The 144,179-nt window shown below is 42.2% G+C and overlaps 5 protein-coding genes and 3 long non-coding RNA genes across 10 annotated transcripts; 5 read left to right on the top strand and 3 right to left on the bottom strand.

Moving 5' to 3' along the window:
* Positions 1-45,236: 45,236 nt before the first annotated feature.
* On the bottom strand, positions 45,237-93,583 carry CRLF2 (cytokine receptor like factor 2). Of its 2 annotated transcripts, XM_079972981.1 has the most exons (11): positions 92,968-93,583; positions 59,120-59,197; positions 57,915-57,962; positions 56,946-57,051; positions 54,920-55,083; positions 53,551-53,687; positions 51,834-51,987; positions 50,394-50,511; positions 48,302-48,386; positions 47,395-47,527; positions 45,237-46,570 (listed from the first exon to the last, which is right to left on the bottom strand). In XM_079972981.1, the coding sequence occupies exons 2-10, from the start codon at positions 59,193-59,195 to the stop codon at positions 47,402-47,404; spliced, it is 1,014 nt and encodes a 337-aa protein (XP_079829107.1). In that variant the 5' UTR covers positions 59,196-59,197; positions 92,968-93,583; the 3' UTR covers positions 45,237-46,570; positions 47,395-47,401. The 2 variants fall into 2 exon arrangements, with proteins under 2 accessions (XP_079829107.1, XP_079829108.1); XM_079972982.1 differs by lacking the exons at positions 57,915-57,962; positions 59,120-59,197.
* Positions 65,450-104,365, top strand: LOC307214250 (interleukin-5 receptor subunit alpha-like). Its single transcript, XM_079973017.1, has 10 exons — positions 65,450-65,481; positions 66,626-66,752; positions 72,486-72,618; positions 93,828-94,009; positions 94,466-94,596; positions 96,151-96,177; positions 99,168-99,294; positions 101,085-101,178; positions 101,576-101,648; positions 103,513-104,365. Exons 2-10 carry the CDS (start codon positions 66,665-66,667, stop codon positions 103,594-103,596), a joined length of 939 nt encoding a protein of 312 aa, XP_079829143.1. The 5' UTR covers positions 65,450-65,481; positions 66,626-66,664; the 3' UTR covers positions 103,597-104,365.
* On the top strand, positions 72,641-79,207 carry LOC307214289 (granulocyte-macrophage colony-stimulating factor receptor subunit alpha-like). Its single transcript, XM_079973111.1, has 6 exons — positions 72,641-72,895; positions 73,384-73,511; positions 74,218-74,244; positions 75,645-75,771; positions 77,089-77,213; positions 78,943-79,207. The coding sequence occupies exons 1-5, from the start codon at positions 72,670-72,672 to the stop codon at positions 77,136-77,138; spliced, it is 558 nt and encodes a 185-aa protein (XP_079829237.1). The 5' UTR covers positions 72,641-72,669; the 3' UTR covers positions 77,139-77,213; positions 78,943-79,207.
* LOC307214342 lies at positions 88,910-90,857 on the top strand. Its single transcript, XR_013837941.1, has 2 exons — positions 88,910-90,256; positions 90,729-90,857. It is a non-coding gene; the product is annotated as an uncharacterized lncRNA (long non-coding RNA).
* Positions 104,366-105,260: 895 nt separating the features above from the next.
* On the bottom strand, positions 105,261-111,324 carry SLC25A6 (solute carrier family 25 member 6). The gene is made up of 4 exons (XM_079973032.1): positions 111,099-111,324; positions 108,156-108,642; positions 106,834-106,974; positions 105,261-105,887 (listed from the first exon to the last, which is right to left on the bottom strand). Exons 1-4 carry the CDS (start codon positions 111,207-111,209, stop codon positions 105,730-105,732), a joined length of 897 nt encoding a protein of 298 aa, XP_079829158.1. The 5' UTR covers positions 111,210-111,324; the 3' UTR covers positions 105,261-105,729.
* LOC307214354 lies at positions 110,245-122,127 on the top strand. Of its 2 annotated transcripts, none has more exons than XR_013837964.1 (3): positions 110,245-110,620; positions 121,668-121,726; positions 122,013-122,127. It is a non-coding gene; the product is annotated as an uncharacterized lncRNA (long non-coding RNA). The 2 variants fall into 2 exon arrangements; XR_013837965.1 differs by lacking the exon at positions 110,245-110,620 and adding an exon at positions 111,470-111,641.
* ASMTL (acetylserotonin O-methyltransferase like) lies at positions 113,746-135,897 on the bottom strand. Its single transcript, XM_079972715.1, has 13 exons — positions 135,738-135,897; positions 132,482-132,613; positions 131,951-131,998; positions 130,650-130,714; positions 129,588-129,649; positions 126,300-126,408; positions 121,700-122,114; positions 120,245-120,407; positions 119,415-119,596; positions 117,742-117,874; positions 116,969-117,112; positions 116,487-116,609; positions 113,746-115,060 (listed from the first exon to the last, which is right to left on the bottom strand). The coding sequence occupies exons 1-13, from the start codon at positions 135,828-135,830 to the stop codon at positions 114,843-114,845; spliced, it is 1,887 nt and encodes a 628-aa protein (XP_079828841.1). The 5' UTR covers positions 135,831-135,897; the 3' UTR covers positions 113,746-114,842.
* A 1,638-nt stretch (positions 135,898-137,535) lies between these two features.
* LOC307214530 lies at positions 137,536-138,436 on the top strand. The gene is made up of 2 exons (XR_013838194.1): positions 137,536-137,650; positions 138,118-138,436. It is a non-coding gene; the product is annotated as an uncharacterized lncRNA (long non-coding RNA).
* Positions 138,437-144,179: the final 5,743 nt, after the last annotated feature.

The raw sequence follows: 144,179 nt of genomic DNA, 5'->3' as shown, positions 1-144,179 counted from the left end.
GTCTGGGCAACCCTCCCCCCAAAAAACTCAGCAACTCTGGGCCATCTCCCCCCATTTTCTCAAATTCAAGTCTCCAAAAATAGTGGTAGTCTTATACGTGGGGGTGTCTTATACATGGAAAAATACGGTATATGTGCATCTATACACATAAATTAGCATGCTCTTTTGTCTCCTTTTTTTTGGTGATGTGCAAATTGCCATCCTACTCCCTACATGTGTTAGAATGTGAGCAAAGAGAGGCACTGGTGATGACATCAGAGATGTTTATTCCTGGACTTCAGCCAAAATGAAGGAGAAGCTCTCTTCCTAGTTACTTTCACATCAGCAAGTACTAGATTAAACCCCTCTAAATTTTGAGACAGTGAGTGTGTTCATCTTGCACAATTTATTTCACTGTTCATCTAATATAAAATTGGACATGTGCAGCTAGGGAAGGAGATGTTTGGTTCAGTTCACATTTCAATACAAGCCTCTCTAACTTCCACTTCCTGGAAAACACACACACACACCACACCACACCACACCACACACGTACACACTGAAATAACACCTATTCTTTGAAAGTCACCATTCTCCCAAATCTCCAAATGTTGTGATTCAGTTCTCCGACCAAAAAATGTATACCAAAAAGCTTATAAAAATACAAATATTAGTGAAGGTAGCATGCAAAGTTTTCTATATTAGGCAAAATTGCTTGCAAACACAGTACATATTAAGCAAAATTGAACAGAGGTTTCATGAGGATTTTAAAAAAAATGCAAACTGATGTGGAAATATGATGAACTGGATTTCAAGCCGACGGAAAAATAAGATACTGAGTGAAACTGAAATTGACAGTTTCATCCATTGCTATAGACACTGAAGCAACAGTTTGCTGTATCAAACATATGAATCCCACCGCTGGCCCCTCTAGCCCATCATTATTTCTACCATATACCTATGGTCTTCTCTCCGTTGTACCACCGCATCAAGGACAATGTTGTCAATTTCCTGCAAGCAATGCTTGCATTTGAAATGGAGCACATGGCTCAGAGTTGGCTTATTTAGCCAAAGTTACAACAGCTGAATTGTCCGCTTCTAGCAATTATGGCTAATGGCTTTCAGCTGACTTCTAAAGCCAATGATTTGTGTTCGCCAGCATTGGCTGTGTATATGTACTACTCCAAATCTGGGGGAGGGAAAACCTAATTGCCATTTGAACAGACTCATGTTGAGAGTCACAATTAGAATAACCATTTCCCCTTCCTCCCCAGTTGCCCACCTTGGAATATCAAGAATTGCACAACAACAACAACAACAACAACAACAACTACACCAAAATATAATGTGCCAGATGAAATTAAATCAATGCAATACTCCAAACCAATAAAAAATTATGGGGGAAATGGAAATGATTATCATGGGAGAAAGGCCTCTGCTAATGGAATTTGGATCTTTTACACATGTAAAAGCTGTCAACTTGGCTGCGTTCTCCTAATGTTCCCTAGGCAGGCAGCAATCTTCATTTCTTTCTTTTTTTGCTGCTCTTTCCTTTATGATACTGCAGCATTTTGGAGTGAGAATTTTGAAATTAAATCTCCTTATTGTGCAGGCAGGATGTCCAGTTTTATTCTATCAAATGCCACAGAAACAAAGGGAACAATCCATTTTTCCTGATAGAAGCCAACAGATCGTAAGAGGTTTGAGATGAGTGTGAGGATACAATTTGCCTAGAGAGTGCCTGAGGATCAAGACAACCTGACTTTCCACGGAATGAGTCTGTCAGCTGGCATCTTGCGGTAATTGCTTCCCATGGCAGGACCTCACCAGCCGAGGGAGGGCTGCTCTCGTCAACTCAAGAATCCATTTTTTTTATATTAAAAAAAAAAAAAAAACAGTGCTGAATGATAATTGTTTGCTAAGGCTGAGGGAACTTGTTGCCAAGTCAGAAAAGAAAAGGGTTCTGGGGCTGTGATTGGCACTCGTTAACCCGGGATTTGGATTTGATCGTTTCCTTATTCAAAGCAAGGGTATTTGGGAGGAAGGGGAGAAAGAGGATGCTCTCTTGTTTGGTGAAAACAAATGAGTTCAATCACCAAATGGAATATCAGGATATCATGCCTGAAAGCAAATAACTGTTATTCACGCAAAGGGGACTGCATAATATGGGCAGTTGGGTAAATTAAATGTTTTTCTTCAAGTATCATGATCGCTTTGGAATTCTTTCCCTCCATCTACACTACAAATTAGCTTGTTTTGTTCATTAGGAGACCAGGATCAGTCACTCTTCAAGTTGTGTCACTTGGCTATGCCAACAAAGAAAGGAATGATAATAATAAAAATAGGCCAGATTATGCAAAATAGGTCTAATTGGATTTGGTTGGACATAAGAAAACCAATGCTTACCTTTGGTATATGTTGACTTCTGTGCTGTATGACACAGGGGAACCTATTTGAATGTGGTTTTCTAGTTCTTCATTTCAATATTTGTTGTGATCCATGTACATTGCTGAGTGGTGGCAAAGCCAGAGGCAACTGCAGGTGTTGACAACCATCATTATATTATTTTTATTCAAACTAAGGAGGGTTTCTTTTGCCTATTAGGCAACGTTAATAAAATCAAAATTAATGTCAGCCAATTGTAAAAAAAAAATAAAAAATTGCCACTTCTAACGTTATTAGAGCTTGGTATGTTTCCCAACATGCAGCTGATTCAGAACAAATCAGAATACTGTAATAGTTTGCTGCCTCTGCAATACAGGCTGAATTAAATAACCTTCTTGGGTTGTATGCAATGTGGTGCTAAGTAAAGTGTTCTTTCACCACAAGGATTTCTGCTTGCAAAGTGGAACTTCCTCCCTCTCCCCCCAACCCTCTTAAATCTGTTCTTGGGATTCCCCCAACCCACCAGAACAAATTTGGGGAGTACATGGGGTGTACCTAGGAGGAGGAGAGACGTTTCCATTATGTAAGTGGAAATCCTTACGCTGATTAAACATTTTAGTTGGCTACCGCTCTATGTCTCTCCAGATTCTATGGCTCTGAGTGGTCAAGATCAAAACTTCATGGTCAGGTGCATCCTTTTGTCCCACATTATCTGGGTGGCTGAAGTAATGGCTGCAAAGCTTCTGCAGCTTAGCCTTCACTGAACAGTTTGTGGAGTTCCTGTTTCTCCCTCTACGGTGCAGAGAGATTTTCTGCATACACTACACAGTGTGAGTGATGGGCAACAGCATGTGAGGATCTTCTCCCTCATCAAATTATACCCCAGGAAGTATGCGAGACTTATGTTCTCTCGCCTGGGCTTTGATCAAAACTCTTGATTTGTTTGCATAAACAACATGTGCAAAACTTCCAGTCTGCATTTCATGTAGGTTTAAAAGCATCCTAATTGCAACTGTATGTCCTGTGTGTAGTCACTTAAAGAAGGGAGAAAAAAGGCATTTCACATTGGCAGTGATGCCAATTTAAACTACAAACCATAGAACGTTTGCTCCAATATTTCCTTCTTCTTCCCCTATCATGTCTGCAAACATGTTTGTAATATTGGAATAATGTTGAACTACATTCAGCTTATCAGAAGTTTGTTACCTATGTGGTTTGATTTCAGCTTTATCACTCTTTGGATCACATACTGATGAGTCATTTCATGTTCTTTAATTGGCTGAACTACCATTGTTTGTTTAAGTTTATTGCCCATTAGATCCTGATGGTTTGTGACAGAGAACAATATTCAAGCAGGAAAACACACACAAATCAATTAGAATTAAATAAAATTCAAGTTCGAATTATATATTCCAGCCCAAACAGCAAGAATATACCCAGAAGCATAGCTGTCAAGTGTCCCTTATTTGAAGGGACAGTCCCTTATTCCAGCGCCATGTCCCACTGCTGTCCCTTATTGATAGATGTCCCTTAAATGTCCCTTAAATGATGTCCCTTAAATTTCAAAGGAAGCAGCTCCTCTCCCTCCCTCCCTGCCAGCCAGGGAGGAGGGAGGCTCCAACTGTGTTGCTTGGCTGTGTTGCTCACCCAATAAGAAGTCTAAGAACGACTGGGGGGGGTGGAGCTTGCATGCCTTGTGTGTGGCTAGTTAATGCAAGCTGAGGGGGATTTTTGAATGCTGGACATCATTTTGTTGCATGTGCTGCTGCAAACTTTGCAGTGCAAAGCCAGGGCGGGGAGCCATCTTAAGTTGAGGCTCCATAGGCCTTGTGGTGCATGTGATTCAGATTCTATTCAGTTCAACCTCTGGTTACAAAGTTGGTTGGACATTGTTCTCGAAGCTACCTGCATGAGTTTGACCACACTGCAGGAGGACAGGAAGACTGGAGTGCCTGGAACAGGTGAGGCTGCAGGTCCCTTATTTTGGCTGCTGGTCCCTTATTTTCAAGGCTGCTGGTCCCTTATTTTCAAATCTGTAAGTTGACAGCTATGCTCAGAAGGATTCAATTTTCATAAAGCCAGTTGCATTCTGCAGCAGCTGCAACTTTTGGACAATCTTCCATTTTAGTTCACCCTTGTCTGGATTCAACGTCAGCTAGCTTGTGTGATTTCCGTCCCTCAACATGCATTGAGACCATACCAGCTTCAGAAATTTAGAACAGTCCCAGCCAACCAAGAGACTCAAATTCTTTTACTGGTTTTTATTGCTCAGAACAGGCATGGGTTTTAGTTGTAAATACTGTCCCAAACAATATTATTATATGCACAGCCTTGATTTTAAATTGCCTACATCACTTGAACCAAAGTGCATCCTACATATCAGATAACACTAGGGATAGTATTATCACTATTATCACCCTCAGGGTTTCACACAACAAAGTCATTGTGGAGTTTCTCCTCCCTCTGTCCCTCACGCACCTTGTCTCCATCCCCAATTATGCTTTCGGATTTCCCTTTACTCTCCAGAGTATATTGGGGTGTGCAAGGGCAGGATGGGGAGTGCTGTAATAAATCTCAGTAGATTTACAATGTGCAGGTTTGTTTGGAGTCCCAAAGAGTTAATTAGGAGCTATTTCTGTATTAGACTTTGCTTTTAGAATTAGGTCACATAGCCAAGTGGACACATTCAGAATGTGTAGATCCATGTAACATCTGCTCTGTAGTGTGGTGGCTGCTTAGTAAAGGTTAAATAAAAAAGGTAAAGTGTTAAGTTGTGGGTGAACATATCAGACGACACAGCAATTCTTCAAACAGCTCTTGTTTATTCACAGGCCAAAACAGAACTGGTCTGAAGGGTTCAGCCAACCTGCTTATATAGAGCTCAACTACAAGGCAACAGTAACAACTTTCTGTAACTATCCAATCACTGAGCATCACTTTCAATTCCTTATTTGCATATGTGGATCTGAGTGAAAACTATCTACAGTATCCTCCTGCTGGCCCAGGGTGAGAACTTCAGTACATAACATAAAGCACCCCTGGATGGTTAAGTTCAGTCAAAGGACACTATGGGGTTGCAGCACTCATATCGCTTTCAGGCCAAGGGAGTTGCGTGTTCAGACCTTTAAATCTCCCCCTTAAATAAATTCAGACAAGACTCAAATTTTGGTTTGGCTTTTGGCAGAATTTAGGCCACAACTTTATTGATTACAGAAAGTGAGCGGTTTCATAGGCTCTGGTTCGACTAGCTCCCTGCACCCTTACAGGCAGCGCTGACCCAGGGCACCAGCATAGGTCAGCCAAGGGTGAACACCTCGATAAGTGGAAAGCCGGGAACAGGCTATCTCCACCACCCAAATGTCCCCCTGGACTCAGGCATGGGCACAACCCCCTCTCAGGGGTTGACCAAATCAATTGAGTCCCTGGATTCCTTTAACGGAATGCCCTTCACATAGGGATGGTGAGAGCGTTCCCCCATCCCTATCACCTGAACCAGAGCCTATCCACAACCTTACAAGTTGTGACGATTTGCTACGTGGCAGGCAAAACCCAAATGGCACCAGCCAATCAGCCGTGGAGAAAATTACTGCCGTGCCTCTGTCCCAATGACACACGACGGCATAGCAAGGTCAAGCACACAAGCCCTAAAAGTAGGGAGAGGTTGGCTGGTGTTCCGATCCACGCACAGAAAGAAGATGTTCTGAGTCACATGCATGGGCATAAATAGGTCCCTTGATCCGTTTATCTTGCGAAACATTGGTCTGATTAAACCCTGCATCAAGGGACCTACCAACTGGATGTTGTGGCTATCCAATCTTACCCACCCACAACACAGGGTTTGGTTGCCAGGTCTTACCGCAACACGTGCCCTCTTTAAGGGAGGACCCAATCTAGCGTCTGTCCACAGACAGCTTTCTGGGTCATGTGGCCAACATGACTAAACCGCTTCTGACACAGCAGAGCACTGTGACAGAAACCAGAGCGCATGGAAACACCGTTTACCTTCCTGCTGCAGCAGTACCTATTTATCTACTTGCACTGGCATGTTTTCGAACTGCTAGGTTAGCAGGAGCTGGGACAGAGCAACAGAAGCTCACCCTGTTGTAGCACCCTGCTTGTGGTTAACGCTTAGCTGGAATGAAATATTCAACGCAGCAATAGAGAAATTAAAATAATAATTTATTTGTCAGACAAATAAATATGAGGCACAGTGGTATATGGTTACCAAGCTCTGGCCTGGCCTCCTGCCATTCTGGCCAGCACTTATATTTCCTTAATCCAGCCCCCTTGCTCCTCCTGTGGCTGCCTCTGTCCAATCAGCCTGGTTGAAATTCCTATTGGCTGTTTGCTAGAACCAATCACAAAAGATACACCCATTTCCTTCTGTCCTTTTATGGGAAACAAAAAGCTATATATTCTTCTATCTATAAATGACAAATAAGTAGTAATATATCTTACATGTGTCTCAACAAGGAACCTTAATTACCAGCTCACCTCGCCCTATTGCCCTCCAAAACAAATGGTTTAATCTCAAATTTTTATCTTAAACAGATGTCAAGGATCATCATTGAAAGATCTCCTTCCTTTGGAGGTCTCTAAACAAAAGCTTGACAAATGCTCTAATGATGTTTCCTGCTTGGCAAGGGGGGCTGGGCTGGTGGCTGATGGCCCCTGTGATCTCTTCCAACTATATGAAATAAGAATCTAGCATAAGGATTTAACATTTCTTAGCTTCTAATTCCTTTGCATAATTACATTTAAGCCAATATATTTAATACATAACATAGATAGCTTTTTAGAAGAATAAACCTTTTCAAAGTAAAAAAGGAAAGAACAGTTTCCAGCCTCAAAAATAGAAAGAAAACCTCTTCTCCAGCCAAGCCAGTTGCCTTTTTCACTGCTCTTGACCTTTCAACCTTAGGAAAATATGGCTCAAGTTGAATGGGAGGCACATGGTTTTATTTTACTATTTACCCACTCTTAATTATGTTTATCTCCTTTTTTTATCTTCTGTAATATGTAGGGTCAGTGTAACCTTGGCTGTCAGCCTGTAATTCCCTTTGACTTTGAGAATTGTTTTCTGCTATAAATCAGGGGGCCCCCTTGTCTAGGAGGAAAAACATTTTGCCAAGGTTCTTAGGCAGCTGGTCTTCTGCCTGGCATGAACATTTGAAGATCTTTAAGCTCATTTTAAAATACAGGCCCTGATCAAAATATAAGCTTGATAAAAATGCAGGCTTATGATTAGATGCCTCACTGTCACAGGGCTTTGAACTGCTGACCTTCCAATCGACAAGCACAAGAGGCTCAGTGGTTTAGACCACAGTGCTACCCGCACTTAGTGCTGCTTAGTGACCATCAACTCTCATTCCATTGCATTCATTTAGTGAGGGTCTGAAGTTAATATTTTCAGTGTTCTTGTACACCACCTTAAGGCCCAGTAGGAAAGTCAGCCATAGTGTTGCCAATGTGAATCGAGTTGTTAGCCAGGCACATGGTAAAAGAATCATCAATTCTCCCCACTAATGTGGTACCTCAGGTTAAGTAATTAATTTGTTCTGGAGGTCCATTCTTAACCTGAAACTGTTCTTAACCTGAAGCACCACTTTAGCTAATGGGGCCTCCAGCTGCCGCCGCGCCGCCGGAGCATGATTTCTGTTCTCATCCTGAAGCAAAGTTCTTCACCCAAGGTACTATTTCTGGGTTAGCGGAGTCTGTAACCTGAAGCGTGTGTAACCTGAAGCATATGTAACTCCTGGTACCACTGTGCGTGCATTTCATGAATTGTCTCAACCCACATACTGGGCTGACCATATAAAATTGGATCAAATTTGGCAGATATTCTATGCACATTTACTTAGGTTTAAATATAACTGAACACAGTAGGTGTAAGAGTTGGTTTCAGGCAGATAGTCAACTTGCAGTGCTGGCATGTTTAGAATGTAGGTGGATCTGAGTATGAATGCATACACTTAGATATGATCTAGGCAAAGTTGAACACCATTTATTTAAACAGTAATATCACCCACTGAAATATGTGCTTAGACTCCAAACTGCTTAACTCTGGCTAACATATTGCCATTGTTGTGAGGAAATAAAGAAAGAAAAACTTATCTAGGACATTTCTAACAAGATTTAATTTTATGTTGTTGGTTGTTGTTTTTTTTCTTTTGAAGGATTAGGTTCAGGAAGAGAGTGGGTGGAACTTTATTCGTTCAGTATTAAATATGTGCAAAGCATTTGCAAATGGTTGTATATCATTGCATATCAATGAAAGGGCTGCCAGAAGCACCTAAGAGCCAATGGAAAGGTTATTATTATCAGTGAGATAATATCAGAGGCAGGAGAGTCAGACCTGAATGAAGACAAAACATACACAATTGAAAGCAGCAATGTCTTCAAATCTGCTGGCAGGATGCAAGAGGGACAGAGCAGGTTTGAAAGGAACAAAAACTGGGAGCTAATTTCAAAAGCATGAGGACAAAAAAAAATGCAGTTGGGCTGTTGCTGTTACCCTTTGCACAGGGAAGATGAGAGAGAGAGAGAGAGAGAGAGAGAGAGAGAGAGAGAGAGAGATTGTAGGTTCCTTCCATTCACAAATCTCAGCAGATGCTAAAAACATCAATGTCTTCATTCTGGATCCCTAACTGTCATATGTTACAAGGGTCTGCCTCTTCCAAGAAATTGTGCATTCCCACAAAATGCCCTTATATAACTTTATCTACATCTTTATAGCTAAATGTATCGTCTTCTTCCTCGTCATCTCTCTCTCTCTTTCTCTCTCTCTCTCTCTCTCTCTCTCTCTCACACACACACTTATTATTATTATTATTTTGCTTCATAATGGAGGGGAAAATGTTAGATTAGAAAACTTCAATTAAGCCTTTAAAAAGACCATCTGCTGAATGCTGACTGGGGTTTCATGTAAACAAAATGCCTGTGCTGGTTACAAACAAATGATCTTATCTATTGTATTGTGTTACAAATTAAAATTAGATTACGCCACCTACATGGTACCGCTGCTGAATCTTAAATTTCTTATGGAAACTGAATGTTTGCTGCAAGTGTTCATTCGGCCTGATGAGAGCCTCATTATTTTTGTACCAGCAGTACACACTGGGTATAGCATAATCAAAGCCTGGGGGTACGTATTAATTATCCTTTTGAATAGTGATGAAATTTTAAAAAGATCTCCTTTAGGCTCACATCATCAGCAGATGAAACAAAGCTTTGCACAGCTTGCGAGCAGTGGCTCACATGTGTTTTTACATCTGTTCAGGATATTTCAATTTGAAGCGCAACAAGCCAAGTCTGGGATTAAAGACCAGGATAAAAAATAAAAAGCGAAGGGAGGGGGGAAGGATGCAACAACTAACTGCCCACACCCTCCCCAGGCTGGTGGGAGCAGAACTCTTGTTTAAAAATGCACACAGAAGACACCATCATCATCATCATCACCATCACCATCACCATTATTTTTATTATTATTATTCGTTGGACTAATTAACCAGTCACTTGATATTCTTTGTTGACTAGTGAGCCAAGAAAGATTTCAGTTCTGTGCCCCTGGCGCTAGATGTGGACTTTGAAATTCACTATATATTTTTTATGTGTAGTTTTTTTTAAAATATAAGATTAAAAAGAAAGGGCTAATCTTCCAAACTTACATGAATTTACAGAGAAGCAAGTCCCCTTGATTTCAGTCTCATTCACTAAGCAGGCTAGTCCTCCAGAATTCAGAGATGTGTGCAGGTTCTTCAAGGAACCCTCGTGGAAGTCATTAAACAGTCTAAATTGTCTGAATGCATCAAATGTAAAATATTAGACAACTGAGAGAGGAAAGTAAGAGGAAGTAAGAGAGAGGAAAAGCAGGGTGAAGGAGTGTTGGAATGGGCATGCAGGCTTCAGATTCTTGGTTTACATGAGATATTTGCTCATAAGGCCAGAATCAACTTGCTTAGACCTAAGGAGCATAAACTACTGACTTATAGCTTATATAAATGGATCTCTGTGACGTGACATCCAGGTTCTATGAAACAGATAAATCAATCCTGCACTTAAAAAAAATAATGAAATGAATTCTAGTATGACTCTCTCTCTCTCTCTCTCTCTCTCTCTCTCTCTCTCTCTCTCTCTCCCCCTCTTTCCCGCTTTTTCACTTCTCCCCCACTTCAGTTTTCTCCCTATTACTGGAGGGGGGGGGATAGGGACAGAAAATCGGGAAAGTTGTCATTAGCTCCTGTGACTTACCTTAAATATTGAGCTTTTTGAATGAATCATAGTGATATACAAAAGTGTGGTGTTTGTTTCCACGTTGCAAAATATAATGTTTCAGAGCCAAACAAAATAGATACCCAGGTTAGGGATGGGACAGAAATTCAGAGAAACGTTAATTCAAGCCTACCTAATTCACACTTCCTGAAATGATGTGTGAACCAAAACACAGCTATACAGAATGCTCTGAATTCAGCAATCCAAACAAAATGTGTTTAAAAATGCAGATATTTATGCACATAAAAATGCACAGATAGTGAAAGCAACATACAAAATGCATTATATTAGGGAAAATTTATATGTATCACATTCTAAAATGTGCATACACACACTAAAATGCAATATCACATTCTAAAATGTGCATACACACACTAAAATGCTACTGAATTTTCAAAAGCCCATTGTTGTTATTTTGTTTTTAAAAATGAGACAAACTCAACTTCAGACTGGAAAACAGAGAAACTGAAATAAGACAGATTTGTCCACCTAGCCCAGGAGAAGGAAAATCAAAATTGTGGCCACAATGGATGGGGAGAGGGTTTCTAATGCTTTTCAGCACAGTCCCAGCGAAAATCTGCCTCCAGAGCTGTCATTTGCTGAGATACAAGGGCTCAGGTATCCTGGCCCAATTTGTTCAGGGCTCTCCATACTGTATTAACCTGGCCAGGTAGCAGATGGGTATCCAGTGTAGATGTTTTAGCAGATGTTTCACATGCTGTCAGCTGTCTGAGCCCATCAATAGTCTAGCAACAGCATTCTGCACCTGCTGAAGCTTCCAGACCAGACCAGAGGACTTCACTACATAAAGCTCAAATTAAGGAATTGCTTGACAGTCTACATCATGCTCCATTCAAATGGTGCATATTAAGACACTGGTGGCTGCTCCTTCTAGGTAAAGGTAAAGGGACCCCTGATCATTAGGTCCAGTCGTGGCCAACTCTGGGGTTGCGGCGCTCATCTCGCTTTATTAGCCGAGGGAGCCGGCGTACAGCTTCCAGGTTATGTGGCCAGCATGACTAAGCCGCTTCTGGCGAACCAGAGCAGCGCACGGAAACACCGTTTACCTTCCCGCCAGAGTGGTACCTATTTATCTACTTGCACTTTGAGGTGCTTTCGAACTGCTAGGTTGGCAGGAGCAGGGACTGAGCAACGGGAGCTCACCCCGTTGCGGGGATTCGAACCGCCGACCTTCTGATTGGCAAGTCCTAGGCTCTGTGGTTTAACCCACAGCGCCACCCTTGTCCCGGCTGCTCCTTCTACCTCCCCGCAAATAGCCTAAAAGGGACCCAGAGAAATAGAATGGGGCTCTTGACTGCTGCTGCTTCCCCAAAGCACTGTGGACTTCCAGATGCACATTTGTGAGGATCAACCTGCATCTGAAACCCCATGAGGATGCAATGGTTCGGGGGTTCTTGCAGTGGGGAAAGTGGCATGCAGACAGTTAAGCACCCTCTCCTGCGATTAAACATTGCTTCCTCCCAAAACCACTCTTCCCTGGGAAAACCAAACATCAGGTTTTCAATACTCACATTTTGTATGATATTCAGTTTGACTCTTTAAGTCCCCAAGCTGGTTAGACTTTGCTCATCTAAGTAGTCTCTGGATATAAGACTGTCCAACCTTGTCTTTCATCACAGTGCTATTAATGAGAGTTCTGGATTTGATTGCATGTGCCTCCTTGTGTTAGACACTCGAGAAAGAACATCGCCAACAACACAAATGGATGTAGCCATTGCTGCACCAGTACATCACACGTACAAATTAAGGTTAGTACTCCTCGCTTCTGATGTTAGTATTGCAGATAAATATCCCAGTGCAAATATTTGGCTGCCTAGTCCATGGACTGCATGCAGGCAGAACCATCCTATGGATGGTTTCAAATTGTTGCAACCTGCCCTGGGACCGGCTGGTGAAGAGTGGGTAATAAATTTGGTGGTGTTGGTGGTAGGGGGTCAGATATGCCACTCCAACACTGGCAGAGAAGATTCCATTTCCTACACGTGCTTAGTCCTAGAGAAGAAGGGGAAGCACAATGCTTGGAAATCTCAAGGTGGGGTAAATTGTAGACACACAGAAACACACCATCACCAGAAACACTGTCTAAGTCCACCAATCATGGAGTGCACCAGTGATGCTGTGATTCTTCCTGCATGCCTCCTGCTTACAGAGGAAGCCAATGAACTTACAATGATAAGGGTATCCCCCTGGCAGCACCACACCCACAATATGCACAACAATATATCCAGCAACCTCAGCTCCACAGCCTGCAAGGACTCCAGCACTGCCAGTCCCCAGCCATCTCCCTGAGCATGGAGTCTAATGTTCTTCCATGGCTCACAAGCACTATTCTAGAACACACAACTGAATCAGGTAAGAAAGGAGAGGCCACACAACACAGCAACCATACAACTCCCTGGGTGTAAGGCCTGCAGAGAGCACACATAACCCTCTGGTCTGGGACGATATTTCAAGACCCAGCCAAGGAAGGAAAGACCCTCTTGCCAAGCAGTCAAAAGGAAGGGCTTGAACAAGCAACAAGGGCAGCCAAGCACACACTAACAGCAGCAACCTCAGGTGGCGTCTTGCATAGGGATAGGTGTTGGCAAGCAGAATATTCAAGCCCTGCAGCACCAGTTAAACTTGTGCTCCCTGAGATGCTTGCCCACTCCCTATCCAGGGAGTCTGAGCAAGCAGACAAAGGAGGGGGTCACTGCCCCCAGCCTAGGGGTGGATGAATCTGTCAGTTTTGGTTTCTCATATATCCAGTCTTATGTTCAGTCCATCCATTTTTAAGTTAGCACTGACTGGCAGCAGCTCTCCAGGATTTCAGACAGGGGTCTCCCCTGCCCCACTTGGAGATGTTGGGGATTGAACCCCAGACCTTCTGTGCATAAGACAGATGCCCTACCACCGAACTACAGGTAGAAATTCAATTTGTGAATGAGTTCAGAAGGTATGTGTGGGGTTGCCAACCAGTCACCCTAGCAGAGCTTCTCTGCCTTGGCTGATCACGCAACAGAGACAGCATTGTAGCAGGTGCAGCATCCCACATCATCACCATCACCGTCCAACTGGAAGTCCCATGAGTAGTGGAGACCTCTCACTTCATGAATTGGAGGGCAACAGATGAGTACAAGGGAAGTGAGCTTAACACACTAATTCCTACTCACCCTGTGTAATGGTTCTAGGGGTTGCTCATGCGTAAGTTGGCGCCACACCTGGCTGGGTTACCTGGTTGAACCCTTTCTGTCCGGACAGCCACCCACCCGTGGCTGTCTCAATCGCTGGCAGAATCCGTCAGTGGGCGTTTCTTGAACTTCTTACAGCAAAGAAGTTCTTTGACACCCAGTCTCCTCCTACTCTCCCTGCGCGGAAGTCTTCTGCGCAGGGAGGGTGTGGGCAGCGGAGGACCCGTGCTCTCCCCGCTGGTCTCTGGCGAGGAGTCCTGGAGCCTTCTCTCCGATTCCCCCATCTGCCCCCCTCCTCCACTGGTGCTACGCTGATTTCCTTCCCCAGCGGATGGGCTGCCTATCTCCCTACTGGGACCCTCTCCGGCATCCCTCTGGAGCCTTCCCTCTGCCTCTGGCTCCAATGGCAGTTCCCTGACACCCTGCTTGCATGTAGGATTTACATGCAAGCAGCACACTGAAAGAGGATTCAATTTAAGGCTGGATCCAACTCCAAGTATGCATCTGGCTTAAGAATTATTGTTTCATAAATGAATGCAGATATAAACAATTATTAATCAATTAGGAGAACTAACATATTGACTTCTTTGATGATGATCCTAACAGTAATAGTAACTAACTCGATTGGAACTTACAAAGGAAGGATGCATTGAGGGCTAGTGAATTTTGCACACAGGAAGGAGAGTTATTCCCAAAAAAGTGTGCCCACACACAGTTGACGTCAGATACATTAACTAGCATGGGGTCTAGCTGGCCCCAACTGGCAACCCCTCATGCAAATTTTTAATTCAGGATTTGTGTGAACCCTCTATAGGCAAGTGCATACTAGAGAAGTTCTTGGGAAATGCTTTTTCTGAGCACGATAAAAACAGAACACCTAATGTGACCTAATATATTTGTCATATTTATTTATTTATTTATTAAATGTGCTTGCAGACTGAGACTTTACATGCCAGGTTTCAGCCTAAAGCAAATTTTAACAACGGCAATTGAAACGCCTAAAAATAGGCGTTTTGTTATGGAAGTGCTGACACAATGTTATCTCTAACAGTAAAAATAGCACAGTGATAATTAAAAGTGCATAGCACACTTTGACAAACAAGGATTACGGCCTGATCTTGATAAGCCTCTAAGCCCGTGCTTGTGTAAATAAATATATATTGTTGCGAGACACAGTGCTTGCATTGTGAGCGTAAAATCCATACCTGTTGCCCTGGTGTTGTTGTGAGCCAACCTAGGATATTATTGTGTGCGTTGTAGACGACAGCTGCCTTTGTCAGCTGCTGCATGGTGCCCAGCTGTTGCATGGCACAGCTTTGTGGAGGAGAAGGGATCATAGGGATGTCACACCGAGAAGATGCCAGCATCAACTCATCGACACAGCATTCTAAAGCCATTTGGACCACCACAGAGTCAGATGCTTTGGTACAATGCTGTGCACATAATAATTGGTATCCATCACTTAGAACCGGATAGCTGCTGACATTCATCACAAAGTAGTCAGGATGCTGTTGTACAGAAACTGGGGCGAGCCAGTCTTTCCAGCAGTTCTAATAGGTGTATCTCTGGGTTCAGAGTGTCAGGACAACAAACAGCACATTTTTCTTAATATTCAATCAACAACACAAAGAAAGCATGTTATGTTTTGCACCTATGATGTACAGTGGTACCTCAGGTTACAGATGCTTCAGGTTACAGACTCTGCTAACCCGGAAGTAGTACCTTGGGTTAAGAACTTTGCTTCAGGATGAGAACAGAAATCGCGTGGTGGCAGCGCGGCGGCAGTGGGAGGCCCCATTAGCTAAAGTGGTACCTCAGGTTAAGAACAGTTTCAAGTTAAGAATGGACCTCCAGAACGAATTAAGTTCTTAACCTGAGGTACCACAGTAGGTTGTATTGAAAGCTGTGGTGCAATTACAGTAAAACATCCAGCAACTAGAAGACACCTACACCTGTGATTTCTTTTACATGTGCACAGGGGATCTGAAAGCATCCTCAATTTCAATCTGTCTGTCTCTCTGACTCCAATACATGCGCGTGCACACACATTGCAAGCTTATTTTTAAGTTCAGTAGAGTTTTAAAACCTTCAGATGTTGGAGTGGGAAGTGCTTTTGGAGTAAATGAAGGCAAAATTACATTTCAGATATTGATGTTTCTCTGAGTTGTTCTGCATCATGTCTGTTAGATATTAGAAAAACCTAACTTTCCAACCTTCCCAGATGCTGGGCAGTTTGAATTATTTCTAGTTCATCTTCATGTTCATTTCCCTCTCCCACCCTCACCCAGAAGGTCAGACCCCTAGCTTTCATTTTTTTAAAAAAGGAAGTAAATCGGACAGCTATAAAGAAAGTTAGTAAGCAAACTGTGGAGGCAACATTCTAAGGCTTATAAGGTAGATAAGGGGGTCTCTTGTTAAGGATGCTTCATATCACTTAATCGCTGTTAGTAAATAAGAATAGGAAAAAATGAGAAACTGAGAGAAACCAACAGTGTCTGATTTATGCATCCCTAGCAATAAATACTTAAATTTTCCCTCTAATGTGGCCACACACAACATTCTGATCAGTTTTAATTTATTTAAATATTTATAAAGCACACTTTCATAGAAAATATAACAAGGTGGTGTACAGCATAAAAGACCACTACTACAATAACTGCAACAGCAGCAGCAACAAGAGTGTTACTTTCATGTTGCTGAAGGAGCTGTCAAGATAATCTGAGCTGAAGAGAAGGGCCTCAGAAGATAATCTCAGGGTCCAGGTAGGTTCATATGGAGAGGGATGGTCCTTTACCAAATCACATCACCTTGGGGGCGGGGCTTAAATTTTCAGCTCTGAGCAGAAAGGCTATGCCAGATTTTAGTCTGATGCACAGGAAAACAAGCTGAAAACTAATCAAATGCCAAACAAATCAACAAGCAAAATCCCCTTGGAGCTTTAGGCCTGGGCCCATTGGCCCTCCTGACCCCTCCTCTGATGGGCCCCAGTTCTGCATTATCAGTTGCATCTCAATAATATACCTGCCTGGGCTGTGGCTCAGTATCAGAGCATCTGCTTTGCATGCTAAAGGCTGAAGATTCAATCATTGGCATCTCCAGGTAGATTTAGGGAATGACACCTGACTGAAACCCTGGAGAGCTGCTGCCAGCCAGTGTGGGCTGGACCGATAATCTGACTCAGTGTGAGGCAGCTTCCTATGTTCCTATCTCCCTTACAAATGGGCTGTATTATTTTAAGGCTAAATAGAAGCAATGCAGAATGAAAATGCTTCTCCTCTCTCCTACAATCATTAATAAAACTGTATTTCATCAAAACTTTTCAGTTGAAGCCTGTCTGCTATATGTCTCTCTGTATTTATAAAACTCTGTTGGACCTAATTTTAGTGGCATAACCTTTTGGGGTGTGTGGGGGGGGTGAGGGCTTTACTCTTAATATTATATTCATAGTTCATAGTAAGTTAATGCTAGTTTTTATTCCGAATAGGGCAAACGCAGGTGGTTTTATTGCTTCTGGCTTGGCTTTCTGCCTGGGCCAGACTACCCAAGGTGTGGAAACAGCCCAGCATAACCCAGGCATTTGTTATGTCTTTTTTTGTTTCAACAACACAATAAGGAAATTAAATAGATTTCTAGCTATGAATCTTATTCTTATGAAATATGAAAGCCCAGAAGAATTTCAGGAAATTGATTGCCTAAGAAAGGATCCTTAATACCTATGGCTGTTTAAAAGAAAAAGGGGGAGAAAGATTCTCCGACTGCACTACAGCTCTTTTGATATTAGTACAAGGTGCACTGCCATGTCCATCTTTACAGATCTAGGATCATACAGCTACGTCGGTTCTTTCATATCTGCAATAATGGGAAACAGCCGTGGTGTTCCGTTTATCATTTCTAAGGCTGGATCAGTGTAAGTTTAATGCCCTCTGCTGGGAGAATCAATAGGTTAACTGATTTCTCTTCAGATCCGTAATCACACAGTCTGATGCCTGAGATGTACAGGCGAAGTCTTTCAGAGACTCTACTCATCTCAGCCACACTCTCCTCTCACAAAAAAAGGAATGTTGTGGAGACAACGGGGCGTGATTAATACCAATAATTAATAATGGCCTGAGAGTGGACCCCCAGACACAGAAAGGAAATACAGGATGTGAAATTGGATGATGGGATTTCAGCCCACTGAAAAATCTGGTCACTGATGCAGATCAGAGACTTGGCAACTCTCATCTTCCCTTGTCTCCTGTTTGTGCCTTCCCTTTCTTCCCTGAGTAGCACCACAAGGGTATTTGGCAAGTGTATTGATACAGTTTTCGCCTTGCATGCCTAGGTCCTAGGTTCTATTCCTGACATCTTCTGGTAGGGCTGGCAATATCCTCTGCCTGAAACCATGGAGAGGTGCTGCCAGTCCTAGCAGACCATACTGAACTGGATGGAATGATGGTCTGATTCATAGAATAATAGAATTGTAGAGTTGGAAGGGACCCCAAGAGTCATCCAGTCCAACCCCCTGCAATGCAGGAATGTAAGGGCAATAAACCATTATTTTTATTGGCTTGCTTTGCAAGGCCAACATGCTGTAGAAAAACAAAGTATAGTTCATTGTCTTGGAGAAAGCAATCAACTAAGACTGGACACTGTGTCCTATTATGACATGAGGAGTAGATTATCTCAATCTCTCCACATTCCATTGGCATGAACTAGGACCTTGATTTCTTGGGAGAAAAGCAATGACAAACCTAGACAGCATCTTAAAAAGCAGAGACATCACCTTGCCAACAAAGGCCTGTATAGTTAAAGCTATGGTTTCCCCAGTAGTGATGTATGGAAGTGAGAGCTGGACCATAAAGAAGGCTGATTGCCGAAGAATTGATGCTTTTGAATTATGGTGCTGGAGGAGACTCTTGAGAGTCCCATGGACTGCAAGAAGATCAAACCTCTCCATTCTGAAGGAAATCAGCCCTGAGTGCTCACTGGAAGGACAGATCCTGAAACTGAAGCTCCAATACTTTGGCCACCTCGTGAGAAGAGAAGACTCCCTGGAAAAGACCCTGATGTTGGGAAAGATGGAGGGCACAAGGAGAAGGGACGACAGAGGACAAGATGGTTGGACAGTGTTCTCGAAGCTACCAGCATGAGTTTGACCAAACTGTGGGAGTCAGTGGAGGACAGGAGTGCCTGGCGTGCTCTGGTCCATGGGGTCACGAAGAGTCGGACACAACTAAACAACTAAACAACAAAGGACCTTGATTAAACAAGGGCACTTCTCATCTCCAGGAGAGCTATGTGAACTATTAGCCCAAACCGACTGAATGCCTCTTGTTAGCTTCAGGCAGAACTCATTGGCTACAACTTGAAATTTTCATTAAATTGAACAAAATAACAAGGCAAGGAGGAGAGAAAAAAATAGATTGCAGAGGATTCCAGTTTAAAGTTGGAAGATTTACATTCTTGGTGGTTGTTAAGTACAGTCATACCTTGGAAGTTGAACAGCTTAGTTCCTGAATGTTTTGGCTCCCGAATGTCGCAAACCCAGAAGTGACTGTTCCGGTTTGCGAACTATTTTTGGAAGCCAAATGTCTGGCGGGGCTTCCAATTGGCTGCAGGAGTTGCACTTTGGTTTTCAAACGTTTTGGAAGTCGAACAGACTTCTGGAACAGATTCCATTCGATTTCCAAGGCAACTTCCTATATATCTTCAACACACCCACCCTACAAATAAATCACACTCCAGTCTCCCTTTCCCACCCTGCTGAAGTAGCACCTCTGGGAGCAAAAGCATAGGGGTCAGTAAAATTGCTACAGCTGAATGAGACAATTATCAGACAAATGCAGAGGCCACAGATAATTCTTCAGCTGTTGCAAGATCCCAGCTTCTTTCTGCCTTTGCATGATACCAGCAAACCAAACACTGGGCAGGTTTGAGCTTTACCCATAAGGACATAAGAAGAGCCCAGGTAGATCAAGCCAAAGACTCGTCTAGCCTTGCATCCCATTCTCACAGTAGCCAACCATAGATGCCTATGGGAAGCAGCCTGCAATCACCAGCTGAGTGCAAGAAGACTCTCCCCACCTGTGGATCCCAGTAACTGGTATTAATCAGCCAAGTATGAAGTTAGTGCCTGCTTCAAGTTTCAAAATCATTGTTTACCAATCACTCAGTCCCAAAGGAGAAAGCAACATTTGGAATGAAGGCAGCAGTAAGAGAAATCCCCAGCTGACCTTGCCGATCAAATAATATTGAGTGTGTTCACCTTAGGCTTCCTACATTTTTCCTTGAACTGCTTTGCCCATGTATGACATGTGTTTTGCCTCCTCAAGACCTATGCTCTGTCCTTTGCTGTATCCCATTTGTCTCACGTTGCTACTGCTTCTGTGCATTATGCCCTCTAAATACCCCTTCAGGTCCAGGGATGGATGGAGCCATCTATTTTCAGTTTCTCATGTTTTCCTTCATCGGTCTGTTCTGTCCTGTTTCTGCATTAAACTGCATTTTTTAAAAATCAGCATGAAAATTCATATTTAAATGCCACTTTATCTCACTGAGAGTGGGAGGGCAAATTAGAAACTAGTCTTCATATAGGTTAAGGGGTGATATGATAGCCATGTTCAAATATATAAAAGGATGTCACATAGAGGAGGGAAAAAGGTTGTTTTCTGCTGCTCCAGAGAAGCGGACACGGAGCAATGGTTCCAAATTACAAGAAAAAAGATTCCACCTAAACATTAGGAAGAACTTCCTGACAGTAAGAGCTGTTCGACAGTGGAATTTGCTGCCAAGGAGTGTGGTGGAGTCTCCTTTTTTGGAGGTCTTTAAGCAGAGGCTTGACAACCATATGTCAGGAGTGCTCTGATGGTGTTTCCTGCTTGGCAGGGGGTTGGACTCGATGGCCCTTGTGGTCTCTTCCAACTCTATGATTCTATGATTCTATGAAATTGTGATCATTATGACCATCCTTTATCAGCAGCTGGAGATCTCTGTCTTTCCAGCAAAAGTTGTCTGCATAACCAGTCTGTATGAAAATATATCATTCAAAACTTCTTCCTGTTAAATATAGAACTCCTGCTACTTAATTTAGCAAACACTGTCTGATGACCTCTCAAATAATAGCTAGACAAAACTGAGCTGAGGCATGCACATTCCCAAAGCCTATCAGGTATTATGCAAAATGAGTGGACTATTACAAAATTCAGTTGCTATGTGCACATTTCCCATGGTGTGTTGAAGATTATGTATATTGACCCAGAAATGTGTATAATTCCTTCTTCTGGATTATATGCACATTATCCATGAGGCTTGGTGAATGTGCACAATGACTGGCTGTTATTCACGTTAACTGTTCTATAGTGACCCTGGCACCTCACTCTGAGAATATTGCCTTTCTGTGGTGCCTTTAGGATATATCTGTTCCAGGGCTTCTCTGTGCTACTGAGCCATCTAGGGAAAATCTATGACTCCTGTAGTGATTTAGCTGTGTAGAAATGTGTGGAATCAATGTAGGCCATGCAAAGATGCCATGTAGCTTGTGTGTGCTGAATGAGTGCATATGAACAAGGAAAAATTGCTGTCAAGGAAGAAAAGAAGATATTGGGGTGTCATTCTTAGAGTGGACCCACTGAAGTCAATTTCTAAATTTAAACATTTAAATTTAAATGGTAGGAAAGAATTGTATGCGGGATACTGCCCCAAATTTAATCACAGGAAATTACAATGCAAAACTTCCACTATTTTCTGAGTTAGCAGGGCTAAAAATTGACCCCCACCCCCGGAAACAATTAACATGGAAATTAGCACAGAACTTCCACTAGTTTTCAGGAAGTGGCTTTTTCATTGTGTGAAAGATCACATAAAACACAAAAATTATCAGGCAAGGAAACATCAGGAAAATGAAATGAAGGGCTTGCTTAATGCAGCCTAAGTCTGGCTCCAACCCATATATAGATAGATCTCCCTTCCCTTCTGTTTAGAAACATTGGAAGAGATAATGCAGAGCAGCTCCAGCACCCTCTTAAGTTTGTAAGTGATTGTCTGCTATCTGTGTCAGCATCTCTCTCTTAAATATTTATTATTATTATTTTTATAGCCCTCATACTGGACCTATTCTGCAGCAGTTTTCAGGGCCAAGAAGGGTAAAAAAACCCCACAAAATGAAATCCTTGGCTTCTGACAAGCTTACTCAAGACAAGTCAAGCTAACCATTGTTATTTCAGCTGCTGAGAGTCCCAGCAGGGGGTGGAGAGGTTAATTAATATATTTGTTTTTCCAATTTAGAATGATGTGGTTGGAGTGATCTCTAAGCATACATGCAAAAAATGATAAAACCAGATATGTACATACTGTAATGAGCGGAGACAATGTCAAGTATCGATGGTAACAGAGCAGGAGGAACAAAACTTAGCAACATAGGAAGCTGCCTCACTCTGAGTCAGACCATTGGTCCCAGCTGCCATAGCTTCTACTTTGACTGGCAGGCTGGCCTCTCTATGGCCTCCTGCAGATGTTCTGCTTTCAGAGTTCTTTTTAGCTGGACATGTCTGGGATTCAACCTGAAACTTTCTGTGTAAGGGATGGGGAACCTCTGGTCATCCAGGTGTGCTTGGACTACAAGCTCTATATGAAAGTCATTTGCTCTACTACTGATTCATAGCCCTGCTGCCATCATCTCCATCACCATCAATAACAGACTGCTTCACAGCATTAAGTCATCAAATAATTATAATAATTTAATTTTTTTAATATACCGCCCATCTGACTGGTTTGCCCCAGCCACTCTGGGTGGCTCCTAACAAAATATTAAAAACACAGTAAAACATTAACCATTAAAAACTTCCTTGAACAGGGCTGCCCTCAGATGTCTTATAGTTGTTTATCTGTTTGACATCTGATGTCAAAGCAATGTACAGGGTAGAAACAGAAGGAAACACAGAAACAGAAACTCAAAGAGCAATAGCATCTGTTCAACAAACACTAAAACAATGAAACTATCCATACAAACTCTAAAAAAAAACCCATGAAAACATTTCATCAAATATAGAATTGGTCTTCCATAAATGGCTGGGGAGAAATTTCCAGGGCAAAATGTATTCAGTTGGCCCTAACTAAACTTGGAATTAGAGGCCTGGGATCCAAAAAGCAATTTATCAATATAAATTCAAGGTCCATTCATTCAAGGTGTATCCATCACTCAGCGAAATATTCAACTTACTTTCTTTGGACAGCAGACTTCAATGCAACATCATCAACTTCTTTATGAAGCTGCCTGAAAAGCAGTTTCCTGTGTGGGACGAGGGGCTGTTGTTCCAGCAAATAAGTTTCAACTTTCTATGGACATACAGGGTGAATGTCACAGTTCTTTAGCTACTGCTCCTTAGTCTTCCTACCACATGTGTCCCAATTCCTTGACCACATATTTAAAGAAAGAAGGGAACAAGACTCAAAGTCAATGACCTTTTAGCCACCCCATCTCCCTCCCTATTTACACATTTAAATCACCTTCTAACCAGGATCAGGGTGCTTTACAATTGTTGTATAATGTATATAAATTGTGTTGTTGTTTAGTCGTTTAGTCGTGTCCGACTCTTCGTGACCCCATGGACCAGAGCACGCCAGGCACTTCTGTCTTCCACTGCCTCCTGCAGTTTGGTCAAACCTATGCTGGTAGCTTCGAGAACACTATCCAACCATCTCATCCTCTGTCGTCCCCTTCTCCTTGTGCCCTCCATCTTTCCCAACATCAGGGTCTTTTCCAGGGAGTCTTCTCTTCTCATGAGGTGGCCAAAATATTGGAGTCTCAGCTTCAGGATCTGTCCTTCCAGTGAGCACTCAGGGCTGATTTCCTTAAGAATGGATAGGTTTGATCTTCTTGCAGTCCATGGGACTCTCAAGAGTCTCCTCCAGCACCATAATTCAAAAGCACCAATTCTTCGGCGATCAGCCTTCTTTATGGTCCAGCTCTCACTTCCATACATCACTACTGGGAATCACTATATACATCACTATATAAATTAGTATCTCATAAAATAAAGTCAGATGTGGTATAACTCAATTCCAGTGATCTAGGTGGAATGGAATAATGAAGAGATCAGGATTTTCCAAAGGCACGTACATTGGTGTTTCCATGTGCAAAGGATATGGTATTCATCAATTACATTAGGTGTGAATTTGACCCCAAAAGGGGCTTACAGGCTGGTTGTCAGGTCTGCCAGGGGGCTTTGAAAGGCACTTTGTAGGCTGTGCATTTGCCTGCACAGTTTGATCTCAAACAGTACAGACAAAAAGAGTTATCTGAGATCATAGTGACACCTGTCAAATTTGTCCTTCAGAGCTGGGGGAAATAATGATCTGATCTCCTGACCAAATCCAGATCCCCACCCCTTTTATAAATGACATAAGTATCCCTAAGGCTGCAGTACCCACAGTGGAACTGACTGCTGAGAAGACATGACTAGGAGTGCACCATAAGTCTTCCTTAGTCTGTGACGGTCTGAGTTAAAAAGACGATAATATAAAACAGGGAAGGAAACTCAATCCACAAACATTTTTGTGGCACATCTGCACAAAATACAGCACTGATCTGACTAGGTTTCCATGTGATGGTGCCATAAGGACCAAAGAAGACATAACAGGGACAAAACTGTTCAACAAAACAAAACTGATTCTTTAAAACAACAGCAGGAGTGGAGTGGTTCTGATTTTTAGAGCAACAGTAGTATGTGGGTCAGAGGACCCAAATAACTTCAGATTTATGGTTCCAACTTGGTCTTCAAAAGACTTGAAGGCTGCAGAATTTCTTTGACCATCATTAGCTTCCCTGTAGTCTCTCACCCCAACACCCATCTCTCAACCAAATTCACTTATTGGAATCTTGGTGACAGACTGGGGGAGGGGGGAGCAATGGGTAGGGAAGACATTTTGCTATCCATGCCTCTCCTGCTCCAAAATTAGACACATCCACTTCATCAGTATCTGAAGCAGATCTGGCTTTAAACCAGGGGACATCAATACAGAACCCACAGTAGTAGTAGTAGTAGTAGTAGTAGTAGTAGTAGTAGTAGTACTTTATTATTTATTCCCTGCCCATCTGGCTGGGTTTCCCCAGCCACTCTGGGCAGCTTCCAACCAAATATTAAAAACAATACGGCGTCAGACATTAAAAACCTCCCTAAACAGGGCCGCCTTCAGTTGTCTTTTAAAAGTAAAATAGTTGTTTATTGCCTTGACATCTGCTGGGAGGGCGTTCCACAGGGCAGGTGCCACTACCGAGAAGGCCCTCTGCCTGGTTCCCTGTAACCTCACTTCTCACAGTGAGGGAACCACCAGAAGGCCCTCGGTGCTGGACCTCAGTGTCCAGGCTGAACGATAGGGGCGGAGACGCTCCTTCAGGTATACAGGACTGAGGCCGTTTAGAGCTTTAAAGGTCAGCACCTACACTTTGAATTGTGCTCGGAAACATACTGGGAGCCAACGAAGATCTTTCGGTGTTATATGGTCTCGGCAGCCACTCCCAGTTGCCCCTGGGTGTGCAAATACCTCCCCTGCTCTAGAAAGCTAGGAAATTGTCTTCTGCTGCATTGGACCACAGCCCTACCTTGCTCAGTATTGTCTACACTATCAACAGCTCTCTAAAGTTTCAGCGAGGGTCCTTTTCTATCTCTCTGTGAAGAGGCTAAGGATCAAACGTGGACCCTTTTACGTCCAGTGAGTTGTCAATTTATGAGCTACTGTATTATTTTCATTATTTGTGGGGAGGGGGGAGTTGAGGAGAGGTTTCGCTGTTATATGGATATACTGAAACAGAATCTGGGGCTGCAGCCTGTTTTGCCTTAATGCAGCACTTGAACTTCACAGCACAATATGCACATGATTCTGAAACACGATAGTGGCGTTAACTATTTGATCTTCTCACTTCCCCATTCAAACCAAACCATTTCCATCAATAGGACCAAATAGGCTGGATTGCAAGTATTTTGGGGCTTAATTGGATTGTAGATTGGGCTGCCCATTACAGAGCCCTACTTACTTTCACAGCGCTGGAAATGGGAGTGCAAGTTTGTTGTGCCCTTTCTACACGCTTTGACAAACCGGGTGAGTTTTTGAGACATAATGTTAAGGGGAGAAAGGGAGAGAAATCGAGCCCTGCAAAAATCCTTACACTTATTTGTTTCTTCTTTCCCCAACCCATCTGTAAACATTTTGTTTTATCCATTTTCCTAATGATTTCATTGACAGGCAACTTCAAAAGGCAAGCTCCAGCCTTCTTGTTGTACAGGCTGCAAAGGGATCTGTCACCCTCAGCAAGCCTCCCTGCCATGAGCCATTTATCGCAACAAAAGGCACCGTGTTAACGACATGGCTCATCATCAGTCAGTCCTGGTGCAGAAGATGTCAAATCCACTGCTGGAGAACAAGGATAATGTGGTCTTTGCTTTTTTTGAAATGAAGAGATGGCAGGGGCTGGAAAGAAAGTCATCGGCAAATTGGTTGATGATTCTCTCCACCGTCAATCCCCACCGCTGACCCCATTTTGTGCGAGCAGGTTCGCCGGCTTCTTAAATCGACTTGGACGTTTTATTCTCCCCTTTAAATATTTGAAGGAAGAATGTAAACAGATAATATCTCCATGGCGAGCTGTAGAAAAGGTGGCTTTCGGTTGAAAGTTCCTGGCAAAATGCAGAAATTAAAAATACCTGTACAAGCTGATTCTGGGAATCCCCCACATATTACGTCCCTATTGAGAAAGTGGTGCGGAAGAAGGAATTGTCCTCCCAGGCCCAATCATGTTGACAGACGGACAAGAAATAAATTGCATTAGAGGGTGGCTATGCTTGGCCCATGGTTCTCACACAAATTGCCACTGTGAAGCAGGGTCTGTCAATCTTAGTTTTGTGCAGAAATCTGTGCTTCGGTTTCTCAGTTTTCTTCATTTCCAAAAGGGGCCTCCATTTCCCTGTCCTACTCTCAGGGTACCTTATGGTTGTGGGGTAACCCAAGGGTCTTTAAGGTAAAGGTAAAGGGACCATGACCATTAGGTCCAGTTGTGGCTGACTCTGGGGTTGCGACGCTCATCTCACTTTATTGGCTGAGGGAGCCGGCGTACAGCTTCTGGGTCATGTGGCCAGCATGACTAAGCCGCTTCTGGCGAACCAGAGCAGCGCATGGAAACACCGTTTACCTTCCTGCCGGAGCAGTACCTGTTTATCTACTTGCACTTTGATGTGCTTTCGAACTGATAGGTTGGCAGGAGCTGGGACAGAGCAACTGGAGCTCTGGGGATTCGAACCGCCGACCTTCTGATTGGCAAGTCCTAGGCTCTGTGGTTTAACCCACAGCGCCACCCACATCCCTTTCCAGTAAACATTCCTCCAGCACTCTCCAGCACTCAGTTCTTTATCTGATAAAGCCCTTCATAGGAAAAAGAAGCTCATGATGTCTTCCCCTGAGCTTTGATTGATGCCCAGGCACCTGGGAGGTGTGCAGAGAGGAGGCCAGGGGTGAGATGATTTGTAGAATGAAAGAAAGTCACAAAAAGAAGCTAAATACACCAATCCCCTTGTATCCCAACCAGGAACATCTCACTGAAATGTTATTTTGCCTTGGAAATTTTTTGAATGTAATCTTCGTTCTTTTTAACTGATGGTAAATGGTCAGAAGGGGGGTTGGAATTTCAGCCCAGTGCTGGTCAGCGTGGCTCAGCCATTCATTCTTCCATGCTACCACACTCACAGGGACACCCCAGATCAAACTAGGTATGACATTGATTAAGTGATTGCAATTAACATGGCCATGGGGGGGGCATAAATAGCCTCCCAGGAAACCCTTTGCAACTTCAGGGCTGTGGAAGTGAGGGGTCTGTGGTGTGTGAGAAGAGTTTATCCCTTTCCCTTCTATCCTAGTCATGACAAAATGACTCCCCAAAGCTGCTTTTGGGATTTTAAGGGAAGCCTCCATTGGCACAGTGGGAGCTTTCCTGAAAATGCACATAGAAGTGGCTTTTTTGTTGTTGCTCCCATGTCAGAAAGACAAAGTGTTAAATTCTTCTTCCTACCCGCCACAGTCCTGAGGCTGCTGACGTCTCCCTGGGTCTGCAATTTCCATAATGGGGAACCATGGCCATTGATTCCATTCACACAATTAACAAGATGCCTAGCTTTACCCTTTAGCGCTGTAAAGGATCTGTGGGTGTTTAAGACAGGCTTAGGAGTCCCATTAAATGAGGTCCAAAGGACTGACTGCTTAAAGACAGTAAAAAGGAATTTTCACCTAACGAAGAACTAAAGGTAAAGGTAAAGGTACCCCTGCCCGTACGGGCCAGTCTTGACAGACTCTGGGGTTGTGCGCCCATCTCACTTAAGAGGCCAGGGGCCAGCGCTGTCCGGAGACACTTCCGGGTCACGTGGCCAGCGTGACATCGCTGCTCTGGCCAGAGCCAGAGCCAGAGCCGCACACGGAAACGCCGTTTACCTTCCCGCTGGTAAGCGGTCCCTATTTATCTACTTGCACCCGGAGGTGCTTTCGAACTGCTAGGTTGGCAGGCGCTGGGACCGAGCAGCGGGAGCGCACCCCGCCGCAGGGATTCGAACTGCCGACCTTTCGATCGGCAAGCCCTAGGCGCTGAGGCTTTAACCCACAGTGCCACCTGCGTCCCCTAGGAAGAGCAAATACCTGCCCTTTAAACCGGTTTTATGTCCCTATAGATGCTGCCACAAGTGTCTAGCTGGCAAAATCAACGAAGAACTAGCACTTGCTTATTGCTCTGTGGCTGGAAATAACCACAAGTGCTTTGAAATAATACATTTGCCCACCTTTCCAATTTACCATTTCAATTGTACCATGTATATTAGTCTACCTTTCCCCCTCCATTGGATTAAACTCCATTGGATTAAACAGTTTAAGCCTCACGCTGAATGAACGATTCCTGCATTGCAGGAGGTTGGAGCAGATGGCCCTGTAGTCCCTTCTAACTCTACAATTCCATGTAAACAAACCAAAACCTCATTTCCTCCTGACATTTGTGGGACAGTTAACCACAGTAGGACAATAGCTGGCCTATCCATTAGGGTTGCTATGGGGACTTTGCCAGGCAAACATTATGTCAGCAGAGGACTTCAAAACCACTGGTGAAGTACCATGTGCTGATAAGATGTTTCAAACATGTGAGAGAGGGGGGCAAGAGGGCTTGCAATGGAGGCTTGTCCATTAGGTTGAGTGGGACAGAGACTCACAAACTGCAGGTTGCCTTCAGCCAGCCTCCACCTGCCTGCCTTCTGACTTACAACCAGTCGGCGCTTTGGTTATTGGTTCTGGCATCATCTATGGTTAGTCTCCCTGCCTTCTACCCTATCAATCCCAATGGGAACTAGCCTCCACTATTCCACCACACAGAGGAGCCCCATGTCTCTTCTTGGGTTCGATCCAGACTACATTCGTTGCAGCTAGCTCCCACTGATTTCACTAGGGCTGAAGAAAATGTGTTCAGGATTGCAGCCTTAGTTCGTGTCCTACCAATGATAGCAAACTGCAATGGGAAGTCTGAAATCTGCTGTGCATTCAAAAACAAAAAAACAAAAAACAGTTTCACCGCAATTACTGTCAAACTCAAAAAAGTAGAAATAATAAAAGAGCATTGTTTCAGAAGTGTTATGCAGTTCTCTGCCACCATAACCTTTGGCGTGAACAGTTTTACTTTTGAAAGTGAATCATAAATGCATAAACTGAAAGGTAATTACATTAGATTTGGTTACCCATCTAAAGTTTCCCAGGGCTGAATTCATGAACAATTGATGGTGAGCAAAATCTGGGATCCTGCTTGCGAGATTCTCCCAGGAAGATGATTTTCTTTTATTTATGAACTTGTGAGAGTGTTTTTTCAAAAGTGTATCCGTGGCCACAAAATGTCATGTTGGAATCAGCACTTCAAAAAACAAATATCTTCCCTGGCTTGTGATTACTACTTATAGTATAATCCATCCTAGCCATGCTTACTTTGAAGCAAGTCTCATCAATTAGCAATGGGACTTTTAATTAAAATGTGATTTCAGAGCTGGATTCTGTGTATGCTTAGTTAAAAGCAAGCCCTGGTGAGTTTACTTCCAAGTAAGCATGCACAGGATTACAACCTTAGGCTTAAATAAATGCATATGTTTTTGGAGAGACAGAGGTGTTAGAAGATAAATGAAAGGATGGATGTAATATATTTGGATTGAGCTAATGCAATCGAAATGATGTCTCCTGAAACTGTTGTCTTTTAATGAATTCAGTTTGGTTTCGATGTGCATTCTTTCTTGTGGCTGGAAGATTGTTCAAAGAGCTTGACAATTTAGTATTTATCAAGTCGAGGTGAAGCGTCTTGTGAGCTACAGTAGGGAATCTGCATTGTCTTCTTTATTTAATATTGTCATTAAAGTTCCGGGATAATTCTGTTAGTGAATAAAAATGATAATGGTTACATAATTCAATAGACACATTATAAGAGACAGAGACGAGTGAGGACAAATCATACAAGAAAACATAACCATAGAGACAAAATAAAATAAAATGATAGTTGGCTGGAGGGGGGGATCAAAGCTCAGATAACAGGAAGTAAAACAAAACAAAACAAAAACCTACAGTCCAAAATGCAGATGTTGCAAAGTAATAATAAAATGATAATACAGAAAGTGATGGTCAAGTGATGGTAACCAGCAAATTAAAAGCAAGTTATCCTTTTAAGATGGATGGTTAGAAAAGCATTGCCTGTTTATCAGATACCCATCTTTTATTTATATCTGTATATCTGTCTCTGTCTTCCTCAGCCTGGTTCCCTCCAGATGTGGTTGGATTGCAACTTCAGCCCCAGCCAACAAAGTCAATTGCAAGTAGTGATAGAAGTTGTGGTTCAACAACATCTGGAGGGCACCTGCCTGATCTATACCTATGCATAGACAAGACTTTCCCAACTCAGTGCCCTGCAGATACGTCAGACTGCAACCACCAGCCGGCATGGCCAATGGTCAAGGATGATGGGAATTGTAGTCCAGAAACATCCAAATTGGGGAACCCTGACAAACTATTGATCTTTGAGCATGTTGATAGGTGTTAATACAGAAGTGAAATTAAATTAAATAATACATGGGGGAAATGCAACTGTATCAAAAGTGGGGGAGATTTGCATGAATCAGACACACAGAGACGCATGTCAGCACACACATGAGTCTGTTCTTGGAGTCCTTTCTGATTGTATGCTAGTGTTGACTTTAATGCACAGGTGCCCACTTGTGTGAGCAGTTTGCTCATATGAATGGTCCAGCAACAGAGTAACTAACCTCTATGAGACTGCCCTTCTCTTCTGTGAACTGGAAAGGAGTCAACATTCTCTTCAGTCCAAATCTTCTCTCTGCTTTGTCACAATAAGAATGGCTGGTGCCAGGGCTGGCCCACCCATGAGGCAAGGGGAGGTGATTGCCTCAGGTGGCAGGATCCATATGGGCAGCAGATCCTGATGTAGGTCTTTATTGCTCTCTTCTTCCTGCTGTAGATCGTCACTCACCCCTTCTTACATGGTGGGGAGGGAAGTGCTACTCTTTGGTCCACCTCAGGTGTCGAAATGTCTCAGGCCAGCCCTGGTTGGACCCTTCTTCTTTTCCTTGATGGACCTGTCAAGCAGGCTGCCAAAAATACCCTTTACCTAGATCATTGGAATGTAGCTTTTCAAAAGCAAGTAAAACTTTTAGGCATGAATTATGCCTTTGGCCCTAGCCCAGTCTTCTCACACAACTTTTTAAAGCAATTCTCTCTTGTCTATTGCTCATGAAGCTTAATTATACCCCTTTACTTACTGTTCCTCTGAATTCCAACATGTGTTGAGCCGACGATTCTATTAATAAATTCCCTTCCTTTTTCCTGGTTCTGATTTCAGGGTGGGTTCTCTCTCTCTCTCCCCCCCCCCCCCACTTTCTCCTTTTAAATTGAGGTAATGTTTTATAAGGTATGCCGGGGGATGGGGGCGGGAGCAATTTCCTCTGAAGAAGGATATTCTTACACAAATGCATGCATAGGCCCATGACTTTCAGGGGTCATGATCACGCCACTGGTCCATGTGCAGCAACTTCCACATGTACGCCGGAAAGAACATAGAGATATCTGTTTACATGAGTAGCTGGGAACTGCTTAATCGGAGCACCCTATTTTTCCAGAACACCATTCATTTTATTCTAATCTGGACAAGAGGCCACATACTGCATATTCTCTCTGATGCATGCACATCTGGCACATGGAGAAAGCAGAGTTTGCTGTCATGATCGAGAACACCCACTCTGTGTGTAAGTCATATGGGGCTCTACTCTCATACAAGTCATCTGGAAGAAGAATGCAGTTTAAAGAGAAATAAATGGCTAAATCTTGCCTTTTCAAAAGCCTCTCTTTGGTAAGATCACTAAAGTGTCCTGGGGTTCGTATCTTTGTTTTCCTCCACCCAAGTAATTCATGGGGGATAAAAAAAGAAAGAAACAAAGCCCTTTGAAAATCAAAAGAGCAGGACTGAAATTGAAAGACTACTTAACATTCCAGGCTGTTCCAGGCTGGAGGGAGAAGTAGAATGATGCCCAATGGCACTGCAAATTTGGGAGACAATCAGAAATTTGGGAGACAATCCCTCCACAGGCTCTCCATGCCAGAGGGAACCTAGATGAGCTCCCGCTGATGTAGAAAGACTAGAAACATGCAATTACACAAGCATAGGCACACTTTACTCAATACTCCATAGACTGTTCAGTGGTTGGAAACGGGGGATATGCAAATATCAATTCCAACAAGGAGGGATAGGCAAATCTGCCAATTTTGGTTTCTCGTTTCCTCCTTAAGTTCAGTTCTCCACATCTGTTAGTGATTTTATTTATATATTTTTGAAATTTGCCTTTTGCTGCGACTTTCTCCTAACAAACACGTGCTTGCATGCAGTTCTCCCTTGTGTACACATTTCTACAAAGCCATTTTTCCAAATATAATGCATTTTTTATCAACACACACATTTTTATGCATGCCTCATTCATTGTTGGGCACAGTGCTTGGCTGGAGAAATACATTGCAAAATTCAGAGAAGTGTGACTTTTGAAGGGCAACTGTGTTTTGGCTCATATATTCGTCTTGGATGTTGCGAATTAGGTGACTTTGCTTTCAGATGTGAAGCCAATTCAATTTCTCCACAATATCTCCCAGCAAGCACAGTCACCCCCCTCCCTGCTGCATACCTTAGGTATGAGTACTAGGTACAGTGGTACCTCAGGTTACATATGCTTCAGGTTACATACGCTTCAGGTTACAGACTCTGCTAACCCAGAAATAGTACCTCGGGTTAAGAACTTTGCTTCAGGATGAGATGAGAACAGAAATTGTGCTCTGGTGATGTGGCGGCAGCGGGAGGCCCCATTAGCTAAAGTGGTGCTTCAAGTTAAGAACAGTTTCAGGTTAAGAACGGACTTTCGGAACGAATTAAGTACTTAACCTGAGGTACCACTGTATATCATCTGCACAGCCCGTCACTGTGTACAGCTTGCTAGGAGACAATGGCACTCCTCTAGGGAAACTGCAGCGTAAGAGGGTTCAGTGATGAGGCTGCATTCTTGCAACTTCACATGATGAAAACTGGGGCAGTGTTCTGGCAAACAGTTATTTCCTGCCACCGAAAATTGAGGACAACATGGCAGTGCATTGATTAAAAACAGCCACAGTTCCATAACACAACAGGCAATGCAGTGTAAAGGGAATATTAGCACCAGTGGCGTAGCGTGGGTTGTCAGCACCCGGGGCAAGGCAAGTAATTTGCACCCCCTAACCCGTGGATTTGCGCCCCCTAACCCTAACCCCCAGATGTTGCGCCCGGTGCGGCCGGCCCCCCCTGCACCCTCCACGCTACGCCACTGATTAGCACCCAGGATGGAAGTGTGTAATCTGAAAAACTAACACAATAACCCCCATGTCTGAATACATCCTCAGTGTGTCTCTGGCTCCCTTCTCCAAAAACTAAGTCTATTCTTTTTGCAGACCTAGATGACATCATTCCTATCTGGAAGGGAAGTGTGTTCTCTATCCCCTTCAGAAACCTCAAGGAAGATCCAGCTATTTCCTGGCAATTCTGGGTTATTTATTTGTAATTTCCCTGACAAAAGATCTGGCTGCTACACCTGGTTGCTGTCTGTTAAGGGTTTTAAAATGTCCTCCTGGCCACATTAATTCTCCTCTTCTCAAAACCCAGACTCTTTCACAGCAATCATGAAAATCCTATAACAATACTTAGCATAATGGTTAATCCACTCTTGACAGTGCAAGATTATATCAGTCAACTTCTCTGCATCAGATCAAGATAGTTCATCCTTCAGTCTTTTTTTAAAAAAACAAAACTGTAACAAGAAATAGACTTTTTTATATATAAAGAAAACACTTTTTCTCCTAGCCATCCATTTAGGAATGCATGGATCTGAAATTTGTTGTAATGCTGAATTTAAGGTTGAACCTTATTTTTAATGCCATTAGAATCCTTGCACAAAGCTTCCCTAATCACTTGAACTGCAACTTTGGAGGAAAAAAATACAGTTGATCCCAGACTAAAGCTCCAACTTTGGGGGCAAATTATTCCGGTGCATCAGCTTGCCCCGAGATTGAGGGGGCTGTTGCGGCGCGATGTGCTCATGTTATGCGTGCATGCTACATAATGTGCAGATGTGTTTGTGGGATATTGAGGGGACTCACCCCCTTCATGAAAACTTGGGGGCGGCCCAAGGCCCCTCAGCCCCCCATAGATGGCACTTCTGATTTAGCTTATATGGTTCCTTCTCAGCTTCATAGCCAAGCAATTCATGTTGATCCATTTAGTACCGTTGTTAAACCTCCACCTCCTTTTTTAATTATTATTATTCATTCATTTTTATCTATTTATCAGATGTGCCTTCCACCCTTCATCCAAAGATCTCAGGGCAGTTCACAGAATAAAAATACAAAATAAAAATACATAAAACACTCCCTTTTACAAGAGTGCATGTTCTGCACATTGTCATTCCTTATAGCACAAGAGTAGGGAAACCTGCAGCTCTCTAGAGGTTGTTCAGCTCAGCCAGGCAACCCCTGACCACTGGCCATGCTGGCTGAGGCTGGTGGCAGTGGGAGCCATGGGTTCCTCATCCCTACAATCAAAAGGTTTGAAGGACAGACACTCTGAAGAAATGAAAATGTGGCAAAGTAGGGGATGGAGGGTGGGGAATGGCTTATTACTTCTGTTTTCTGTTTCACTGTTAATGGCACAAATTATAAGACCTTGTGGGTATAAGTATCTACATGTAGCTCAATGTGGATTAATCATATAATGGTTTGATCTTTCCAGCTGTGTTGCACTCTAGCCCATAAAGCAAAACGCTTTAAAAGAGGCACTTAATCTTAATTGATGAATCGCATGAAAGCCACCCATAGCTGATAAGCTTGGTGATACGCTGAGACTGCTCATTTCCTTTGGAGATGATAAACCTGCCACTCTGATCATAGCTAGGATGGCAGGGTCATGAAATAGGTCCAAATGAACACAAACCAAACATTACATATATTGGAACGTAGAAAAACCAAGGGCTAAAAGTCTGATTTAGGCATCTGTGGATTGGATTCCAGCAAAGGCTGCACTCCTATGTGCATGTACCTGAGAGTAAGTCCTGTTATATTTTGCGTGTTTCATTCTGAGTAAACGTGAATAAGGTTCACTGTAAGTTCACTGCAAGTCCCATTAAAATCTGTGGGATGATGACGAACCTGCAGACTTGATTTCAATGGGGCCTTAATTCAATTAACTTACTCTGGATCCAACCAATTGCATTTAAACGGGGGGACGGAGGATGGGGACCATTCATATTAGAATGGGAGGAAGAGGATTCAGAACTGGAAATCCACTCATTTTAACTGCGATTCCCAGGGGCTGAACAAAGAGGTTAGGTAAGTAGTTCTCTTCCAGTAGCATTCATTTTTGGTTGGTATATAGATCATGTAAATGAATAAATAAACAAACAACTGCCTCCCACTTGGTAATATATACTGCATTCATTGTCAGCATTCCAGAAGTTGTTGAAAATTTGCTTCTGTTGCTAATCTAGGAAAATATTGGGGAGAAGCATGAGACAAACAGACAGACACATTCTTTGGTAATCGAAGTACTATTTGTAGTCCACACTTCTTCCTTAATTAACTCCCTCTTCCTTCCCCCCTCATGGTGTTTCCTGCTTGGCAGGGGGTTGGACTCGATGGCCCTTGTGGTCTCTTCCAACTCTATGATTCTATGATTCTATGATTCTCTCTAATATATACACTTCCCATCTGACTGGATTGCCCCAACCACTGTGGGCAACTTCCAGCTCTCTCTCTCTCTCTCTCTCTCTGTGTGTGTGTGTGTGTGTGTGTGTCCACAGTCAATACATACCAGACACCTCCTAAGTTCAAGTATCTGGCAAAGTCAGCTAGCAATGGCCAACTTCTAAAATGCTGCAGGATCATGGTCATTAGCAGCCAGCTTTTGGGAGGCAACAGTTAACACACTTTTCTGAATGAATGGGAGGTCTTTTCAACTGTTCAGGAAAGTTTGAGTTGATCCAGTTTTTATTATCCCAAGGCTGCAAGGTGGAGGGTGTTGGAGGCTCACCATCCAGGCTCAAGGAAGAGATTGCTGCCGCAGGGGGACCAAGCGTAGCCTGGAACTTCAGCAAAGACCTCCTACAATTTCAAAATAATATTGTGGACCAAAAATCGCCTCACGGGTACCAGTTGCCCATCCCAGCATTAATTACCTATGAAAGTTCATGCCAGAACAAAACAAATAGCCTCTACGCTGATACAAGAATGTTTGCATTCCAACACCAGACAAGAATATCAGCGAGAGCTTGCTGAGTTTTTCTTTTCCTTGTCTGGAAATGAAACTTAAGAGAAAAAGGCAAGAGGAAGAGTTCTGCTTCCACCTCATGGCTGCTAGTAAGCACTGCATGCTGTGTGAGCAGAGGAAGTGATGGGTGGTGGTGGATAGCAGGTCCAAACTGATTTAGCTCAATGCCGTACATGTGTGGGGAGAGTGAGCTTTGTAGGGATAACAGATTTCAAAAAGTCATATTAAGGGACCCCAATTCATATACTTTGGTCCCCGATTCAACCCCTGGCATCCCATTTATTAAAAAAAGTCAGCTAGCAAGAGATGTGAGCATCCTCTGCTGGGGATTGACTGTCAGTCAGAGAGGATAACACTGGGACAGATAGACAAATAACCTGACCTGGTATCAAGCATCTTCCTGTTTTCCACAGATGCTCATCTGTCTTAGGTCATACCCACAGCATACTTTTCAAAGCACATTCAACACACCTCTAAAGTGCATGGTTTCCTCCAGAGAATCCTGGGAATTGTAGTTTGTTAAGGGCTCTGGGAATTATACTCTGTAGGAATCCTACAGTTCCTAGGATTCTTTGGGGGAAGCAACATGCTTTCTAACTCGCATTTCTAACTTAGCTTAGCATTTTGTATGAACCAAGCCTATTTACTATTGAAATTCTGGGGAGCTCTTGAGAAGGTGGTGGAAAGAATTAGGAAGATCTGAAATTATTAAAGCAGGGCAGTGGGTGCAGGAATGGCTCGTGCCTGTTAGGTTAGGCCACAAGATACCATGATTTACTAAGGACCACTGCAAGCTTCTTGTTTGCACAGTTCAGAGCAGGAAATTCAGGAGTGATAGAGACCTAGCATTGACTGGCAGACTGAGATAATGCAGGAATAATGTCCAGGGACGATAGGCCACCTGTTTTTCTCAACAGCTCACAAATATTCTTTGAAAGTACCCTATTGTAGTCTTAAATCTCAAATAATTGTGAGATTGCAAGCTGCCTGCTCTGGCATGCTGGGTCTCCCCTCCTCCTAGTGTCTTTTAAAATGAGAACTTTAAAACTGAGAACTTCCAAAAGGAACTTTACTTGTTGTCTACCTTCTGCTAAATGTGAGGTTCTTTTGTTTCCCCCAGAGCAGATCCACCCAATGATATTCTGGCAGATCAACATTAACAGAGAAGGGTGTGGGTTGATTTGTGGTTTCGTTGAAGGCAATTCAAAAGGAAATTATGAATCAGATCTTTGTTTCAGTCCTCAAGGGACTATTTCTGAAGCTCTTATCTTTGGGTTGCAGGAAACAGTTAAGGTGAAGAGGAGATTGTGCAACTTAAAAAAAAAATGTTCTGGTTCCAGGCAGCACTGCTTGAACTCAAGTGTGCCAGCCCCACTGTTGACATGACTGAGTCAGTGATCTTGTGCTGGTGGCTGCTACCTTGCCCTTTGCACTGTTCCTGTATCTTGCATGAGCCTGGGGAGCCTGGCTAAGCTATGTTGCAAGAGGGAATTGACCAGATGCTTGCCACATTGGAGGTGGATACAATGGAGTGGCACAATTCCTTACATTGTATCCTACAGGCCATTGACTGCAGAAGGGCTTGCTCTGAACTGTGTGCCTGGCACTTAATATTTTCAGCTTAATCATTTGCGTGCTTTCCCAGAAGAAAGATCTACTGAATAGGGTTTGCCATACATCTGGAATTTCACAGACAGATCCGGAATACTGCAGTCGGCAGCAGTGTCCTGGCAGAAATCGGCAGAATGGCTTGGGAAATCCGGACGTGTAGCAGCCCATGCCGGCAATGTCGTTTTTGCCGATTATCCATAAAAAGAGCTCTAGAATGGCAAGCTCAACAACTTTTCTCTCTGGATTTTCACTATTTGGAATATGGCAGCCCTACTACTGAGCCTGTGGTGAAGGACAAGATAGCACTGCCTCCCAATGCCAACCAGAGAAGCAGTTGAATCTTGCTTTAGTTAATGTAGGAAGCCCGGGACAGGCTGTGTGGTACACCCAGCTCTGTCCTCCAACAGAAGGGAACAGCTGTTGGCTGAGAAAGAACATTCAGAGAGCTGCCATGGCTGCCTCCCAGTAACTGATGCCTGAAGTGGTTGGTTCTTTCTGCCTAATGATAGAACCATCCCAACAGGTCTGTGGGTCCAGTAGTTAGCAAAATGGCATGATTTTGGGGGTGGGGATGGGGAAGACAACATATTCCCACACTACACTAGGCATGAGTGCATCAGTGTGCATGAAGCAATATGGCGGAAGGGCTGTAAAACCCATTAAAATTAAATGATGTCCTAATTTCCTGTGGGCTGGTGCCGTGTTCTCTTTGCAAACGGTGTTTGTCAAGTGTGCTGTGCTAGTGTTCCCAGAGGTATCTTGCTGCTGACACATTGATGGTAATCACTGCCAGGATAAAGGCTGCATCTGTCTCCATATCTTTGGTCCCCCGCTTCCTCCTGTAACAGTCACGGCTTTCCCTCTAAAGACCTTGGGAGTTGTAGTTGGTTGAAGTTCTCCTCACAACTGGCATACACTACACTTCCCATGATTCTTTGGAGGAAGCCATGACTGTTAAAGTGGTCCAATAGTGCTTCAAATGTATGGTGTGAATGTGACTCTGGTTAGAATTTCCTTCAATGATAATATAGTGATTCCTTCTAGAAATAATTTGGTTGCTGCCGTTTAATCGCAGTGACCAATGTTTCTTTGGGATATCTGTGTTCTTCTGCCCAGTACAGAGACACTGAGCTGAGCTTAATAAACAGGAGTCGCCCCGGAGCCTCATTCCTCCCAAACAGACTGCTTATTCAGTTTGTGTTTTATATATGTGCGTGTGTGTTTAATCACATCATCCATCACAAACATTTGTTGCCGCTTGTCGCTACAGTTTTCAAACTGTGATGGTTCACTTCATTACATGGCTTCACGTGCACAAAGGAAGTTTTGTGGTGTTTTATCATTTGTTTGGCGGACATTTTTCAACCCAGCGTAATTGGCAGTCGTTCTGCTCCAGCCTCTTGGGTGGGGTGAATCAAGGCAACGACGCAGCTTGTTACAGCGCTCCTAAGCAGGCCTTGTTTATTTCTTTCTGGGTGAAACATCATGTAAAACAGAAGTCCCCATGCTGCAAAAACAACCCTGGGCATATTAACGTGCAGTCTGACCTGGAGCCAACTTGTTTAATCAAGAAGCTCAGTAAATATTATGCAGTCTCTTAAAAAAAAAAGTCTATTTGCATACTAGCATCCTCATATTGCATTTCAGCCAGTGCTGGTCTTCATCAATCTGTATAGCACTGAATCTGTTTTGACAAAAGCTAGTGCTGGCTTGAATACTTAGAGCGCCCATTATGGGGCTGCTGTGAATGCTTAGGACAAATATATTGCTTTTGAGACCATTAGTGAGCTTGATAGTCAAGCACGAAAACTGCATAGCACGACATATTTAGTATAAAGAATAAACAAGTATGCTTTAGTTTTGTAAAGAACTTACATCCTTTCTTTTAGTATATGTGCATATGCTCCAAGTGTCCCTATTTTCCAGGGACAGTCCCAGAAATATGAAAGCCACCCCAGCTTCATATTTGATCCTAGAATATCCCTATTCCCCCCCACAAGCCCCAGCACCACTGAGCTTGGGAAGGAAGATGAGCCAGTGCTTATCCTGAGTGGTGACAGAAGCAGCAGTGGTGATTGTCAGAGAGCATCCTGTTGCCTCTCCATTGCCTTTCCACAGTGTCTCCATGACCACTGCTAAAGTGGTACTTCAGGTTAAGAACAGTTTCAGGTTGAGAACGGATCTCCAGAACAAATTAAGTTCTTAACCCAAGGTACCACTGTAGTTGTTTATTTCCTTGACATCCGATGGGTGGTGGTTCCACAGGGTGGGCACCACTGCAAAGAAGGCTCTCTGCCTGGTTCCTTGTAGCTTCACTTCTCACAGTGAGGGAACCACTAGAAGGCCCTTGGAGCTGGACCTCAGTGTCTGGGCTGAATGATGGGGGTGGAGATGCTCCTTCGGGTATATACTGCCAAGGCTGTTTAGAGCTTTAAAGGTCAGCACCAACACTTTGAATTGTGCTCAGAAACATACACAATGTCTTGGAGTTCTTAGAGCTGGGGCCATGGTAGGAAATTAAAAGGGCAGCTGCATCCAGCTCCCAGGAGTGCCTGGTCAGAAAACACAATAAGGAGGCCCTGGAGTGTGCCCTGCTACAGCACTGGGACCTTGGCTCCTGTCCAAAGTGCTGGTGCTGGTTCTGCTTGGGAATAGCAGCATACACTGGTCGCTGCTGTAGCATTGGGTTCTGAGAATGTGTGTGTGTATATATATATATATAATATATATATATATATTCAAATACAAAACAGAATTATACACTCCATACATCTTGGTTACATCTTATTTCTCTTTTTTCGACTTCCCTCAACTTGTCTGCAAATCCTTCATATTTTAACTTTTTACACATTTCTATTTTGTTATTAATATTATTACTGTGAACTTCATCCCATTTTAATGCTTATTATAACATTTTCCCATCACAGCGCTTCATTAAAACTTACAAACGTAATCTGATTATCACTTAATTTTTGCAAATATTCAATAAATTTTTCCCAATCTTCTGTGAATCTTTGATCTTGTCGGTTTCGGATCCTTCCTGTCATTCTGTCCAATTCTGCGTAGTCTATCATTTTTGTTCTCCATTCTTCTAAAGTAGGTAGCTCCTCCTGTTTCCATTTCTGGGCCATCAATATTCTTGCTGCTGTCACTGCATATAAAAATAACTTCTTTTCTTTCTTATTTATCTCATTACCTGTAATGCCTAATAAAAATGCTTCTGTTTTCTTAACAAATGTATATTTCAACATTTTCTTCAATTCATTATAAACCATTTCCCAAAAGCATTTTACTTTCTTACATTCCCACCACATATGATAAAATGTACCTTCTTTTTCTTTACATTTCCAACATTTATTACTTGTCTTATACATTTTCGCTAATTTTACCGGTGTTACATACCATCGATACATCATTTTCATCACATTTTCTTTTATAGTTGTATATGCAGTAAATCTTAAACCTTCTTTCCATAATTTTTCCCAATCCTCCATTTGTATATTATGTCCTAAATCTTTGGCCCAATCAATCATAACTGATTTTACCTCTTCATCCTTTGTACACCATTCTAACAATATCTTATACATTTTTGCTAGTATTTTAAAGTCATTGTTCAATATTTCTGTCGGTTCTGAGAATGTTTAAATGGAACATCTCCTTAGGAAGTCTCAGGTATACTGGGCCGAGGCTACATCGCCTGGCAGCAGCTCTCCAAGAACTGAGAGCGGAGTCTCTCCTAACCCACCTGGAGATACCAGGGATTGAACCTGGGACCTTCTGCTTGGAACGCAAATTCTATGTCGCAGAGCTGCAGTATGGCCCTTTCCAATGATGCTGAATGGACTAAATTAGGTTACAAGTAGCCATTATACAGATCTCCATTGTCAAATAAAACCTCAGCCCAAGAAGTCCATGCTTGTATTCAGGGTCTTGCACTTCAAATGGTCCCCAAATCCTAAGCATGTGACTTGATTTCAAATGGATCAGTATTACATTGTTTGTGGTATGTGCTACTTCATCTGTCAATGTGCCTCTCCCAGCTCCTTATTTTCTGGATTAGTTGGTTTGAACAAATGTATTTTCTAGAGTTTGAGGTTTATTCTCTTATCCTGAACAGTTGCATCAATGCCAAGTCCCATTGTTGTGCTCCGTGGAACTGCTTCCAAATAATAGGTTTACAAGATCATGGCCTACGTTTGCGTAGAGAAAATCCGGTCGAGTAAAATAACAAGCAACAGAATATCTTGTGCCTAACAGGATTAGTGGGCAGGGGTGGAGGAGAGGGGAAGGAAGTACTGGCCTCACCACAGAATATTTCAATAACAACATGAACAAGTAAAAATGCCTAATGACATTTTTAAAAGATAGTATGTTTCCATTTACTTTTATTTTGATAATCTTTCAATGTATTAAGCAATTATGACTTAGTCTTATACTGTGAGATCAAAAGGGTCTGTGTTTAATATTTTACAGGGGCAAGTGTCCATGTGGTCTGAGATTAGGTATTTGGAACATCAAAGTTGCTTTCCTCCAGCGTTGCCCTTGGGCAGCTCCTATGATCACATGGAAGCTATTGCTAGGACTTAGTTTCTTTTTTATGTGCATGAAATACCTCCCCACTAGAATGGGCTCTAAGGAGAAATAAGGAAGGAGGACTAAGGGATATGAAGACTCACTGAGGATCTTACATGGACCTTGGCTATTGGTAAAAAAAAGGAATTTTCTTCTAAAAATTGTTTTCAAAAATTGTATTTTGAAACTCACTAAATATTAACAGCATTTGGTATCTAATAATATAATTTCTGGCTTTCTGTACAGTAAATCAGGAGTGATTGGGGAGGGGGGGCAGGATACTGTTTCACACCCATCCTACCAACTTATTTTAAAGAGTGGGTCATCTTAGGGTCTCAGTATTTAACCCCCTTATTTGTGTTTGATCCCCTCTAGCATTTGTTAGGTTAACATAAAACAGTAGAAACATTTAGAAAATTTACTTTCAGATTAGTTTTTTTTTTATTTTAATCAAAAGATTATAATTAAACAGACAACGGCAGGCTCCAGAAAGCCTCAGAATTTTGTTGCTGTGCGTTTGTTTTGGATTACGTCTTGGATTGGGTGCTTTACCCTGAAATATTATTATTGTTACAGTACTTATTAAATTTGTTACACACTTTATATTGCCCAAGGCAACCCAAAGCAACTTACAACCAAGATGGCTCTCAATGAGTCACATAATAGCCTGTGGTGAGGAGGAGGAGGAGGAGGAGGAGGAGAAGAAGAAGAAGAAGAAGACCAGAAACTATAGCAGCGATTATGAGGAGTGTAGGACTCCTTTACAGGAAGCTGGCTTCAGGCACCAGGCCTGCCGGCAGACCAATTCTGCATTATAAAGATGTATGCAAATGTGACATGAAGGCTGGCAACATTCATCGCTTGCAGACAACAGCAGTGCCTGGAGATAGAAAGACAGACAGTGTGTGTGTATTCATAGCAGTGGCCAGAGGAAAAATGGCCACTGGGAGGAGCACAGAGAGAAAAAATGCCATGGTGCATCTGTAGCAGTGAAAACAGATGTCTTCATCTGCCCCAGCTGTAAGAAACATCTATCTCCCATATTGGTCTTTACATCCACAGCAAGTGCTGCAACTCTCCGACAGTTTGACTTTACTCCCAATGGTGCATTCGTCCATTGTCTCTCAAGACAGACTGATGCCAGTGGAGTCCAATTACATCTGAAAGGCCACCATGTCCTCACTCCTGTCTTATGTGTTTTGGTTACTATTCAATCTTATCATGGAGACCTGTTCACATGGAGACATACACAGTAATACAGCTCCCTTCTTGTACATGGTACACAGACATTTGGCTTAAATTAAATATCCATTATAAATTGGATGCTGCCAACGTGTGCAATTCTAAAAATAAGGTTCTCGTGTACAGTTTCTGATTTCACTTAGTAAACTAATGTGCATGAGAAGTGTGAAGGACTCTCAGACAAAACAATGCAGGACTTTCTTTGCTGTTCATTTTTCCAAAATACCCGTAGGCGCTTGACCACATTATCAGAGCTAAAGCAATACAGCTAAACATCTGCTATTACTATTGTGTATTTTGCCTCTGAGCATGTGTGTGTGGTCTGATAAGTTGTAGACATGCAACATTATCATTTTTCTCTGGAGGCAAAGATTCTGTTACAAAGCTTCTGCCTACAGAGATCTGCTTAAAAGCCAAATTATTAACATATGGAAAAGCAAGAATGACACATAAGCCAGTGCATAGAAAGAGCATCACTGCAATTCATACTCTGTTCTTACTGAAGACTGGATGTCCAGTGACCAAGTCAAGTCCTTAGAGACTACCATATAAACCTCTGAAATCACCACCATCTTGTGCTTTATTACAGTCCATGCATTCAGTTGGCTTCATGATCATGCCCTCTACCATGTGCAACATCTGGATGCTGATGGGACATTGAACAATGTAATTTTTCTGTGACTGCTGGTGAGCTTTGAACTTCTCTTCCTTTAGCAAACTGACAACCCAAACCTGACTATTTTCTAGAAGTTGAGGATCTAAACCAGAGGCCACAGGAGCTCGAGTCCAACAACATCTGAAGAGTCATAGGTTTGCTACCCCTGATCTAAACATGAACTGTCACTGGACCTGTAAAAGGGTTAAAAGAGTATTGGGAATAAACCATAATGGATTGAAAAAAAAGTTATAAAAACACAAAAATCCAGAGTCCTTTTTGTTGGGGATAATTCAGATGTAAATTCCTAGGTGTCAAAAAAGCCCATGTTTTGTTAGCCCCAAAATGGAAAACGAGTGAAGTCCCAACTAAAGAAGAATGGCAATTTAAGCTGATCGAATATGTGCAGCTTGCAGACTTAACATATAGAATATGAGAAAAAGAACAACATACATTTAGAGAAGATTGGAAAATGTTTATTGAATATATAGGGGAAAATTGGGTACACTTGAAAATGGTGGCAGCATTAAGATAAATTCAACAGTGTAAAAAAGTTTTGATGGATGTAATAATAGAATACTGAATGGTTTAGTTTATGTAAAATATGCAGGGATTTATGATATGCAAAATGAACCATGAAAGAGAAGAAGGGAAGTCATTGATATTTTAAGGATGTTTAAATGAGTATTCTAAATTGTAAAACAAAAAATTTAATAAAAACTATTAAAAAATAAAAAATAAACATGAACTGCCTGTTCTCTAATGCCCTTCTCTAGGTAGACCTGTCTTCATAATTTATGTGCCCATGTGCTGAACATGTGAAGTACACATCTCTGTGGTCTGTAATGTGTAAGGGTGTGCTTGTGTGTACACACATTAATTTGGTGTAATGCCGAAAACTAACATGGATTCCTCACATTGTTAACTGGCCCCTCTGCCTCTTCTTGCTTATCCAGTTCCCAGATGAAAAGCCAGCTTGTACAATGGACAGGCTAAAGTTCTACATGAGAGGCAGTTCTATATTAGGGACCAGTTACATCTCACAGTTTTCAAGGCAGAAGGATGGGAAGGAAAGAGCTTTCTTGCATTCAGTGCAGTACAGGAGAAACAAAGAAGATCTCAGACCTCATTAGTATTGAGATGAATTTACAAGAGAAGAACTCAGAAATATACCAATCAGTCTACTCCAAAGCTCACTGAGGACTGGAATCAGTAGCACAGGGATATGTTTTAGGCATGGCTGAATATCTACACCCTGCGTAAACTTTACACTCCTCACTGTAACTTGGTGCACCCTATAGACATGTAGTATGTGACAGTCTTTGCATAATGGAGGCAGCTTTCTATTAACCAAAGAGGATATGTCTGTTTCTTTATTTTGAAACAACAATGTGAGTCAAACAACAAAGAACAGGCAACGGTTATGCATTGTCTCCCTGAGTTAGTATCATTGATTGGCTATTTCTTTTTATCATTTGTGATATGAGTATCATTCAACATCCTCTAGAATGGCTATTTACATATCATCTACCCAACTTACATGTCATCTACCACTTCATTTCTCACTGTTATTTAATATGCATTTGACACTCAGAAGTCTTCTTGGCAGAGGATCCACAGATGACACAGAGGACACGGTGGAAGGAGGACGGAGATAAGCATGTGAGCAAAGTCAGGTGGTTGAAATCGCAAGAACAACCTGTTGATGTTGCCTTCAGCGGTTGTACAACAAGCATTGACTCTGAAGTTCTGGTACACGTTGGACCTCTTCAGTATCTTCTTGATTGCCTACCATAATAACATCATGGAGGGGGAACAAAGTGTTATGCATTTGTGGGAGGTAGGCTGTATACCCGAGCCCCCTTCCAATTCCTGGATCTGGCATGGATTCAATTCCTGGAATAGCCAGACTAGCTTCCTCATGATGTACTGGCCCCCTCAGTACGGACCATTAAGGTACACATGGGTGCCTCCCACCTCCCACAACTGTCTGTTAGTTAGAAAGAAAAACAGTTAGAGATTGAACTATGTGAGCTTTAAGCTGGAAGCAAGGGCTGGGAAGCCAGAGCGACAGAGCCATGCCTGATCTCTGCTTGAATTCAAGGCTATGGCGATGGGAGTAGCAAGACCCTCTTGAGGTGCTAATGCTATGAGTCCTTCCATTGTAGGTTCAGGTTGTACATATGTGTAAATAAACAATATATCCTAAAGAAACAACAGTCTTCGGTTTTGAGGAAACAGAACCCTGAGTAAGCACCTGGAACCCCTAGAGTCTCACAACATTTGGAGACTAGGGTGGCATGCAACAATATTGAGAAAACAATGATGCCCTGAACATATTCTGTGCCCTAGTTCATACATTCAATCAGAGGAGGTGCCAAGACAGTACAGAGAAGGGGCACCATAAGCCCTCTCTACCATTGGACAAACAGTGACAAGGTTATTGAATGAAAAGGAATGAAAAGGTTATTGAATGAAAAGGAAGAATGAAAAGGAATAGACAAAAGAGCAAAGGATAAAGTTCATATGAGCAGCAAACTGCATGTAAACCTGGGTCCTGAAGTTCTTTCTTCTCCTTTTTGAGGGAACTGTGCAGATTTCAAGAATGTTACCTCTGGCTTATACTTTGGCTCCCTGGAAATCTTTTCCTTCTTCCTCTTCAATTGCACATTCTTCTTCATCATCATCATCGTCATATTTTATCTTTGTTTGAACCAGCACATTTTCTGTCTTGCTAATCCATTCCTTTAAAAATGTGGATATCATCATTTGCTTAAGCAGAAATTCTTCCTACTAGATAAACTCAACTGATGTAAAACCAACTTACAGTTCATTAATACAAGCCAGAGGGCTGACTACAAGTCTTCATTACAGTTTCTTATAATATTATACTTTGTGCATTAAAATTCTACACCAGATGTCATTTTTTCTTCCTTTCAAGATGCGGTTTTCTATTCCAGTATTTGGGTACCAATGTCTTACCATTTTCCTATAACTTTTCTAACAACATTTAATTTTCCTAGTATGACTATGTGGTCTGTACTTAATTTATGTCCTGAAATCTTCTCAATTTTTATCACCTCAATCCAAAACATTTTTTTTACAACCTCTCTAAATATATTTAAAGTTTCTGTGGCTTTACACATTTGTAATGTTTACTTCTTTTTTGCAACTTATAAAGAGTAAGTACAAAAGCTTGTAAAAATAAATCTTTAACTGCAACATCTGTAAAGTATTTTAGACTTCCTTGAAAAATATTGATCCAGTGTTTTTTGGTAATTGGTAATTGCTTTATTAGGCTTAATAAAGATGTGAGTCCTTTGTTGCAGCAAGATAAAACCATGATTCTAGATTTGCGTTCCTCTCAATAGTCACATATTCTCTGGGATATTTAAAATCACTAAATGTGCAGCTGGGAACACAAGAATGCATGCATATTTCAGAGGGATCAAACTAAGTTTGAGAAAAAGAAAATCAGAATACAAGGGAAAGAAACCTGGAAAAAATATGATGCTCTACCTGAAAGTTCCCATTATGATCGCTGAATAAACCAGAATATAGATGTTTGGGGTCTGGTACAGCAGGCATTAGGATCTTCCTAATTCTGTAAAAAAAAAAAAGAAATAATTTAAATGATTACAATAAAAAACCATAAAAGAAAAAGAAAAGCTGTGTTCGTAAAGTAGACATTAAATATAGGATCTTCAGCATTTAAATAAAAGCAGAAACAGACATTTTATGCCCCAGATAATTTTAAGGGTCCTTAAAAACAAAGGGAAAATAGTTTATTCTAAAAATTAATGGCACATATAGCAAATGGGATGGGGAATGGCACCTTTCAGCTGATGAAAGACAATATACCAGGCTCAGAGCTTAAAGTCAGAGCCTAGTTCATTTAAAGGGATTTCATAGAACCTGGCATGCAACTTCCCTTACACTTAAAGTCAGGTTGGGGACAAACTTGGCCCAAAAGTTCAGGATTTCACTCTCCCTCATCATGACCAGGACAAACATCTTTGAAAGTGAACAGGATTTTGGACCCTGCATATATGAATCCACCACAATCCGATCATATGCCTCCATCACAAAATCATCATACTCAGTAATATTTTCTTACTAGTAAAGTGTCCATTTATTATGATAAACAGAGTCTGTTGTGTTTCTCCAGAGCACAGAGAGAGCACTGATTCCTTGCCAAGGAAGAATGGACAGCTAAAAGTTACATCCACTGCAAATGCAGTTCTAAAAAGAGGGGTTTTAGATACACGCACCCATAAAGCATGTTAAAAAGATGTGCAAGGGTGGTTACACTTAGGACTATACTTAGCTACCTTAATCCGGGTCAGGCCTTTGAGCCAACTAGCTCAAAATTATTCATACCGAATGTTAGTCGCTCTCCAGGGTTCTGGATGGGAAGTCTCTCATACCTACCTGGAGATGCCAGGGATTGCTTGCCTCTCCCCCAACAGGAAACAGTGGCTCATGTTCTCCTGTCCTGTCCCCTTTATCTGAGGAATGAAATCATTACCCCACTCTTACTTACCATCCCAGTCCGCCCATCTGAGGCCACATTGTTCTTTCTTTTATCAGATCAAAATGATCAGACAACAGCAAAGGTTGCTAGGTTTATCGAGGGTGCAATGAGATTAAGGGCCACTATCTGAACGATCATCTTGGTCATTTGATTGCCCTCTTTACCCATTGCTGTCTTTTTTATTTGTGTATATTGCTTGTTTTATGTTGCTATGGCCGTTGGCTAATGTGAATAAAGTTTATCTATCCATCTCTCCCCCAACACATGCAGCTGCAATGCCCCGACCGGCTGGCATGTGAAAGGACTCTAAGCACACACATCAGTATTCACACAAAACCCCTTCACACATTGGCCAAAGTGTGGAGGCATGCCTTCTCCAACTATTGGTGGTGGGGCTAGCCAAGATGGTTTCACGATGCTCCTCATGCATTCTTTTATGAGCCCAATCCTTAATTTTATCCAGGATGAGTGAAGGGAAGCCACTTCTTATTCTGATTGGCTAGAAGACTTTACATAAAGTTCCTGTACCACCTTGTGACTATTATGTTACTTGTTGGCCAGAGGGCTTCCTTTGAATCTTCTCTAGCGTTCCACCCTTTCTTTGCCTTCAGGCTCAGCTCCTGCCCATCCAATCTGTTCATCCTTACCTACACACAAAAAACTTCACACAGCTTCTCCGGTAGGGATTTACACAGTAAATCCTGAAGACATAGTTGGCCCCACTCTGACTCAGATCCCATGCATTCGTTCTCTACTATTTTCAAAGTTATAAACCTGGAAGACCCACATCATATACTGTATATAGCAAATTCCAAACATTCCATCCCATAATCTGTAACATGGGAGTAAAATTCCCTGGGGGGGGGGGAGTAAACTGCTGAAGGTCTATCTGTCACACCTTGATCATCCTCATCTCCACCAGCCAAGATCCAATGGATAGGTGCAGTTCATCCTTTCTCAAAATGCACACTGTACCCATTAGATCCCTGAAATGTGTAGGCCTTCCCGCCACAAATATTGTTCTGTCATTTTGATCATTTTGATCAAGGGTTTGTGAGTGCACAAAGCAGCATTTACCTTTCCCATCTGCAAACGCACAACAGAAGGGCAAATATTACCAGGACGCCAGCCATCACCAAAGTCAAAGGGATTACTGTAATTGATTTGGGTTCAGAGACATCTATATCACAGGAATCTTTGAGGAATGACAAAAAGAAAAAAGTTCAAAGTGTTTCCCAATATATTTAAAAAAAGAAACATCAGATTCTTTAAAGCATATATTTTGGCCAACTCTTTCTTTCAAAAAGCAATTATTAAAAAATGGAATAATATATACTATTAATCTTTAGGCCACCATTCTTTTAAGCTTCTACATTTCACAATAATGTGGAATTTTGTGTTGTCCACTGAAGTACCCTTCTGCTAGGATGAAAGAATACAAGAATACCGGTATGAGATTTTTCTGCTTTGTGAATAAAAATTAGCTCTTTATATTGTCATTTAGCTATTTATATTGTCATTTATATAACTAACCTTCTTCGTTCCAACAGAAAGCGTGACTATACTGGAATAGGAAATATGGTGTCATGTACATGTGCTGATGCCTGCTAATGAATGCTTTTAAAGGAATATATTATAACAAAATGTTGTCTGGAGAGAATATCAGCTGAAATTCATTTAAAGTCCTATGTCCAATTCTCTGCTGTTTCCCAGTTGTGAAATGGGCCACTGGGGTGTCACTGAAAACAGGTCCCTGTGTTGACTAATCACCCTCAGTGCTGTAGCATTTGGAAATATGGCTTGGGATCGTTATGGGAGAACTCTTTTCAGTTTGGATCTTGACTTTTATAGTCGCTTACTGGGGTTGATGGGGATTGCAGTTCCACAATATGTGATGAATCAAAGTTTTCCCCCAACTGCCCTAAAGCGTGCCCCACTTCCGACGCCCTTCCCCAAAACGCACCCTGAAATGGTAAGGTAGCAGTACAGTGGCATGGTTTCGTTGGAGTTATCTGTGCAAAACCTCCCAGCCCCCAGAATACTGCGATGGCAACTTTCCAGTGGAGAACTACATTTCCCAGACTCCTCAGTGCCTGGAAAGAATCATTGAAGGGATTTTGTCATTGCCTTGTTATCACTGCTAATTTGGGAGTGGGGGGATTTGACAGCAGGGCAGGGGAGGGTTACTTGTTGGTTCTTAAACAATTTAAAATCAAATAAAATACTGGATTTGCTGTGTTATGGTGACAGAATGCGGAGTATAAATATAATAATAATAATAATAATAATAATAATAATAATAATAATAATAATAAACTTTAATTGTGCAAACCTAAAACATATGTGCTTGAATCCATACTGCAGAAGAGTGACAGTCTGGGGGCACCCTGTATATAAGACAGCATACCCTGAACACTAAATAAATGACAAGAAGTAGGTCTGCATGTTAGCATTATCTAGAAATAGAAGTTTCAGGAAGAAAATTTACAGTAGCAGTGCATTTTATTTTATTTTTACCTACAGAGCTGCCATTTTTCCAATGTGTTTCTGCTCCCCATTCACTGGAATAAGCAAACACAGTGCAAATGTGAATCAGCCTGAATCGAAAGGAATAGCATTTCGCTGGATCAAATCCTTGGTCTTTAATCTCACAACATTCCTGGTCCCTAGACTGAACAGCAAGAGTATCAGTCATTAATAATTTTGGTCATTGTATATTTTCTAGGCTATTCTAACAGGCTTTTGGAATATTTTGGTCGGGGCCCAATATCAGTACTAGGAAAAGAGTTGTTTCTTCAGACTTTAGAACTCACTTGTAGCGTAATTGTTTGCACCACAATTCTAAACAATATATATTGAATCATAGACTACTGAGAGTTTCTTTAAAATCCAATACAGTAGATCACTTGCAAGTTCCACATTTCTGTTTTTGAAGAACAAAGCATTAGGTTTTCATCTTACCTCCCTTTGTATCATATTTTGTTCTTTATTTTCCCCCTCATTTCTTATCTCAGGGTTATATCCTATGCTTGCCTTGCACAGAGTAGACCCATTGAAATCAATGGACATGACGAACTTAGTTTAATACAACCCTTAGTTCATTATTCTGGCAATGCTTTGAAAGAAAGAAGCTTGTACACCATGAGGAAGTAATCAACATATGAATTAGAACAATGAAGTAGCAACTCCGGGATTTCCCCAGCTTTCTTGCATATAAAGTCCCCAAGGAATTATCAGATCTTTAGTTGCCTAAACACAGCTACCCTTAAACACAGTTTGTAAAATTAAGTTCCACTCAGATAATTGGGACTGTGTGTCAAAATACACAGATGAGGGGGATGTGAGCAACTGTCCACTGGCAATCAATTTAGAGTACACTGTGATGTCACTGCATAACCGCCAACATTTCTCCAATGAGAATTTTTGTTATTTATACCCCACCCATCTGACTGGGTTGCCCCAGCCACTCTGGGTGGCTTCCAACAGATATAAAAACATAATAAAACATTAAACATTTAAAAACTTCCCTATACAGTGGTACCTCGGGTTAAGTACTTAATTCATTCCGGAGGTCCATTCTTAACCTGAAACTGTTCTTAACCTGAAGCACCACTTTAGCTAATGGGACCTCCTGCTGCTGCCGTGCTGCCAGAGCACGATTTCTGTTCTCATCCTGAAGCAAAGTTCTTAAGGTACTATTTCTGGGTTAGCGGAGTCTGTAACCTGAAGCCTCTGTAACCTGAAGCGTATGTAACCCGAGGTACCACTGTACAGGGCTGCCTTCAGATGTCTTCTAAAGGTTGTATCTCATTGGATCAGGAGTCACATAACTCCATACCCTCCAACATTTCTCCAGTGAAAATAGAGATGTCCAGGATCTAATCAGAAACCGTGACGGCTTCTGTAAATCTGGGCCTGTCCCTGGAAAATAGGGAAAATTGGAGAGTCTATTCTTGCTCAGATAATTGTTTTCCCTGCATCAGAACACTTTCCACATGTGGGCCTCAGCGGTCCATTTGCAATTCTGGACATCTCAGCTTTGCCAGGCTTCAAGGCCTTCTTTCTTGCTGCTGGCAACCCAAGATGTTGAGTTTCAAATTCATTGATTCGAGACTATGTTGATGTGGTGGAAAACTCCTAACAAAAAACACCCACATTTATTTCTGCACTGCAAAAGAAAAAGTCCCTTTCGAGGTTTCCATTCTGCAACGCAAAGCTGTACTTATCTACCCACCTGCCAATCTTTGTCAAGTTGGCTTTTGTACTGAAGTTCAAAGCGAAAACAATGTTCCTTGTCAACTCCCTTGCACTGCACAGTTACTTTGTCATCTGCCCATTGGAAAGTAACGTGTTCAGGTGGGTTGGGCTTCACTGGTGAAGATAAAATTAATACACTCAATTACATAGTCTAGCTACAAAATGTTTTAATTGAACACATTGGACTTGTTAGCATCTCATGATTGAAGCCTGCTCAAATAACAACAAAATACGAAATCACATAAGCTATCAGTCAACTAATAACTGCTACAGCATGTTGTTGCATGCTATATAAGGTTAAATATGTGGCGAGAACACTTTTAAATGCAGTCAGATAGCAAAAACTACTGCATACCGAGAATCAAATGCTGTTGTGTATGATAGTTATAAACTGATTCCTGGGGATTCCTGGGTTCTTTGAAAGCATGAAAGGCAGTCCCTCATTGAAAAGATGAGTGAGAGAACACAAGGTTCTTGGAAAGACACTTTGTCCCCGTCATAGATTTTTTTTCCAATATGGTAGTCGTATTTGTCACAGTGAAACTCCAAAGCATTCTGTGTTAAATGAGTGTGTGCCTTAGAACATTAATCAGAATCCTCTACAATACTGAATTCCCAGACAGAGATCGATGTGGAAAGGTAGAAACAGCAGAACAGCTCTCCGTACTATGAAAAACAAGGTACTACTGCATATAAATGGCATCAAAAATGGTAAAAAATTGAAATTAGGCAGCATTGGGGATAGAAGAAGAAGAAGAAGAAGAAGGAGAAGAAGAAGTAAAGGACCCCTGGATGGTTAAGTCCAGTCAAAGGTGACTATGGGGTTGCGGCGCTCATCTCACTTTCAGGCCAAAGGAGCCAGCGTTTGTCCACAGACAGCTTTCTGGATTATGTGGCCAGCATGACTAAACCACTTCTGGCACAACGGAACACCATGATGGAAGCCAGAGCACACAGAAATTCCGATTACCTTCCCGCCACAGCAGTACCTATTTATTTACTTTCACTGGCATGCTTTCAAACTGCCAGGGTGGCAGGAGCTGAGACAGAGCATCGGGAGCTCACCCCATCACGGGGATTTGAACAGCTGACCTTCTGATCGGCAAGTCCAAGAGGCTGTGATTTAGACCACAGCATCACCCATGTCCCAATAATAATAATAATAATAATAATAATAATAATAATAATAGTAGTAGTAGTAGTAATAATAATTACACAGATATTTACTAAGCAGAATTTGAAGAAGTCAAATTGCTGTTGCTTCCCCTTTTTTTTCTTTTGTAATCCTAGTGAGGCACTCACACCTGAAAAGGTTACTGCCAGAGTGATAATAGTTGTTAACTTACACAAATTGCTGCTCTCTTGTTCATCAAAGTAAGCCTCCTCTGTCTGATTTGGATTCCTAATGTAAATGTGCAGATAACTCCCTTCAGTAGGAAACAGACACCCACTATTGTATCCTTGATCATGCAAATATTCAATGCACTGCTTCTCTTCTTGTTCATCAAACCTGCAATTGAAATAATCATACTCAATAAGATGGCAAAAATCTTTTCCATTGAAAATCAGGATATTTGGAAATGCTTTAAAGGGGATAATCCTTGCCTAGCCCTCTGCACTCTAGAGCAGATTCCTGTCCTGCCAGGTCCTGTCCATGAAATGTAAGATACTTATTTTATTTTATTTCAATAATAGAAGGCAGTAGTGTTTAGTTGGCCTCCTTTGAAACACTTTTTCCAAAAAGCAAGGCAATTGACAGGATTTGACAACTACAAGTCACGTGTTGTTCCTTTGGGGTAGGGACAACATGATTTTCAACTATACTGGTTTTGACCATCTATTTAATTTCCACCACTTCAATATTAACAGCTTCACTCTACAACAGTTTGCAGTTTTAAATAAATAAAGTTATTGTTTTGAGTATTTACAATTCTGAGAGTTCAGCCAGCACAATGATGCTTGTCTTCTATAGTAACAGGGCTCATCTGCCGCTAAGTTATCAAAAGACAGTGCTGACATCTAAAGCAAGAAGAGTGAATAGCAAGGTTACTGCAAGAAGTCTTGCCTGTTCCAAGATAGCCTTACTCTGCTGGTTCTGCAGCTTCAACGGGCAGCTTGCCAGAAAGCATGAAAAGCCCCACCAGCCAGGAGAGAGGGGTGTTGTGTGTGACATATTCCAGCAGCTCACCCATTTATTCTTGTACTTTTTGCACTGTCTGGAGGCTCTATATTCCACTCAGTGGCTTTAGATACCACCAACTATCCTTCTGGAGTGACTGTCTGAATTAGAGGTGGATGGCACCACTTTGTGGTGGTTCCAGTCCTACTTGAATGGTCATTCCCAGAAGTTGTTGCTTGGGGGATGGAACCAGCCCATGGAACCTTCAATGCGGGGTTCCGCAGGGCTCAATCTTATCCCCTACATTGTTTAACATCTACTGTACATGAAACCGCTGGGTGGAGTTATCTGGAGGTTTGGAGTTTGTTGTCAGCAGTATACTGATGACACTCAGTTCTATTTCTCCTTTACATCTGCAGGTGAGGCAGTGGAAGTGCTGGACCAGTGTCTTACCTCAGTAATGGACTGGATGAGAGCCAACAAACTGAAACTCAATCCAGATAAGATTGAGGCACTGTTAGACTGGATGGGTGGGAGGTCGCCTGCTGTTGATGGGGTTACACTTCCTCTCAAGGAGCAGTTTCATAGCTTGGGGGCACTCCTGGATCCTTTGTTGTTGCTCAAGGCTCAGGTGGCCTCAGTGGTCCAGAGTGCCTTCCAACTGCTTTGGCTGGTGGCCCAGCTATGCCCCTGTCTGGACAGGGATAGCCTAACTACTGTTGTCTATGCTCTGGTAAGCTCAAGGTTTGATTACTGAAATGCGTTATATATAGGGCTGCCTCTGGAGACGGTTCGGAAACTTCAGCTGGTGCAGAATTCAGTGGCCAGGTTGCTCACCAGAGCAAGATGGTTTGAGCATATTACACCGAGCCACACATACTACAAGAAAGTCCAGTGAAACCAACAGTCACATTGAGAATTGGCCACCAGAATTGGCCATAGGTTGTAGGTTTTTTAAAGTGTTGAGAATACAGCTTTCTCCCTACAACCAAACAGAAAAGCTATTTGTGGCCTCCAAACAATATGGAATGGACAGTGAATATGTGCAATAAGAAGGAAGCCAGATCAATGTTCTCTACAGCTTGAGTTCAGAATATAAATATAAAATCTTATCTATCTCATGCTTTAGTTCCTTTGGATTAAAGGGAGTGAAAGGAAAGGGAAAGGGGGGGTGCATTTATAGACCAATTTGCTTGAAAATTCCCAGCATTCAAACCTAGAAATCCAAAGAAAGTCTGTTTGCCAGTACTTACTTATAAGACATCGTCATGTTCCTGTCTGGGAAATTTTTTTTTGCATGCCATGAAATCTCCATCCTCTTACCATTGACGTTCTGTATTTCGTATTCTGGGCAACCATCTAGCAAAGATGAAGGGTTGTAATTGTTTAAAATAATATGCAAAATAAATGGCTATCAGTCTCATTCAAGTTAGATCTTCTAAATATACATGTTTCTGCTGCACCTCTCAGTACTAAAAAGGAGAAACTCTGGGCTTGGATTTATCGTATAAGGCTAGAAAATAACCAAGCAAGCTTAAGTGCATATACTGGACAACTTGCATACATTAGACCACCTGGAAAAGGGTCAAGTACTTCACTAGGTATAGTAATTACCATTTGCCAAAAGCTCTTTGCTTTATTTCATTCCCACCACAGCAGAAAAAGCCAGTGTGGTGTAGTGGTTAAGAGCGGTAGACTCGTAATCTGGGGAACAGGGTTCGATTACCCGCTCCTCCACATGCAGCTGCTGGGTGACCTTGGGCCAGTCACACTTCTCTGAAGTCTCTCAGCCCCACTCACCTCAGAGAGTGTTTGTTGTGGGGAGGAAGGAAAGGAGATTGTTAGCCGCTTTGAGACTCCGTAGGGTAGTGATAAAGCGGGATATCAAATCCAAACTCTTCTTCTTCTTCCTATTTGGCACTGCACTTTCCATGCTCCTCTTTCTCTAGCCTTGAGGGACTTCCAAGGTATTTAGTGCCATTGATGCAACATTTTCACACAATATTATTTGACAGCTCAAGGTTGATATTGCTTAATACAATAAGAATGTCTGAGAGATAATCTCTTCTGCTGAGAGATTATTCCTCCCTGTCCCTGCTAGAATGAATGCTCAGGTCCAAGTGTGAGTTGTCCTAAAATGGCAACACCAAAGAGAAGCCTATTCTGCTGAAGCATGGAGATTAAGAGGAATATATTTGAGAGCTCTGTTTTTGTATCATTACCTGCTAAGACGTCTTCAGAACCATTAAATTGATTGATGGGGTATAGACCTTGAAAACAAAGCAAATAATAAGACTGAATGTGAAAGGAAGAATGGCAAAAAATCCCACACTGCAGATGAGAAGCATGGGGGGGGGGATCCATGTAATTTTGTACAGTATTAACTAGCAGATCATTATTTCCCATCATAATCATGATTTTTAAATGGTAGGTTGTTGTTTTTCTCTAGAATTCATTTAAAAGAAAAAAGAATAACCAGACCATGGATATAACATTAAATTACATTAAGTGAACTACTTCCAGAAAACAAAAGACACAAATTCCTGTGGCTTTTAGTTATTAGTAATGCTGCTTAGAATTTTTAATGCAAAACCACCCCAAAACCAAGTAATAAGAAAACACTTAATTTATTTAACATTTTTTAAAGAAAAATCTTTGTTGCATGTTACAGATCTCTGTAGTTGTAATGAGATCTTCACCTTACGTAACTATTACATAACTATTGTGTTCTGCCCTGAAAGTTGCAACATATAAGATACTGTTTGAGCTTACTTTATACTGAACATTATGAATTTTGCCTCTGACATTTAGTGGTACAAAGACTTGGTTCAAATAAACCTTTACAATTGATTTAGCTCTAAATTTCATTCTATTATTTGTAAATTTTGTACATTATAAAGTGAATGGTTGCTAATTGTTGTTTAGTTGTTTAGTCGTATCCGACTCTTCGTGACCCCATGGACCAGAGCACGCCAGGCTTATATGGTTGCTAATAGGTAAAGGTAAAGGTACCCCTGCCCGTACGGGCCAGTCTTGACAGACTCTGGGGTTGTGCGCCCATCTCACTTAAGAGGCCAGGGGCCAGCGCTGTCCGGAGACACTTCCGGGTCACGTGGCCAGCGTGACATCGCTGCTCTGGCGAGCCAGAGCCGCACACGGAAACGCCGTTTACCTTCCCGCTGGTAAGCGGTCCCTATTTATCTACTTGCACCTGGAGGTGCTTTCGAACTGCTAGGTTGGCAGGCGCTGGGACCGAGCAGCGGGAGCGCACCCCGCCACAGGGATTCGAACCGCCGACCTTTCGATCGGCAAGTCCTAGGCGCTGAGGCTTTAACCCACAGCGCCACCTGCGTCCCATGGTTGCTAATACTGAGTTGTTAATACTGGTATTTGTGCTAAAAATTCATTTTGTCAGATTTTAACTTACATGGTGCCCATGACTGAGAAACCCGCAGGAGGATGCAGAGCAGAACAGCAGCAGAGGACTTAATGCTCAACCCCATACCTGGAAATATAGGGTATGATCAAATTATTACCAATATAAACCACAGCAGTACTTCTCTAGGACTGATCTTTACTACTGAATAGCTTTGTATCAAAAATGAAAATCTAGAGGAAATGACTATAGGAAATACTTGCAAATAGTGAGATAATTATAATCTGTTCTCACAGATCTTAAAAGTTGCATAGATTAGGCTTCTTTTTTACTAAGTGACTATGGGTGTCAAATATAAGTCCTCTGAAGAACCTGAACTGGAAATATATCTTGAACAACTCAGCCATGGAGTTTCTTAGGTATCCCAGTGCCCCTGCTCACAAACCTATCCAAAAGGCTTCTGTGACTCACTGCTAGGTAACCAAGCCATAGTTTTGGACACCATCTTCTGCTGTACTTCACAGTTTTCTGATTCGGGGTGGCTAATGTGTTTGGAAACAGGTGGCATTGAGCACTTGCATGAAGATAGGAGCGTTCCCTTACATTTCAGGTGAGATTCAACAACAGGAGAGATTCTGGTTTGCCACTCTTTCATGGCAGGCCAACCAACGGTGTAGCTAGCTGCTTGGGTGCCTGGGGCAGCGCACATGCCCTGCACCTGAGGGCGGAGCAAGCCAGGGCAGGGCACACTGCACAAAGCCTCTTCACTGCCTCCCCCTCAGCTGTAGGGTGGCTGACGGAGAGGCGGTTGGCAGATGCAAGCCCCACGCTGCCATTTCAGGCAGTGCGGAGCCTGCAGGCACCCAAACCACCATGTCACTCCCAGGAGAGACGCGTGGCTCGGGCATGCTGCAGGCCCCGTGGAAAGTACCAGCCCTTGCAGTGTGGTGCCCAGTGCCAGACGTGTTTCATGGTGTTTGTTGTGAGCCCAAAAAAGGTTTGTGAGCCCTTTTTAAACAACAACACACTCATATTTTTGCCATTTTGTCACCCCCCTCAGGGATGACACCAGGGGCAGCCTGCACCCATTACACACCCCTTCCTATGCCACTGTGGCCAGCTTGCTCCCCAGTGTGACAGGGAGCTAGTTTGCTGTGGTTTAGACCTATGATGTCCCTGGGAACTAATGGAGGCCTTTGGCAAGCTCCTGGTCAGGATGCCAGCCAGAAAAAAAAAAACTACACTTCCCCTGGCTTGGACCGCAGCAGCTTCAGTCCTTCCAACACCTCAGTTTGTATCTGTTATACTTGTCACAACTTAGTAGGGGAAGGCATTTGGTAGGATCCATAACTTAAGAGGGATCATAAGGGATATTAGCTGTTGGGCACAGCAAGTCCCTAGCTCCAGTCAGGGGAACAGCGACTAGATTCCACACATCCAAGTTGCTGTGGGACCCACCAGATCAGTCTGTGTTGTGGAGGGAACCTCCTGTTGCCAATTACTATGGGTTACCCAGCAGGCAGGCTGGGAAGGAGATTAAGCCAGCAGTCAGGCTGCCCAGGCATAGAGGAGACAGATGCTTATGTCATGCTATGCCCCAATGTTCCCGTTACCAATAAAGTTGTGGCCTTGTTATACCCTGCATTGCCGCTGCCTGTCATTACTCCCCACTGTGGTGTTTGCCCTCCTAGGTGTGTGACATCATACTGGGTTCATAAGGAAAGGGTTAACTAATTGTAAAATGACTAACCAACGGGAACCCAAGGAGCAGAGTTAACTGTGTATAAGGTTTTAGCACAGAGGGGTTTTTGGAGTGAGAGAGTTAGAGTTAGGATGGTTGAGAAGACAGTCTGGAGTTAGGAGAGACAGAGAAGATAAGTCTGTGGGCTGGGCTAGTCTGGTGTGAGAGAGTGAGAAAATTTGTTAAGAGGAGTCAGTCAAACAGTTGAGATAATCAGTCAGAAGGTATTAGGAAGGTATAGGCCGATAAAGAAACTAAAGTTAAGATACTGACAGGAATATTATCTGAGAAACCATAAACTTGTTAATATTTGTAAAATAAACTTGTCTTTTTGTTTCACTTTTAACGGGGTAACGGGTTGGTGGCAGCGGGGAAGCGAGCACAGTGGTGGCACAGGGATCAATAGACCATTAAACGTCCAGGGACCCTGTGTGATCTCCACACCCACCCAAGTGCCTCCCTGTGCCTAGTGGTCAACTGCAAGCATGGTTTGTTGTACACACAGATGAACAAACTCAACAACATAAGTGAATGCTGTTTTAATAGAATGTATAGGATGAAAACCTGATTGATTAGGCTAAGAAAGCAGAAACAGGGTGGAAGAAATTCTAAAGTATGGTTACCAGATGTCCCCATTTCCCGGGGACAGTCCCCGGATTTACAAATCTATCCCCAGACAAAATCCGTCCCTGGAATGTCCCCGGATTTCATTTAATGTCCCTGGATTTATATTTTAAGTGTTGTAGATTTATTAGCAGGGAATGAATGTTGTGTGATTGGTTCAACGGCACAAGACACATCATATGGGGACTTCTGGTGAGGCAAAATGGTGGGTGCCATGGCAGCGAGCAGCTCCTGAAGCCAGCCAGAGCCAACTGTGCTATCAGGCTGGCTCCGAGCTGCTGAGAGTGCTGCTGCCACTGCCACTGCCAAGGGGGAACCAGGGATGCCCAGCGCGTCAACTGGGGGAACTGCTGAAACCCCATGATCCAAATCAAGCTGGGAGCGAGAGCACCCAGCCACCCGGCTGATTGCCCAGTGACACTCCGGGGCCAGGAAAACCCCGGAGCTGAAGCATGGAGAAGGAGGAGAGGAGGAGCCCTGATCTTGCTGCACCAATGCTGCCACCGCCACTGAGGAGGAGAGGTAGGAGAGTACCGGGAGGACAAGGACACGTGCCTGAGCCCAGGCCTGACCTGAGCCTACTCCACGGCAACTAGTGCTCCAAGAGAGCAGGCTGGGGCCCAGAGGAAGGCCGGGCGACAGACGAGACCCCAGAAAAGAAGATATTACTTCTTAATTATTATTATTTTAAATAACTTTTTTTTAAATAACTTTTTTTCTCTTTAAGAAAAATATGTGTCCCCAGATTCTTTGGAAAAAATCTAGTAACCTTATTCTAAAGACTATACAGATGTAACTTGCTCCAAGCAGCTAAGGACAAGAGGCAGCAGGATGGCTGATTCTAGATGGTTCTATATGAAGTAAGAAATTTGAGAAGCCAAAGGAAACATCAGTGATCTCCGATAAGTTCACATGTGTACAGTAATCAGACAGAAAATCTCCAAAGGACCAAAATTGTGCTTAGTAGTAAGTTTGAAAGCTTAAACAGCAGACAGGCTGTTTTATCAACCGGGAGGGGGGGCATTTTCGAATAAAGAACACATTTCTGATATCTGAGAAAAACCACATCAGTTATTATTTATTTATTTGTGTGTGGTTTTTCTTGAAAGGTATATACTGCACCTTTACCTAAAAATTGGTTTCAGGGCAGAATGCATAGGAAATAGAATGTAAAACATAACCAACAGCGATGCAACAAAACTAAGAGGAATAAAACTATTCGACCAGATTAAATACACCATAATTCTCAATGCTTGGGTAAATAAAAAGGTTTTAACCCAGCAGTTGGAAGAATACAGTGCCAGCACTAGACATACCACTCTTGGAGAGCATTCCACAACTGGGGCACCAACACAGAGAATATTGTCTCCTTTGTATATGTGTGCTTTCCCTAATGATGGGACATGGGGAAGGACCTCCCGTGACTCTCTCAAAGCATAGGTAAGTTGATGAAGGAAGAGGAACATCTTCAAATATTTGTGTTCAAAGCCATTTATGTATCTATTGCAACATACATTTTCCTAGGAACCACCCCACTAAACACAGTATGTTTTACTTCCTAAAATACACCGAAAGTACATTTTTAAAAAAATGTTTCAATTCAAGTTCACTCACTCCAAAAAGGCATTAGTTCAAATTCAAGTTCACTCCCCTTCAGAAGGGAACTCCAGTTCAATTGACAGCTCGATCCACAATTCATCCCTCCATCCCTGGCATTTTTCTTTCAGGCCTTCCTAATTTTATAAGCCTCTCTGATAAAGTGGAAAATATACTTGAAAAGACCAATTAAGAAAACATCAAAGCACACACAGTGTACTGTGAACAGCAAAGATGCACTACAAAATTAACTTCATTCTCATTCAGTTCTCATGGAAACTTCAGAAACTGCATCAAGTGGCTTAAGAAAATCATAGAATCCCAACTACCACCTCTTTAGCTTTGCTTTTGCCTTTTCAAACTATATCTATCTATCTATCTATCTATCTATCTATCTATCTATCATCTATCTATCTATCCACACACACACACATACACATGCACACACACACACACACACGTATATACATATATCTCACATTATTTTCTTAGAGGAAAGAATCCTCAAATTCGGGTGTCCTTTTAAGAAAGAATAGAATCATAGAACAAGCCAGTTCAAATGATACAAAGATCTATCAGACCCAAAGTCATTTAAGATCAATCCAAACATTGAAAGTGTTTTAATAGACCGTTCCATATATACCAAAGTATTGATGCAGTTTTACTTAGAAATGAAGGAAGGAAGTAGTAAAATACCACAAGAAGGCGTTTGGTTTTCAAAACTTTTGTGCTTGCGCGCTCTCTCTCTCTCTCACACACACACACACACACACAAACACACATACACATTTTAAAAAGAGATTTGTGTAAGAGCAGCTTTCCAGATACAGTACTGTCTGTTCTTCTTTTATCAGTTAATGATGCCCCTCACCACAGAGAAAAGTACACACACAAAGGAAAATACCACAGTTATTTAGCTAAAACAAGTGGTGCTGCTTCTGCTGTGTTTCCATGAACTGTAACTTTTAGCAAGAAATTTCTCTTTCATAGTCCCACTCAAACGTTTCCACACCCAAGTGCTAACAATAGTTCAGTCACCAACCTCTTTGAGGCAGTGGCATAGCTGTCAAGTGTCCCTTATTTGAAGGGACAGTCCCTTATTCCAGCGCCATGTCCCGCTGCTGTCCCTTATTGATAGATGTCCCTTAAATGTCCCTTAAATGATGTCCCTTAAATTTCAAAGGAAGCAGCTCCTCTCCCTCCCTCCCTGCCGGCCAGGGAGGAGGGAGGCTCCAACTCTGTTGCTTGGCTGTGTTGCTCACCCAATAAGAAGTCTAAGAACGACTGGGGGGTGGAGCTTGCATGCCTTGTGTGTGGCTAGTTAATGCAAGTTGAGGGGTTTTTTGAATGCTGGACGCCATTTTGTTGCACGTGCTGCTGCAAACTTTGCAGTGCAAAGCCAGGCCGGGGAGCCATCTTGAGTTGAGGCTGCATAGGCCTTGTGGTGCATGTGATTCAGATTCTATTCGGTTGAACCTCTGGTTACAAAGTTGGTTGGACAGTGTTCTCGAAACTACCAGCATGAGTTTGACCAGACTGCAGGAGGACAGGAAGACAGGAGTGCCTGGAACAGGTGAGGCTGCAGGTCCCTTATTTTGACTGCTGGTCCCTTATTTTCAAGGCTGCTGGTCCCTTATTTTCAAATCTGTAAGTTGACAGCTATGGCCAGTGGGCACAGTTGAAATTTTGAGAAAGTGCTGTGGGCATCAGTAATAAAATGAATGCAACTGAGAAACTAGAAAAAAGACAAAGGACAACAAAATGGTGCAGACATGTTGCCACCTCATCTTCAGGTCCCAACCATGTGGAAAAGGTACCTCCAACAACCACCACTGTGCTCACTCATATGAAAGTCTTTGCACCTCACCTTTGTTCGGACTGAGCCCTAGGTGTTCTATCACTCCATCAGAAAAATGTAGGCATGTTTAAGGTGGCCAGTTCAATGCAGAGGAGGCCCCCTTCCTTGGAGGTTCTTAAGCAGAGGTTGGATAGCTGTCTTGTAGGGTTTAGTTGAGATTCTTGCATTGCAGGGGGTGGACTATATGTACCTACCAACTTTATGGTTCTATGATTCTATTATAAAGAAAGCATTAGGTGAAGTATTAACTCAGTTGGGTTATTTATTGTGCGTGTTATTCTTCATGAACCTTAAAATCACCATCAGCAAAACATTTGGGCAAGGACCTCTCTAGGGTTCAGTGGGCCTGTTTAGGGTGAATTATTCTTCATGCACCATCAAAAACATAAGGAAGTCACCAGAAGCAAAAGAAAGTGCTCCATTATACTTCCTTGTTCAATGAATTGGAAGCGAAAAAGGAAATTCATGAAAGACTGATGCAACACTCTTCATGAGAACATATATACCCTTGCTTTCTCAGTAAAGCAAACTTTGCAAGTGCACTACCAAAGCTTCTCTCAACTACACATCTCTCTGAGCCCGTATGAGGAGGAGGTAAGAATAACACCCCACTCAGCAGAAAAGGGGCTACATTCACAACCTTTATGACAAGCTTGATGGAGAAGGGGTGGGCAGCAGCAACAGTAGTTCCCGTAACCCCACCACCCAATCCCTATCTGCTAACCTTCCATATGCTAAGTGCCCAATCCCTCCATCAGCATGGCAGCAGTCACCAGTCCGGTCCCACCCCAGGTCTTTGCCACTCTCAATTCCTCATCATCAAAGTTCAACCCCCCCTTCAAACTTCCATTGTTTTGGCCCTCCAGAATATTCCCACAGACCCAAAAAGGTGCTTCAATCTGTTCTGTCAGTCTCAACATCCCTGCCATCCTTCTGGCCTCAAACATCCACCCACCCACCAATTCTCTAAGCTGCCAAAACTGTTCAGTTGCAAGTTCTACACTCCCTGTACCTTTAGATTGCAGCAGTTTCTTGTTGGGGAAATGATTTCAGGTTCGTTTGGTCCTTGCTTGTGGGGAAAAAGGTTACTGCCATGTTCTATGAGTATTTCTTTCCAAAGCTTCATTGCTCACATGAGCAGTCCCCATCAATGTATTTATTTATATTCAAATATTTATAAATGACATTTTCATATAAAATATAGCAAGCACAGCAGAATACTGGGGGGGGGGGGACACATGATAAGAAAACTGCCTGGTAAATAATCTATCATCTGTCTATCTGTCTATCTGTCTGCCTATCTGTCTATCTACCTATCTTATTAGCCAGCTCTAACAAGAAAGAACATTTTTTTAAAAGCTGAACTTCAGTATTGCATGTTCCATTGAGGGAACATTGTGGAACATTAAAAAGAAACCTTCTTTATAAAAGCTACTGAACACAAAACACAGTAGCCCTCAGAGTTGTTTTGTCCACAGAAAGTCTACACAAAGTCTTTCATTTATACAGCAGAACTTGTCCCCTTCACACCTTTCCTAACACACCCTACAAATCTGTTTTGGGGGCTTTGCTAACCCTCCAATCCAGATTTGGGGAGGGCACAGGAAAGGGGGGTGCAGTTGTGTTACACAAATGAAAGTCGTTGCGGCATGATAACAGAATGGCTTTGCAGAATACCACTCAAAGGAAAAATGTACCAAAGGAATGAAATAAAAGAAATCCCCCTCTTTCACTTTAGGACTCATTCCTCCCCACTTATAAAGAAAAGAAAAATAGCATGGTGGCCACTCTAGGATTTGCTGACACAGTTCGGCTCATTGTTCTGTTGTACTCTATTTTCTACAGAACTTTTGCACAGGAGGAGGGTAAGTATATATTTTCAAGTTGATTAGCAGGTTATACTGCAGATATTAATATTGCAGAGATCGAAGTGGCTGGGTGCATAAGAACCAACTACTTTCGGAAATAAACATTGTCCAATCCCGTAAAAATATTATTCAAAGCTTACTTGCAGAATTTTTTCGAAAACAGAACAAAATGCATCAAATGATACATCCAAAACATTTGTGCAATGTCTTGTGCTGTCCAGCACAGGCTCAGCAACTTAGAAATGAAAGATAGTTCCAAAAATCCAAACTGGGTCTCTGTTCCACATTCCAGCCCCCAGTGACCTTAGCCTATGGATGAGTTGGTGAGCCATCTACATCCTTTTGTTCTTTGTGGCATTCAGAGAAAGGCTAAAAGCCACCATTCTTTCAAGATGGAGAATTTGCAACTCAGTAACTTCATCACATGCTCAAAGGTTACATTCAGAGTAACAGGACAGGATACATTAGAGAAACAGAAAACACTCAATGGGTAATCATTGACCCATTTAGGAGCTTAGAGTACCTTAGAAAACTATGGGAAAAATCCATGTTAGAGATACACATTTATCCATTTTCCATGTTAAACTATCATTAATACACAGGCATTTCCTCATTTCTGTGTAAATAAAACCAATTACTGTATAATTGATAATGCCAGCATACAGGTATATGAGTCATTCATTCCTATACCACCATGTTTGAGTCCATCTGAGTCATTCTAGGCAATCATATCATACCTACAGAAGTACAGAACTGCTGCCAGGGTATGCATAACTCTGGTGACAAGGGGTGTGATATGGGATTAGCACTCTGACCTCATATTGATTGAATTTAGAACACCCTAGGGTGAACATTGGCAATGGAACTTGTAGTGAAACACCACTTGACCTTAAAAAGGAAACACTTTCATAGAATCATAGAAATGTAGGGTTGGAAGGGACACCAAGGGTCGTCTAGTACAGCTCCCCTGCAATGCAGGAATCAGAGCTGAAGAATCCCAGACAGATGGTCATTCCATTTCTGGTTAAAAGTCTCCAGTGAAAAAGAGTCCACCACCTTAGTCCAGCAACTGGAGGAACGTGTGGCTACGCTCCAAAGAATAGTCCAGCAACTGGAGGAACGTGTGGCTACGCTCCAAAGAATTAGAGAGCTGGAGCTCTTCTTGGAAGCAACAGAGCACACCGTCTCCACCAAGGAGGAGACAGGGGACTCCCCTGAGAAGGAGGCTAGTTCACCAACACAGGAGCCAGATATATGGAGAAACGTGACTCAAAGAAGTAGGAGGCCCAGGGTTCGCTCTGATTGTTTAGAAATACACAATCGCTTTGAGGTCCTCTCCCCTAGAATGGAAGACGAAGAGCAGACTCCATTTGAGGATCTCTACCTCGTTACAGTCGATCAGGTATATGAAGACGAGCAGCAAAGTCAGTCCTCAGGGAATGTGCAGGCGACCTTGGAACGGACAGATCACGGAAGAACCCCGACCAAACCTAAGAGGAGGCGTGTAGTGGTGATAGGGGATTCCCTACTGAGGGGAACAGAAGCAGTGATCTGTGGGCCTGACAAGATGTCTCGGGAAGTGTGCTGTCTCCCCGGGGCTAAGATCCAAGTTGTAACTGAACGACTACAAGGAATCATAAAACCCACTGACAAATACCCCTTCCTCTTGGTTCATGTGGGAACCAATGACACTGCAAGCAATAGCCTCCAGAAGATCAAAAGAGACTATGAGGCTCTGGGCAGGAAATTGAAGCAATTAAATGCACAAATTGTCATCTCATCTGTCCTCCCAGTTGAACGATGTGGCCCAGGGAGAGAAAGAAAAATAGTGGAAGTGAACAGCTGGCTTCGCAAATGGTGTAAACAGGAACGGTTTGTATTCTTAGATCACGGACTGCAGTTTCTTGAAGATGGACTTCTGGCAAGCGATGAGCTGCACCTCACAACGGTTGGGAGGAATGTTTTTGCCAAAAATCTCAGAAACCTCATCAGGAGGGCTTTAAACTGACTAATGTGGGGGAGGAAGACAGTGCTCCTGAAGGTAGGAGTCTATCAATTGCTGAACATGATCATCCAAATATCATAGACCAAATGGAGCAAACAGCACGCAGACCTATTGGTGGGAGGAAAAAATCCTTAAATAAGAGACACGGGGGAATGATTAATGGACTTCAATGTCTGTATACTAATGCGCAAAGCATGGGTAATAAACAAGATGAGCTTGAGCTCTTGGTACAGCAAACTAAATATGACATAATAGGCATCACTGAAACCTGGTGGGATAAGTCCCACGACTGGAATGTAATAATGGAGGGTTACAATCTATTTCAGAGAAACAGACCAGACAAGAAAGGAGGAGGAGTGGCGTTATATGTCAGGGATGTGTATACCTGTGAAGAGATCCAAGATTTAGAACCTCAAAGCCAAAGTGAGAGCATTTGGGTCAAAATTAAGGGAGAGATGAATAACAGGGACCTCATTGTGGGAGTTTACTATAGATCTCCAAGCCAGACGGAGGACATAGATGATGCCTTCCTGGAACAGATGGCCAAGCATGCAAAAGGAAGGGAGATAGTAGTAATGGGGGACTTCAATTACCCGGATATTTGCTGGATGTCAAACTCAGCCAAGAGCAAAAGGTCAAACAGATTCCTCACTGTCCTTGCAGACAACTTCATTGTCCAGAAAGTGGGAGAAGCAACAAGAGGAACAGCCATTTTAGATCTGGTCCTAACCAATGTTGATGACCTGGTTAGTGGGGTAGAAGTGGAAGGATCATTAGGCGCGAGTGATCATGCTCTTCTGAAGTTTACTATACAGCAGAAAGGAGCAGCCAAGCATACTAGGACTCAATTTCTTGACTTTAAGAAAGCCGACTTCATAAAACTTAGGGAAGTGCTGGGTGAGATCCCATGGACAGTAATACTAAAAGGAAAGGGAGTTCATGATGGCTGGGAGTTTGTTAAGAGGGAGATAGTAAACGCACGACTTCAGGCAATACCAATGAGACGGAAACATGGAAGGTGCCTAAAGAAGCTAGGTTGGCTATCTAAAGAACTTTTAACTGAGTTAAGATTAAAAAAGGATGTGTACAAAAAATGGAAAAGGGGGAAAACCACCAAAGAGGACTTCAAACAAATAGCCAGCACGTGTAGACACAAAGTCAGAAAAGCTAAAGCACAGAATGAACTCAGGCTTGCTAGAGAGGTTAAAAGAAACAAAAAAGGCTTTTATGGGTATGTTCGTAGCAAAAGGAAGAACAAAGAAACAATGGGGTCACTCAGAGGAGAAGATGGTGAAATGCAAACAGGGGACACAGAAGGGGCTGAACTCCTCAATGCCTTCTTTGCCTCAGTCTTCTCCGATAAAGAAAACAATGCCCGACCTGAAGAATTTGGAGCAAATGATTCAGCAGAGGAAACACAGCCCAGAATAACTAAGGAGATAGTACAAGAATATTTGACTAGTTTAGATGTATTCAAGTCTCCAGGGCCAGATGAACTGCATCCAAGAGTATTAAAAGAACTGGCAGATGTGATCTCAGAACCACTGGCAGTCATCTTTGAGAATTCCTGGAGAACAGGTGAAGTCCCGGCAGACTGGAGGAGGGCAAATGTTGTCCCTATTTTCAAAAAGGGGAAAAGAGAGGACCCAAATAATTACCGCCCAGTCAGTCTGACATCAATACCAGGGAAGATTCTGGAGCAGATCATTAAGCAAACAGTTTGTGAGCACCTAGAAAGGAATACTGTGATCACCAATAGTCAGCATGGATTTCTGAAAAATAAGTCGTGTCAGACTAACCTGATCTCGTTTTTTGACAGAATTACAAGCCTGGTAGATGAAGGGAACGCAGTGGATGTAGCCTACCTTGATTTCAGCAAGGCATTTGACAAGGTGCCCCATGATATTCTTGTAAAGAAGCTGGTAAATTGCGGACTTGACTATGCTACCACTCAGTGGATTTGTAACTGGCTGACTGACCGAACCCAAAGGGTGCACATCAATGGTTCCTCTTCATCCTGGAGAAGAGTGACTAGTGGGGTGCCACAGGGTTCTGCCTTGGGCCCGGTCTTATTCAACATCTTTATCAACGACTTGGATGATGGACTCAAGGGCATCCTGATCAAATTTGCAGATGACACCAAACTGGGAGGGGTGGCTAACACCCCAGAGGACAGGATCACACTTCAAAACGACCTTGACAGATTAGAGAACTGGGCCAAAACAAACAAGATGAATTTTAATAGGGAGAAATGTAAAGTATTGCACTTGGGCAAAAAAAATGAGAGACACAAATACAAGATGGGTGACACCTAGCTTGAGAGCAGTACATGTGAAAAGGATCTAGGAGTCTTGGTTGACCACAAACTTGACATGAGCCAACAGTGTGACGCGGCAGCTAAAAAAGCCAATGCAATTCTGGGCTGCATCAATAGGAGTATTGCATCTAGATCAAGGGAAGTAATAGTGCCACTGTATTCTGCTCTGGTCAGACCTCACCTGGAGCACTGTGTCCAGTTCTGGGCACCACAGTTCAAGAAGGACACTGACAAACTGGAATGTGTCCAGAGGAGGGCAACCAAAATGGTCAAAGGCCTGGAAACGATGCCTTATGAGGAACGGCTAAGGGAGCTGGGCATGTTTAGCCTGGAGAAGAGGAGGTTAAGGGGTGATATGATAGCCATGTTCAAATATATAAAAGGATGTCACATAGAGGAGGGAGAAAGGTTGTTTTCTGCTGCTCCAGAGAAGCGGACACGGAGCAATGGTTCCAAACTACAAGAAAAAAGATTCCACCTAAACATTAGGAAGAACTTCCTGACAGTTAGAGCTGTTCGACAGTGGAATTTGCTGCCAAGGAGTGTGGTGGAGTCTCCTTCTTTGGAGGTCTTTAAGCAGAGGCTTGACAACCATATGTCAGGAGTGCTCTGATGGTGTTTCCTGCTTGGCAGGGGGTTGGACTCGATGGCCCTTGTGGTCTCTTCCAACTCTATGATTCTATGATTCTATGATTCTACCTTCCAAGGTAATCCATTCTATGGTCCAACAGCTCTTGCCATCAAAAAGTTCTTCTTCATGTTTAGTCTAACCTCATTCAAACTTATAGGATGAGCATATTAACTTAAGGTTACCAGATTTTTTTCAATGAATCTGGGGACACTTTTCAACTTCAATGGATTTTGTATGGGGACTGATTTGCAAATACTGGGACTGTCCTCAGGAAACGGGGATGTCTGGTAACCTTACATTACCTCTTCTCAGAAGAACCCATGCAGGCAGCAGCGGAGCAAGCCGATCAGGCACCTGGGGCGGCGCGTGTGCCCTGTGCCCAGAGGCGGGGCCAGCCGGGGCAGGACGCTCCGCGGGGCCTCCAAGGAGTCTGCCTGCCTCCTCCCACTTAGCTGTCATACAGTTGAGGGGGAGGCGGTGGGCAGACCGTTTGGGGCAGAGCGGAGCCTGCGGGTGTCCCAGGAGAGACGCGTGGCTTGGGCGTGCTGTAGGCCCTGCAGTGAATGCCACCCAGCATTTTGTCACCCCCCTCAGTGGGGACACCTGGGCGGATCGCACCTACCCGCACCCCCCCTTCCTTCACCCCTGCATGCAGCTACTCAGACTCAGAACCAAACTCATAAACATGGATGACACATATATGAGATGATGATAAAAGTACTCTGAGCACTTCAATGCATGTTACTAAACATGATCTTTCCTAATTTTTCTCCCCAGGACCAGAAGGGACATCAGCTGAAAATTTATCCTGTGTCATTTACACTGTTCATGTTACCTCAATGGATTGCACTTGGGAAGCGGGCAGGAATGCTCCTAATGACGTCCAGTATTTTCTAAACTTGATATATTTGTAATTCATTTTCATTTGTTAAATGGGGGTGGGGAAGGGAATGGCTAGAGTATGCTACTCCTGGTTGGGTTTTTAACAAAATATTTTTGCATGCAGCGAAAAGATGGAGAAAGCATTGAATGTCCCCAATACAAAAATAATGAACTTGGAAGACATGTTGGGTGCCATTTTCCTAATATGAAAGTTCCTGAGAATCATATTACCCTCCAGGTGACTGGCTCAAGCAAAGAATCACCAATTCAGACTTTGGATCACCAAGCCTGGCCTTTCGATTATGGTGAGAGAGGGTGGAGTATATTGGTTTACTTTTTTCTGCCAGCAGTACTAGAAATCTTGATATAGCTATAAATCTGGGATGGGAACATGTGGCCTCAATATTAGATTCTGACTCCCATCGCCACTGATCACAAGTTAGGTTGGCTGGGGCTGCTGGGAGTCCAGCCACATCTGGATAGTCAGATGTCGTGCAACCCTGCAATAGGCCTTTAATTTAAAATGCTTGTAAAATTATCATTAAACAACCTCAAAAACATATCTGACTGCTTCTACATCACAGCTTTTCAGTGGCAGATACACCCACCCACACCCTGTACCCTTGCATGACCTTGCACCATAACATTCCTGGCTATAAACCTGGCCACACTCACCCATAGCATATGTGAATATGAAATATTTAAGAGAGGGATGAAAGACTCACCACTCTAATGCCCTTGTAATTTCACACCTCTCCTACTGTCAAGTAAAAGATGGGTTATTTCATTCCAGAAAAACTTGCCCCACCGCAATGTATCACTGTGAATTGTCGTGAACTGCTGTTGTATTGTAAAGTAGAATGGAAACCCCCTCCAACTGCTACTACAAATGCAGATTACTGTTTTAAGTACCAGATAAAGGTAAGAGGCCATTGTGGTTCTCTTTGTTGAATTGTTTTTGGTCATCTTTGCTTGTCCCATGTGCATATCTCGTGTAGAAACCCAAAGGGGGGAACGGACCATTTCACATTTTGAAATATGTCCAGCTTTCAAATGTATATACAATTCAGTTTTAGAACCATCCATATCTGCTGGAATCAATGACAATTCTTGAAATAAACAGAATGAGATTCAGATTTGTTCAACTTCCATGTTAGAAAGGCTATGACAAAATGTGGGTGGATAGAAGCAACTTGCAATGATTCACAGGATGAGGAAAGTTCTACAGAGAGCCGAAGAGGGGAAAGGTGTTGCAGAGGACCCAGTACTGCTACTCTGGGATTGGTGAGGCACATGAGGAATCAACAAGATTCAACAAGATGGATGGGCTGAGAAAAGGGTCTATCTGGCCCAGGACCTGCAGTGTAGAATTACCATCAGCAAAATGCCCCAAGCCAATCCTGTTTGTCATATCAAACAGTGGAGCAAAGAAAAGATTGGGAGGAAAGTTAAACTATCTACCAACAAGTAAGTCACAGACACATGTAATCAATTGCTGTTGACAACTTTTGCCTTCCTTGCTGATTAAAGTACCCAGCTGAATTTGTGAAATCAAGCATAATTTGAAAATAGCACAAAGAAAATTTGACACCAGTGCCAACTAAAAATGTTACCTTTTTCCCTTAAGGATGAACTGAGAAATGGAATTATAACAGTAAGTATTGTTATTTTATATAAACACTTACACATGGGGGAATGAATTTAGGAATGAGACAGCCACGTGTAGGCTGCCAAGGGTTACATATTGGAAGAAAAATGGGGTATAAATGGGCGGTATAGTAAAATTTGATCACAACATTCTGAAATAGGGCCAGTCTTGAAGTTCTATCTAGGTGTCCCCCTGTTTGTTTTGTTTTGTTTAATCTACTTTGCTTTTTGATGTCTTCTAATCTGGGTTAAAGGGACACGGGTTAAACCACAGAGCCTAGGACTTGCCAATCAGAAGGTCAGCAGTTCAAATCCCCATGACAGGGTGAGCTCCCGTTGCTCAGTCCCTGCTCCTGCCAACCTAGCAGTTCAAAAGCACATCAAAGTGCAAGTAGATAAATAGGTACCACTCCGGTGGGAAGGTAAATGGTATTTCCATGTGCTGCTCTGGTTCGCCAGAAGCGGCTTAGTCATGCCGGCCACATGACCCGGAAGCTGTACGCCGGCTCCCTCGGCCAATAAACGAGATGAGCACCACAACCCCAGAGTCGGTCAGGACTGGACCTAATGGTCAGGGGTCCCTTTACCTTTACCTAATCTGGGTTAATGATAGATGGCTGGTGAAAGAGGCAGAGAAGGGGAAATCTTCCAGGGTGGGAGACTAGGAACATATAGAGGGAATCTCCCAGGTAAGAGCTGGGAGGGTCCACCCCCTTCTGTGTGAGACAAAGGTTAAGATATGCTTTTGAGAGAGGCCTTTGTATCCTCCACCCATTTCTATTTCTATTATTTCTATTTCTTTTTCTATTATTACTATTTCTTTTTCTATTTCTATTATTTCTATTTCTATTATTTCTATTTCTATTTCTATTATTTCTATTTCTATTTCATTTCCCTTTTTTCTTTTTATTCAGATTAGTTTGCTTTTTAATGTATGGTATAATGAAACATTTCAATAAAAAATTCATGGCAAACCCCCTCCCCGCAAGAAGGCTTTGGAGAATCATAGAAGTAAGGATGTGGACCATAGTTTGAATTGGCTATGCATACTCAAGTAAATCTAGGAAGGACCACAGTTCTCCTCTCCCTTGCCCCTAAGACAATCATATTGTGACTTTTCGACTTCTAATCTCTTAATAGTAGTTGTGAAACTGAAGAATTATTAATATCCTGCCCCTGAGCATATTTACTTAAAAGGCAGCTATGGTGATTTTCCAAGGGGAAAGTATTTTCCTAGTGAGTGAATTAAGGAAGCAGCTTGTTGAATGCTTTTGCACAAGAGAAATAGCCGTCTTTACATTACACGGTGGAATTGGGTGGGCGCCACTAATACTGTTTTAAAAAATCAAATTGTTGAATGTCACTTCACCTACAAAGGAATAAATCAGATCAATATCCTGCTTTTAGGAAAAAACAGGGAAAACCTACTACTTGTTTCCAAAGGATAAAGAATACATCTTGAAGCTTCGTGCAGCTGGACAGTATTGCACTGTTGGAGAAGAATGGAGTGACTGGAGTGAACTAATTAAGTTTGGTAATGTTACAGTTTTTTTCTCTCCAAGTACTTCTTCCTTTGGCTTGATCTCTATTATTCTGCCTAAGTGGCTAACTCAGGTTTGAGAAGTGCCTCCATCAGTCTGGGAAACAAGGCAATCAAAAATGGGTTTTTGCACATTAAACAACATCCTTGGTATTCAGAAATATATACGTTTTGTGGTTGTTGTTTTTTTAAAAAATCATTCTTTAATAAACAAAAACAGCTTATTCTTCCAGCTTCCAAGACTTACGGAAACCTGTGTCAGGCATCAGGGAATCCGATCCCCCCACAGTAGGCTGCCAGGAATAGATAGGCAAGGAAAGTTCTTACCAATGTCTTTTATTCAATATTCACAGAGAGAGGCTTAGAAATGCAGCCTATTAGAGTAATGGCGTTGCTCCGAGTAATCTCCACCCCCCCCTTCTCTCCTCAATCATCAGCAGCACCCACCCTACGGTGGCTGCTTAGGGCCATTTGCCTCCAAGCCCTTTGCTCTCCTACTTTCAATATTCACCAGCTTCTGGGGAAGGAGTGTCTGGAATGCTTTCTAGTAATAAAGTGTCAGCCAGCTGTTCTGGCTCTGCCTCCTCCTCCTCCTCCTCCTCCTCCTCTTCCATTATTTCCCAACTTTGCCACTCATCTGCTTTTGAGCCGTTACCTTCCGCAAACCACTGGTGTAAATCTATACTGTCTTCCTCTTCTCTGGAAGGTTCAGGAGGAGGGAGAGGCGGTCTCCACCATTCCTCCTCTTTCCAGTTCCTGACAACTTGATGCCAGTTGAGTCTACTTACTTATTCTATATTTATTTCATGGAAAATGTAAACTGCTTGCTTGTAAATAAAACCTTAAAGCAGTTCACACACACACACAAATATTTATTAAATTTCGATACCACCCTTCAGTCAAGGGTCACTGGGTGATATAAAAATATAAAATATAAAATATATAAACATAAAAATATGTAACATAGTAACAAAGACAGTTTAAAAGGCTATAGATTGTTTAACTAGTCAAAGGAATTTAGTTTGGTCACACAAAATCTGCTCCCAGTTAGTCAAAGCTTTCTTTATCTGAGCAGTGTGATTTTAAACCAGAGGGTGAGTCATTTTGTTGATCCTACTGTTTGGAGTCAGAAAATTTCAAATGGACAGTCCCCTTTAACTCCAATGGGATTATTCTAGGGTACAAAGTTTAGAGCTTTCACTTTCCAATAGGTGAAGGCTGCAACCGTTACTTTACTTATATGAGAGCATTCCCCCTTGCTATTTTGTAACAGAACTTGATGTTTTGTAACAATTGTCATTGGATTTTCAGGATGCAGAAAGAAACCAGGAAAGAATACATACACCTGTGAAGAAGGTTAAAAACTCAAAAACAATGCTAAAAGATGGATTACATCAACAAAATATTTACCATAGTCATTCAAAGTCAAGAGTTTAGGGAACTTCCGGGTTGGCGCCATCGCCGAATGGCGGACTCCCTCCGAGCTCCGGAGGGAGCCTGCCCGGCAGGGGCTGGGTCCTACCGCGCCGGCGACGCGGGGACCCTCAAAAACCATGGGCGCTGAAACCCATGGACATGGTAACTCGGCGGGCACCGTTTGCGCCCCCCGACCCGCGAAGGAGCCTTTTTAAAGGCTACGGAGCGGGGGACGGGGGGTGGTGTGGTGCTATGAGTCCTCCGCTTCCCCTGCCGAGCAAAGCCGCATGCCATTCGATGGAGAGCGCTGACTTCTTCCATTGAAAATTTGGACTAAAAAGAATAACCCGTGAGTAATTGGGAAAATCGGATTTAAAAGGAGGGGGAATTTTTTTTTTTAAATTCGGAACGAGCGGGGGAGGTGCAAAAAGGAAGTCTGTCTCCCCCCTGTTGTAGAGGATTTAAAGCAAAGGATTTGACAACTAAGATCGAGAGCTATTTTATATTGATAAAAGTTTTTAATTTCACGATGGAAAATTATAAGACTGTGCTGGAGGAGAAAAGTGGAACGTGTGAGCTAAACGTAACCCCCCCCCCCGGGAACCGGGAGCGATTCGTGAGAGCACCTGGCGAGGAGAAATAGAAGCTTTGACAGCTGTCAAAAGAACTGTGAAAGTTGAAGAATAAAAAGAGATCTTTGTTACGAGGACTTTGCCGGTTACATTTGTTACAATTTGGATATAATTTGTTAAAAACAAGGGATAACAAGTTACTTTGACTGTTGGGTGTGATCTGGAAGGAAACTGAGTTACCACAATCCCTCTAGAGGGGCTTTGGGACACTACAAGTATTGCTGTATGCATGGAATTGAATAGGACTTCTTATCTCCTGGGAAAGCTGCAGAAATGGAACACTATTTTGTCTACAGAGGTCTCTACACTAAAGGAGACAATAGATTTATCTATTGAAGAATGGAAGGTACTTGACGTAAGGTTTTGTTCCTGAATAACAAAGCCTCTGTAGAGGAATTAGAAGCTTTTGGAATTAGAACATTTTTGCAGTGAAACCAGAGGAAAGTGAGGAAAGAGAATAACAAGAATTGGACAAAGCTGGAAGTGGGAACATTTGGGACATCCAGAGTGAAAAGGCTTAAAGAAATAAAATTGGAGTTTTACTCCTAAATATAGAGATCTGGATGGAAAAAATGGACCTCTTCGAGACAGAGTTCTTCCAAGATTGGACGTTCGAAATTAAAGACAATTAAAAAGAAGGCAAAGACTATCAAAAAGACGGCAAAGTGCAGCTGTGAGGGATTTGGGCCTAGACGTGGGATCTCCAGGACGACAGCAGACTTTGATGGACATTGGGGAACGTAACCGGGAAAGGGGGGAGGGAAATTTGGAATCCAAAGGGTGTAAAATCATATATTGTTTTTTATTTTTTATTTTATTCTGTTCTGTATACTAAAGAGGGGAACTCGTGGAAGGGAAAAGGAGTTGATTTTAGGGGTTAAAAAAAAATGTCCTTAACTTTGGGTTAATGATAATAAGTTTAAAATTTGGGGTAAGAACTTGCTGAATTTATTTGAAGGAACTGGAATACAAGAGGGGGTGGGGTGGGGAAGTCCTGGAAGGATGTTAATGAAAAGAAGGTAAAATGAATGTTTTGTTTTTTCTTTTTCTTTTTTTTCTGTCATATTTGGAAACTTTCAATAAATATTATTTTTTTTAAAAAAAAGTCAAGAGTTTAAAACTTCTATGGAAACCTGAGACCTGAAGATAGAGGGTGGCATACAAATTTATTAATAATAAATCACTGAGATTTCTTGCTGCAAGTGGTGTTCATTAACTTATGTCAGAGTTCCATCGTGAAATGTATCAGGTTTAACAGTATGCCATAGAGCTCGCAAGTAAATTTGTGATTCTTTCAGAAATATATTTCATATGTTTTTGTACCATAATGGAAGATCTGTATCATATAAAGTTTTCAGTTTCTGTACAATGGATAACCAAGCAGCTACCAATAAAGAGATCAAGAGTTATGCAAACAAAATGTATCTGATGTTTCCCTCAATGATTTGGAAAAGGGACAGGTTGAACTATTCTTTATATGACACTATTTTCCTTTAACCCAGTCGACCCAAATCAAATAGTTGGTGTGGCTGTGGCTGTCCATAGTACCTATCAGGGGCCATATTTGACATAATGCAAGTTAATTCGACCAGGGTGTAACAGGTGTATTATTTATTTGGAAAATTGCATACCTTAAAATTTCCTTTATCTATCCTTTGCCAGAACTTTCCTCAATGTGGGCTCAAAAAAGAGCAGGGTGACAATGTAACCGTGTTAGAGGTGAACAGACTGGCAAAATGCAAGACTACAATTTTTCCATTTCAAGAAAGCGCACAAAGTAAATGAGTTATGCCTTTTTGAAAGGCAGGGCCAGCCCACCCGTGAACCAAGGTGAGGTGACCTGCCTCAGGCAGCAGGATCCACAGGAAACCTTTCCTTTCAAAATTGTTTTTGCGGGTTTTTGTACTGTCATAAAGAATGTGTGTTCACTTCCTCTTTCCTGGAGGGGAGGGATGCCAATTTGTTGTTTGCCTCAGCTGTCAAAATGTCTTGGGCCAGCCCTGTTGAAAGGCAGTGTCCACAAAGGGCCCTTGGCCTAACATTTTCTCCTCCAGGGCTACCCAGTGTTTTCGTACCTTCATCAACGTAAAAGAGGTTTAACGAAAAAGCTTCATAATATTGTTTAGGAGTACCCCATCTCCTTCCATTGGGTTTTTCATACAGAATTTCCCATGCCATGTGTGGATCAAGCATGGTAGATCATGCACTGGATTCCCCTGCCTGTTTCAAGCCCATTTGAATCAAATGAAGTGGATTAGCTTCCGCACACCTACAAATTATCTAAGCTTTCGAAACAGGTATTTTAAAAGGAAATTCACGTCAATTGCCAGACTCAGCTTTGTAACAGTCAGCTGTCATCTGCAGATATTTTCATCCATAAAACCACACCGTCACGCGACGGTCAATGCAACATTGGCTTGTTAAGAGGCTTTCCTCATCAGATAATGATAATCATGCTTGCAGAGAGATCTACAGTATTCTTTAGACTGTGGTGCAGTATAAATATTTTAATCACTTGGGAGTGATCTCTGAGTATTGTGAGCTTCCAGGGATTCCAGGCACTTACCCAGGGTTCATGTTTCTCTTTATATATATATAATTTTATTTATATAATTAATTTTACAACATACAAATATTCAAAAAAAGAAAAACTTAAAAAATCAAACAATGTATCATATACTGTATATATATGACTTCCCTCCTCCTCTTTCTGTAGTTCCTTTTTCATCATATTTTAGTGCATTTCCACATTAAACCAATTTAATATTTATCCCCTATGTTCCATTTACATTTTATTCTACTACTGCACGTTTTTATATTAAGCCTGCTAAACTCTTAATGTGTTTACAATAATTCTGAATATACTCTATAAATGATTTCCATTCTTAAAATGATCCTATTGATTTCTTATAATTCCAACGAAAACTAGCAGCGCAGTGAAAGGGAAGCGCTGCAGGGGCTGCATTTGAGTGGCTAAACCCCACCCCCAAGCCTCCGCCTGATTGGCTGGCTGCGAGGGGGCATGGCACAGCAGCCAGGGCAGCTGAGCAGGGGCCAGAATGCCCCCTGCCAACGTGGGAAAAGGCTCCCGTTCACAACTCCTCCCCTCTGGAAGGAGGAGAGGCTTTGCCTTTATTTCTAACAAATAACAAGGCACAGGTTTTGAAAAGGGCAAACTTGAAGCTGTGCTGCTCTCTGGCCTTTTTGATCACCCACACACTCTCAACTACACAGGTCAAGATGCTGTTCCATCTCTCTACTTTTTTCTTTTAGAATGGCCATTGTAAATAGTCATCATGACACTGTCTGTATTTTTCTCACCTTACTGTTTCATAATTCTACCCAGCCAGGTTTACATGTACCTACACATCAGGATAATGCTTCATGCATCCGAAGACATGGACTTTCGTATGCCAGCTTCTCCATTACAAATGGCCCAGGATTCCCCCCCCCCCTTACTTTCTCCATATTCATACTCTCTCACATACATTTTCTTTCTCTTCCTCCCTTGGCCTGTCTAGACATAAGGTGGTCAGGGTTTTCTTTTCCCGAACCAGAGAAGCTAGACCCACAGGCACAAGTTATCCAGAAAGCTTTACCTTCCTCTTTCCCTCCCACACCAGCAAAATAATGTTTTTGTGGTAGTTTGGCACCACTCCTCTCCTTAAATAAGCAATTCATAACGCACCAGCTTAATGAAGCCTATCTGGAAATGTGGGGGTGGGGGTAGAGGGATTGGTTCACATTAGCATGAGACTGGCCAAATATATCCTTCTCAGTAAGCAAGCACAAAAGATTGTTGATAAGTAAAAAATAAGTTTTGGCTATCTAGGCCAATGAAATTTATCTGATGGCAATGTTCAAGGGATTCCACAAGGCACAAATCTGTATCTGTTACTCCTTTAAGAGAAATTGCAGCAGTGCATTTGAATGTCCTGCAGATGTAAAATCAATGCCCCCCCATGTTTCTATTTTCCTTCATTTTCCAATGGCATTCAGTTCAGCTTTTTCCTTTTTCCAGATATAAATCATTAAGATTTCAGGAGGCTTCAGCCAAAATGGAGGCAGTACAGATTACCTCCCCTCACACACAACTGAAACTTTTTAACTATATGGCACACATGACCATCACAGAATAATTAGATTTGTTTCATGAACAATCCTGCCAGTGTCTCTCTCTGTGTGTACATATCTATCTATCTAATCACTCTGGGACTTTTGCCACCCTGAATACTGCACATCTGAAAGTACTTTGGCTCATGAAACATCTTGCAAACTTCCTAAGGAGATGTTCCATTTAAACATTCTCAGAACCCAGTGTTAAAGCAGCGACCAGTGTGTGCTGCTATTTCCAAACAGAACAAGCACCAGCACTTTGGACAGGAGCCAAGGTCCCAGTGCTGTAGCACAGCACACTCCAGGGCCTCCTTATTGTGTTTTCTGACCAGGCACTCCTGGGAGCTGGATGCAGCTGCCTCTTTAATTTCCTACCATGGCCCCAGCTCTAAGAGCTCCAAGACGTTGTATATGTTTCTGAGCACAATTCAAAGTGCTGGTGCTGACCTTTAAAGCTCTAAACAGCCTTGGCAGTATATATCTGAAGGAGCATCTCCACCTCCACCGTTCAGCCCAGACACTGAGGTCCACCTCTGAGGGCCTTCTAGCGGTTTCCTCACTGTGAGAAATGAAGTTACAGGGAAGCAGGCAGAGGGCCTTCTTGGCAGTGGCACCCACCCTGTGGAATGCCCTCCCTTCAGATGTCAAGGAGATAAAGAACTACACAACTTTTAGAAGACATCTGAAGGCAGTCCTGTATTTGGAAGTTTGATGTTATGTTTGATGTTATGCTTTTATTTGTGTTGGAAGCTGCCCAGAGTAGCTTGGGCAACCCAACCAGATGGGTGGGGTATAAATAAAATGATGCTAGACTCAAAGAATTGATAGGTACAGTGCCAGAGCAATGCCACTGCAGCTAAATATGCCAAGGCTACCTGAGGCAGGTGATACCAGAATACATTTTGACCAGCCCTTCCTCTCAAACTTGGAGCCAGCCCTGTTCTCAAGTGAAGCTCAGCTGGGTGACAGTTCTGGAGGAAAGTCAGTGCACACACCACCTGACTTCCACAGCATTGCCATACAAACTGGGCTGCCAGCATCTGCCTCTCTTGCTCACAACATGTGATGATGCTGATTGGGGTGTCATTAATTACATAGTTTATTCACTAGATGGCACAGGCCTTAGTTGTTTCCTGAGTTTGTTCTCTTTCTCTCCTGGATATAAACAATAATTATTGTCTTCTTCTTCTTTGGCGATCACTTGTAGCCTAGTAAGAGTGTCTTCCATGAAAAAGGTTTTAACAGAGTCCATAAGTGACTGTGGAGGCTGGTTCTGGATCCACACGTCCTTCCACAGTGGGGACTTAGGTTTCTGGGCAGGAGTTGATCATGGTGTGGGTTTTCCAAGAGTGCCTTCCTCTTAGCACATTTCTCCCTTTCGTCATGGGTGTCTTCAAAGCCCATGACACCTTTGGTAAAGCCTGTTCTCCAATTGGAGCACTCGCAGGCCAGCATTCCCCAGTTGTTAGTGTTTAAACTACATTATTTTTTAGATTTGCCTTGAGAGAGTGTTAAACCTCTTTTGTTGACCACCAGCATTATGCTTTCAATTTTTAAATTCGGAATAGTATTGTTGCTTTGGAAGATGATAATCAGGCATCCGCACAACATGACCAGTCCAATGAAGTTGATGTTGAAGTCAATGAAGTTGATGTTGAATTATTGTCCTGCCTTAATGACTGGAATTCCCTCTGAGTCTTCCATCAATAAGGGTTTTGTTGTCACTGCTCCAAGTTGCAGAAGGATGAAAAAAGTGAAAGGGGGTAGGTAGATTCCCTTCTTCACAGTTCCCAAGCCACTCCCCAAATTATCGGAAAGTTCAAACTTTCAGCCCACCTTTAATTTATATACCCAGGGATTTGCCTAAGGCTAACTTCTACGAATGTGGTTTTGGAGCAAGCATGTGATTTGAACTAGAGATTTCGAGATTATAATTCCTGCACTACATTTACTCAATCATCCATGTGTATTTTTATTCTTATTAGTAAGTAATTTCCATACTGAGAATTGAGTTGATTGGTGTCAGTAAGAAATGTAATTTGTTGCAATGGGATTATTGTAGTGAAATTTAAAATGCCATGTTTCTAGGAGGGGGCAGCAGTGGGAGAGAGAAAATAAACAATGGAGAGAAAAAACAAACTAGTTAAGTGTTTTTATAGGTGTTTCTTTATAAACAATGGGGTGTGTTTTTATTTATTGTTTTAGTTTAGTTTAGTTGGGTTTTAAAAAGTGGGGGGTTGTATTCTCATATTCTGGTACTTGAATGGCACTTGGGCATGAAAACCTATTGGAGAGAACAGTTGCACCATCTTGTGGTGAATGTTGAAAGTCTCACCAGTTAATACGAAACTGTATTGCAGCTTCATAGATACATGGCTGTTTTAGCATTATCAAACTCCTGGAGCTGCTTTTAGGGTTTGATTCTACACATAGCAGAACACGCAACATGAAGGTTTTTTTTTTGTAATACTTTAAAAAGCATTGTGGAGGTTAGTAAGAGGAGTTTAATAAGGGGTTGGGTTAATAAGCCTCTTAAGGCACACAGAAAAAAGCCCGAAACAACTGTGAAGACGAGAAGTGATAGAATTGCACATCCATAACTATATCAGCACCTATTGCATTCATTCTGAATTAATGTATTTATAATGAAGTGGGCACGTGTATATGAATAGCTCCAAAGAATAGTTTTATCGGTTTGGGGCCACATTTACCTTCTGTTCTACTGCTAATTTGCTTTCTGTGTACAAGGTGAGAATATTGAGATTAAGCCAAGTAGAAAGCAGATTACCAGCTGGATGGAAATACAGCCTTGAAATGCAAAGCTATAGATACAAATTACATGGAAATTCAGCTTCTTAGAAAGATAAAAACAGGAAATGAAACAGTGGCCATTCAATTAGTTTTGTACTCAGAACCAGGTTTTCTGTAATTAGACCAGGATATGAAGAAAGACACTATTCTGTGAAAGGAGGAAAGAAGCCTCTTTCTCATGACGAGTTCCTCTCAGAACAAAAATGAAGCAAGCTTCCATACAAAGTTACACCCTCCTCTTGCTTTGCATGCAAATTCATCTTCTCTCTTGCCCCACTTTTTCATTCTTGTTGGATGTGTCATCCCCTATGTCCACAGCCTGTGCAGTGGCTTATTTTAGATTCAGTTCTTGACCCTAGCAAAGATTCAAGAACAGTTGGGCTGTAGGACAGTCCATGATTGGAGAAGAAGGACTCTCTGTCTGAAGGACTCTCAAATGACCTCTATTTGAAAGAGCCCTCTTTTTAAAGCACTGTCTGGTTCAAGTCCACTTTAAAGACCAATAGGCAAAGCAGGCATGCAGGCCACCTGGCTATCCGCACCCCAAGGTGAGTTGTGTTGTTTGGATAAAAGTAAAAGTAGAGGTACCCCTGACCATTAGGTCCAGTCGTGACCGACTCTGGGGTTGCGCGCTCATCTCGCTCTATAGGCAGAGGGAGCCGGCATTTGTCCACAGACAGCATCCAGGTCATGTGGCCAGCATGACTTAGCCGCTTCTGGCGAACCAGAGCAGTGCACGGAAACACCTTTTACTTTCCTGCCGGAGCGGTCCCTATTTATCTACTTGCACTTTGATGCGCTTTCGAACTGCTAGGTTGGGAGAAGCAGGGACCGAGCAACAGGAGCTCACCCCGTCACAGGAATTTGAACTGCCAAACTTCTGATCGGCAAGTCCTAGGCTCTGTGGTTTAACCCACTGCGCCACCTGCGTCCCATCGTTTGGATAAAAGTACTAGCTAAATTTGCACCTGTACATATATACAGTGGTACCTCGGGTTAAGTACTTAATTCGTACTTAACCTGAAACTGTTCTTAACCTGAAGCACCACTTTAGCTAATGGGGCCTCCTGCTGCTACCACGCCACCGGAACATGATTTCTGTTCTCATCCTGAAGCAAAGTTCTTAACCTGAAGCACTATTTCTGGGTTAGCGGAGTCTGTAACCTGAAGTGTATGTAACCTGAAGCGTATGTAACCCGAGGTACCACTGTATTAGCAAAAGTAAATTTGAAGGCAATGCATAAGTGCAAGGGGCAGCCCATCCCATTTCTCTGCCTGTGGCAAAACAGGAAAGTGTCCCTAGCCGAAGCCTTGCTTACCTTGCTTGCACAGCAGTGGCTTCCAGGGAGATCTCTTTTACTGCTCTGCATTCCCCAGTGGTGGTAGGGGCAGGCGGGATCCCTGTGTGGGCACTGCCCCATGGGATCCCACTGTCCAAGATGGCTGCTTCAGCCTTCCTCGTGGGCAGGACACCCCTGCATAAGTGGCGACCCTTCCCCATTCCTAGTCTTCTGTTGGACCAGTGGGCCAGGAATACTCTGGAAAGAATGGTTTCTGTGGTTTGCTTGTATAAAACTGGAAACAATAAAACTGTCCAGCATCTTTTTTTTTTTAAAAAAAAAAAAACAACCCACCAGGCCTTTATTGTTTCTGAGGCTCCTTGTGTATGGCAGCACTCCATTGCCCACCCAGTGTCCCATCACTACCCTGAAAAAAATCTGTTTGCATTAGCAAAACCTCCCCTCCACTATCATATCCTCGTGCCACACCTACTGCTAACAGGGGCAGACCCTTATCCTATCTGGAAATAGGTCCCCTGGCTACAGCAAGGACTGTAACCTTAGTGGCAGAGCATCTGTTCTGTATGCAAAACATCTGGGCTGAGGTGGGAGAGAAACTTGCCTTCAGCCCCAGAATGCCACTGTCAGTCATTGTAGATAATTCTGATGTAAATGAATCAATGGTGTGACTCAGTAGAAGGCAGCTTTCTGAGCTCCTATGCTTCTTCCTAACAATGGTTATAATCTAAGCTCCCTCGCATAGAAATAAGTATTTTCCACTTAACATGCTCCAGATTAGGTTATTGTCCAGAGTGAATCACTGAACTCCAACTCTAAAACATCAGAGCTTCTCTATGTTCCCATCAGACCAGAGGAGCTTTGCTCATAACCCAGCCAACCACTTCTCACCAGTTCCTTTTCTCTTCTCAGTAAGAAAGCTCCGCCTTTGCCCTGCTCCCTTCCACAGCTCTGTCTGAGGCTTATAAATAAGCCTTTAGGACAGGCATAGGCAAACGGCCCTCCAGATGATTTGGGACTGCAACTCCCATCATCCCTAGCTAACAGGACCAGCGGTCAGGGAGGATGGGAACTGTAGTCCCAAAACATCTGGCGGGCCAAGTTTGCCCATGCCTGCTTTAGGAGGAGCTGGGAAGCTTGCAGCTTCTCATCAGCCCCACCCTCATCCAACTGCAGTCCATCTGGGGCCAATTGGGCTACTTGTGAGCAAGAAGTCAGTCTAGCAGCTTCTTCCCCCCAGGTTGGCTTCATCCAAAGCTCCAAGAAGAACACAAAAAACTACATATGCAGCAGTCCTAACCCCACTTACTTGGGGGAAAGCCCCGCTGAATTAAATAGGCCTTGCCTCTCACTAGAGCTAGATAGGCTTGTGTTGGCCAAAAAAATATGCCACCGCTGTGTGTGTAATGAATTTCTCAGCATTCATTTATCATATAGAGATAAATGAATGTTGCATCTTGATTTAGGAAAACAAACCAGCCCGTGTTCATGGGCTGTTTTCTGTTTTTGTAAGCATGGGCCTGCTTCCTTCCTTTAAAAAGCCACTTCTCTGGCAGGCCTCTTAAATTATATCCTTTGCTTTCTCAGTGTAATACTGTGGATTCAATTTGGAAATGCATTTCATGAGCATGGCATGCACTGTTTTTCACATAGTTTGTACCACTGAATTCATGGCTACTTTTTCAAAATGACTTCATTGTATTCCACTCCCATTTGGTCAAGTGAAATGCACTATTTTAACTGCCTCATAAATCCTTTCACATTATTAAATCATTAAAACCCCAAATCTGACTTTTCACAGAACAGCTACGAAACCCCCGACAATGTTCTGTACCGTTGCTATTCATGCACAATCAGTTAGATTTAGAAGCTAAGTTCCTACCTAACGCTCCTGAAATTTGTTTCTAGTCTGATGCTAGTTTTCTGCAGATGCTACTTTCTAAATGGTTTTAGTGATTTGCTGCTATAATTTTGCTTGTTTCTTGTAACCCCTATCAAGTACAAGCTGATGTGGAATAAAAAGTGTATTAGATAGATGGAAATATTCCTCAGCCCGAGCCAAATGTTTCCCACTGTTTGAGTCACAACTGTTTCCTATAATTTCTGCTGCTTCCCAAAAAGAGGAAGAGGTCAGTCGGGGTGTATCCATCAATTGTGTAACACTGTGTGGTACCACGCCACCTGATGTTACATTAATTTGGGCATGGGTTTTATTCAAATAAGTCATGTTTAGAGTAGACAAAGTGAAATCCATGGATTCATTAGTTAATGAGTCTACTCTTAAATATGATTTAATTAGATCCAACCCTATAGTTATGGGAACGGTTTATTATGAAAATCACTGAATATTTTGTTAAAACAGCTCAGTTTTGTGGTACCTTATAGTACCTACTTAGGTACCTACTTAGGACCAAAGTAGACATGAAGCAGGAACGCAGGTGGCGCTGTGGGTTAAAGCCTCAGCGCCTAGGGCTTGCCGATTGAAAGGTCGGCGGTTCGAATCCCTGCGGCGGGGTGCGCTCCCGCTGCTCGGTCCCAGCGCCTGCCAACCTAGCAGTTCGAAAGCACCTCCGGGTGCAAGTAGATAAATAGGGACCGCTTACCAGCGGGAAGGTAAACGGCGTTTCCGTGTGCGGCTCTGGCTCGCCAGAGCAGCGATGTCACGCTGGCCACATGACCCAGAAGTGTCTCTGGACAGCGCTGGCCCCTGGCCTCTTAAGTGAGATGGGCGCACAACCCCAGAGTCTGTCAAGACTGGCCCGTACGGGCAGGGGTACCTTTACCTTTACCTTTTAGACATGAAGCAGGAGTTCCTTATCTTCCCATGGGGTTTTTTGTGGGGTGTTAATAGCAGCTGTGGAAGATGGAGCTTATTCAGATTGGGATAATGACACTTCCAGTTAAAATCATCCCTTTTCCATTGCCACCCAGCTTTTATGCGCCACTCAGAACAAAACTTGCAGGTTCTCTACAGGTTGGCAATTTTATTGTGCCAAAGTAAACCACTCTGTGTCTTAAGGGCAGCTTCAGAGGTCTGGCTAGTAGTCCAATTGGTAAGATCAATTAGATCGGTGAGCATGAGAGAAAGGAGCTTTTCGGTGGTGTCCCCACAGTTATGAAACACCCTTCAAAGTTGTTTGTGTACAGCTCCATCAGGACGGACTTTTAACCAGGCATTGGAAACCCACTGAGTACAAATACTATTGGCCTGTTTGGGTGAGTTGGGGTTCTATCTTATTATCTATCTATCCCCCCTATTTTTGGAGTTCGGCAAATCTTAGAATTCTTCAAGCTTGCTGATACCTCTCTCTTGTGCATCAGCTACATAAGCAAAGGCTGAATATCGGAAATAAAGGGAATGGTGTCTAGATATGATATACATCATTTCTGTTGGTTAGAATATTATTTTCCTGAGCATAACAGTGGAAATATCCTGGGTTGAGTTCCCAGTGGATATCCATTGCAGCCTCAGGAGGAAAACTGAAGCTCTCCCTCATGAAGTATACTATATTGACAGAAACTTGCTTGCCCCTTCAGAACGCCATGGTGACAACTGTCATTCAACAAAAGAACACTTTGCAGCCCACAAGCTATTGTCTTTCCTGGGCTAAGAAGATGTGAAAATAGGAACTCCCCCAAAAGGAAACTTTTGGCTGACATTAAAGACAGGAAGTGGTTGTTCTTAGTGAGGCAACTGTGACAACTGAGATGGCCTATGATGAGAATTTCCTGAATTTCCCCATGTCTGTTACTTTAATTAGAAAACTGTGGGTGTGAAGGCTTCAGACACTTTTCTCCAGGTCCTAAGGATCCTCAGAACACCAGGAGGTCTCCTATGTCCAGAAACCCTTGGTGAACCCCGCCCATACACTGAGTTTGGAGTTTTTAATCATCATATCATTTATGAACAAAAGCTTTTGACAATGATCTCTCTAGGAGATATATTTGTTCAGTGGGCCTGTACGTGGTGAATTCTTCTTCAGGCAGTATCAAGAATATAAGGAAGACACCAGAAAGGCCTTCAGGAGTAAGAGAAAGCATCCCACTACTTTGTTCTTTCTTATTCACTTACTGTAAACTGGAAGTGAAAGAAGGAAGTTCATGATGCAACACTCCTTATGAAAGCAACATATATATCCTTGCTTTCTCTCTGCACTGCCACAGCTTCTCATCACTACAATCTTATTGAGCCTGTAAGAAGAGACGGTAAGCACAACTCCCCACCCAGCAGACAACAAGGGGCCACATTCATAACTTTTCACAAATACATCACCCATTTTTTATTGGGGGGTGGGGTGGGGGAAGGCACAGCAGGAATAATGGAATATATCTACTATCCCAATCCTTTCAACATCGTGACAGTCATCACCTCTAGGTCTTGAGAAACCCTTTGTTGTTCTCAAAAAATCTGGAAAGAGGGTGGTTTGGGTATCCAAGACAAAAGAATGCTACCAAGAAGCAGGAATCTTATTATGACTTAGAAAGGTTTGCGGGTTAGGAAAGAAAACTAGTATTTTAGACGAATGGAAGGATTCTTAGTGAAAACAAACATGTCTGCGACTGATGTCTAAAAGAACTAGACCAAAAATATTATTGTGTGCCAACTGTATTAAAAAACAACTGCTTAACAGATTGGGCATTCTTTTTTTACTCCCAAAAACATAACCCATTGTTCCAGTACTTGATGGTGAAAGATCAACAGATGGACAAGTAGGGAAATTTCATACCTGGAAGAAAAAGGGACTGGATTGCTATCAAGATTAGAGACAGAGAAGAACTGACAAACAAAAAGCTGGAAAAATATAGGTAACCAACCTATATTTCTATATACAGTGGACCTGCAACTTATACTTACTTTACATACATGATTGCAACCTTACATGCGGGGTGGAGAGTGGTGGAAACCTGCCATTCCCCACTCCCCATTTTTTTATTTCCCCCCATCTGTACACCCGGGCTTTTTCCCCTTGTTTACCAGGCAATATTAAAATGTCAAATTTAAGAATTCTATGGGGGTTTGTTTTGAAATTTTAGCAGGGTTTTCCATGCAACTTTTTGCAAACAAAAACCTAAGCTTTGTGTATTTTTTAAGCAGAGAGATATAGAAAGAGAGAGAATTATCAATACATTTTTAATTTTTAACTTGGGAATATGTCTATATCATCTGGTTGTTAGGTGTCAGTGTTTGATAAAACAGATTTATAGAAGAGGGTAATGCTAACATAATACAGAATGCCCTGCAGTGATTTTGTTGGGTGTTTGTGTGTTTTTTTTTAAAAAGAAAACCTTTGTCATTAAGTTCAATATATTGGGTGACAATGGGATGCTGACTGAGGGTGATACAAGTTGTAGTTCAGCAACAACTGGAAGACTACAAGTTAGGTAAAGGTAAAGGTACCCCTGCCCGTACGGGCCAGTCTTGACAGACTCTGGGGTTGTGCGCCCATCTCACTTAAGAGGCCAGGGGCCAGCGCTGTCCGGAGACACTTCCGGATCACGTGGCCAGCGTGACATCGCTGCTCTGGCGAGCCAGAGCCGCACACGGAAACGCCGTTTACCTTCCCGCTGGTAAGCGGTCCCTATTTATCTACTTGCACCCGGAGGTGCTTTCGAACTGCTAGGTTGGCAGGCGCTGGGACCGAGCAGCGGGAGCGCACCCCGCCGCAGGGATTCGAACCGCCGACCTTTCGATCGGCAAGTCCTAGGCGCCGAGGCTTTAACCCACAGCGCCACCTGCGTCCTCAAGTTAGTCAGGAGTATTTCAAAGGTGTGTTCTCTGAAAACAGTGTAGGTATGCCATATGTAGAACTGAATAAATACAAATGAGAACAGAAACAGAAACTTTTTTTAAAAAAAAACCAAAGCTCCAGTATTGCATGTCCCCTCATATAAGCTAGAAAAAACAGAGGCTGGCAACCAATGAAATTGTTCCATTAGCAAAAGGATTTCCATTTCCCCTCACTCTTCTCTGCCTGGTTACCCTCAAACCTTTCCTGGGTTTCCCTCAAATCCTCTGGATCAGATTTAGGGAGGGCACAGGGTGGACATAAAGGGAGATGAGAGGGAGGGAATGTTCCATTCTCCTAATGGAGTAACTTCAAAGAATACCACTCCAATGAAAATGTGGCAGAACAATGAAATAAAGCAAACCCTCCTTTTTTTTCATTTTAGGATTTATTTCTGTGTATTTATATAAAAAACGAAAAATCAGTATGGTGCCCAATATAGGATTTGCTCACATGAGTTGCCTCACAGTGTTCTGCTCTGTTTTCTTTATTATTTTTGCGAATAATCAGGGTAAGTATACATTTCTATTGAACTGTGTGGGACTTACTTTAGCATAGATATGGTTAGAATTGCGGAAGGTTAGAATTGCGGAAGCTCAGTTGAGTGACAGTGGAGAGCAGGCAAAGTCAGAATGGAAGGAAATGTATTTATTACCAAAGTAGTTCATTAATGTGTGGGTGAATGAGGCATTTTAGTTTTGGGTTAGGTTGGTTCTTATTTGGGTGTAAGATAGAAAGTGAGGAGAGATGAAAAAAGCATGTTTTCTTGAAGATTTCTCTGTCTCTCTCACACACACACATAATACACATATGTAGGCACACAATACACCTCAGGACAGATGGATACTTGAAGAAGATTAGTTAGGTACCATAAACAAATAACATATTACAGTAGGGAGCATTTGTGTCCACTGAAGAAGATACAAAAACAACTATGAGATATAAAATAAATCATGAAGTTCCCAGAAACTGCAGCAAACAGGAATGAAACTACCATGAAACTACCATGAACAAGCAGCTACATGAACAGGCTCAACGGAAGCTGAAATGAGCAGGTGTCAGACTTCAGGGACTCTGCTTCCTCCCCTCTTGGCTGTAGTTAAGCAGTACAAAGAGAAAGTAGTCTCTTACCAGTAACAGAAATTTTTAATGTACGGAGCAAAAGAGCAAGCGATCATTCTCAGAGTGCAGGTGATCCCAATTAAGATTCTGTCCACTTCCCTCTAGTCACATCCGTCCTCTCGCCTCCTAGCCACCTGATCTCTCAACCTTTGAGCCTTTTGCGCAGTCACCTTATCTAATCTCAGAGCCTGCACAACTTCCAGTGAGAGAAAGTCATCTAGTTCACTCTCTTCCCATTCTTCTTGCTGTTCACCTCCTAGTTCTGCCCAACTATTGTCTTCTGAACTGTGCCTCTCAGCAAATCATTGTTCCAAATCAACACTACTCCACTGCTCCTGTGGAGTTTCAGGTTCCTGGACATGAGCAGGGGGAGGGGTAGGTTCCCGTCATTCGTCATCAGAGTTGTACTCCTCAACCCAGTCTCTGACAGCAGGTAAGCAATAGAGAATCACATCCCCACTAGGGGTAAACATTGGTGGTGGAAACTGTGGTGAAAAGCTACTTGACATTAAAAAAGGAAGCACTTTGCATAGTTTGATCTCATAAAACACATATAGGATGAGCACATTAATCCATGCAGGTATGCAGCCTCAGAGCTACACACACACACACACTGACCATTCCTATTTTTTCTCCCCAGGACGAAATGGGACATCAGCTGAAAATTTATCCTGTGTTATTTACACAGTTCGTGTTACCTCAATGAATTGCACTTGGGATACTGGCAGGAATGTTCCTAAAGACGTCCAGTATTTTCTATACTTGATATATCAGTAATTCATTTTCATTTGTTAAATGGGGGTGGGGAAGGGAATGGTTAGAGTATGCTGCTCCTGGTTGGGTTTTTAACAAAATGTTTTGGCATGCAGCGAAAACGATGGAGAAGAGACAGAATGCCCCCAGTACAAAAATAATAAACTTGGAAGACATGTTGGGTGCCATTTTCCTAATATAACAGTTCCTGAGAATCATATTACACTCAGAGTGAATGGATCAAGCGAAGAATCACTGGTTCAGCCTTTGGATCAGCAATTCTGGCCTTTCGATCATGGTAAGAGAAAGAGAGTGGGGTTTGTTTGTTTGTTTGTTTGTTTGTTTGTTTGTTTGTTTACTCATAGTGCAAAAAATTAGATATCTTGAGATACCTTATAAATCAGGGATGGGGAAGTTGTGGACCTCCAATATTATTAGACTCTAAATCTCCTCTGCCCTGATCACAGGCTAGGCTGGCTGTAGAGTCAGAAATCCCTCACCCCTTCTCTAGTCCTTTGTTTTAAAATGCTTGTAAAATTAAAGAAACCTCAGAGATGTATTTGTCTGCCTGCATTCACACACCCTGTACCCCTTCAAGACCTCTCACCACAAAATTCCTGGCTAGAAGCTGAGTGACACCTACCCACAATCTGAAATGCTTAGGAACTGGAAGCAGGGAAGTTCACCACTCCGATGCCCTTGAAATTTCACAGCTCTCCACCTGTCAAGTAAAATACTGGCTCTTTCATTACAGAAAAACTTACCCCACCAGAAGATATCACTTGGAATTGTCATGAACAGCCGTGGGGGTGCAAAGTACAATGGAAACCCCCTCCCTGTGCCTTTAAAGATAATGCAGACTACTGCTTTAAGTATGAAATAAGGGTAAGAGGTTAATTGTGGTTTTGCTTGTTGAATAGCTTTTTGTTACCTTTGCTAGTCACATGCGGATATCTGATGTTAGGGTGTGAAACCTAAGACGCTGGCAAGTTAGCAATGTCATGTGACTTTAAGTAGTCAAGCTCGTTAAGTTGTTAAGTTGCTCAGTATATAAAGAGTGTTTGTTTTCTCTGCCTGTGGGGCGTGAAGCAAAAATGTCTGAAAGCTCCGGAGGTGTTTCTGTTATCTTTCTGTAATAAACCTGTCTTTGGAAAGACAGGCTTCCCTGTGTCATTATTTCTTTGCTGCTGAGACTCTGAAGCTTGTACTGCAACAAGAATCTCTGCACTGGACTTAATTAATGCTCTGCAAAGAGAACTGTTGCTGGTTGCGCAGCGGAAGCGTTTACTGGACCAGTACACAGACTCTCTTATCTGATGTAGAAATTTGTGGTGAAAGAAACATTTCACATTTTGAAAATTTGTCAGATTTCAAATGTACACGGAATTTAGTTTGACTGCTATTCCCTATCTACCGGGGTGAATGGTCATTCTTAGATAGGTTTTTGGTTGGTAGAGATGGAGTTGTGTACAGTTCTTTCATGAGTAAAGAAAATCCTCAGATAAAATAGAGCGATACTTTTCTTGTGGGATGACCTCCCAACATATTATGCATTGCAGCCTCGCTTTTCAGTTCATGTGTTGAGCCTCCCTATTAGGAAAAGCTTATGTCTGCAATCTAGCCTAGAAAGTCCCCATGAGGATAGACACATCATCCGTTTTTCATGGTGATGTCAAGGTTCCAATGTGTGAGCTACATTGACCGGCATATACCATCAACCCATACATGTGGGTGCATCAATGTACCCATGTGCAGAAGCATCCTGCAACAATGCTGGTTTCTGAAATCTCACCCTTCCTAGCTTCATATCGTATGGCTCAATTTAGGTATGCATGCTGGTACACAAATACCAGGTCTATCCTACATATTTAAAATAATGACTGGATTGTGGCGATACATTTATTTGCTGAGTTCCTATATACATCACAAGCTGGTCTGCCAAATCCTTGCACTTTAACAGAGGAGGCCTATTTGTAGCCCTCCTCATAGCCCCAGTTTGCATAGGCCAATAGATGACAGGATCCCCCTACATCTGGAGGATCACAGTTTTCCCACCCTTGGTCTATAGGAATGCAAAATGGTTGCCTGGTGCTTTATGGTCAGCACTTGTGGGAAGCCAAATACCATTTTGTAAAGTTTCACATCTATTAATGTATGGAAAAACGTGAGCTTCTATAACACATTCGTCTTCTTTTAATATGTATGTTTATAATTGTGTATGTGTGTTACACAATGAAAAAAAGAAAAGATTATGGGGGAAGTTAATAGTCCACCCACAAGGAAGTCAGCCCTCTGTCCTCCGATATTATCAGTTACTCTTGACAACTTTTGCCTTCCATACTAATGAAGGTATACAGCCAAATTTGTGAAATCTAGCATACTTTGAAAAAGTACAATGAAAACCAACTAAAAATGTTACCGTACTTTTTTGTCTCTAAGGATGAAATCAGAGGCCAAATTTCAACAGTAAGTATTGCTATCTTATATAAACATGAGGCATGTGAACTGAATTTAAGAATGGGAGAATCATGTGTATGCTACCTTGGAAGAAAGCTGGGCTATAAATATTAAGAAAGTAGCCTAGTATTCTTTGTCCACAGCATTCTGAAATTAATTAATTAATTAATTAATTAATTAATTAATTAATATTTTATTGCTTCTACCCCACCCATCTGACTGGATGTTCTATCTAGGTGTCCAGATTTGGTCCAAAAGGGAAAATACAGCAAAAAAAATATCCAGAATCCTCAAAAGATGAGCAACACAAAGTAAAATAAATATTTGGCTTGGAACCTGCTTCATTGCTTCAGATATTCAATGTGATATTATGCTTCAGAGCTGATTACCTTCCATTTCCAAAGCCTAAGGCGACTTCCCCATTCTACTGAATGGGGAAGTCAACAAGTGCCTATAATCTTTTCATTTTCTGTATTTATTTCAACTGTTTATATACCGCTTAACTCTTTAGTCTCTAAGCAGTGCTCAATAAGGTTTAAAATGCAAGAAAATAAAATCAGGAAAAAATACTTTAAACACCTGCTGAAATAAAGTCTTTACTGCATGACAGAAGTTCAACAGGCAAGCAGTTATGCTGTGTCTGTCTGTGATGAAGCACAGAAACATATCATGGCCACCTCTGAAATTTCTGCCTGCGGAGGCAAGACTGTTTTTGTGCTATGAATGCAGGGCAGGTTTAGCTCACACCACAACTGTAGCACTTTACTTGTGTGTTAGAAAACAAAGGATTGCCGTCTTCAAAGAAAGAAGCTTGATATACAGCAAAACAATTGAAATGCCCCCTGCACTAGCACTACTTGTGCTTAGGATCCCGTCTGTTCATGATTATCCTAAAGATGACCTCTTAGCCTTTCTACTGACTGTTGCTCGTATGGAGATAGCCAGATGTTGGAAAAGCAGTAATGGGTTGAACAGTGATTCTTGGTATAACAAAGTATGGTCAATAGCATTGGCTGAGAAACTAACGTGCCAGGTGAGAGCAGCAAAGGGCAAACACAATCCATGTTCCTTTTATAACATGGCAAATGTTTATTTATACATAAATTGTTCAATTTATTTATACATAAATTGACTGTGGCAGGAATCCACCCAGCACTCATGGAAAAATGTGGTGTGGTTTCTTAGAGTAATCAAGTGAAACTTTAATATATGGCATGATAAAAGTCTGTAATTTTATCAGGACAGGTTACTTGTTGTTTACTGTTGTAGCCATTGTTTTCTCAAAATTTATCTTCTTAAAATAAATAAAAACAGTATGAAAGGAAAGGAAAGGAAAGGAAAGGAAAGGAAAGGAAAGGAAAGGAAAGGAAAGGAAAGGAAAGGAATCTACCACAAGGAAGGGGACAAAACCTGCTCCTCAGTTGTCTGGGAAGAGAATTTTGGCTCCCTCAAGCTGTGAATTCAAACAGCAATCCCTTTTAATTTGGTGGGGAGAGATGGACTCTATCCCATCTGCATAGCCCTCTTCCTGGATTCCATTCTCTGACCAGGATTCATTGTTTATTCACTATTATTTGTGCTCATGATAAGATCAAGAAGTTACACACAATTCTACGTTGAATGCTGTTTTACCTTCAAATGTTTCAGGGCAGGCATACTGCTTCATTTTCAGCCAGTGCATGCCCCATAACATCTTTCTGCAATCCTGTAACTTTTTATAACACTAATATTCTCGTTTATTTTTTTGTCCCAGTTTTTTTGTGTGTGTCCTGCTTTTTTGTCCTGCTGCTCCACCATGGTAGCACTCTCTGCACAAGTGTTGCAGAAAAATTAATGTGGATGGCCCAGCATAAATCCAGCACCAATACACTATAGTTGCATGAATGGCATGTTGCTGAATACGCCTGGAAAAACAACAACACCCTAGTCTGGAGGGGCCAAAGATATAAAGTTGACAAACTAGGTTTTATAATGTGGGGAGGAGCTAGGGGTAATTAAACACATACAGTACAACTAAATACAAAATATAATAAACATACACCAAAGATGTGGCTGCTACAGGTGCCACATAATACCCCTTCTGCATTTGTAAGAACTTAATCATTTAGTGTCGTAGCACTTATACTTAAAAAAAAAAAAATCGAGATTTTTACATACATTATATTATCTCCTTCTCCCCCCCCCCATATCCATTGGAAGGGTTCAAGCAATTATCCTCAGCCATGGGCATAGCATCTTTAGTTTCCACCGAATGTCTTTTGTTCCAGTAGTTTCTATCCACTGAAGACAGGAGTTCCATCTGTTCCTAACCGTGGTGGACTTGACCTTCCACGTTGTTTCCTGTGACATTACTGTGACAATGTCTGACTGAATAAGTTCAAACAAATAACTATTCCATGCCTCTACTGTCCATTTTTCTCTATCTTTCCAACCTAAAGCTATCATTGCCTTTCTCGCTAATATCATAGCTTTGAAAGTGAACTGGTCCCCTTTCTCTATAGCCGTGTTTCCAAGTATACCCATTGTCATGAAATCAAAGTCCATTGAAAGCTTCACTTTAACCTCTCATTATTAACCTTTAGGATTTTAATTCCAGCTCTCTAAATTTGCTTACTTTAATCTTATCTATTCCTTATACTTTGGAACTCCCTGCCTATTGAGATGAAGCAGGAGTCCCAGAATTACAGACTTGTAGAGGTGGGAGGGACCCCAAGAGTCATCTAGTCCAACCCACTGAAATGCAGGAACCTTTACCCGAATGTAGGGCTCAAACACACAATCCTAATATTAAGCGTCTCATTTCATCTGTTTCAGTATGTTTTAAAACATGCCTGTAATTTTTTCTTGATGTTCTTGTTTTATCTTTCTTAACTGTTTGAGGTTTGTTTCCTTTTACAATCAAATGGTGTGTAAGTTTATGAAATAATAAGTTGATGACTATGAATTGGCATGCTATTTCACCTACAAAGACATAAAGCAGATTAATGTTCTACTTTTAGTTAACAACAGGACAAACCCACCAAAATTACACGGTACGTGGGAAATACTCATTGAGGCTCCGTGCAGCTGGACAGTATTGTCCCATTGGGACACAGTGGAGTGAGTGGAGTAAACCAATTGTGTTTGGTAAGATTACAGATTTATTTATATATTTTTCCATTGGCCCTTTCTCTATTATTCTCTCTAATGGTTAACTCAGGTGCTTGTGTGCCTTGATCAGCCTGAGAAACAAAGCCATCCAAAAATGTTTATATATATCTATTCAGAGGACTCCCTCAGCATGCAGAACTATATAAATTTGTAGATTAAAATATTTTTTTGAAAGAAAACAGCCCATACTTCCAAGACTTCCAGCTTCTAGGACTTACGGAAAGTTTCTGGCAGTTGAGCCTTACAGACATCAAAAATGATATTAGTGTCAGTCCCCCTGTTGCTTAGAGATGGAACTTTAACAAAAACTTACTTACTTACTTATTTATATAATTTATATATATATGTATGTATGTATATGTATATATGCATATATATGGATACATATATATGGATATATATATATATACACATGTATATATATATGTGTGTGTGTATATATATATATATGTGTGTGTGTGTGTGTGTGTGTGTGTGTGTGTGTATGTGTGTGTGTGTGTGTGTGTGTATATATATATATATATATATATATATATATATATATATATATTAAAAACACGATAAAACACCAAACACTAAAAACTTCCCTAAAATGGCTACCTTCAGGTGTCTTCTGAAAGTCAGATAGTTGTTTATTTCCTTGACATCTGATGGGAGGGAATTCAACAGGGCGGGCGCCACTACCAAGAAGGCCCTCTGCCTGGTTCCCTATGACCTCACAGTGAGCGAACTGCCAGAAGACCCTCAGAGCTGGATCGTGTCTGGGTGTGAATGATGGGGGTGGAGACACTCCTTCAGGTATACTGGGCTGAAGCCATTTAGGGTTTAAAGGTCAGCACCTACACTTTGAATTGTGCTCGGAAATGTACTGGGAGCCAATGTAGGTCTTTCAGGACCGGTGTTATATGGTCTCGGCGGCTACTCCCAGTCACCAGTCTGGCTGCTGCATTCTGGATTAGTTGGTTTCCAAGTCACCTCCAAAGGTAGCCCTATGTAGAGCGCATTGCAGTAGTCCAAGCGGGAGATAACCAGAGCATGTACCACTCTGGTGTAAGGTTGCCAGATTTTTTACAATGAATCTGGGGACACTTTTCAACTTCAGTGGATTTTGTATGGGGACTGATTTGTAAATCCAGGGACTGACCTCGGGAAACGGGGACGTCTGGTAACCTTACTCTGGTGAGACAGATCAGTTGATGGACTGCCGTACGTGTGTGCTTATATAAGACTGATGCCAGATTTGCAAAACACCATCCTGGTTCTTCCCAAAAAACACTACTCAGGAAGCCCCCACCCCAGCAAGCAATGTGGACAGAGCCACGTGGCAAGAGAGGCTGTGGTTGTTACCAGGTCTGGTGCGCTTTTAAGGACCAGAACTTTAACAATTAACTGCCCTGATCCCCAATAACCTGGTTGGAAGAGGGAAACAAAGAGTGCTGTTGGGGGGAGGTGTCACTATTGACATAGCGTAATTTTTTGCTTACCTTTTAAGTGCTGAGATAGGCAGCTGTAGCTGTCACTATCTTCTTTCCTTGCAATGCATCTGGGCCACAATGCAATGCCCTTAGAGGAACATTATATTTGGAGGCAGGTTCAAAGGCTTTAGCCTCCTGGCTTGACACTTTCCCTTTCAGCACTGGGACCTTAAGAGTTTTAAATAAATTAAAATCATGCCAGCATTGTTGATGCCTGGCCCAACCACATCACAAGCTGATGCTGGCCTGTGTTTATGATACTTAGCACTAATGCCTTCCTGTTCTTTTCAGGTACTGACCCCAATCCATTTCCCACAGAATTATTAATACTTGTAGTACTTGGGACCATCATAACAATCTTGCTCCTCATTTTCATCTGGAAAAGGTAAAACACAATGACCTGCCATTTTTACCTGCATCTAGAATACAGCTAGCATTTTTAATTACCATTGTTCTGAGATTTGACAAGCCTGAGTATTCTTTGTTAGGATTTTAACCAAAAGATCTGAAACATTCAACATTTCTAGAAGATATGAAAATACTAAATGAAAATCTAACGTGTTAATATTCTACTCAAAATGTTGAATAGAAGGATCTGTTAAAGATTTAAGACAATGCAGTACATATAGTGCATAATTCAATCTATGTCCTATCTGTGCATGTTATTTGGGCGAGTGCTCCCCTTCTATGCATGAAGCTCTCCATCTGCAGGCAAGAGGATATGGATTAGGGAGAACAGGATTTGAGACCCTGGTCAAAGCCCCACATTTTTCTTCCTGCAGATTTCACATATGGAGATGCCTAACTTTTCCAGTTCCACAACCAAAAGATGTTCTTTGGCAATATGAGAATGTGGTGAGTTCTAGAATGCCTTGAATGCAGTGTTCTGCCAGTTTTTAAAACAATTTAAAGATGAATAGCTGTAATTCACAAAGTAATGCTATGTGATTGTTTACTGCCACACGGAAGGTGCCATGAAATTGCTGATCTAGCAGTTTCCCCCCATTCCTAGAGATGTTTGTGTGCTAGAATTTTATCTAGTCTAGTAAAATATTTCCACAATTGTGTAATAGTAGTAGTAGTAGTAGTAATAGTAATAATAATAATAATAATAATAATAATAATAATAATAATAATAATAATTTATTTATACCCCACCCATCTGGCTGAGTTTCCCCAGCCACTCTGGGCGGCTCCCAATCAAGTGTTAAAAACATTACAGCATTTGACAGGGCTGCCTTCAGATGTCTTTTAAAGATAGGATAGCTGCTTATTTCCTTCACATCTGAAGGGTGTTCCACAGGGTGGGCGCCACTACTGTGAAGGCCCTCTGTCTGGTTCCCTGTAACCTCACTTCTCGCAATGAGAGAATCGCCAGAAGGCCCTTGGGGCTGGATCTCAGTGTCCGGGCTGAACGACGGGGGTGGAGACGCTCCTTCAGGTATACAGGACAGTTTAGGGCTTTAAAGGTCAGCACCAACACTTTGAATTGTGCTCAGAAACATACTGGGAGCCAATGCAGATCTCTCAGGACCGGTGTTATGTGGTACCGGCAGCCACTCCTAGTCACCAGTCTAGCTGCCGCATTCTGGATTAATTGCAGTTTCCGGGTCACCTTCAAAGGTAGCCCCACGTAGAGTGCGTTGCAGTAGTCCAAGCGGGAGATAACTAGAGCATGCACCACTCTGGCGAGACAGTCTGCAGGCAGGTAGGGTCTTAGACTGCATATCAGGTGGAGCTGGTAGACAGCAGCCCTGGACACAGAATTAACCTGCGCCTCCATGGACAGCTGTGAATCCAAAATGACTCCCAGGCTGCGCATCTGGTCCTTCAGGGGCACAGTTGCCCCATTCAGGACCAGGGAATCCCCCACACCCGCCCGCCCCGTCCCCCCAAAACAGTACTTCTGTCTTGTCAGGATTCAACCTCAATCTGTTAGCCACCATCCATTCTCTAACCGCCTCCAGGCACTCACACAGGACCTTCACTGGTTCTGATTTAAAGGAGAGGTAGAGCTGGGTGTCATCTGCATACTGATGAACACCCAGCCCAAACCCCCTGATGATCTCTCTCAGCGGTTTCATATAGATATTAAAAAGCATGGGAGAGAGGACGGAACCCTGAGGTATCGTGTATGAATGATGGAAGTCTCCAAACACTGTAACCACTTTCCCAAACCTATCTGTGTGGTTATAAAAACAAAAAATGTAAGGGTTTTAGTTATAATGGGTGGGATTCACCTAACTAGCTCCATCAGTGGAATGCCTGTGTAAGAAACTAGTAATTTTACTGACATTTTAGTGCCAAGGGTAGTTGCTTAATTTCATCTAAAAGAAATGGGACTTTCAAGTAAGTTTTAACTTAATTGGAGATATTGAAACCATAATTCTACCCTGCCCATCTGGCTGGGTTTCCCTAGCCACTCTGTGGAAATTAGAAACAGGGCTGAACTGAAAATATATTACAGAGGAAAAGCTGCATTGCAAAAAGAGTTTGCTGCAGCTTCCATTTGTCATTTTCTAAATGTTGGAGGAACTGTGGAAAGCTCAACACACAACAGTATTCTTCAATACAGAAAGAGAAAAAAGCTCAACAGTATTCTTCAGTACCGGCTATGCTAGTAGAACTTTGTTATGAGCTGTAATAAAGAAGTGAAACTGAAGTGGTCACGAGCCTTAGGAATTAACCTTAAGGGGATTTTTCTTTTCCCTTTTTGTAGAAAACATGGGTGGACCTGATGCCAGCAGCAGATGAAAAAATAACAGTGGTTGAAGAAATGAATTGTGAACTGCAAAAACAATGAGATTTTCACTAGCCAGCTGCTACCCCAAATAAATTAGGGAAATGCTATTATTTTGGTGCTTCCTTTCATCTCAGCTGCAAATGCATGTATACAAGTACAAAAGCTGCTACTCAAGCACACTGGAAGACAATGCCAGGGATAGGTTTCCTATGCAAGTAACAGCTAGAGAAAGAAGCTTGTGTTTGTTTGTGTGTGTCCAACTGTAGGGATCAACACACAGCCAACATAGAAATCAAGTCAGGTGTCATTTTGCTACACAAGGAAGTGGCAATGGTGACAGCAAGGTACATGCAGCTGAACTATCTACACAAAATTTCTGTCCCCTAAAATATAAAGGGTTACAGATTGGGTGCACTAAATTCAGAAGGGTTGGGAGACTTAACTGTTTGGGAAACACTTACTCTAAAGGACAGGGGCTACTGTAATGTTTGTAGTCTATCTTTGCCATACTTCAACAAAATCAAGATCTCAACATTTTCTTGAGATGCCCACCGCTCCAATAAATGAGCCTTACTGGCCAACAAGGCTTTTTGACAATAAGCCTGTTCAGATACTCAGTTGATTAGCTACATCTTACATTTTGCTGGTTTTTATTGCCAGCCAAGCTTTAAGTGATCATTATTGTGATACTTCTGTATTCATGTATTGTGATTTTAAGTTTTAGTGTACTGATGTCTTGTGCCCTACACTGAGATTTTACAAATATCATTAGCATTTTTAGCTCTTAATTCCTCTTGCTAAAGGAGTTAATAAAGGTTTATAAAAACCATTTCTAATGTACTGTGTAATCCTAAGCATTACTAGAATAGTTGCATCAGATCTAGTCATGCTGCAAAATATTACTGTGTTGCAGGGGGTTAGAATAGATGACTCTTGAGGTCCCTTCCAACTCTACAATTCTATGATTTCTCTAATGCATCAGATAAATCATAGAATTGTAGAGTTGGAAGGGACCTCATCTTTTCAAAGCAGAGAATCTTAAATTTGGGCTATTAAAATGCTCTTCTTGTACTATGCATACACAAAGGAAACACTGAATATACCTTATCTATTTATGAATGAACTATATTGCTCTTAAGTGCTGCTTCATTCACTTTGTTAATTTGACAGCTGATGTCATCAGTACAACCACCAGCTGTACAAATCCAAATTATTTCAAATCCACCTACCTGCTTTCCAATGTGGTTTTATACCATGCTTCCCACCACTTCTTTTTTGCCGCCCAATTGTCATACTATTGTACAATGAATTATGTTCATAAGCATTGCCAAGCCATTTATTATTATTATTTTGCAGGTTCTAGTGTTACCATATTCAAAACAGGTTCCTTGGATTCTAAATCAAACTATTTTGCCCATTTGTCATAAAGATATAGTCAAACCTCTGGAAGTCTCAGAAAGTAGATCTCATTTACTCTTTTAATTTAAAAGTGGAAGTTCAATCATTAATGTCCAGTGATCAAATGTGGTATTAGCAGTGCCAAGCCAAGTCAAATTCAAATGTTACCCACCCCTTAGCTAGGCCCACTCACTCCTCTACAAAATCCAGCTGCACCAATTTAATTTTTCATCTGTGTTCCCTCCCCTATCTGAAGCTGGTAGAAGTACCATACTGCATAGCAGGCATGACCCCGAACATGAAGTTATAACAGTAAATTCAATACATCAGAGTTAATTTTGTTTATTATTTCACAGAATGCCTCAATTCTGAGAACACAAATGCTAGATGTTCAGCTGTGCAAACAGTACATAGTGCTTAAGTACAAGTGGAAAAAACATGATTTGTTAAATGAATACTTCTCAAAACATGATTTTATGGTCCTCTAAGATAGGACTTGAAACTTCAGGCTGCTCTTCAGTGAAGTTCAGCTGCCTTGGACCCAGAACTGCTAGCACTACGATTATCACCAAAAATAGACAAACTCAATAAGCTGAGTTGTCTGTTTCAATGCCGGAATAATGGTATCTCAAAGTGTTATCAGTTCACTGAAGGCAGTTTCTAGCCCTACTTAAACACAATCTGGCCCCGATAAATAAGACTCCACACAGGAATTTTTCAAAGATCAATGGTCCATAATGGCAAGTTATTCTACATGATCTGTCAATTTATCTTACAATTCTAGTAAGGGTTTTTTTAGATGACTTTCTTGAACTCATCATACAACACAAGCACAAAAGCACCACCCATGCCTCGAAGAACATTAGACCATGCACCCTTGAAGAAAGCCTTTCCACCTTCATCTCTTGCAATCTTCTTCCAACAGTCAATTGTTCCAGAGTACATGATGTCAGCTGTAGGAAAAATAAGTTAATTATTTGAAGCATTGATTCTGTGAACCACCCTGAGATCTTTTGATGAAGGGCAGTATATAAATTTAATAAAATGTTTCAAGGACAGCAGGACTATCATGTTAATTTCTGTCCAGAGAAACGTAAAAGCAGTACTGAGCTAACACATTGTTAGAACTTACGCACAGAAAGTTGTTCTTCAAATATTACTCTGAAACTAGATAATATACTGCTTTTATTGGGGGTGGGTGTAGGGTAGAAGAAGGATCCCAGTTGTTATTACTAAGCCGATTTTACAATGCTTATGTGAGGACAGTCTCGTCCTGTGACCCAAGAAGAACCAAATTACAATGAGTATTAACAGGAGTTAAATATTAACTACTTATGTAGAATGAATGTGAAGTCTATATATATGGTGTCTGAAGCATAAGCTTACTAGAACAGAAACAAATTTGAGACACAGTGCCAGATTAACCTAACCTAGTGTGCTAGTGGAAGCCAGAGAAATCACTTCCATTAGCGCAATGGGAGCTTTCCTCTCTCTCTTCCCCCTGCACCTCTCCCAAATCAGCTCTAGGGGGTTGGGAGAACCCCCAGAACAGCAAATTCAAGAGAGTGTGGTATTGCATTCCGCTCACCACAAAAGTGCTCACATCTGCCACCAAAAATAATTAAAAGCCACATAGCTCATAAACATTACTTATTACCCTGTTAAAGTCTTGGCAGGACTACTGGCAGAAAGATGGAGAGTTCTGACCTTCTTGCAGCAACCCAGTGATTTCAATGTTGGAAATGCAGAAGAGATCTAGCACTCTGCTCTCTCCTCTGTTAGCCTGCTCACTAGGTTTGCATTCAATTTCAAGCAAACATCTGCATGAAATTACTTGCAGCACAGGACTATCAGGCTGGTGCTTAACGTAAAATCGGCTTATTTTTATGTGCTGCTTACCTGCTTTACGTCCAGACTGCATCATCATTCGACGTCGCACTGTATCAAATGGATAGGAAACCACACCAGCTACTGCAGTCACTGATTGTGCAATCATCCAGCTTATAAAAATGTGAGTGTTTCTAGGATCTGGGAGCATACCTATAATGAAAAAACAGAACATCTGCATCATTTTGAAAACTAAAGAAAGGATCTGTTTACCATTACACAACATTTGAATACGTATTTTGGGGCACTTTATGGTGTATGATGAAATAATGCTCAACTGTTGAATTTTGCCTTCCTGGTTAATATAGAAGATCATATTACAGGCAACTCTGTTTACCTCTTTATGATTCAGCCATTAACACATAACTGATGGTGCCTTTTCTCAATATCTAGTTAGTAGAGAAGGTGTATAATCCCTTGTGACTAACACTGCAGCTAGTATGTGTGGTCATATCTGAAGTTCTAGTCTGCTTGCGTCCAAATGGACAGTAACCTCTTTTACTCAGGGAGTGAATCCATATAGGGGAATTCACTGACTGCTAGTTATGACCTACATTTTAATGTTTTGCTATTTTTAAACTCCACCTCTGATCAGGCAACCTCAGTTCTTTTAGTAAAGTCTTGTTTTGTTTTTAAAATATGCTCCTCCCTGTCATCTCTCTGGTAGACAGTGAGATATGTGATACTGGAAAGATACTCCATTCAGGTGTCAACACTTTTTTATTTAATTAACAAAAATCCAGAACATCTAAATACAGAATCACCACTAAAATCCATCTCAATAATATGAGCTTTGGGATTACAGCAGTTAAATTTAAGCTCTAGTCCTCTGCCCTAAATGAACAGCCTTGGGTAATTTACATACTTGGTTAGTTAAAATTATAGGAACAGTTAATGTAACCACTTTAGCTTTTACAACTTTCCCTTTAGTATAAGTAACATTTCAACCCCTGGCCTTTGATCTTTTCCCTCCTAGTCTCTTTCATAACCCTCTTCAACCGTGACTGCCCAAGGTTCCACTCCCTGCATTCCAAGAGAGGTTTCCATCATTGAGTACAGAACCAATTAGTGACACACAGCCTAATGCCTATTTAAAGCTAGTTAATTTTGTCAAACTGATTCACATGGAGTTTTCTTCCCTAGATCATCTGTGTGGCTTTGTAAACCCACACTTTCTGTGGTTTAGCTCCCTCCCCCCGCCTCTATGTGGATAGTATAGCAAATGAATCTATCAGTTTTACTTGTGCTACTAGGCACATCTCAATAGTTACATGGTGCTATTCAAAAACACCCGGCATGTTGCTTGTCAGTATCAGCCTGACCATCATGTTTACCTTTTGCCGTGTCATAGATCCCAAAGTAGGCAGCTCTATAGATGATTATTCCCTGGACAGAGACATTGAACCCTTGATATAAGCCCCGCAGACCATCAGACCTGAAGATTTTGACTAGGCAGTCCCCCAGGCCTTTGAATTCTCTTTCAGCACCAGCTTTTCCAACATCAGCAGCCAGTCGGGTTCTTGCAAAATCCAAAGGATAGACAAAGCAGAGGGAGGTTGCTCCAGCTGCACCACCAGAGGCCAGGTTACCAGCAAAATATCTCCAGAACTGTGTGTGCTTGTCTACTCCACCTAAGAATACTTGCTTATACTTATCCTTGAAGGCAAAATTGAGCGCCTGAGTTGGGAAATATCTGATGACATTGGCAAAATTCCCACGCCAAAAGGACAGCATTCCTTGCTCTTTAGGAATGCGGACAACACAATCAATGATTCCTTTGTACTGCTTATCAGCAGCAATCTGTTGACTTGCATGTTGTACCTGCAAGAAAAAGATGTTCACAGTTACTCTAAATGAGAAATTGTATGGTTCCAAATAAGCTTTATTCTTTCAGGTTCAGCCTGAAGTATACATTTCAAATATCTGAAGTCACAATGGGAGCTAGAGAAAATGGGATAGAATAATTTAATCCAATTAAGTCATTAAAGGAACAAAATTGACTTTCTACTCAAAGTATGCTTTAGTATAGTGACATCAATACTTTGGAACACCATTCCTATTGAAATCAGATAGACACCTACAATTCTGGCTATGTTGTCATCGCTGAAAATATTTGTTTCAACAAGTGTTTCTAGAGAATTAATTTGATTCAGTGTTGGTTATTTGTTCTCTAATGATTTTAATTTCCCCTCATATTTTCTATGAATTGGCAGTTTAGAAATGCTCTTATTAGCTCACTATCTAGTTAATCTTCCAATGAGTCTTGTTAAAGTCACAAGTAGACTGCGAAAATATCAGCTTACTGTAAAAATTAAACTAATGAGCAGGGATATAGCTATTGCAACTTAATTTCTAAAGTTAAACCAGTAGAACTACAGCCATTCCTCATTGCTAACTGTGGGATATTTAAAGAAATGTTTATATTTCTAAACTAAGGAATTAGTGTACTTTTGCTTCCATGTAGAAACACTCATAAAACTGACAGCTTTTATTACCATTCTGTACATCAGTGGTAGAGAATCTTTTTGGTCTGGTAGGCCAGATCCTTTACTCTCCCACTCATGGGTCAATTTTGTGTGGTTCAACCCCATTGTCAATCATCTAACATCATAATGGTTCCCATGTGTCTCTGAGTACCAGCTGGTTGTTGAATGCTTAGGAATCTCTGTATAATGGAGGAATTCCAGGCACTGCTAACTGGCAGGGCCTACAAAGCCCTGTTTGGCAAAGCCCCACCTTTAACTTCCCCACACCTGACATCAGATGCACAGCAGGTGGGTATAGCTTGCCCCAAAACAGCTTTGTGGGCCAAATGGGGGCGTGTGGCAGGCGGCAGGTTATCCATCCCTGCTGTATGCAGTTACCTCAGAGTAAATACCCAAGGAACTCAGTGGGGTCGACTTTTTAAAACAAATGTGCATGGGATTGTACTGCTCATCACAGGTTCTGAAGCTACCAAAGAACATTCTCTTCCGCCTTGTCCTTTCATGGTTTTTGCCCATACTTGTAGCGTAGGCTGTAAATGCAGAACACACCTTATACCAAGTCAGTGGCAGTGTGGCGTAGCAGTTAAAGTGTCAGACAAGGACCTGGAAGACCAGACTTCAACTCCTCACTCTGCTAGAAAGTTGACTGGGTGACCTTGGGGCCTCTCAGCCTAACCTACCTCACAGGGTTGTTTCTGGACATTAAATGAGGATGAGGAGAGACATGTAGGCGACCTTGAGCTCATTTTTTTTTTGGGGGGGGGAGAGAAAGTGGGATATAAATGCAATAAATAGAAAGGAAAAAAAATAAAGTCTGCCACTGGGTCAACGGTCTACAACGGCGGGCAGTGACTCTCTGGGATTTCGGGCAATGCCGAGGTTTACCATTAAATTCATGCCCTTCTTCGTGCCAGCCGGATGCTCTGGACGGCCTCCCCATTTAAAAGGAGAAAGTTATGCCCTTTGTATGTACATGGCGGAAGTAGTCTGGAAAAGGTCGCGCGGTATGTGACGCTCTGCAGCGCGAGGCCTGCTCTGCCTGCCCGCATAGGGAGTCTCACAGCCCGTCACGCATCCGCCCGGCTGCGGCCCGAGGGGAGGGGCTTGGGCTTAGGCCCCACTGCAGCACAGGCGGCGGTGACCTCGCGCGCTCCGCAGGGGTCACCCGACGAAGCCTCGCGATACGAGAGCAAGGGCGGAGGCGGGAGGCCGGCTGCATCCAATCGGCGCGGACGCCCTACGCCGCCGTCGCACCAATCACCGACACGTCGCCGCAGAAGAAGATGGCGGCGGCAGCTTCCTTCGACCTCTCAGTGCGTTCCCGCCCTCTACATCTTAAGTACACCGCTACACAAAAAGGGGGGGGGGCATAGGGAATGAAGCGGGCGCCCCCCCCCCGCGCATGAGGAGAGAACCCTTTCATCTGCGTGTTGGTTGGGGCGGGGGGGGGGGGAAGAGGAGGGGAACAGCGCCGCGCGCATTCAAACTGCCGCCAACGAACTTTCTACAGCGGAACCGGCCTAACGGCAGCCATGCGCACGCGCGCACACACACACAGAGACTCACACGGGGCGGGCGCCTCTCTTGTCCTTGCCGCAGCCGTCGTCACGGGCAGCCTTTCGAGGGCATAAGTAATTCCTCACAAACATACACACATGAATGCGTATTAAAAAAATAAAACAGCGCAGTGGGGGGTCCGGGCCGCGCATTCCAAACGCCTCATTCCCAGCCCTGCCCCCTCTTTCAGACCCCCCCCCCCACAAATAAAAGCGCCCCGCGAGGAGGCCTGACCTGAAGCAGCAGCTTGACCCGCTCGATGGGCGCCACGGCCGTCTTGCTGATGGCTGCCGCCACGCCGCCTGCCAGGAAGTCCTTGGCGAAGGAGAGGGCCTGGTCTGCCATGGCGGTGGTGGTGGTGGTGCTTGGTAGCGGCGAGTGTGCGGGGAAAGGGGCTGCGAGGCGAGAGACCACGGGCGCTGTCGGAACTCAGGCCGCCGAAAAGGGAAGGGCCAGCCCGGCTCGTGAGCTAAATGGCCGGCTCAGGAGGCTCCGCCCGCCAGGCTCCATTGGCGGGGCAGCCGCAAGGAGGAGGGATCCGCGGCCTGGCAGACGCCGGTGGAGGAAGAGGCGGCCTCCTGACGCGCTTCCTTTGCCCAGGAAACCCGCCCATGAAGAGCTCTTGAGTGAATTTATCATTATTATTCTTCTTTATTAAATTGGAATGGCGGACCCCGGTGGGTGTTATGACTGGACCTGCGGTCCTCGTCAGAGCTCTATCCCCGTTGTGGCTCGAGGGGGAGTTACAGCGGACGTACTCCCGTGTAAAGTGCACGTGTGAGCGCTCCAAGTGCTTTGCTGCGGGGAGCGGAAGCGCGGGCTGCATGGGCCGTTGTGTCAGTATGTTGGCACGAAGTCAGGCCCGGCTCATGTTGACTCGGGCCTGATCCCCGCTACGCCCCGAGGTTGCAGCACTAAATTCATGAGGTCAATCCCATTGAACTCGCCGGGACTTAATTTGTGTACCCGATGTGCGTTGGGCCGGGAAAAAATTCCGCATTGGGCTTGCTGTGCCAGCAATTCACCCTGTTGGTTATCGTGGGTTATTTTATCAGGACTCTTTTAACCTGGATTGGAGGTAACTTCATCCTGTGGCCTGAACGAGCAGAGTTGAAATAGGTTCTAAACGCATTACAGGAAAGCACTCTGAAATCCCTAATGTTAGTAGACTCCGTTGTGCATTGACAGTACTGCAGTTTAATTGCTTTGTAGAGTCTATCCGTATATTACATCCGTTTTAGATTATGGTCCCATACTTTTAATATTACACCGCAAACAGTGCTGAGGCCTGACAGCTTCTGTTTCAACAGGACATGACAGAGAAGAGTAGAAAGATTACAGTGTTATCACTTATGAAACACTGCACTTTCATATATATTGTTGCAAGTCTTTGGATATTTCCCTTTTGTATGTAATGTATCCTTATATATTCCCGAGGACCAGCCTGTTAGTCTGTAGCAGCCAAAACAAGGGAGTCTGGAGGCACAGCTAGAAGACTAATAGATTTATTGTCATGGCATGTGTCTTTGTAGACTTTAAGATGCTGCAACTCTGTTTTTTCATATTAAAATATGTACACATTCACGTTGACAGTTACTGCTTTACTGAGCTGTGATTCCACCCCACAAGCTGGGATGGTTCAAAGTTTCACGCAATATTAGATTCTCCTTTACTATTTTTAATTAAGCACATACACTTTATCTTCATCAGCAGGTGGGCTTGGCTTAAGCTTTATCATTTTCACTTGTTAGCTTGCTTTCACAAATTTTTGTAAAACCCTTATTTATTCAGAAGTACCCTTGGTTTTATGGGACTTCATAACTAGAAAATAACACAGGATTGCAGCCAAACTACTAAACAACCTTTTTATTTGAAAGCTACAGTTACCAAGAAAACATCTCATTTAACTCAATGGGCCTTCTGAGTAAACTTGCCTAGGTAAAAACAATTTATCAAAAACTGTTGATTTGTTTTGAATTGATACTTTGAATTGATACTTTGACTGTTACTTAGCACTAACAGCGAAATGATTAAGTGATTTCAAAAGAAGGAGGAAATTAAAAAATAGGCTAATTGTAAACAGTGATAATTTATAGCTTCACTAATTTGCATAGTGCTTTTCAAAGAACGAAAGAGACTCCTTTTGTATTAATAGTAAAAATATCAGGAGGCTCATTTTTTATTTCACAAATGGTTATGCAAATATATGGTAATAAATCATTTTTGGAACTTAAATCATTAACACACTGATTGTTCAAAGATATCTAAAATGAAATTTTCCAATCTTAAAAGGAATAAGAACTAAGTTTTTGACAAATAGACAAGTAAACAAGTACCACCAGACATTCTGGATATATAAGTTGCATGTGGAACATGAGGGCGCACCGAGAGGAAACATAATGTAAAAAAACCCTAAAAACTTTTCAGGAGAAATTTTCTATGGTTGAAATGCATATTAAATGGTTACAATATAAAGTGTTCCTTGTTTGATTCATCAGGGAGACCTTTGCTCTGCACATTGCATGTTGTATGAAGGACCTTTGCTAATGCTTTGTATTTATGGTTTCAAGATTAGCTCAAGAGAATAAAAATCCGTAACGCACCTGCTGGTAGTCTTTGGAAAGTTACTATAGTGAGCGTTGAGTAGCTCTCTTCCCTCCTTTTATCAGATGAGAGGAGATAGTATTCTGAACGATTGTATAGCATGGTTCAGGGAGTGAACCAGAGGTCAAAGAAAAAACTTGCATGCCTCCCCTAAAAAACCCCAGTCCAGTCAATTGTAGCAAAGTAAACTGTATATAATCATATTTTGAAACCCACGAAACAATAGAACTAGTCACAAGTTGTTTTGGCACATCTAGAAAGCAATTTATACCTATAGTTTTAAATAAAAATGGTCATTTCTCTATACAGCTTCCTAGGACAGAGAACTGGGAAGGAATACTGCACTGAGAACATTTGATTGAATTCATTTCAAGTTCTCTGAAAAGACATTTTTTTAAAAATCAAAGAGTTATGTATTCATGTCTTTTCTTGAAGTGTTATTTAACTAAATTATTCTGGATCAGAGAGGAGGCCCTAATCACCCACCTCCACCTCCACATTTTGATGCCATTACTGAAATGGAGTGGGATATTTTATGGTATGAAGTTTTATTCCATGCTGACCCACTCGAAATATGGATGTAGTTTCTCTTACATGCCCACTAAACCTGGCATGGATGTTCACAGCGAATTGCTAAGTCACTTATACTTGTTCAGTTTGGGTCCCTAGCTGTTGTTGGACCACAACTCCCATCATACTTGACCATTGGTCCAACTAGCAAGGGATGGTGGGAGCTGTAGTCCAACAACAACTGGGGAACCCAGGTTTGAGAAACACTGCACTAGTGAAACATTGCTGCACAAGAGAATGTGTGATCTGGTTGTTGGCAACTTTGTTGCACAATAGATTTCACAATCTGTTGGGCAACAAGTTTCCACTAGTGCTACTGTTGCATTGGATTCTTCTTCTGTGCCACATTTAACCTTGCACAGACAGACAATATCTGATACAGCCCTGAATGAACACCTATACCTTTCGAAAACTGCTGTACAGATTGCATGAGAAACTACATAGTAGTCCCGCTGAAGTTAGTGGAACTGTAGCTTTATGCACAGTTTGTTCTCTCTTGTTTCCTTGATGTTTCCTGAGTTTTAAAGAGTGGTTGCAAGGGGCACATGGTAAGAAAAAATAAGCATGTATTCAAAACTAAATTGCCATCAATTATATAAAGGAGCAAGCAATGCATTTCCCAGACAGGGAAAAAAATAGGTCACTGGATTTTCATAGTACTGTTTTAATCAAGAAAAGTAGGACAAGCTTTTATGCCCAGTTCAAACTGTAACATGACAACCATTAGTGCAACCCCAAAACAGAAACATCTATACTAATTCCAGCTGGTGGTGGCAGTAAATCAAATTACTTGCTCCATCTAATTTAATGGGTAGATGTTTTCTTAAAACACAAAATTGCATCTAGCAGGTTTCCTGTTATCTTAATCTGCACATTGGTGAATCCGTGTTTCTCCAATAACTGTTTATACTCCAAGCCAGTTCTTTGCTTGCCTTCCGTCATACTAAGGGACTGCAGGACAGCTCTAGCAGGGCTTGTTCGTTTCTCATCCAGCACAATTTCTGCTACCAGCAAAGCACTGCCTGCATTTAAAGGAAGGAAAGAAAACAACAACACCGTTTAGTTACAAATTTCTAACTTCAAGTTAGCATTTTGTCTTCTCTTGCTCTACAGGAAGGTTTTTATTTTATTTTATTAAGAGTCAGGAGATTTGTTTCTTTTCCTAAAGTTGCTTTATCTGACTAGAGGTGTTTGTACAGCTATACTAGAAATGTGCAGTTTGAACCAAAAAGAGCAACTGCTGCAGGAAAGAGTCTCACCAGGACTGGGATTGCTGCATGTATGTATGTGTGTGTGTGTAGGGAATTCAACCCTTTCCCCTGCGCCAATAGCAGCTTCATCCCACTCCTCAATTTTTACCTGGACCCCTAGTGTGGGAAAATCCTGATTCCCTACAGCTGTTTAACTGTTGGGGGGGGGGAATGTGCTTACAATTTACATTCCTCAAAATTTACATTGCTATCTGAAGTGCTGTAGGCACTTTGAAGGTACGCATCACTGTCTTTGGTGATGACACAGACCCTAACTTTTTTCTTTTACATGAAGATTTAGTTTTAAATATATTGTTCTTGATTCAAGAGACCGACTGCTTTGTAATGTACCACTCCAGTGTCTTTAATGTTGGAATTTAAAAATAATAAAGTGCCAGCGATATAAGGCTTCATTATCGCATTCATTCCTTCATTCACCACACTGTGGCAGGGCAGTAAAAACCTGCTTTAATTACTGGCTGTACTTGTCTCCTTCCAGCTCTGGAGTCTACATCACCATGTATAGATATACCCTCCCCCCCCTTTTTTAGGTGGGGGAGAAAGCAAGTGATCTCCCTGCATCATAATCACTCCACTTTTTGTTTTTTGAGAAGACAAAATATTTAACACACAAAATTAGGCGTGTTTAACAGAAGTCCTACTGGTTTCATTTGCAGGTAAGTGTGCACAGGACTGCAACTTAAAATATGTCAAGGACATACTTTAAAACTATTCTGTGAAGCTCTAATCAAAACTGCCATTAGAAGGATGTTAATAGTTCTTAAGAGCTAATATTCAACTTTTACATGTTTGCAATTGTCCTTTGATACGCTACTTACTGCAATTTTACAGTGAAAAGGACAATTCTCCCCAGAGACTCTGTGTGGAGTTAAACATTATAGGGGAAAACACAGAAAAGAGGTGGCCACATATAATAGCAACCTTACACTGTCTTATAATATTTAATTTTGCACAGTCTTTGGGGAAATGACCCTTTTCACTAGTATTTAATGTATTTTTAATCTTTGTTGGAAGCCGCCCAGAGTGGCTAGGGAAACCCAGCCAGATGGGCGGGGTACAAATAATAAATTATTATTATTATTATTATTATTATTATTATTATTATTATTTGCTAAAATAAACTTATTTCATGATATACTAATACAAAGGAAAAGGGGAAAGAGCAGTCAAATCTTACCTGGCTTGCAAACAGCATATATTTTGCTAAAGAGTGTGGAAATCTTCTCCTCTGAACAGTCATGTAGAACTCGTGAAAGTATATAAAGGTCTCCTTTTGGAAGATGATCTTTGAAAAAGTCACCTGTTTGAAAAATGCATTTTCATCAATTCTAAAACGAATGAACAAATCCTCATCTCAGCAGCCTTATCAATACCCCAAATATCAAGTCAGTTTTTGAAACAGATCTAACAGTCATGTTCATTAATTTTAGTGGACCTACTCTAAGTTAAACTTGGTTGAATATCACCCTATATGTTATAAGCAGCCCTTTAACACAAATGTTCATCACATATATTCTTTACCAATAATACTTTCAGAAGAAACTGAGTATTCAAGGAAGCAAAGATGACTCAACATATAAACTTTGCCTTGTGATAAGCCTCATTTGTATTCACATATGCCAAGATTCTATACACACTGCACCTAAGAGGTATGTTTACCTGACATGAAGGAAACCTGAGCTGGGTTTTGTCTTGAAGGCTGACAGCTGGAGACACTCGTGATGATTTCTGGAAGGTCAAATACTGTGACTTTCATCTCTGGGTAGATATGGACCAGCTCATAAGCTAAAGCTCCAGTGCAACCTGAAGAGAGCAAAATATCACAATAGCTCCTGTATTTAGTTCCTCATTTAGTTAAAACTTACTTCTGATGCTTACCCAGCAGCAGCTATTAAAATCTGCCTAATTATAAAACTTGCAAGATGCTTTCACATATATTCTTTTAGAAGTGAGAAAATGCATTTAAGCTGGTTATATGGATCATAACATCCTCAACCACTGAGATTTGCTTATAGTGGCTGTCAGGCTGTAAGATTTTCCAAGAAAGATCTTAACCACTCTCTCTGAAAACAAAAAAAGTACTCCCAACACTGAGCTGTTCCAAGCTGCTATGCATTTGCTGTTAATTCTAGAAAGTAACAGCTGCATTTCCATCTCAGTAGCTTCATATGTACTTTGATATTCCACCATAAATCTGCATTTAAAATTTACCTAAGTGAACCATGAACAGGCTTAACTACACCCACAAGAAAACAAAGAGAGTTTTCTTATCTATTCCATGGATTCTCTTTGAAGTTCAATGCTTATATTAAGACCAAAGTTACAAGGAAAGATACCCAAGAGGAAGCAAATAACAGAGAATTACATATTCAATGACAACAGGAATTATAATGAATTTTTCCACCAATGCACCCAGATGTTGGAATGCCTACCTCCCAAATCACACGCAGCTCTGAACTGTGAAAGGTCAAAAGCCACGGCTACATCTCTTGCTGTTAGTTTGGAAATGCTGTGCATGGCACTCATAAAACGTTGCTTCGCCTCTGTAGTTTGGCAACAGAAATCCTTAAAAACAGAGCAGACCAAAGTTTCTAGACTCATTCAAAAGAATTAGGATATAAACAAAACATATACAGAGGTGTTAAAAAATACACCTTGAGAACTACTTGCTTTTTCATCCTAAAAAAGAAATAGCCATAGCCACACCACACAAAAGAGAAATGTCATATTTATTTTTATTAATCTTAATATGACCAAAAAAGTGAGTTTCCTTCGCAATTTAAGAGTGATAATTCAGACATTTCAGATTATTCTGAAGACCATGTCAATAGAACAGAGAAGTCTATTCTCTGGATCGTGTCAGAAAGCAGTGTTCACTGAATTCACTATATATAACATTAGGATTGCCTTACACAACTATTTGCTGCTGCTGATAATTTACTATGATGTAAATAATTTTTTTGTTGGTAATTATAATAAAATTCATTTGGAAAAAGTAAGAAAGAGCCGAGAGTGTTTCTGGAACTCCTATGGTTTTGAATGATCTTCCATATAAAACTTCCTTCCACACCTAAGAACTAGATGACAGGGAGAAGAAGATCTCCTTAACATGTCTGTGTACTATAAACAGGTGGTTTGTTTTCTGTTATACAGGAGGGGGCATTCTACCATGTGATGGGCAGAAGTGGTACAGCCCAACAAAATTTCCCACCTCAGTAAGAACTAAGCTAGGACTCCACTTCATTGCCCAAGAGCTCCAAATAACTGATGGAGGGAAATAGTTTGCAGATCATAGTAATTTTAGTGTCTGACATTGAATCCTTGATTTTAGCTTGTATTCAGAGTTAGGCATTTTCCTCAATTTAACTACTACAGTGGTTTACACAAAGCATTTATTTGTCCTCTGCTTAAACCTTACCAGCATAGGACTTTGGGGTTATTTTTTGAAAGTTTTCTATTAATAGATAGATAGAAACTTTACTTGCATTAGCAAACTAACATATACCAGCCCTTATGGTACTATACTGGGCGGGGTGGTCATGGTGAGAAGAGCCCATTTGCTGGCTGCCAGTATTAAAATGTGTAGCAATATAATCTAATAATATATATATAATAATTTGGTTAACTCTGAATATTTTGTGTAATTGGTCTGTAGATTGTATCCAATTTGTGTGCCTCCTCTGACAGAAAGCTATTTAATTCAGTAGTCTTCTGTAGGTGAAATGGGTCGAGGTGATCTTCAAAGTTCTGCCGTTCCTGCTATAGTTCCCTGCACATCCCCTGAGCATCTGCTCTGGAGGTTTGGGAGAGCATACATCAGGGCAGGTGGTGAGGAGAGCTGAATGGGAAGAGGGACTTGACAAAAATTGCCACCTTCCCTTTTCTTCTTATGGATGGCTCTGCTGGCTCAAAGAAATTTTCCAGCACAACAGGGACCCCAGTTGCATTATAGGCACCCAACTCTTCAAAAAATTAATTTCTGGGCATACTGTGGCAGCTCACAATCAAAAAATGAAAGTTAAACTTGCCCAGTAGTGACCATCTCCAAAGCAGGTAATGTTTTAAACCAAAGCTCTATATAAAGAATGTGTGGATTCTATACTACCTGAATACAATCTTCTGCTTTCTTCTCAAATATTTGGTTCAGCGGAGTCCCCTCTTTGACTGCCAACTCCAAATGTTTATACAGAGGCCATGTGTGGTCATTACAGTAGAGAACGTAGTCATGAAGTGAACATTCACCATCTGATGCTAGATATAAATTTGCCATATCTGTATTGCTGTAACCTTTGAAGACAGAGAATTTTGCAAGATCTGTATTATTCTTCCTTAGTGTCTCTTTTTTCAATTCATTAAGCTAAACCTAACCAGCTGCAAGGGTTTCACAGCTCAGTTGATTTCCACAGATCGGCACAGCTCAGTAAAGAATTTAATTAAACCCAATATTATAATTGCTTCTTATAATCAGTTTGCACATTTCCTTGCCACTGAAAGATGCAATGTGATGTTACGAAAACGACACTGCAGCCCTAAAAATGCATTGTTTTCAAATGACAAAGTTCAACCTGAGTGCAGTAGTGTGCAAGTGGAAGCATGGGAAGTGTCCCAGGGACAGACAGTGTACCCACAGGACATACTCACACTGACCAAAGTGTTGGTCCAAAATATTTTGAGCACTGGGGTAGGAAATACAACCCCTTAAAAATAAAAAAGGGAGTCGCAGACAGCAGAATAGTTTGGCCTTAAGTGTTGCTTTTTCTAAGGCTGTGCTAAGTTGATCAGGAAATCATATTTGACTCATTTCTCTAGACACACTTTTTTGTTCTTCACCGTTACATATGCCTGTAGTCTAGCCAACAATCCAATTGCATGAAGGTCCTGCTACAAGTTCCTTTTCATTCCCCACCCCCAAATGTTTTAGAGAAGAAGGCTCACCTAGATGGTTCTTGTCCAATAGGCCAAGAGAAGTACAGGCATCAAGTAATCTTTCTGTGCCACACACTGAGGTTTTAAGTTTATTAGCAGCTTCCATAGCTGTCAAGGTGCCCTTATCTTTCAGAATATCAAATACTTTCAGCTTAGATGCCACAAACAAAGCCTGCGGACATGAAATGTACATTGATTACTAAAAGAAAAACTAATCAAGGCAATCCATAAGCTACTAAGTCACATCAATGCCTGGGTTAGCTGCTCCAGCCCCACTTTGGGCTACACTATTTTGGATGGAAGTTCAGCTGCTGAAATTTGTTACTGATCACGACATCCAAGAGATTATGGGAGACAAACAGTAGTCACTTGAAAACAAGAACATGTGGAACTGTTTACTGATTTTTCTTTCACTGTCACTTCTGTCAGTTCGTTCTGGTTATCTATCAAAATACAAGCCACGGTAAGGATATTACAGAGGAAATGATGGTTGCTAGCCATGGCTGAAACAGACACCTGTTCACAAGACTTCATGGCCGCTTAACGTTTTAATGCTGAATTTTAATCTAAAAATGTACCTTGCTGAATACTAAGGGTATCCAAAAAAATGGATACCAAGCATTCACAACAGAAGAATCTAGATATATTTTTAAAGAGAAACAAGAGGTCTATAAAGGCATTTTTAACTATGAAGCAGTTGTCAGTGAGTCAGTACGTAGATGCCAATTGGTTTTTCATTCTGTACCAAAGCTGCCTGCTATAACTAGGTCAGACAATTTTTTTCTATCTGTCCAGAATTGTCTATTCTGATTGGCAGGGGCTCAGGACTTCAGGCAAAAGTCTTTCACATCACCTTCCATCCGATTCTGGATAAGCAGGGGATTGAATCTGAGACTTGGGCAATATATGATGGTTTGCCCAACAACCAAGTGGAGAGAAGTGATAATTTCAACTTTTCCTAAAAATTAATGACCAGCTTCAGTTTACTTCATTGCCGTTCCAGGTAGGGTAGGAGAATGGAGAAGAGAGAAGAGGTGTGGGTCTGGGTGTAGCAATGATGAGTTAGGGCACTGAGTCTATGTCGTGTCAACAGCCACCTCCCATTTGCAGCAACAGAGGGAGAGTTTTGTAGTGGTATATACAAACATCTCAGGCTGCTTTCAGATCTTCACAAAAGATCTCTTATTTACCCTTGACCAAGTATTTGAGCCACTAAGAAATGTAAGAACCAGCATATAAAGAATTGCAGCTGTAAACATACTCTTGTTCACTAAAAATTCATTGTATCATAATGGACAAACCTGTACAAACAGAATAAAACCTGCTTATTTCAAGGTCTCTGGAGCTCAGGTTATTGTCCTTTAATGCAGGCACATTCCCCAAGCCCACAGGTGCCATATTCCATAAAATTAACAAAACCTTTTTTTTACAGATCTATATACAAAAGAACAAAAGATGGGATACCTTTGATGCTCTGAAGCCATCCAGAAGGTGAGTGAGTTTAGATGGGAATTGCGTTGTATTTTCTATTATTCCATTCTGACTTTCCACAGGTGTGTTGCAAGAATGACTGCTCTTTATGCACTTTTCCAGGCTGTGGGGGACTCCACTGCCGTTTCTCTTCTTAGCACCTTCAAACTGTGTGTGGTTATCTGAAGAGTCACATTCCCCATCACTTAGAATCTCAAAAGTCTCTACTGAAGGGATAGAGTCATGCTTTATGTGATGGATAGTGTGCTTTGGGGGCGGATAATATAATTCTGCTAACTTTTTGCAGAAGCGATTCAAAGGAAACCCCACCACGTTCAAGAAGTCTCCGTGAACATATTCCACTAACATTCCCCCAAGTGCCTGGATCCCATAGCCACCAGCTTTGTCCCTAGAGAGAAAGTTAAAAAAATAAATTGAAGCAGCACTTGGATGGAAAAGGATTGGGTATCTTAGTTTCACCTAGACATTATTCTGCATTACGTATTTCAAAAGCTAAACATTTTGTCCAGGATCTGAAAATATAGAGAACCAAATAGAGTTTATGCTCAGTGGATTTTTTGTCTTGTATTTACATTGTGAAGTTGACCCAACCATGAAACTGTTTGACACTTCCCTTGAGTTCGAAAGCAGTTCAGGGGGCATAAGGGGCAGCCATTTATGAAAAACATGTCTAAAGCCTTCTGGAACTCGTAAATTAGTGTTGCATTTTGGACTCACAGTTGCCCATGGAGACGCAGGTCAATTCTGTGTCCACAGCAGCTGTCTACCAGCTCCATCTAGTATGCCAGCTGAGACCCTACCTGCCTGCCGGCTGTCTTGCCAAAGTGGTACATGCTCTGGTTATCTCCTACTTGGATTACTGCAGTGCACTCTATGTGGGGCTACCTTTGAAGGTGACTCAAAAACTACAACTAATATAGAATGCGGCTTCTAGACTGGTGACTGGGAGCGGCCGCCAGGACCATATAACCTCAGTCCTAAAGGATCTACATTGACTCCCAGTACGTTTCTGAGCACAATTCAAAGTGTTGGTGCTGATCTTTAAAACCCTAACGGCTTCGGCCCTGTATACCTAGAGGAGTGTCTCCACTCCCACTGATGTCCAGCTCCAAGGGTCTTCTGGCTCATTGCAAGAAGTGAGGTTACAGGGAACCAGGTAGAGGGCCTTCTTGGTAGTGGCGCCCTCCCTGTGGAACACCTTCCCATCAGATGCCAAGGAGATAAATAACTTTATGACTTTTAGAAGGCCTTTGAAGTCATCCCTGTTTTAGATATTTGACATTTTATTGTGTTCTTATATTTTGCTGGAAGCTGCTTAGAGTGGCTGGGACAACCCAGTCAAATGGGTGGTATAGTATTACTACTATTACTACTACTACTACTACTACTACTACTACTATTACTACCAGGTCTGAACCTGGTTAACTTCAGCAACTCTGTGACAACAAGAGCACCTAGGACATTCATTATGACTCTTTGCTAACCCATAATACTATATGGAGCCTTCAAGAGCCCAGATGCAGAAAACAGTCAAATGGCTTAATTAAGAATGCATCTGTGGCGTAATAGTATATAGAGTTTTCACAGCTATTTATAGCCTTCTAGGCACAATTCAAAATGCTGGATTTGGTGTATAATGCTTCTAATTCCCTGCTCAGTGACTAGCAGGCTCAGCAAAACCCAAGGACCAACAACATGTCTTAAAGGTGCCACTGAACCTTCAGCAAAGTAACGCTGCTGTTAGCTGGTATGTTAACTGCTTAAGAAAAGAAGAGCAGAATAATAGTATTCTAGAAGCAGGTGTGGCTTGTTTCTCTTTCTCCTTCAAGGAAGAATGTTGTGTTAAGAACCCCCCAATTTCTGCTTCATATCTACATACATAAGGAGACATCTATTTTTATATCTGTGCCGGATGGGGTGATATGAGCTAGAGGAGTAGATAAATCAGTTTCAGTACACACTTTCATTACTCTTAATGGAAGGCAATAAATCCAGTAAGACCTTTGGATTTTCCCACTGCTCACAAAAGGAGAAGAAACAGTACACAGTCATCTAAAAATAAATTCAGTTGTGGAGAACACATAAGCTTGCCTAAATTCTTGTTGCAAAAGACTTCTCTCCTTTGTTCTCATCAAGCAGACAGAACTGTAAGGCCCTAATGTGCCATGCTGAGGCTGATTTCTAAACCCAGAGGGTTTGGGTCATTCCGTTTAAAGGCTGATTGACTTCTGTTTCATTTTGAGATCTCATGAACTTTTGACCCGTCTAAAGCACACGAGTTTAATTATGGGCAAGCCACAAAACCCTGGCAGGAAGGGAATCAGCTAAATCCATCACCAATCCCTCCCAAACACTGTGCCAGGGCAGCATTTGCTTATTGATTTGCACAGAAAGATCAAGGCCTGAACATCTGTAGTCTAAACATCTCTCTCGGTTGCAAGACTGAAGTTCATCCTAAAATTCCCTAGCATTTACTATGCAAATGATACAATTCTGATCAGTCACATGCTCTCAACAAAGATTTAAAAACATGCTAGTTTGAGCACTAAAAAAATAAATCAGAATTTCCCACTGGCAAAAATGGCAATACAAAGGTCCGTATAGTTAAAGCTATGGTTTTCCCAGTAGTGATGTATGGAAGTGAGAGCTGGACCATAAAGAAGGCTGATCGCCAAAGAATTGATGCTTTTGAATTATGGTGCTGGAGGAGACTCTTGAAAGTCCCATGGACTGCAAGAAGATCAAACCTATCCATTCTTAAGGAAATCAGCCCTGAGTGCTCACTGGAAGGACAGATCATGAAGCTGAGGCTCCAATACTTTGGCCACCTCATGAGAAGAGAAGACTCCCTGGAAAAGACCCTGATGCTGGGAAAGATTGAGAGCACAAGGAGAAGGAGACGACAGAGATGGTTGGATAGTGTTCTCGAAGCTACCAGCATGAGTTTGACCAAACTATGGGAGGCAGTGGAAGACAGGAGTGCCTGGCGTGCTCTGGTCCACGGGGTCATGAAGAGTTGGACACGAATAAATGACTAAACAACACCAAAGCTTAGTTAGCAACCATTTGCATTTAACTACTTTATCTGTGGTGATGCACAGGTATGCCTTTATAAAGGCTAGATTCAATGTTTTCCCATCAAATTTGTTGGGTAACAGACTCTCCAACGGACAGATCTCACTCCTCTGTGACTGTAAAAGTGGATCTATAGAATTGTTATATCATATAATCTTCTGTTGTCCATTACATTCGGCTTCACGGTCCAAGTTTCTGGCCCCATTATTTATCGAGAATTGCTGACAGACCTCAGGAAGCCCAAATAATATACTTATTAAACGACGAAGACACAAGTCGCTAGATACCTGATTAATGTCTTATTTCAAAAGAGGAGAAATGGGTCACTGTATGACTCTGACAGTTTAGCTAAACTTAAGAACCATCAATAAGTGCCAGAACTAAGACGCATATACCCCAAAATCTGAGGGATTTGAATTGCGGTTTACATAGAGGGAGCTTATTGTGTATAGTGTTTACTTAATTGAAGTAAAATTGGTTTTATATGGGTGTTTTAACTTGGAACTGTTTAAATGGTATTGTTTATGGATAAATTTTGATGTATTGTTTTAGATATGGGCCAATGGCCGTAATAAATCAAACTAACTAACAACCATTTGCATCTCATTTTTTTAGTCACCTAGATATGACACACAGATACCAACATAAGTGAGGTGTTCACAGGCACTAGGAATTCTGAGCTCCCTGCCTTCCTAAATCAGTTCCCTGTGATGTCTCCAAAAAGTCAGAGACCTTTGATACAGAGGGGGAAACTACAGTCAGGATGGGGCATCTTGTATGCCCCAAGGTAGTTTTTTAAAATCATCATCCAATGTGATGTTGGTTTTTTGGGGACCTTGAAAAATCATGTAAATTCAACAGGCTCATTTTTAGTTCTATTGGATGAGACTTTCACCCAAACCCCACAGAAAAAGTAAGTATGTGTATGTGTGTAACTGGTGGAAGAATAACCCAAGAGAGAGAAGCCACCTTGAGTCCCGTCAGGAAAAAAGGCAGGAAATAAATAAATATAGTAATAATAATACCTACAGGCTCCAAAAGATCCAGCCCTGGCCTAAATGTTCAAATCATGTTTAATAATGCACAGGGTAACATTTAGGAAGGATGGGGGGCAAGCTCCTCTTCACTTTGATTTTCAGGCCACATCTGGTTATTCTTCAGGAGACTGGTTGTCTTGATAACAGTGTTATATCTATGATGCAGACTAAACAAATGCTTTTGATATATCCTGTTTTCCACATTCATTCTTTAACATATAGTAGGCCTTTGAATTCTGCTACCAATTTTTTCCTGCCCTCACCCTCAAAATCCAAAACTGTTCTCGCTCCCTCTTGCTAGATGACAAACCAAACATATTATTTTATGCAATGTTACATATTCCCAGACTAAACTCCCTTTTTGTTTCATGTGCTACACAAACAGCTGGTTTTCCCCACACAACAAGCCATCTATAGTGATTAGGTTTGCATTCAAATCCACTCCCAACTATTGTGCTTACATGGGCTCACCACTGTGAATATACTCCCATAAGAGTTCTTCGGAGAGTGCAGAAAACTTAACTTTGGTTTCTTCATAGAAATCTGTGATTTCAGTCTCTAGCTGATTATCTAGAAAAAGAAAAACCACTGATTTAAAAAAATGACATATCTGATGAACACCAGCAGTTTTAAAGCATTTTTATTATGAATACATTACACTGCAGTCAGTAGGCCTGCATTTCCAAATTCAAATCCAAATTATGCTGCAATGAATACATGGATCTTCTACACATAAACGTCCTTCCAGTTACTTCAATAAAATGAGATGCTAGTTTATAAATATCCCTCTAAATATTGGTGAGGCATTTGATGCAATCTGTTGAAAACTGGCTTTATATTTCCCTTGCCCTTCAAGTCAAGGATGTTCTTCTGTACTGATCTGCAGTGCAGATCTTTGTTAACATTCTGGAGGCAGCAGCAATATACAATGAGCTAAATAGCTGCAGCATAGATTGGTGCAAATGATAGTGGAAGCGAAGCATGTTGTAAACATTATTACAGACTGAAGGAACATCATAATTTGGCGTTAACTTATATGCTCCTCAGTACCAGCATGCGTAGTTTAATAAAAACAAAACATGCTTTCCAAAGGCTCACTTACTCATTTAAATTGGATAACATGCAAAACAGTGGGATAAGTTATATTTGGCAGCTGTACTACAAACTCTTTTACACAGGATCGGGCATACTCAAGTAGGCCTTTGACTCTCTCTCCTTTGAACTAAAGGCACATTACAAACTGCTTTCAAAAACATGCTTCATTCTTTATTTTATTTTTTAATGGGTAGCCTTTGGGTACAGAGATCTCCTTTTTGAGAAACAATTCCAAAACAAAAACAAAAACCCAACCTTTGGGCATGTGAAATAAGTTGTGCAGCTCTTTGGAGACTAGCCTTTGTTTTGCATTGAAAAGAGAAAATCTTATTCAGGTTGAAATGTTATCATTATCCGGATAATAAGCTCTGGTACCCACCCAGAATCTACAGCATGTTTCCCAACAGTCAACACTAAACTCTTGGTGCTGCCACTGGAGAAGAAGCCCATTGCAGGGCCTGTGAGTTAAAATCCACCTGCCTCCTGGGCAGAGCTCTAGAGAAACTATCATCGTCAGACCTGGAACTGAGCTTTGCTTTCCACCCAGCCCAGTCTGCAGCACCTTCTCAAACAGTCACCATTATCGCTTTTGGGAGAAGGAGCAGCATCGCTGGACTTGGGCTGCCTTGTGGGATGTTCTCCATATAAACCAACAACAACCCCCATCAATTATGCAGCAGCTCTTTCAATGCACAACTAGGCATTTCGGAGGTGGCTGCCTGGCAAGAGCACTGTCCATTAGATATATTTTTGTATCAGTGCTACGGCTTGCTTGTTGCTGCATCATTTTCATTTAGTTTGGCCTCTTTTATCCCACAGAACATTTGATTGCCTAAGCCGGAAAACCTTTTGGGAGCAAGCATATTAGCACCAAGGAAAAGCTACTGAAAGCCACTTTTGAGTCTTTAAGATAGAAATCAAATGAATAAATACAACTTTATTGTTCTGGGGCTATGATATGACTTTAAACTCCTCAATGCTGCAACATTTGGAGTTTATTCCCTGTTTTGACAAACATTGTGGCTGTGATCCTATACATATTTTCCTGAAAGCAAATCTCCTTAATCAATGGGATTTGCCTGAGTAGACATTCAGGGCCACAATGCAATGCAATGCAATAATCCATTTTATTTTGAGGGACAAGGATAGAACATGGGAACAAGACATGTTCAGTGGGAATGCATGTATCGGGTTGCTGTGAAAAGGCAAAGATTCTGATTTATGCTGGTGATACTTACTGCATGTTCTGTTTGGTGCTTCTGGGCTGCCTTCAGCCACTAGAACAATTCTAGTTGTCTGCCTACAATCACATCTGATTCTGCGATTTACTGCCATTGTGCTCATGTGAGCGGGGAGTAAATAAAGGTTGACGTCACCTTGCCAAAATAATCACCTAGGTTGGCTTTACTGTCTTTTGCCTGATCAATCATATGCTCCTCAGTGACCTTCAATTGAGATCAGCATTTGGGAGAAAGGGGATTAATTACTGGGAATATGTGGAAAGATAAATACATGAAACTGGGTCACGGTGTGAATGTCAACACGTTTGCAAGCAGAATCAACATGGAAGTTGTCAAGCCAAGTCACAGCCAGCAAGGCAACAAATTGGCAAGGACAACAGATACAAACCCTAACTCAAAGTGTTTTACTATGAATAGGAAGTTGACAGTGCCCAGTTCTATTATAATTAGATTGAATTTATTTCTAGATCTGAGCCCTGCTTAAAATGCTTGTTATCATTTTGCCTGTTACTGTGTTAGTTCTCCTAACCTTCCAGTGTCAATTTTGGGGTGGCACGTGGTTTGGGAGATGGGGTCCCACTACAATAGCAGACATCTTTGAATCCAGCCCTTTGTGTTTTCCAGCAGATGCCACAAGCCTCAACAGAAGCCACTGAGGTGCCATCACATACCCTTTGGGCTGGGGTGTCTGATATCCACCCACTTCAAAATGAATTCTCAAGAAGAGTTTGGATTTGATATCCTGCTTTATCACTACCCGAAGGAGTCTCAAAGTGGCTAACATTCTCCTTTCCCTTCCTCCCCCACAACAAACCTCTGTGACGTGAGTGGGGCTGAGAGACTTCAGAGAAGTCTGACTAGCCCAAGGTCACCCAGCAGCTGCAAGTGGAGGAGCGGAGGAGCGAACCCAGTTCACCAGATTACGAATGTACCACTCTTAACCACCACACCACACTGGCTCTCAACACTTCTAAGCAATTCCATTCATCACAAAGTGCTGTCCTCTAAAAACACCGGATGCTATCCAACTCAGAGCAGACCCACTGAAATATGAATGGACTTAACTCAGTCATGTTCATTAATTTGAATGCATCTACTCCGAGTAAAACTTAGTTGGCTATCACCCAGTGTACTCCTCAGTGTGAACAAAGAGAGAAAAGCCAAACTCCTGCAGACTTCCGATGCACGCAGACACTAAAGTCCCCCACTTGGTGACTTTCAAATGAGGTTAGACTGCAAATACCATCATTCCTTACCCTAATGGCCATATTGACTGGGGCTAATGGGAGTTGCAGCCCAACAACACTTGGAGGCTTCTGGGTTGGGGTAGATTTCACTGACAAGTAAGTAGGCTACAGGGTCAAATGAGACTTTGATTCACCACAAGCATCTGTATTCGTTCTTACCAATTACCTTTACTGCTGCAATGCACAATTGCGACACCTGTGAAAACACTGTGCTCCTTGCCACTCAGCCTGCAAGAAAAAGCAGATAGATTTAGGCTGCAGCCAATTTGCACTAATTTTTTGGAAATCTAACACTTGAATTTGTTTGAAAAACAAATTCTGCTTATTTATGAACGATGTAGCAATGTTGGCAATCTACTCAATTTTATAGCCTTACAAACAAGGCAAAGCTAGGCACTTAACTTTGATTCTGTTTTATTCTCCCACCGAACTGAATGGGGCTTCAAAGTGCTTGACTTTGGCTGGATTGCGTTTACATTGATTGCTACCTCTGAACTGAAGTACTACTGAAAACATGAAAAAGGCACGAGAACCAGGCACAAAATGATACCTTTCTCTCCTTATCTAAATGAAAAACAGACATAAAATTTGAAAGCATTGGTGAGAAAAACTAACTGGTGTGCTATACTTTGGGATTGGTTGCCTCTGACTCTGATGGACGTGAGGTCTCATTTTATGTTTTTAACAATTAGATTTATAAACTACTTAATCATTAAACTCTCTAAGCAGTGCACATAACAAAATATTGGTAAGTTCTCTTCTAATGTGTGACTAGGCAAGAGAAACTTTTATAGGAAACTCAACTATGCAATAAATAGCCATGGTCAAATTAAGTCCAATTTGATTACGCAAAACAATAGGTCCAAGCATGGATTAAAATAAAAGCTTGATGCTTTCACAAAAATGTATCACAGCCTGCCTGCTGTGATTCACACACAGGTGTGTTTATGGTTGTATTTGACAAGCAGATTTAAAAAGTGATCCAGAGATTAATCTGAAACAGAGCTAGCCTGTTATGAGCTGTGGGAATAACTACACAAGAAATGCAGGTAACTGTAATAGATGCATTTCCCCAACAAATGAAACTACATGCTTATCATTCTTATGAAGGGCAACTGAAAAGCATATCCTAATCAAGTAATTTTTCATTTGCTTTCCATATCCACAAATAAGGCCGACAATGGCAGTATAACATGGTTGGAAATAAGCAGTGATTTGAAGTACAAACTTTGAAAGCATCCTATATGCATCTTGTTTGTCCACTGGTTTCTCCAAAATCTGTTCTTCTATTGTCTGAAATGGGAATAAATATATTTAAATATGTATATTTGCATACACTTGTCAAGGGAAAGCCTAGTTCTCTCCCATAGAAGAGTTGCTACTTGAGGTGAAATAAGGACATAGGAAGCTACTTTATACCAAGTCAGTCCAATGGCCTATCTAGTTCAGTGTTGTTGACATTTACAGTATTGGCAGCAGTTCACCAACATTTCAGACAGGAGTTTTTACTATCCTGCTCTGGACTTTTTGCATTTAAAGTGCCGTATTTTTTGCTCTCTAAGACGCACCAGACCACAAGACGCACCTAGTTTTTGGAGGAGGAAAACAAGAAAAAAAATATTCTGCATCTCAGAAGCCAGAACAGCAAGAGGGATCGCTGCACAGTGAAAGCAGCAATCCCTCTTGCTGTTCTGACTTCTGGGATAGCTGTGTAGCCTGCATTTGCTCCATAAGACGCACACACATTTCCCTTTACTTTTTAGGAGGGAAAAAGTGAGTCTTATAGAGCATAAAATACGGTATCTACTGTACAACTCAAGCTACAGTCCTTCCCCACTTAAACTCCTTTTCACCCTGGGATATTTTTACATATTAATGATTAGCTACTTTGCTTTCTGTCTGTGTACAAAGCGCTTAAAGTAAACACTGCAGGTGATAAGCATTTAATTCCATGCACAAGTAAAAGCAGGAAGTCTAGGAAAGAGCTATTTAAACCCTGGAGTTAAAAAAAGCACATTGATGGAAGCTTGGGCTGGATGGTTTGGCATACCCAATTTCTATCGTGCAATTATAAGTACATGCAACTTCCGCTTTCCGAAAAAAATGTGTTCCTAGGAAATTGTTCATTAGGTGAGCGTTTGCATGACGAGCTGACAATTTCCATTATTTCCTGACGATTTCCATTATTGGCTGCAGCCAATCAGCAAAAGAGAGACAAAAAAACCTGATTTGTCCCATCCCTCCTGCTCTCTGATTTGTCTGATCTCTCCCCCATCCCTCTCTCCTTGATTTCTGCCCAAAAATGATTGCCATCAACCAGCAAAGCACAAACAAGTAAGGAAGTGGCAAACTCTGGCTGTTTGGACACCTGAATCAGTGGGGTGTGTCGCATGGTTTGGGAACAATTCTTTCTGTTTGGATAAGTGAATTTCTGTATTGCGAGTGAAAGCGGGACCTGCGTGTGTTGGTAAAACAAGAGTTGCTAATTAGAGAGATTCTAGTTTTCAGCTGCTGGTGTCTATGACTTACCACTATGGTGTCTGCCCCTATAACGACATCGGGTGTTCTAAGATGTTTCTGAAAAAATAAAAATGCATCTTGTTCAGTTTTCCACCTTGACCATAACTTAAACTAACAGTTGGGAAATTAAACAGCAAGTGGGGAATAAGCACAATAGAAGCAATCTTGAACTGATTTAGACTGCATCCAGCTTTCCCATCAACCATTAAATAAAACAGTTATGCTAAAGGTGTCACATGAGGGGGTTCTGTGAGGACTTGGCACCTGCTTGGTCCAATCCCTAGTGCACAACTGTCTGGAATAGGAAGCCTTCCTGTACTACTGTCCTATAGATTAAATGTCACCCTAATGTCACATGGACACAACTAATTGTTTGCATGCCCCATCTCAAACACTCATGCACTTCTGTAGTTAAATAGTTTGTTGTTAATAAGCCAAGTTCAATAAACCAAGATGTAGGGATCTGGACTGCAACAGCAAGGAGTTTGACAGCATTTTTAAAGCATCGTCTCAGACAATGGAGGTCCGTATATGGCTTACCAGATGCATTCTGTTTGCCACTTCAAGCGCCTTTTGCCTTGCAGTTTCTACAGCATATTCAAAAGGAGCTGCGAAAGATGACTTCTCAAGCGTCTCTTTGAACCAGGAGGGAACAACTTCAAACCGGAGGCCCTGTTAGAGACACTAAGTTATTTCAGCAATAAATCTTACAAAACTTGAAGGCTATGTGGATGCTCTCTGCTTAAGGTGCTGGTGGAGGGACTACTGAACTGGCTAGCGGCTACTGAAAGCATTTATCTCCATGACTCTGGAGGCATGGTTGGAAACCAGCTGCTGGAAATCATGGGAGGGGAGAGCGCTCTTGTGCTTGAATCCTGTTTTCAGGTTTCCCACAGGCATCTGGTTAGCCACTGCGAGAACAAGATGCTGGCTTAGACAGGCCATTGGCCTGATATAGCAGGATCCTTGCATGATCTATTGTGGTTCGAGGACCCGACCCCCGCGAAGTGAAATGAAGACACAGGGACACGTGATATAAGGTTAATGGGCTAGAAAAGGCCACAACTTTATTGATTACAGCAATGAAAAGGTATTGGCTTAGGCATTGGATCGCGAAACAAGTGGGTTTATTCACCAGGGGTTCATCACCTGTTGATGCTAATCCAACTATAGGCTCACCCCTGATGTCACCGAGGGTCGTGCCATGGCCTCCCGCCAAGCAGGCTTCGGACGGAATACACGACTGCCAGATTCCTTTAACGGAATACCCAAAAATTGAAGGCATAGGCGATGGCCACACCTAGCACTTCGACACACCACAGTACATTATTCCAATGCCTAACCTACCCACCAATACCACGAAAGTTGTGACGATTGCTATGAGGTAGGCGAAAAAACCAAAAAGCCTAATGCCAAATGGAAAAACTCCTACCAGCCCCCCCGGGCAACCGGGGCGACCAACCTAAGGTCCATAGCAAGGCCAATGATCTAAGCCCTAACTCAAAGGGAGTGGAGGGTGGGTGACTTGCACAGGACTACGAAGAGAAATGAGGCCGGGAAGAGGCTGACGCTGCAGCATAAAGGCTGCTGGACACGCCCCCCCCATGGCACCTGGTTGGACGGCCACTGGGGGGGCGTGAGCGCCAGCCAGGTGAGCTGGAGGCAGGGGGCAACGCCCCCTGCTAGGAGCGGTGTTCGGGCTCCCGCCCACAACCACTCCCCTCTCTTTCAGGGAGGAGAGTCTTTGTCTAATCCTCTTTTAAAGGTAAAGGGGCCCCTGACCATTAGGTCCAGTCGTGGCCGACTCTGGGGCTGCGGCGCTCATCTCGCTTTATTGGCTGAGGGTGCCGGCATACAGCTTCTGGGTCATGTGGCCAGCATGACTAAGCCGCTTCTGGCGAACCAGAGCAGTGCATGGAAATGCCGTTTACCTTCCCACCGGAGCAGTACCTATTTATCTACTTGCACTTTGACGTGCTTTCAAACTGCTAGGTTGGCAGGAGCAGGGACCCGTCGCGGGGATTCAAACTGCCGACCTTCTGATCGGCAAGTCCTAGGCTCTGTGGTTTAACCCACAGTGCTACCCGCACTCCTTAATCCTCTTTTAAAGCCATCCAAATTGGTGATCATCACATCCTCCATTGGGAGCAAATTCCACTGCTGAACTAGTGTACTGGGTACTTTCAAAGACTTCAAAATGTGTGAGAACTGAGTGCACCTTTGAAGACCTGCCATCTCATTGCACTCTGTGCCACTGTCTTCCCCCCCCTTCCCTCCCCCCTGGAATGTTGTGGGGGGTGGGAGCTGTCTGTAGTGCAGCCTGCTATCCTGGGTCTGAGTCCAACCCATGGTGAACTTGCACAACAGCACCTTCATTTCATCTCATAAACTATTTTACAGGCTGCAGACATGAACTTTCCATCGCACTCAACATCCATTTATTTCTTCTCCGCACTTTTAGCCAGATGAACTTGAAAACTTGCTCCTTTCTTTAGAACTTGCTTTTGAATCCCCACCCCAATAACTGACACAAAGGTTTGTCTGAATTTTTTGTGCCCTTTGAAACAGAGGCTCGTCCAAACGATAGATGTGCTATTTGTGGCTGGGGCAGTGGCTCCAACACATGCCGAGTAGGATTTTAGGACACTAATATATCCTGAGCACTTCATTGCTGCTTCCCAGGACCAAAAGTGGAGGGCTGCGTGTGAGAGAGTGAGAGCAAGCCAGAGCGAGAGAACATTAAGCCCTGGCTCAGAGTAGGGTTGCCACAAAATGAACTTGTTTTGCGGGGGGGGGGGGGGCAGACTTTTTTTTTGGGGGGGGGGAGCAGAACCGCAGATTTGTATTATTTTTTTCCTGATAAGTAGTTGGGAAGAAAGTGGCTGCCAATGTGCACCTTTAACAAGAAACCAGAGGCATTTCTCTTGGGTATGGTCGGCCAGTTGGTGCCGAAGAAGGATAAGAATTTCTTTTTGTACGCTACTACGGCAGCAAGGATTCTTCTAGCAAAGTATTGGAAGACACAAGAGCTACCCACGCTGGAGGAATGGCAGGCGAAAGTGACTGACTTTATGGGATTGGCAGAAATGACCGGCAGAATCCGCGACCAAGAGAAAGAGACTGTGGAAGAAGATTGGAAGAAATTTAAGATGTATCTTAAGAACTATTATAAAATTGAGGAGTGCTAAAATGCTGAGGGAAAAGAAGACGTAGAATTGCAGCGGAAAATTGTGTTTAATTTTAGGGTGGAATTGAAAAAGAGAATGAATTTACATTTAATTGGTTAAGAAGGGTTGCTGAATAATGGTTTAAAATTAAGGATGCAAAAAGGGAAAGGTATGGGGAAGTCCGGGAAAAGAGGGTTATGGAAATAAGGTTAAGAAAATATGAGTTTTTGTGTTTGTTTTTATGTTGTTTTTGTTTATGTTAAAAAATTTGGAAATTAATAAAAAAAAATTTAAAAAAAAAAGAAAAGAAAGAAAGTGGCTGCCAATGGGATTCTCAGCGTCCCCTCCCTCTCTCCCTCTTGAGCTGTCAACCTGGCAGGCAGGAATTCAAGCGGTGCAGCCAAGATGCAGTGATGGGCTGTTTATTAATATCGTTACAAGTTATTTATCAATCGCCTTCCAAACCACCATCTCAAGGCGACTTACACGTGAAGGCGCCACCTGTGCAGCCGCCCAAAACGCGGAAAGGAAGGCAGGGGCCACCCGGGGGGCGGGCGGCGCCAAGCGGGGCGCAGGAGGGGCGAGAGCGCACAGACTGCCCCGGCGCGCAGCGAAGGCGGCACACTCACGGCGTTGGTGAGGATCTCCTGGCGGCGCGGAGAGGCGCTGGCCAGCACCACCCTCTTGTGGACCAGCTTCCCGATGACGGGGTTCAGGACCATGGCTGCGGCGGGAAGGACGAGCCGACGGAGAGGAGAGGAGGGAGCCAGCCGGCGCCTTTATCGCGGCGCACTTGGGGGAAGCGGCGAGGGGCGGAGTCCTCCAGCCTCTCCTCCCCAGTTTGCGCGGAGGGGAGGGAAAGGAGGGACAGAGCAGCTTCTCCTTCCTTCTCCCAGTGGGCGGCTGTTGCTACTGTGGCTTAGGAAAGACGTTTTTCATGCCTTGTAGATGCGGGGGGGTGGGGGGGGAGTGCCCTAGAGATTATTGAGCAAATAAGGGGCAAGATCTGTTTGAAACACAGACAGTATCTCAAGGGGGTGGGGGTGCATTTAAAAATGCAGCAACTAAGCATGGTATTGTTTTCTATTTCTGTCACTTGGTGGCACTGGGCTTAAAGGTAAAGGGACCCCGGATCATTAGGTCCAGTCGCGAACGACTCTGGGGTTGCGGCGCTCATCTCACTTTACTGGCCAAGGGAGCTGGTGGACAGCTTCCGGGTCATGTGGCCAGCATGACTATGCCGCTTCTGGCGAACCAGAGCAGCACAGGGAAATGCCGTTTACCTTCCCGCCAGAGCGGTACCTATCTATCTACTTGCACTTTGATGTGCTTTCGAACTGCTAGGTTGACAGGAGCTGGGACCGAGCAACGGGAGCTCACCCCATTGCGGGGATTCGAACCGCGACCTTCTGATTGGCAAGTCCTAGGCTCTGTGGTTTAACCCACAGCGCCACCCACGTCCCTAGGCTTAGTCGTCTCCAGTTAAGGCTAAGCAGTTCCTTATTCTTTTCTTGCTGCAGAATGAGGGGGCTTTCCTTCCAAGGCAACCACAGCAAAGCATGCTCGACTTTAGCACCACCTAACCCCAGCCACGTTTGGAACAAGAGGACAGTCTCCCAAATTGGGAATCTGCTTTGGAATGCAGGATGTTTTCAGTCCCACGTTTTATAAGGGAAGGAATCCCCATGAGAAGGTGCAGGAAAAATCTTTGTAGACGACTTTTATAAATCTACAAACAAATATGACGAGTCCATAGCACATGAAAATCAGCAAATCTCAAAAGGGTCTACCTTGGGACCAGCGACAGTAGGGAGAATTGATATTCTGGTGACCAGGAAAGCAACCAAGGAGCTGGGAAACCTCTTGACTCGAAGATCCCCCTCACCATGAATTTACAGAGTGGTCTTAATTTAAGTAAGAAATTATTCCACAGTATCGGACGTCACCACACCTCTGCCACACAGTAATATGGAGATAATAAATGCCTTTCCCCATAGAGTTGTTATAAAGCTTTTCATTTTTAGAAAAAAGATGCTGGACTAGATGGATCCTTAGTCTGATCCACCAGTACTACTGAATCAAGTTGTTGTAATTCAAAGTGGTGTTGAAACCCAATGGAAACAACTAAATATTTGTTTATGTATTCGTTTCTTTCAAATCTTGCTCGCTCATTCCTTTGGAACTGGCAGCTTGGAGTGTTTATTGCCACATTTTGTACCCAATCTTTGCATAAGCTTACATCTAACAAAAAAGTGTCTTTTCAAAGTGCCAGAATCATACTGGTATTCAAATGCATACTGCCTCCAAGCAGTTGCCAAATGTTCCAAACGGCCAGTACCCAGGAGTTATGATTTGTGTTCTGAGTATTCAAAGCAAGCTACATTCTAACTGCCTCAGAACTCCAAGGGGCAGTTGCTACAGTGCTCAGACCAGCTTCACTCTTCTCAGGTCTTCTCTGAGGTCAGACACACAAAGACACACAAAGAGAAAGCCCTGGGGAAAGTCCTCGCGTACCAGAGACTGGTTGAAGAACTGATTTCATGTAGGTGCATATATGCAGCACCCCTCAGATCCCCACCAAGATAGCAATGTTTTCTCAGATAAGAACAAATTGATTTTTATTTCCTTTTGTCCTGTCTGAGAGGCACTGTAACTTTGGTTGGCTCATGCCTGACATTTTAACAAAGAGAGGGAAGGGAGGGGAGCATAGGAATGCAGAGGAGGAGTGGACAAGACAAGAGTCCCATTACCTGCATGAAGGGGGTCCATGTGACGAAAGGGGTTGTGCAGTTGTGCAATTTCTTCGCCCCTGGGGAAGTCTGATTCCTGGCACTTACGATTGCAGGTACAGCAGACTTTTCCATTCCTGCACCTCAAGGGGGAAATGCAGAATTTGCCCTAGAATGATGGCATTGTTTTAGCTGCACATCACTATTTGCTCAGACTTTAGGAGATGTCCATATGATACTGTGCCTATCTACCTGTTATCTTTTGTCTGTTTTTCTCCAGCATGCTTTCTATCACCAGCCTTCCCAGTACCAAAGCTCCATTTCCACCCCAGGCACATTATGGCTCCTCTCTGGTACAGCTGTTGTGCAGGGTGTCCTGTTTTCGACTGGGTGCCTTTGTCCTGGCTCTTATTGGCTGCTCCATAATGCTAATCTTGAATGGAGAGTGTGGCAGGTTGAGAACATCATGGGCAGCAACAAACCTGGCATTGAAGGAATTGAGATCTGGGGCACCTGTTCTGTGTGTAGAATTACGATGAAGAAAATCAACATTATATGCATACCATTAAAAGATGAGGAGTCCCTACCCTCTGAAATAATCATTGCCTAGGACTTGATGCCATTGGCTTCAATTGCTAATGCGGTGACCGTTTTTTGTATGGCCTTTGCGCTATATAACATCTTTAAGCCTGGAAAACACGATGATTTCATCACTACCTTCTTTTTTCCTTCATGTGTGTGTTTGCAGTCTGTTTTACAGAGAATACTGGCCCAGTCTTTGAGTGCCTGTGTGCTGCTCTCAGCCCTGGCCAGCAAGAACAATGATCAGGGACACTCGGCTTCAGTGGTCCAGAGAGACCTAGGCCGCTTCCAGCTTTAGGCAGAATAAAAAATTAAAAATGATGGAACACAAAACAAAATAGCGGTACACACTAAAGACATGATACATAATTAAATGTGACGAAATATCTGTGAACGAGAAAGAACCATGTCTTTTACCAAATCATCTCTCAGTTGCTTACATTTTCAGCTCAAAGCTGAGAGTGTGTGTCACATTTTGGTCTGCTGCAGATAGAAACAAGCTGAGAGAAGAATCAAATACCAAAAAATTAAGAAGTGACTAAATCTAAGGCCCACATTATACAAACTATAATTTTGATCCATGATTTTCTTAGAGTCCTGTAAAGTTTTCAGTTTTTAGGCTTCCAGGAGGTTTGGTTTTCTGCCAAATTTCACCAGATCTTATTTTATTTTGTTGCTGCCATAAATACAATTCTGCCCCTTACAGCTTTCCCACAGTGATTTGCTGCTAGGAATGACTTTGACAGAAGACCACAGGTATTTAGGAACAAATTTCCCTGTACATCACAGTAAAATTGTTATCTATACAGACTGTGCTCTCTGTGTCTATAATCCATACTGTGAAAGGAAAAATACATTACACATTTGTAAAAGTCAACAGTTTCATAACGAAACCTTGGACGTAGTAATCTTTGACCTGCGTATCCAGCCTAGGCCACTACTTTCCTGATAACTCCTGGTGTCATTGTTCTTCATCTCAGTCAACTTGCTCACTTCATCCTTTGGTTTCTCAAAATTTGTTCTGGAGTAAGTTATAATGATTACCTGTCAGGGTCACCTGGTCCCTGTGTTAGCTTATTAGACATGGTTTACTTTGTTGACATTGGGGTATTTGAACTTTTCCATAGAAAGCTTAGCAGGGAGGATTTGGTTTCCTAACACAAACTTCTTTTTGCTTTTTGCTTTGCTAGAACACAGCAACATAAGATTTGTATAGAAAAGCATGCAGTTACTTTATTATTTCATTATTATTTATTTTAAAGCATCTTTGTCCTTCACCCCCCAAAACACTCCCAAATGTCAGCTTACAAATGACAGTTCCTGCCCGCAGGATTACGATTTCTATTCCGCTCATATCAAGGCTCTCCAAGGAACTCAAGGTGACAGAAACACAGGCAGATTTAGGGACCAGTTCTCTTGCCCCGGGTGCAAAACTGAGAGGGTGCCACAGGGGGCAATGCAACAATGATGAACAATGGAAGGTGATTCTGTGAGACACGAGGGGGAGGTGGGTATCAAATTTGGGTGTTGCACAAGGAGCCACTGAAAGTCCACCAAAATCTACCACTGACATAAGTGATTTTCACTCTCCTTGTAGCTTCTCACCAACCCTGTGAGATATGGAAATCTTAGTGGGTCTCTCACTGAGGACTCAGCTACATTGGCAAAGAAAAATTGCTTTATTTTCGTTGTTTATGCATTCTTGAGGCATCTAATCATAAGCCTGCATTTTTATCAAGCTTATATTTTTTGATCAAGGTTGTATCTTAAAAATGAGTTCAAATTCACAAATGATTCATGCCAGGCAGAAACTAGGCTGGCTAAGATATTGGCAGATGTTCATCCTCTTCGACAGAGAGGCCCTCTGGTTTATTGCGGTCATAAAAGGCTGAGCAGAGGTCACTGACCTTGCATGTTGCAGAGTACAATTAAGCTACAATTAAGTTGGTAAATAGTAAGAATTATTGTGCCTCCCATTAGAGACTTGAGCCACATTTTCCTAAGGGCAAGAGCTAATGGAAATAGGGAAAGAAAGTGTTTTTAAGTTTTTTCTTACTTCGAAAACGTCTTTGCTTATAAAAAAATTATATATTATGTATTAAAAATATATTGGCTTAAATGTAATTATGCAAAGGAATTAGAAGCTAAGAAATGTTAAATCCTTATGCTAGATTCTTATTTCATATAGTTGGAAGAGATCACAGGGGCTATCAGCCACTAGCCTAGCCCCCCCCTTGCCAACCAGGAAAACACCATCAGAGCACTCTAGACAGATGGTTGTCAGGTTTTTGTTTAAAGGAACCTCCAATGAAGGAGATCTTTCATTGATGATGCGTACAAAAGATCTTTGATACCTGTTTAAAATAGAATTAGCCACCATCTGTTTTAGCCATCTGCTCTATTTTAGAATTAAGGGGGCAAAGGTGATTTGGTAATTAAGGTGCCTTGTAGAGGTTAATGGCTACTTGTTTGCCAATTATAAATATGGCTTTTATTTCCCATAAAAGGGCAAAAGGAAATGGGTGTATCTTTTGTGATTGGTTCTAGCAAACAGCCAATAGGAATTTCAACCAGGCTGATTGGATAGAGGCAGCCACAGGAGGAGCAAGGGGGCTGGATTAAGGAAATATAAGTGCTGGCCAGAATGGCAGGAGGCCAGGCCAGAGCTTGGTAACCATATACCACTGTGCCTCATATTTATTTGTCTGACAAATAAATTATTATTTTAATTTCTCTATTGCTGCGTTGAATATTTCATTCCAGCTAAGCGTTAACCACAAGCAGGGTGCTACATTCTAACACAGTGGCACCAGATGGCGTTGTGGAGTTTTGCTTTTTGCTCCCCCGATTTCTCACTGAGGACTCTCACTGCTGAAATTTGAAATTCTGAGGTCTGCCACTGGGATGGTGGTGGGTGTAGCGGAATTTTCCCTTTCTAAAGATTTTTATTTCTAATTTTGCAAGCCTCATTATCTGCTGATATCTCCCTCTTGCACATGACTGGTGACTTTTTTGACTGCATAATCGATTAAATGTGGCTGCATAATGGACCTCACATAATTGATCACATGACATGGCACCCCCCCCCCCATTTGAATGGCATTGCCCAACAACTATGGGGGCCCAGCCCATTCAAATAGTTTATGGGGGGGGCTGAAGGGGACTCGGCCCCCAGGAACTGGCTCCTATGTGTGATACAGAACACAAGTCTGCCCTACCTACCCAACAAGTACACATCTAGATGTTCTCTAAATAAAGGAGATAATCGTTTTAACTCTCCTATGCAAAATATTCCAATGTATACATTAACATATTTCTATTGTTTCATTGGAATAGTCATTGGAATATTTATAAACTGCCAACTCATGAAAAACTCAAGGCAATGAAATCATTAAAATGTTATGAAATTATTCCTATATTACAATACACATAAGACTGAATCAAAAATAAGTGTCTAAAAACGCCAGACGAAAGAAAAACGTTTCCAACCTGTGACAGAATTCCAGAACTACTACAACTGGGAGAAAAATCACTTGGGGTTCTTCATTGAATTGACCACAAGAGGTCAGTCTAATTCAACAGTGATATTTTAAGACTATTCTTTTTTTCCTGAATCGTCTGCACTCCCATGTGGCTGCTCATTGTGGTCTTGGTTCTGCTCATGCTTGCAAAATGTGCACAGGATTCACATGCCATCCTCATAAAAATGCTGCCACATATTATTTCCCTCTTTAATCCAGATTTACCATTTCAATAAATAGAAGCACTTGTGGAAACTTGTGGTAAATCTCAATTACATTGTGGGTGGGGGTGATGGGATGGCATTTTGCTGAAGACATCATCCTGTGGATGCTGTAAGAAAACCAAAAAACTTCCATGCCTCAGCACCACTGAGGTGGTTCCATGCAGCAATCTGTTGCGGACTTGCTGCACTGACATCCCATCCATTTGTTCAAACAAGTGACTAGGCAGAAGGTATCTCTGCTGCTTCTCAAATGCAGGAGAATTAGCAAGCATTTTTTTTTATTCCCGATTGCTTAATGATAGCAACAACAAAACGTGGGCATTTGTCCTGGTTTGTTTTCAGGGAGATTAGATCACATTGGCTCTTTCAAAACCATCTGTTCAGATTTGTTTACAAGGAGGTTAGATGATGTTGTGTTAAAGCAAGTGTTACGCCACACACTTTTCAATGCAATTTCCCTTCACAGTCCTTATTGCAAAAAAAAAAAAAAATTAAAAATCATTCTTTGGGGGAAGTGGCTTTGTTGCGTAAGGCCTCTCAATGAACTATAAGATACCCTTCAACATTCTTCAGATAGGGACATTTCTTACTGTACCCCAACTACCCACCTCAACCCTGACATTTTTTGTTCCCCCCAAGCATTTCCTATTTCTGATTTTATTTTATTCTTTGGTAGATTTACAAACACACAGAGATAAATAAGTTTTAGGAAGGGGCAAGTTTAGACATGGATGCACAAAGTGTTCCTTAAAAATATAGTAATCAAAACTCCATGAGGTTCGCTCCGCTCCCCCTTTCTTCCCACCCAGGGTGGCCCTGCCCTCTGCCTCTCCTTCAGAGCCAGTTTGGTGTAGTGGTTAAGAGCGATAGACTCGTAATCTGGGGAACCGGGTTCGCGTCTCTGCTCCTCCACATGCAGCTGCTGGGTCACCTTGGGCTAGTCATACTTCTCTGAAGTCTCTCAGCTTCACTCACCTCACAGAGTGTTTGTTGTGGAGGAGGGAGGGAAAAGGAGATTGTTAGCCACTTTGAGACTCCTTCGGTTAGTGATAAAGCGGGATATCAAATCCAAACTCTTCTTCTTATTATTTACGCAAGGCTGGGCCTTGGTGGCAGCAACCTCACCTCCTCACTTGCTCTCCAGCAACCACTACAAGCTGCTGAAGTGGGTAGGCCTTCAACAACAGCCATAGAAAGGCCACGGAGAAGCAATGGGATGCTCCCTTTGCTGCCACTGCTCAGGACACACACTGATTCCTCCTTCTCCTCGGCAGCAGCAGTGGCAGGGGAAATAGGGACATTCCAGGATCAAATGAGAAGCTGGGTTGGCTTTTGTAATTCTGGGACTGTTCCTGGAAAATCGTCACGCTTGGAAGGTATGCTATAAATGCTCAGCCCAGTGTGTTAACAAAGCCACCTGAAAGTTGTGAGTGTCTGAAAGTGCACCGAGTCTATATAAACACACACACACACACACACACACACACACACACACACTTACTTCCTGAAATTAAGAAAGCTGGGCATGGTGGGGAGGTAACCATGGGTGGGTTTTGTGAGATAGAAGGGGAGTTCTGTTCAGACAATTGACCCATCTAACTCTGTCTGCAGAGGTGACCAGCAACAACCACCAGGACTTCAGATGGAGCTGTTCCTAGTGCTACTCAGAAAGGCTGCGTATTGAACTGCGTATGTTTTGTCACTGAGCCTTCCCCCATGCATTGCTTGTCTGCATGTCTGTGAAGTACCATTCAGACATGCCTGTGCTACCTTTTCTACAAGGTGTCCACTGCAATAACATTACCCGCTGCTTCCTATCACCCAGGGAAAACTTCTCTTTAGTGCTCAATTGGAGCAAACAGCAATCAGGGTTTCCACAGATTACTGTTTGCTTAAAGAGCTGGTTTTCCATGGGTAAGGAGTGGGGCAAGGGGGAAATTGTTTGGTCCCATGCCTAGGAAGCATAGGTTGAGTGGAAAACAGCTCAGACCCATGCTTTCTAGACATGGGACAAG

This window comes from Podarcis cretensis, assembly GCF_951804945.1.
Source record: "Podarcis cretensis genome assembly, chromosome: 4".
Classification (NCBI taxonomy): domain Eukaryota; kingdom Metazoa; phylum Chordata; class Lepidosauria; order Squamata; family Lacertidae; genus Podarcis; species Podarcis cretensis.
Note: the sequence above shows the minus strand (reverse complement) of the source record. Positions and strands in the feature narration are given on the sequence as shown.

Coding starts and splice junctions, on each gene's coding strand:
- CRLF2 (XM_079972981.1), bottom strand. CDS start 59,195: ATGGGGTTGAGCATTAAGTCCTCTGCTGCTGTTCTGCTCTGCATCCTC. Junction 53,688..54,919: donor ACAAGAGAGCAGCAATTTGT/GTAAGTTAACAA, acceptor TATCTTCACCAG/TGAAGCCCAACCCACCTGAA. Junction 51,988..53,550: donor AACTTGACAAAGATTGGCAG/GTGGGTAGATAA, acceptor CTTGCTGTTCAG/TCTAGGGACCAGGAATGTTG.
- LOC307214250 (XM_079973017.1), top strand. CDS start 66,665: ATGGTGGCCACTCTAGGATTTGCTGACACAGTTCGGCTCATTGTTCTG. Junction 94,597..96,150: donor GCTTTAAGTATGAAATAAGG/GTAAGAGGTTAA, acceptor TTTGTCTCTAAG/GATGAAATCAGAGGCCAAAT. Junction 96,178..99,167: donor TCAGAGGCCAAATTTCAACA/GTAAGTATTGCT, acceptor TTCTACTTTTAG/TTAACAACAGGACAAACCCA.
- LOC307214289 (XM_079973111.1), top strand. CDS start 72,670: ATGCTACTCCTGGTTGGGTTTTTAACAAAATATTTTTGCATGCAGCGA. Junction 72,896..73,383: donor AGCCTGGCCTTTCGATTATG/GTGAGAGAGGGT, acceptor ATTTCATTCCAG/AAAAACTTGCCCCACCGCAA. Junction 73,512..74,217: donor GTTTTAAGTACCAGATAAAG/GTAAGAGGCCAT, acceptor TTTTCCCTTAAG/GATGAACTGAGAAATGGAAT.
- SLC25A6 (XM_079973032.1), bottom strand. CDS start 111,209: ATGGCAGACCAGGCCCTCTCCTTCGCCAAGGACTTCCTGGCAGGCGGC. Junction 106,975..108,155: donor GATCTATGACACGGCAAAAG/GTAAACATGATG, acceptor TTTTCATTATAG/GTATGCTCCCAGATCCTAGA. Junction 105,888..106,833: donor GCAGTCTGGACGTAAAGCAG/GTAAGCAGCACA, acceptor TTTTTCCTACAG/CTGACATCATGTACTCTGGA.
- ASMTL (XM_079972715.1), bottom strand. CDS start 135,830: ATGGTCCTGAACCCCGTCATCGGGAAGCTGGTCCACAAGAGGGTGGTG. Junction 120,408..121,699: donor ATGGCTTCAGAGCATCAAAG/GTATCCCATCTT, acceptor TCATGTCCGCAG/GCTTTGTTTGTGGCATCTAA. Junction 117,113..117,741: donor AGCTGCGTGTGATTTGGGAG/GTAGGCATTCCA, acceptor TGCTCTCTTCAG/GTTGCACTGGAGCTTTAGCT.